Source organism: Monodelphis domestica, chromosome 1 (genome assembly GCF_027887165.1).
Source record: "Monodelphis domestica isolate mMonDom1 chromosome 1, mMonDom1.pri, whole genome shotgun sequence".
Lineage (NCBI taxonomy): Eukaryota > Metazoa > Chordata > Mammalia > Didelphimorphia > Didelphidae > Monodelphis > Monodelphis domestica.
Window position 1 is genome coordinate 679,604,998 of NC_077227.1, and position 121,896 is coordinate 679,726,893.

Below are 121,896 nucleotides of genomic sequence, written 5' to 3' on the forward strand. Positions count from 1 at the left end.
TATGTAGGCCTGGCTCTCAGTCCACTGAGATACCCAGCTGCCTCCCCAAAGTTAGCTAAAGAATTTCAGAGAGCTGAATTTTTTTTTCCTGAATCTCAAGTGAGATAAATAAAAGGACCAGTGCACTCAAAAGATATTCTTTGAAATATGCCATGCTTATAATCAACTTTTTTTCTCCTTTAAACTCTCCTTCCTTAACTTATGAGACAACTTAGATCTGACTGCCTTTCCTCAGAAAAAGGGTGGTTTATTTGTTCAGGAATTCCTGGGAGAGATTAGGTCAGAAGAATAAGGAAACCCTATAGTACTATCCAAGCAGTTTGTTACTTCTTTCTTCATCCAAGCCAAATGGCTCAGGCTTCAGTGTTTCTTTCCTCCTTTCTCTCTAATCACTCCACTAGCCTACTCTAAACAGGTCACTAGTGTCCTTCTTGGGAAGCAACATGATGTGACAGGCCTTCAGGGTGACCCCTGTGAGGTTCAGGGGTAAAGCATCCCTCAGCAGCAGTTGTTGTTCTCTTTGCTTCTTTGGTCAATGATCCAATCAGGGGAGAGATAAATCCAATCTTCACACTTCCTACACTTTTAGAAGTTCAACATGATCAGAATGGTGCCATCAAGTCTTTTGGGTCACAAGATAATGGAAAGAAAGGAATCCAAATCATAAAAAACATTTCAAAAAAGGGAAAATATCAATGCACCTGAGATCTCAACATCAGAAGTTCAGGAGTCATTCTCTCTTCTCTTTCCTCCACTTGAAGAAGGCTAGCATCATAAGGATTCATAGCTAGGGAGTTAAAAAGAAATATGAGGGAAGTTGATTTTACCTTGGAATTCCCAGATACACCAAGCTAAATATCCGCAGGTACTACTTGTTTGACTGTCTCAGGTTTAAAGTGATACCAAAGACTATCTAGTCCAACCCCTTCACTTTGCAGATAAAGAAAATAAGACCTAATGGTAAAGTTACTTGCCCAAGATCACAACTCTTAAAAGATCCAAAGGCAGGAATAAGGTCCAAATTTGTGACTATAACCCAGTACTTTTTCCACTACACCATACATTTTTAGTAGGTCAAAAATTATTCCCAAGGCTAAATTTTAGTCACATCTTCATGGAAAGATGATATGAATCCACTATTGATAAAATAACTTGACTATCCCTTCAATTTCCTATACTTTATACTACCAGATGACCACCCCCCCAAAAAAAAGCAAAATAAAAAACCCATTACTCAAAAAAGCAATCTCAATTGGGTATGCTCTTAGTATGTGACAAAATACTACATGCTATACCTTGAAAGAAACAAATGGCTTGATGACATCCATTGGTTTCATATTGGAGATCCAAATTCCAAAGAAACTTTTTCCCTATTTACTCTATGGATTCTCTATTTTAGCTCCCTATTTGACCCTTACTATACATCCTATTATCTTTCTGTAATTCTCATCTCTCTCCTTAAGTCTTCTACCAGGATCACTACCTCTTTGCTATTTGTGGAATGCCATACCTTCACCCAAATCCAAGGATGATCAGAAATTGTTTTACCACCAGCAGTTCCAGGATCTGTTCCTTTGTGTGAATCTCTGGCCTTAGACACTGAGAGCAGAGCTCCCGGAGTTGGATGAGGGCTTCTTGTGGTCCAGCTACTTCTGGGTACTGATACCACCTAAAATGCTGTCGAGCAGCTTCAAGGTCTGATTTATCTCTTCCTAAGATTGGATCTTGCCTGCAAGGTACATTGATTCTCAGGACCCAGTCTTGTTCATGAGGAGTCATGAGTTGGGGGCTCAAGAGAGTGGTCATCACCTTATTTAGGGGGTTGTATAGAAGGCTCTCCCCATGAATTTCAAATCTGCATTTCCAGTAGGGAGCCAGTCCCCTTCAATTTGGGTGAAGCACTTTCAAGTTCTTGTAAGGGACTCTGTAGGCAGAGATTGAGCATAGTGAGTGGAAAGAACACAGAAGCCTTAATGACCCAGCCTGAATCTAGAAAGAGAGGATGGTAGAAAAATTGAGGAGAGACAAGATAGGCAATGAGCAACAATATAGCCCTATTCTTAGACAAGCATAAATAAAACTGTAGTTGCCTCAAATGCATACCCTTAAGAATCTGATTTCTTTGCAACTAGTTTTTGAGAACTCAGCTCAGGGTTTACCACATGGAAGGCATTTAGTGTTTAATAACTTGATTTGATATCCTGGAGCCAGCTCAAGCTTCTGGAATCAACAAATACCAGAAAATAAAGGGCTAATTTATTTTCTTTACTGTACAGATTCAGGAAAGCAATGGAGAAAATATTAACACTGCAGATTAAACTAGAAAAGTTTTTCAGAGAGCATACCCCTTTTGTGATACCAATGCACAAATATATAGAGGTAGAGGGAAACACAGGGACTTTCTCAGGTTACACACCAAAATTATAGATCTCTAGCAGGCTGGGCTTTTTTATAAAATCAACTTCTTGTTTTATTAGTGCAATGGTTTTCTTTCAATTTTATTAATCTCCCCTTTGCTTTTCAGGGTTTCTAGTTTACCATTTAATTGGAGATTTAAAATTTTCTGTTTTCCTGGGGGTTTTTTTAGTTGCATACCCAATCCATTGATCTGCTCTTTCTCTACTTTAGTAGTGTAAGCAATTAGAGATATGGAATTTCCCCCCAAGGGGCCCCTTGTCCCCCAAAAAAGGTTGCTGTCCTGCTCCTGGTTAGTCCACCAAGTTTATGACTAATGGTGGTTGTGCTCTCTGGGAAAAGTCATGGAGCCCAGCTCCCCAAGGCAAATCCACTACAGCCTCTAGAAGAACCCCAGCACATTTAAAGATTCAAGGGTCTTAGGGGGCCATGAAACTACATGTTTGAACTCCAGTGCTCATCAACTTGGGGTTAGGGGTGGGGTAATTGGGTTGGGTCAGACAAGGAAACCTTTGAACCTCAACTCCCAGAATTCCCTTTTCCAAATTTTCAAGCTTCTTGTTCAAAAACTCTGGTTGAATAGTAATTGCTTCCACGCCTCCACCACCACCTCCCAAGGCGGTGCTTCTCAAGTCTACATATTCCAGCTTTGATCTGTAAACTAAGCTGTTTTGCTTTTCTCAGTGGAGTTGATCAGAGCAGGCCAGGAGAGAGGGACTTATTAATACGGTTTGAAGTGTCTGAAATCAGGGGATGTTTTCTAACCTTTCTTCCTTTCCTTCCCCTCACCCACATTAAAAACCTGACCAAACAACTTCCGAGGACTTCTTCCTGGCCTGGGACCGGAAATGGAAGGATGGGAGGCCTTGATAGAAAATTTTCTTTCTGAACCCACCACCATTGTGATCCTGCCAGTAGTTTTCTCCTGACAGGAGGGTGGGGCTAGAGTCTGCCTGGTGGCAGGGTAAACAAAGTTTCACCTGGATTCCACTATAATTTATCTTTGACCTCAGACCCTAGGTGGCTGTGGGACACTGATCAAATGAATTGCCAAAACTGTAAAGGTTTCAGCCATACTGTAAAGATAATTTTTAGTGTCTTGATTTAAAATCTAAAATTTAGTGGTCGCCATGGGAAAATTCCCAAATATGAAAATACCCAAGTCAGCTGGGTTTTATGGAGATTTTAATTAATATAAATGAAGGAATTAAGGGAAGGAGAGAGAGAGAGAGAGAGAGAGAGAGAGAGAGAGAGAGAGAGAGAGAGAGAGAGAGAGAGAGAGAGAGAGAGAAAGAGAGAGAGAAAGAGAGAAAGAGAGAATAGTAGAAAGGGCCTAGGTCAAATGGCCTAGGCCTGAGCCTAAGGGAGAGCAAGTCAGTCTTTATCACTCACCACAAGATCATCTTCAAGCAAACTCCAAACTTCTGAACTCCTACTCCAACTAACTTCCAATCCAAAAACTCTGAACTCCAACTAGACTCAATTTTGAACTCTCCTTCCTTTTAAAGAAATTTTCTCTTGTGTCACCTCCCCTAAATTTTCACATCTACCAATCACAGTAGACACTTTTCCCCTGGACTGCCCATTCTTAGTTCACATCTTCTTTTTGTTCTCACCTTCTCTGGTTAGATACAAATCTACTGAGTACTTCACACCTCTTTTGTTAAGCTTGCCTTTTGTAAGTTGCTTGACCTTTTAGTGATTAATTTAACCTTTATAGGTATTTAGCACCCTTTTGTATTAGATCTAAAAATAGACCTAGCTTAAGGTTCTAGCTTTACTATAAGGTATGAGTTAAGTACATTCATTGTTCAATCAGGAGTTTACAACTTTATCTTCCCCTAAGGCACTGTCTGAGTAGAGTGGAGTAATTTAAAAGTTCTCAATACATTCCTGATCAAGTATTTCCATTGTTAAAAAATGGGGAATAGCTTAATCAAATCTTCTAAAGTAGAGTCTGAGCAGTTTTAAGATTCACATACCTCAGTTTCCTCATCTGGAATATGGGAATAATAATAGCGCCTATCTCCCCAGGTTGAGACCAAATGACAAACTGCTTGACTAGCCTTAGCATGGTCCCCAAGTGCTTGCTATCATTCTTAGGACAATGGTGAGCATTCTGATCTTTCTGGGAAAAAAACAAACAAATACTCCAGTGCTGGCACCAGCCCCTGGATGATGATTGGGGAGTTGAAGCAACAAAGTGAAACAATAGGGTGGATGGAGTGTTCAGAGAGGACTAGCATCCCTCCCTGATTGTGAGGGCTTGCCAAACCCTTTTCAGAGCTGCTCATCCACCTTTGGAATCTGCCTGTCCCAGACTCTCACTTGGGGCTCCAAGAAGCTGTAATATTTAAATGGTTACATTCTAATAAAGCCCTCTTGGTATGTGGGCTAAACCTTGTAACCAGCATCCCTTAAACTGATTGATGACTAAAGCAGATGTCTTCCCCAAGCATGTGAAGACTCTCCCCAAGGCATAGGAGAATCAAAACAATTCTTTCCAGTGACCATGAAAGCTGAAAAAGCAAATGCTATGAGGTCCTTAGAGCTTGTCATATTGAAGATATCTGCTCATCCAGATAGACATTAACTGCATTGCCATTGCCAGTCATCCTGACTTTTGACTTGCCATCAAGCTTTAATGACTGAATGAGAAAGTGAGGTTGATGACTATGTAACACTTTCTCACTTAAATCCATCTCACAAGCAAGGCCAGATATCACATGAATCCTTTTCAAAAAGGAGGGACAAACAAATTAAATTGCCTCATTTTATCCTCATCCCCTCTCCTTGCAGTAGTAAAAAACCCTTCATAACCTCCCTCACTCCCTCCTACATTTGGCCTTTTTTTTTAAACCTCATACTACATCATGTAAACCGATACAGTAACAACCTCTCATTTTTCTTCAAATAAGACACTTCATATTCTGGCTCCAGGAATTGTCACTGGTTCTTCATTATGCCTATGATGCTCTCCCTCTTTATCTCCACCTTCTGAAAAATTTGGTTTCTTTCAAACATTTTGAATATTTAAAACAATGAACATTCTATAAGTAAATAAACATAACCCCAAGCAACCTTACTTTCCTTTTTAGAATCAATGTATATTGTTTCCAAGGAAGAAGGGTGGTAAAGGCTAGGCAATGGAGTTTAGGTGACTTACCCAGGGCCACACAACTAGGAAGTGACTGAGGTCATTTCTGAATCCAGGACTTCTTATCTCTAAGCCTGGCTCTCAATCCACTGAGCCACCCAGCTGCCCTCAAGTCTATATAGATTTGATGATTACAAGCTGGCTCTTCCTAATGCCTGAAGCTGCTCGTTTCCATGTTTCACTCTCATCAGGAATTTAGTTGAACTATTTTTTACAACTATTGCTATTGATTTTGTTTCCCTTGATAGGACAGAAATTTCTTGACAACAGAAACAATTTCATTTTTAACTTTCATACTCATGTGCTTAGCCCAGTCTTGGCATATTGCAAGCACTCAACTGTTTGTTAATGGATTGATTGAATAATCAATTTCCCCCAGTATATAGTTTCAGGTTCCAAGGAGAAAGTATGGAGACTTAGGTTCTGAGCTGGATGGTATAGAGCAACAGATTAGAATTCCCCCATCAGGAGCCAAGGAGTAGTAGCAGAAGAAAAATCAGTCATAGTTTCTCAACATCTAAAATGAACATGGGAGAGGTGTAAATAAAGGACATAAAAAACTTTACAATTTGTCTATATCTCTGCTATATATATTTGTCTCAATCTGTCTTGATCAATGCAGGTTTATAATCCTGTTGAAACTTACACTCTTAGAGTTGCTAAGGGGCATTTGGAGACTTGGTCAGAGTCACAGAGGAAGTTTGTGTCAGCTGTGGACTTGAATCCAGGATGGAGTTGCAATAATAAAAGTTTACCAGAGATGACATACATGTAAGAGATTTCATTTATTTATTTCTCAAGTTATAAATTCATCCTGGCAAAAAATCAATTATTAAAAATCATTTCAATTGTTATAAACAGATTTGTACATACTCAGTAATCGAATTTCATTGTTTAGAAATACCGTAACTAAACCTTACCCACACAGATGGTTTCAAAAAGCTTACATGTTACAGATAAAGGGAATTCTAAAAGATTTTCCCCATTAGCTTTTCCACATAGCAATAACCAATTTTTAAATTCATTATTTTTTTCTTAAAGTTTCTAGGACTTTACAAGACTTATCCCTCAATATGACCTAACTTATAGGATTTCCCCCAAACTATTATAATTCATTTATCATGGAATTCTTAGGAGAGTCTAGGATCACCTCTCCTTTACCCTTAAAAGTTTCTCATTTGGTCAAAGAGAAACAAGAGCATTTCTTAAAACTCAATTAAACACATCACAAAATTGGTAAAGTTTATAAATTAACATTAGTTCAAAACTTATTAGCTTTTAAAAAACATTAAAACTTTTTATCTTCAAACCAACTCTTCACACTGGTAATGCAAATATATTACCACTTTCCTCTTTGCTTTATTCTTCAAACTTTTTTTCTTGCTTAGAATTTAAACATTAAATTCTCCCCTTCCCCTAATATGAACTTTAATTAAAAGCTGTTTAACTTTCAAAGGGATGTTAATTCAAGTCTCTAAAGAACTTGTTTCCTCCATATTCTAATCTAATATATTTCTGACCATTTTTACTTGCTTTCAGCAATTATAACCCAAATAATCTACACTCCACTAAGTATTATAATTACTTTCAAAATATATCCATAAAACAACATAGGAACAGAGATTTCTAAGATCAAGCAATTTGATAGTGAAAACAGTATTATACATTATGATTCCAAATGAACAGTTTCTGAGAATGTTTTAGAAGGAGAGAGAAAGAGGAAGAGCAAGAAAAATGGGAGAAGATCTCTAGAGGTGGGTAACAAGGGAACAATTTCTGCCCAGAAATAGGAGTTGTTCATCAGCCACTTGGAATGTAAATCAAGACATAACTCTGATATCATGGAAGAAAATGGCCTTGATGTTATCTGCTTTGCTGTTATCTGCTGGGACTAGTTACTTTTCAGAACAGTCAAAAATGTCCTTGGGCAAGAAATTGCAGAATCATTTCCAGGGCATGTGTCTTATCAAGCTGATTCTGATGTTTCAAGGCAATTCTAAATATCATAGAGCCATTAGAAACCTGATAACTTGATATATCAAAGTTTTGAGCCCTAACAATCCCCCCATTATGCCTGTCCAGTGCAAGCCTATGGAGAGGCCCACTGTGCCACCCTGAGCAGCAGCACAATACCACAGTGAGACTCTGAGGCCTGACACTGTAGCTGGACTTGCAAACCAACAGCAGGCCCTAAGAAAGACTGAATCAGCAATGGAAGGCAGTTTCCAGAGCTCTCAGCCCACATATATACAGAGCCATAATACCAACTAGGAAGAATTACAATGTGTAGATATCTAAAACTAGATCTGAAGGTAGCAGCAAGAAAATACTGAAGCTCAAGAATGTGCCTCTTCTGTCCTGGGAATAGAGCCCACCTTTTAGATAAAAATAAAAGTCAAGAAAAAGACTAGGAAAATGAGCAAACAAAACAAATAACTTAACCATAAAAAAAAATCATTATGGATAGAAGGTATAGCAAGGCACCATTAGGGATAAATATGATTTGGGGTTTGATAAGTAACTGACAGGATTCTGAATCCTGTCAGGCTGGCAGACTGCTATGAAATGGAACCTTGAGCCAAGATCTGGCTTAGGAATTCCATGAAGAGTTGGAAATTCTGTTAAGCCTTAACTGTCTTCTCTCTCTCTCTCTCTCTCTCTCTCTCTCTTTCTCTCTCTCTCTCTCTCTCTCTCTCTCTCTCTCTCTCTCTCTCTCTCTCTCTCTCTCTCTCTCTCTGCTGGTTTTCCCTGTTCAGAGAAGTGGCTAAAACTTTGCTTGTGGAAATTCCTTGAACCAGAGTGAAAGTTGTGGAAAGAGGAGGAAGTTGGAAACTTTGGGAAGAGCTGTGAAAGGAAGATCTACAGTTAGAAGAAAATCTGGTTTTTGCTCCTCTGTTGTTATAGAGTGTAGCAGCCTGGGCTTGGCCTTTTCAGGCCAGAAACCATTAGGCCAAAATCCAGACTGACTGTGTGACATGGAAATCACTGGAAGGTGGAAATCTAACTGAACAAATACAAGGAGGTAGTAACTGAATATTATATAAGAAGAATTATTAGAAATAGGCTTAGATAGTTGGGAATTGGGTAAGTTAGTAATAAGGAGAGAGAGCAAGTCTGGTTTTTACGGGACAGAAGGAGATCCCAAGAGGGACCTTAACTTGGTGTGGTTGGATTTAGTAACTGTTAAAATTAATTGTGGTTTGGCTCTGAAATATATTAATTAGGGGATTTAATTTCTAAATCCCCAAATGAATTACTAAAGTAAATGGAATTTATGGTAGTTTATTTACAATATTTACAATAGAAGGAAGATATTAAGGAATGAAAGAGAGAGAGAAAACTCTGGCTTATTCTGATACCAGTTAGAATTTCTAAGTCCTAGCCAGGAGAAGAGTCTCAAGAAGTTGGGCCTTTTCGGGAGGCTTCACACCTCCAGAAAGGCCAGGGTCACTAAGTCAGCTTTTTACTCACCAATGGTAACAGTCTAAAAGAAGTCTGGGTGTCTGTATTCTGGTCACTTCTCCGAGTCAGTGCCCAAATGTCTGAACAAATCTCCAAATCTCCATCTTCCCTTCAGCTCCAAGTGACTGATCCTTCACTCCTTCACAGGTGACTGACTGTCTGTCCGAACTCATCTGAATGTCTGAATCCGAAAATGACTCTTCAGTCTTTTATCTTCTATTTAAAGACCTTTTTCTCTTGTGTCACCTCCTCTAAATTTTCACATCTACCAATCATAGCAGACGCTTTTCTCCAGGACTGCCCATTCTTTAGTTCTCACCTTCTTTGGTTAGATTACAGCTTTTTGGGTTACTTAACACCTCTTTTGTTAAGTTCACCTTTTGTAGTTACTTAACACCTTTTTGTAGTTAAAATCTAAAAATAGATTGTAGCTTACAATTCTAGCTTCACAATAAAGAAAGAGCTAAGTATCTTCATTGTTACAATCAGAAGATAGCTAAAGCCAATCTTCTCATAACCCATTAGTATTTAGGGATCTTTCCTGCTTTTACCTTTCTGTTAAACCCTTTTAGTCCTTATAACCTTAATAAATAGAGATTTTGTTTTTACCTACTGTCTCCATAGTTGTATCAGTCCAAGTCCCTCAAGAAGGTTTTATTGTTAAAAGGTCCACTGTTCTTCCCAACCTATATCAACTTTGTTACAAAGTTAAGACAACTGGCCCTTCTTATTAACAAGCAGATATAATTTCAAAATATCCACAAAAGCACAAACTGAAAAAGGGACAATGAGATCAAAGCAGCTATCTGAAAAAATTTAAAATAAAATGGGAATGGGACTCAGGAACTGAAAAAGTTCAAATTGGGCTTCCAAAATTGAATAAAAGAACCAAAGAAAAAATGTAGCAAAACAATGAAAGCAATGTAAGCAATGTAATACCTTAAAAAGCAGAATCCACTAAATAGTAAAGGAGATGCAGAAACCCAATAAAAAAATTTTTTTTAAATTAAAATTGGCCAAATGGGAAAGGAGACTCGAAAGCTCACTGAAGAAAATAATTTTTAAAAAACAAGAATTGGGTATGTGGAAGCTAATGAATTCACAAAACATCAAGAAACAAAACAAATTCAAAAGAATAAAAAATAGAAGAAAATATTAAATATATCATTGGAAAAATAACTAAACTGGAAAAGAGATCCAGAAGATGTAATTTGGGAATTATTAAGCTATCTGAAAGTTATGATTAAAAAAAAGTCTAGACATCATATTATAAGAAATTATCAAAGAAAACTGTCCTGATATTCTATAACCAAAGTTTAAAAGAGAAATTGAAAGAACCTAATCATAACATTTTTTTTCCATTGGTAGAACTGAGAAAAGACTATTAAATTGGAGGGGATAATAAGGGTGATAACAGTCAATGCTTAAACCTTATTCTCATCACAGCCAGTTCAGAGAGGGAATAACATCTTTACTCAGGTGGGTATAGAAATATGGGAGGATAGAAAAATGTGTGTGTTGATTTGGGTAAAATGGAAAAAGAGCTGATGATAAATGCCCAGAAGGTATGAGGATGAGATGGATTCCCCCCTTCAGTCTTCTTCAAATATGTCTCCCCACTAACCCTGCCTTTATTCTCCTCTAATAACTGATTTTAATAGGTGAACCTCTTCCCTTGGGGAAATCAGCTCTCTCCCTCTTCCTCTATGACAAAGAAGTTAATTAAGGATAACTGACTACTTTATTCTAACAAATTGTGGTTAGGGGTAAGATAAAAAAAGATGTCTACAGGTTAGAGTCTATAGGAAAGAGGATAAAGGAATTCTCTGTCCATATAAAAATTCTTTTCCCCTCCCTCCAAAGTTGAGAGACTCAGACTTGCCAGCCTGGTCTCTGAGAGGTTCAAGTTTGTGACCCCTAGTCTTTTTCACAGCCAAACCAATGTCCAGACCCAGGGTGTCACAGGAACTATGTGAGATCTTATTCTGCTGTTCTTATTCTTCTCATGTTTCTGCCATACTTCTTGGTATCTTTTGGGGGGGGTGAATTAAGTTCAGTGAGGGATTTGAGTAGCTCAGGAGATAATCTCTGATCAGACTGTCACCTTTGCGAGAGAGAGAGAGAAAGAGAGAGAGAGACAGAGAGAGAGAGAGAGAGAGAGAGAGAGAGAGAGAGAGAGAGAGAGAGAGAGAGATCAACTGCCTCCCATCTCTTTTCCCTCAAGATTCCAAGCCTCCTCAACCATTCCCCACTTTGGATGGAAATCTCTGCATCTCTTCCAGGATCTTCCACTCAAAGTCTCTGGATTATTCCTCTATCACAGTGGAGTGAATACTAATAGAAGGGAGGAAGATTTGAGAGAGGTTATGCTTAGAGTTAAACACTTATGAGGTGGGACAGAGTGAAAAGAGAGAGAAAGAACAGGAATAAAAGGGGAAAATAGAATGGAGGCAAATACATGGCACAAGATGTAAAATGAATAATTTTGATTATATTAAAATAGAAAAGGTTTTGTACAAGCAAAACAGTGCAACCAAGATAAGAAGGGTAACAACAAACTGGGGTGGGGGGATATTTTACCACATATTCCTTTGATAAAGGCCTCATTTCGCAAATATATAGAGAACTGAGTCAAATTTGTAAGAATGCAAGTCATTCCCCAATTGACAAGTGGTCAAAGGATATGAATAGGCAGCTATCAATAATCAGGGAAAAAATGTTTTGTATCACTATTGATTAGAGAAATGCAAATTTAAAAAGCTCTGAAGTACCATCTTGCATCTATTAGGTTGGACAATATGACAGTAAAGTAAGATATTCAATATTAGAGGAGATGGGGCAGCATTAAGACACTAATGGTGTCTTAATTGGTAGAGTTGTTGTTGGAGTTATGAATTGATTCTGGCATTCTGGGGGACATTTTGGAACTATGCCCAAAAAACTACAAAACTATGCATACCTTTTGATTAAGTAATAGCACTACTAGGTTGCTACACCAAAGAGATCCAAAAGAAATCAGAAAGGACCCATTTGTACAAAAGGTTTATAGTAGCTCTTTTTGTGGTATCAAAGAATTGGAAATTGGGGGAAAGTCCATCAATTGGTGAATAGCAGAGCAGATTGTGATATATCATTTTGATGGAATACTATTGCATGATAAGAAATGATGGTCAGAATGATCTCAGAAAAACCTGGAAAGATTTCCATAAATGGATACAGAGTGAACAGAACCAGGGGAACATTTTACATGGTAATAACAATATTATATGATCAATCATGAAAGACAACTATTCTCAGCAATACAGTGATCCAAGGCAATTTGGAAGGATTTACAAAGTTATTACCTTCCAGAGAAATAACTGATGGAATTTGAATTCAGATAAAAACAGATTATTTACTTTATTTGTTTGTGTTTGTGTTTTTGGATTTTGATTTTATTTGAACATTCCCTCAGAGCATGACCAATATGGAAATTTTCTTAAGTGTCCAGAACATAATAGATGATTAATAATTAAATATTTGTTGACTGTGGTTTTTTTCCATGCTGACTTAATTGAAAGTGACTAGTCAAAGACCTTTAAAAAAAGGCAACAGTTTTGGTGACTCAGAGAGGATGGCACTAACCTGATCCTTTTCCAGATCTTCATATCTACCTTTTGTGATAGGTTAGTTAATGTGTGTGTGTATATATATATATATATATATATATATATATATATATATATATATATATATATACATACACATATATATAATATAATACAATTTTATTGGTGTACATATGAAGAAAAGTGAAATAAATTTCCACGTTTAATACCTTTGCAAAAGCCTAGAATGCCATTCCTTCTTTATGTGTGCCTTATAGGGTTTCTATTTACCTTCAAGACTCAGTTAAAGTATCAACACCTTGAGAAGCCTGTCCTGATTCCTACCACTCACTAGTACTTCACTCTAAATAAATTTTTCTGTATTTACTTCATAAACACAATCTACCTATCTGTGTTGTTCTTTTTATTTCCCTCCCAACATGAAATGTAACTTCCATGAGAACAGGGGCTGTTTCATTTATGTACAATTTTGTTGCCATTTATATAGGCTGCCTGGCATGTTGTAAATATTTAATATATGCTTGTTGAAAGAGTGAATGAATGGTGATGTGTGAGTCTGACTGTCCTTTTTTTATTGAGAAATTTCATTCAAATGAGAATGCATAATTACCTGAGAAACACATAATAATGGCCGAATGTATCTATAATTAGGAAAAGTTTCTACATGAAAACCTTAAAAGTCAATTTCTTTTATGGAGTGTGAGCTTAGGAAGGTCTCTAAATGAAGGTCTTTATGGTTGATTCTGTGTTGGGTACAAGAAGATTTTGGTTTTGCTATATATAACCCAAGAAAAGCAACTTTCCCATAGACTACTGGTCAGAGTAAGGAGGTAGAGGGCTGGATTTTTACATGATTATGCTATTGAGTGGCATAATATGATTAGGTTTAGTTGATCTTGTGACAGATTGTGTTTTTGGATTTTTATTTTATTTGACCTTTCCCTCAGAGCATGACCAATATGGAAATTTTCTTAAGTGTCCAGAACATAATAGATGATTAGTAATTATAATAATAATAATAATTAAATATTTGTTGAGCTATATTTCTGAGCTTTAGAAAAAAAGCCAGAACACCCAGATTTGGAAAATGCAATAATATTCCTTCCAAATCATACACAATTTACTCAGTTATTCTCCTAAAAGTGTCCAAATCTGGATCTTCTGGCTTTTCACTAAGATGTGGATACAATAGTTTTTTAGCCTCTTAATACCTTGAAGTATTGAAGGACCACAATCACAATTGTAACATTTTAATAAAAATTAATATTTTCATTCATAATAATAGTATAAAAGAAACAAGGAAGATCTGGGTTCAACTCATACTTTTGACATATCCTGGTGGTGTGACTTTGGGCAAGACATTAAAGCCCTTTTTTCTCTAATATTCTATGCTCCAGAGAAGTTAACAACCTTCACTAGTAGAAAGAAACCCACCTTCAGGGAGTTTCTGATAGAAAGTAAATTATAGGACCATACCCTATCTCTATTATTTTTTAAGTGGAGTACAATGAATATGAAGCTGTGGCTCTATTGTTTTCTTCCTAAAGGATTCCTTTTTAAAGATTTAAGTCTACTGACCAATACTAACACTATTCTTAGAGAAAAAAGTATTGGTCATGTGAAACCATTTCCTTCTCTTTGACCAGTTGAGAAGCCAAAGTGTGTCACTCACTTAGATTGTCTATATCTATTCATGAGCTATTTCTCTTGATATCACGAATATCAGGAAAGTGAACAGGAAGAGAACCATTGTTAAATCTGGTTCATTGTCTTGTGAGAATTTAAAACTTCTAGGTTCTTTTCATCCAGGCATTCTTAGTTCCTAAATTTTATTCCCCCCAGCTTCCATTGTATACTCTATTTCTTTTCCTTAGAACAAAAACTTTTTTCTCTTTCTGCTAGAAAAATGTGGGTATCCATTGATATTTAGAAATCTTGAAGTATTCTGGGAAGGTCCCTAAACTGGGAGTCAATAAATCTTTCTTGGTCTAGTTGTGAAGTTGGGCAAGTCTTGTAACTTCCTTGGACTTCAATTTCCTTATAAGTAAAATGGGACAGTCACACATTAAATGATCTCTAAATTCCTTTTCAACTCTGAAATTTTGTGAGTTTGACCTTGGGTGCCAAAAAAATATTTCCCAGCTCCATTTAGTGTTGTATAGATCCATCATTGGCTGGTCCCATAAAATCCAGACGGCTGTGTCTTCTTCATATCTTCTATTGAAGATTTTGATATAATCTTGATACTAATGCTGTGGGATTCCTAATATTCATCAACATGAAATTATATTTTCATTAATTCATTGCTCTATGATTAATTTACCAGATATTTTAGTATTATCCAAAAGAGAAAAGAAGTAACAAGTTCCTCTTGCCTAAAGATCATTGAATCTAAGTAGTTTGAGTACTTGTCATGTTTTGGACATGACAGACAGAAGAAACCAATAAGAAGGTTCAACAGCTGAGAGGGTGACGCAGCAAAGCACTGTGGAGTGCTTAGGGCGTGTTGGAGCACAAAGGACAACACGGCCATCCAATGCAGCTGAGGAAGTCTCCAGGTGTCATGATTTTTCATGCCAATGGACCCAGGCTTCAACGCTGAGAGAGTGGGACTGTCTCTGTGCATCGACTTTTCCACTTAAATCTCATTCACGTACAAGTGTCTTTGTGCACACTCATCTATACACCATAGATGAAAACGCACAAAGACAATCGTCATCCTTGGTTACCGAGAGACTACTACTACTACTACATGTTTGGGAGCTTAATGGTTGATCAAACTATGTTTTAGATTTGGACAATTTAATACTAATAGTATCTTCAACTTCTGAGGTTCCAGAATTCTAAACAACTACTGTATCATTCTAGACTACATATTGTTTTAGACATTCAATGCCTGAGAAACTATTCCAATTACATTAGTGGAAATAGGAATAGAGAGGATAGGATTAACAAAAACGATGTCTCTAATTTTCCTGTTTCAAACCCTTAATGAAACCTCTTTCTTCAAGGATGATATAAAGTATTATGATGCCAAATGTATGTGCATTTATGCTGTTGCCTTACTATTGAGAAGTGAAATAGGATCAATAATTGTGATGGCATCATGTCCTAGGAAGGATCTTCAAAATCTAAATGTCAAACACCTCTCAAGTTACAATTCATGGTGAAGATGCTTAATGTGTCATAGGTAGCAGGAAGTCTAATTAGAAAGCTGTGTATCAGATAGAAATGACCAGAATCCTTCTTTACCTAAAAAGGTTATAAAGTTCATTCTCATACAGGGTCACTTCATGGTGAGGTAGAAGCAAATATGAAGATGAAGTGACCTTGTTGGAAAGCTAGAAAGAGGAGAACTGAAGTCAAGATGGAGATAAAATTCAAGATTAGGAAGAGCCATCATCCCAAACTGAAGGATTATTGTTGGAGGCCAGCAGAAGCTGAATTCTGTTGCCATGTAATTAATCATAGATATTGACTCTCCCTTACTCTGACCCTGAGCCTGACATAAAATTGCTTTCATTGCATAAAAATGCCTTGTTTGAGTATTTTCATCATATGCATGTGTAGATTCATTGTTGACTGACCAGGGAGGAAATGAATGGATGAGAGAAAAAAGGGAAGGCTAGCTCTACTAGGGATCCTGTATTGTCCATTTGTTCACATTCTAATTCCCCACAAACATTTTTACCAGGGATGCTTTGATTTCTCTGTTCTGCAGACTATAAATGTAGGGGTTTAGTGTTGGAGCCACTACAGAGAACAAGACTGTGGCCACCAGATCTCGATATCTCTCTTGGCCCTCAGCTTGGCTTGGGGGCTGCATGTAGACACACAGTATAGTTCCATAGAAAAGCAAAACTACAGTTAGATGGGATCCACAAGTGGAAAATGCCTTCTGGAAACCTCCAGGGGCTCGAATCTTACACACAGCAGCTACAATGAAGGCATAAGAGACAATAATGCAAACAGCTGGCATGATTATGTCAAGGCCACCCTCAACTATAATCATCATGTAGTTGAGAGATGTGTCAGAGCAGGCAAGATGTAGCAAAGGATGGAGGTCACAGTAGAAGTATGGGAGAGCACGATTGCTACAGAAGGTGAGATGAGCAGTGAGGGCTGTATGGAGCAGAGAATGCAGGGCTGTACCCACCCACACAGCCCCCAGGAGCACCAGACATCGAGGCAGGGTCACCACAGTAGCATAGTGCAATGGTCTGCATATGGCTACATAGCGGTCCCATGCCATGGCAGCTAATACATAGCTGTCCACATTGCCTGCCATTTGGAAAAAGAAGACTTGGGACAGGCAGGCTGAATGGGTAATGGTCTGGTCCCCTGTGAGCAAGGCATGGAGGAGCCTGGGCACTGTAGTGGAGGTGAAGCACAGATCTGCCAGGGACAGGTTGACTAGGAGTACAAACATGGGTGTATGCAGGTGTGGGTCTGAGCCAACAGCAATGAGGATCATCAGGTTCCCCAGCAGGGCTGCCAGGTAGAGGGCCAGAAACAGTGGGAACCAAAGTTCTTGGTGAGTGGAGAAGGCCAGGAGGAGGAAATCAGAGGAGCTGGTCTGATTTCTTGCTGTTATGTTGCTGCTGAATCTGTACCTAGATCGGGGAGATGCAGAGATGAACTGAGAGAGTCCCACAGATAATCCAACTAAAAGGCAGAATATATAATCTCATAAAGGCCTTTCAAAAAGATGTTCAACAACTATGAAATATTCTCCCCAAAGAAATACTTTCTAAATCTTCAGATTCTCCTCTTGTTGACTGATGTGTTTGTCTTCTGTTTTCATACTTATTCATAGTACTATGTGTAGTGTTGTTTGTAATTATAGTGGAAAATGTGCAATGTCCAATGATGCACTATCTTATAATTTATGTCCATATTGGTCTTTTTTCTTCTTTCTGTATTGTATTCTTTTACAAAGTCTATTACTCTTATCAGAGATTCTACTACTTTGTCTTCTATCTTTAATCCTCTTCTTCTTATTCTCTTTCCTCTTCTCTGGTCTTTTTGCCTGCAGACATGTTGACTGGTGATAATCTTTCAGCTATCTCTAAGTCTTCTTCTGAAATTCTTTCTTCTTCTTCTTCCTCCTCTGGAACTTTTTCTACTTCATCCCTAGAAACTAATTTAATGTGCAAATAATGGAACCAAGTATCCTTTTCAAAGATTTTTATTGCTGAAGGTGAAACTAGAATTACTATGTAAGGACCCAGCTGTCCTTACAAAAGCTGTCTCCAAAACACATTATAATTGCTCTCAAACAGCTTTTGGAGACTTTTTTTAATTAAATCTAACCATCTACTTAGGGTCATAGATAGGTAGCATAGTCACCTTTGAGGGAACACCTACATAGAAGTAGGGAGGTGGTAATTTAGCCGGAAGACCTGAAGGCTCCCTCTTGTGAGGGACGTAGAGGGTTTTAGGGTGAATAGCTAGATCCCTTAGAGTTGGGGGCCCCTTTATTCTGATCCTCAGTTTGTAACCCCTCTTATAATAAAAGAGATACTGATTTTATACATCAATTGTCTTCAAGGCATTTGTACAACTGGCCTAGTAAGAGAAAGTGATTCTGCTTCCCTCTCATTAACTGGTGGTTAGAATACTCAGAGATCACGACTGGGTATTCAGGAGATCCCTAAGTGGAAACTATTCTATCCACTCTGGGTCTCTCTCCCCTATTATATCTTTTTTTTAGAGAGTCCCACAGATAATCCAACTAAAAGGCAGAATACATAACCTCATGAAAGCCTTTCAAAAGAGTGTTCAACAACCATGAAGTATTCTACCCAAAGAGATTTCAAAGATACCTCTGCTATGGCAGAATCAATTGAATAAGTGTACAGCCTCCAGAAGGCATTGGTATATAATCAAGTCACACATAAAATCTGTTTCAAAGTTATAGGAAAAAATATTCCTCACTGCTTTATTCCCCCCAGATAGCCTAGCATAGTACCCTGTACCTGGAATGTGTATTCTGAAATAGATACCCATGTATCAACTCATTTCTAGAAGTTTGCTCAAACTCTAAGATCCCAGTTGTCTCTGAAAAGTGTTCAGTAGTTTTAACCACTCATTCTCCATTGTAAAAATCACTTCTATAATAGTCATCCTGTAAAGAAGTACTACAGGTAGGAAGTGGGAAACACAGCCAGCTACATCTCAGACTCCATTCTTGCGATTTCTTTTTAATCCTAATCATCTGTGGTTGTATCCTTCATCTGAATGAATACCTTCCAGGTGCTTGGGGTCCCATGATTGCCTGAGGACAAAAGTCCATCTTTCTTAATGACCCTGAGATCTGTTTGAATCAAAATAAAATTTGACTGAATAAGGGCACCAACTGTAGTTTATTGAGGAAAATCCCACTATTTTTACAATCAGAATGCTTTCTAATCAGACTAACACCTGTGACCCTTTGAGAGCTGAGCCAGCGGTCTCTCAGAGGGGAGGGTCCTTCTAAGTGTGACAATTTGGTCGAATAATGGATGAGAGGCACTGCATGCTCAATCCCATGTTGGGCATCTCCCATGGCACGAAGTTTGTTTATTTTATAGGTTCAGTGAGTACATGCTTTTCTGGCTCACAATCATTTCTCAACATACATGTTTCCATAGAACCTAACAACAGATGTGAAGTCTAAGGGGATAGTCAACAAAACATTGTTGCTATGACAGAAATAGATGAATGACATAAACAGGGTGATCTGGAAGTTAGTCCCTCTTGACCTAAGGGATGACCAGTTAGGAGAATCATTGTTACTTTTGGTCAGCTTTCACAATCAATTACAATTACTTAGGAGATGGATAACAAAACATTTCTTAGCTAGGTACAGGGTTAGAGGGTAATTTAATGAAAGACCAGATTTGGGATTTTCCTCAATTTACAAGTTCTATTTTTTTGTGTTATTTTAAAGCACCTGGCAATGTTGCCTGGTTTCTGTCCACAAACAGATTCAGTGGCATATGTCTTGTAAGACCTAGGCTTGAAGGTGATTGATGTTCTTGGCTTGCCTGGCTTGTAAATAGAGTGAATGTAACTCTATGGAGAGGGAAAGGAGATGAGTAATGTATAATAATCTTTAGGTTTTAATTCTGTGAATGTAATCTTTTAGGGTAATGATCTGGGGGGATTAAGGTGGGATGTATGTGTGTTAACCCTATAAGTATTTGCTCTCATATTATTTCTCCTTTATTGGGGAGAGAACAGTAACCATAACAAGTCCATTAGTAAGGGAAGTTAGAGAAAGAAGTCAGACAGAAGGGGTTATTTTTTCCAGAAAGTTACTGTGCAACTCTGGAACTCATGTGTGACCATGTCAGAGAGCGTGAGCTTGATGGCTTCCCACAGTGACCCACTAAGCATCTTCATCTTGAATTAAAAGTTCAGAGGTGTTTGATATTTATAATCTTAGATCAAATGCTATCTATGTGAGTGACTCTTGATAAATACTTTAAATGCAAAAGTGTATTAAAACTTGTATTATTCTCTTTGTGGGGCTGGTTGGAGTCTCAAAATGAGATATGGATAAAGTGCATTTATATATATGTATAAATATATGTATTCATGTCCTTGTATGTATATATATGTATATATATGTATATATGTGTATATGTGTATAGATATGTAAAATATGTACCCATGAGGTCATAAATAGAAAAAAGTCAGATAGATAGATAGCTAGATCTAGATACAGATATAGATTGTTACAGTTAAAAGAGTGAATGCCTAAGTATGGGTGGAGTAATTTTAAAGTTCTCACATACAATCCAGACTAAGTACCTCCATTGTTTAAAATGGGGAATAGTCTTAACCAAATGTTCTAAGGTAGAGTCTGAGAAATTTTAAGATTCACAATATATAGATTATTTAACAATTTCTGAGACTTCCAAGACTTTCCATGGTCACCAGTCTTTTATGTGTTCTGTCTCCCTATGTTAGAATATCAGTTTCTTAAGGGTAGATACTGTATCCCTCTTATAGTTTTACTTCAGAGTTTAGAATAGCCTAACTCTTAATAAATGACTTTCATGTATCCATTAATTTATAATTATAAAAATATCAATATAAGATCATAATCATTAATGAGGTCAAACACTATCAAGTAAAATTAGGCATAATATTATAGACTTAATTTTCCTTCTAATTCCTCTCCCTCTCCCATTTTCCCTATTACTATACAGGGCAATATCATTCTCTCAGTCCTTCAGGCTTGCAATCTAGGAGTCATCTGGACTCCTCACTATCTCTTGTCTCCCAAATTCAATCTGTTGCCAAAGCCAGATCATTTCTTGAATACATACCCTTCTCTAACACTGTTACCACTCTAGTGAAGAATCACCTTATGCCCAAATGTTTGTAATAGCTTTCTAGTGGATCTGATTGTTTTCCATCCTCTATTCAACCACTAAAATTATTTTTTCTAAAGTATAGGTCCTACCATGTAATCTCCACTATTCAATAAACTCCAATAGCTCCTTATTGCCTCCAGGACCAAATATGAAATCCCTATTTAGCATTCAAAGTCTTTCATAACCTAGATCCCTCCTACCTTTCCAAACTTATTACACCATACTCTCCAACAAATACTCTTCAGTTCAGTGCCATTGGCCTCCTGGCTGTTTTGTGAACAAAAAATTCCATCTCTTAGCTATGGGCCTTTTCCCCTAATTGTCCTGCATACGTAAAATATTCTTCCTCCTTTGTTTTAATGACTGGCTTCCTTTAAGTCACAACTAAGATCTTATTTTATACTGGAAGCCTTCCTCAACCCCTCTTACTTTTAGTGCCTTCCTTCTTTTGTTATTGTTTGCCCTTCATTTTCAAAGAGGACCAATAACATCAACCAATTGTTGTCAAGTGGTCTTGACATGGGAATGAATTAGATTTAAGTGAGGCAGAGGTGCATAAAGTTGTCAGCCTCACTATTTCTTCCAGAGTCATTCAAGTCTAATGATATGACAAAAGTTGGGATCACTGGTGCTGGTCCAGGATGTCATGGATGACCTTGGAATCTTTGATGTCTGACCAATCTCTAAGTGTTCCCCAGCACCTACTTTAACCACCTTCATGGCCATTGGAAAAAATGATTCTCATCCACCCATTCCTCCAGGGGAAGTCTATATATGCTTGGGGCAGACACCCTTCTAACCCATCACTGTTTTTAGGTTTGGTTTAACCCTTCTGCTGAAAAAGAGTTACTAGAGTGGGTTTGTTGCCCATGGTACATCTTCTAAGAGTTACAAGTTGAGAGTTGAGTAACAGAAAGACAGAAAAGATGGATAAGCAGTCCTAAAAAGGGCTTGAAGTTCTCATAACAAAGGCATTAGTCTTCCCTGACCACCCCATACATCCATCTTTTAATTATTTCCTATTTGTCCTGTCTTTATTTTTACTTGTATATGCTTATTTGCATGTTGTCATCTGTATTGGACTGTAAGTCCTGTGAAGGCAAGGAGTCTGTCTTTTACTTCTTTTTATATACCCAGCACTTAGCACAGTGCCTGGTATATAGTAGGCACTCAATAAATGTTTGTTGGTTGATTGATCAACAAGTTCATTGTTATTCATAGTGTTAATTCTTCTACTATAAACAGAAATAGTAAGAACTAATCATTTTCTTACGTGGGTGAGAATATAGACAACACTTTCCTCTATAATATTACTTATATAAGTTATGAGTTTAGTCTATAATTAAGGTTTTTAAATAAATGCTGGGATATCCCCCCATTCATACATTTCATTTAATGGATAATGCATTCTTATTTGCCTGCCTCAAAAGCTTCTTTCTCTTTTTTCTTAATGCTTAATATGGATATTCCTTGGGTAGAATCAATCAGCTAGTTAATGTAAACTCCTGAAGAATTCCAACTAATCTTTAATATTACTAACATATATTTTCCTCTGAATTAAGATTGTCATGTTCTTCTCAGGCTTTGAATCCTTTTATGGCTACCTACATATATATTTAAGAACCATTTATCTAGCAGTTAAGCCCTTCTATATTCTGATTCCATCTTGCTTTTCCAGTCTTAAACTATTTTCTTCCCATATTTAGAGGATTTAGAAAAGGATTTATTACATATACCCTGGTATTTTCTACGTCTCTGCCTCTGATCACATAATTCCTGACCCCTAAAATTTTATTCCATTACTATTAAATTTCTATTCATCTAAATTCCAGATCAAAAGTCAATTTCAGAAGAAAGACTTCCTTGATACCCTGACTCAGAATGAAGATTTGTCTAATTTGGACCTCTAAATCATCAAGGATTTCAGCTACTTGCAAAAATATCATTTGCTTTAAAAATCTTATTGTGATGACATATTGCTGTGTAAAGATTGTGCTGGCAGAATTGAAACTCTTAACAGGTAATTCCAGACTGAAAGGGTTTCAAATATAGGACCTAGGTGTATGTTTCTTTTCTGAATGCAAAAACCCTTTTGGTCAGTCTTGGATTGACCTCTGGGAAAGTGATCGAGTCTCTAAATACCATAGGACTTTTAACCTTTCTCAGTGATGGATGGAAGGAAACTAACCCAAGATCAGAACTGGTTGGGTGGGTGAGATTTCTAATCAGTCCTAGACAAAGAGATGAAGGAGGTGGTAATGTTTTCTCCTGAATCATAGAGCAACAGTGGAATGGTAGCATTTGGCAGTCCCCTTCCTCAGATTCAGTCCTTAAAGTGAGATCATGAGAGGTGACAATGAAATGATCAAGTAGCTAGGTAGAAGACTTTATTTACTAGCCTACCTGCTTACTCTAATAGGAAGACAGCTGAGGAAAAAAGATATAAAGGAACTGATGAAACAGTAGTTCTTACTCACCTACCTCTGCCTTACACAGAGGAATTAAAAAGGCACCCATTCTTAATCATACCTTTTTATTCTGATATAAAGATGCATCTGACTTATCTAACCTTATCCCACATAAACACTTACAGTGGACCCCATTCTATTATTTCTTTGTGTCACTTCATTAGAAGAATGAGAGTGAGAAACAGACCTGATAGCCACTTGGAAAGTGGCCTTTCCTAGTGCAGACCTAGGATTCCAAACCACCAGGCTACTATTAGAAATTTTTTTTCTCTATAACTTAGAGTTTTGAGACTAGGAGCATATGTTTCCCAACTATAATTCCAAGAGTAGAATTAAAATAAGCCTCATGTAGTAGTGACCCCAAGTTGGGAAAGGTGCAGAATGAGGTCAACCACAGGATGGTAAATTTTTCATTTGATCAGCTCTCAAAATTTGCCTACTAAATTGTAGAGTTGTGACTGTTTTTGGAATCAGCATCCATTTTTGGTATAGTATCCATATTAACAAAATCAAAGCTTATTTATCCAGTTTAGATGCTAAAAATTTCCCTTTAGTAGACAAAATGCAATAGTATAATGTGTCTTCTCTACATTTTATATCTTTTCTGGTAACATAATACTTTTCTATTGATGGTCAAGGTTTAATCATTATTTTGAATTTAATTGAATTGATAGGAGAAAGAAGATTAAGCCATTAAGTGCATATTAAGTACATATGCTGTCTAAAAGAACAATGTGAAATTAAGATATGGAATGTCCAGAAAAGTACCTTCATGCTTCATCCAAAAGACACATTATATCTTGAGTAATCTGAGAGATTTCAGCCTTTGAAATGAGGGACAGGAAGACTAAAGCTACAGAAAGAAAAAATGTCATTTACTTAGACCATGAGGTCTTTTGTGCTTTGTTATGGCAGGGTCTCTCAGAATCACCTCCCATCACATACACAGAAACATACATTTCAAGCATAGCAAGGTCATTCAAACTTCTCTCATCTCTAGATATGACTTACAATCCTCATCCTATTACCAGCACCCTACTTCTTGTAGGATACATTCACACCTAATTCACTTTTGAAAAGAATTTCCTTATACTCAGGCTTCTTCTCCCACTCCTTCACTCTTGGACACCCACATGTCACTCACCTTAGTAAAACATTTGATGTCTTTCCATAAGGCTTCAGAGGGAGACTCCTACCTATATGCTTCCAATCCATATAGGGAAGTTTGTTTCAAAAGATTGTCCTCAAACCTGAAGCTTTTAAAAGATTAGAGGTTGGGAAAGAAGTAGAAACAAAAAGAATAGAGAGGATTTGAGAAAGCACAGGATACTTCCTCTACCTACATGCCACAGTGCCCTGCCTTTAAGCAGGATGGAAATATGTAAGTGGTCAGTAGAGCACTAGGAGTTGTCTCTGGAAGCAAATGGGGATTGAGGGGCTCTGTTGTTCCTTCTCCTGTTAAGAGCCTCTCTGTTAATGTTTTCTACCTTCACTCTTTAGACTTCCCCACTATCATGCTCTTATATCCCCAGAGGCCTCATTACAAGGAACATAGAAGCACCAAACACCCCTAGACATTCTCTGTTGGGGCCCAGGGCAACATATTTTGTCCCTCACCTCAAGACAACTCTCCCACTATGGTTTGTTTCCTTATTGCTTCTTTCCTTCTCTTTCAAAGGTCCAGTGCTTGGTTTACTTAACTTTTTTTCTTTTCATTTCTTGAAGAGTTTGATTTGTGTAAATTAACTACCACAATGAAGAGTTAAGAATAGCCAAGCCAGTTCCGGTCAAGATTGCAACTTAGAGAGAGCTAAAGTTCATATCTCCGGAAACCCCTTCCTTACCAATCTCAAACCGTATGCTCCTAGGACACCGAAATTCAAAACAAACAACAGGATAGATCCCAGGAACCCTCCTCCTGTACCTGGATCAAAAGGTACAGCCCCCCAAAAGCCAGAACCCGAGATCACTTGGATCTAAGGGATAGGCAGAAGGAAGGCCCCAGGACCCATCCCCCCCAACCCAGAGCTCTGAGTCCGAGGCAGCAGCAGGAACCTAAGAGCCAGCAAAAGGACCCCAGGGCCAGCTATTCTGAAGAGGGAGTTCTACCAAACTCCTTTTACGACACAAGCATGGTACTGATTCCAAAACCAGGCAGGTCAAAAACAGAGAAAGAAAACTATAGGCCAATCTCCCTAATGAATATAGATGCAAAAATCTTAAATAGGATACTAGCAAAAAGACTCCAGCAAGTGATCAGAAGGATCATTCACCATGATCAAGTAGGATTTATACCAGGGATGCAGGGCTGGTTCAATATTAGGAAAACCATCCACATAATTGACCACATCAACAAGCAAACCAACAAGAATCACATGATTATTTCAATAGATGCAGAAAAAGCCTTTGATAAAATACAACATCCATTCCTATTAAAAACACTAGAAAGCATAGGAATAGAAGGATTGTTCCTAAAAATAATAAGCAGTATATATCTAAAACCATCAGCTAATATCATCTGCAATGGGGATAAACTAGATGCATTCCCAATAAGATCAGGAGTGAAACAAGGATGCCCATTATCACCTCTATTTGACATTGTACTAGAAACACTAGCAGTAGCAATTAGAGAAGAAAAAGAAATTGAAGGCATCAAAATAGGCAAGGAGGAGACCAAGTTATCACTCTTTGCAGATGACATGATGGTCTACTTAAAGAATCCTAGAGATTCAACCAAAAAGCTAATTGAAATAATCAACAACTTTAGCAAACTTGCAGGATACAAAATAAACCCGCATAAGTCATCAGCATTTCTATATATCTCCAACACAGCTCAGCAGCAAAAACTAGAAAGAGAAATCCCATTCAAAATCACCTTAGACAAAATAAAATACCTAGGAATCTATCTCCCGAGACAAACACAGGAACTATAAGGACACAACTACAAAACACTCTCCACACAACTAAAACTAGACTTGAGCAATTGGAAAAACATTAACTGTTCATGGGTAGGATGAGCCAATATAATAAAAATGAACATTCTACCCAAATGTATTTATCTATTTAATGCTATACCCATTGAACTCCCCCAAAATTTCTTTACTGATTTAGAAAAAACCATAACAAAGTTCATTTGGAATAACAAAGGATCAAGGATATCCAGGGAAATCATGAAAAAAAACCCACAAATGATGGGGGCCTTGCAGTCCCAGACCTCAAACTATATTACAAAGCAGCAGTCATCAAAACAATTTGGTACTGGCTAAGAGACAGAAAGGGGGATCAGTGGAATAGACTGGGGGCAAGCGATCTCAGCAGGACAGTATATGACAAACCCAAAGATCACAGCTTTTGGGACAAAAATCCACTATTTGATAAAAACTGCTGGGAAAATTGGAAGACAGTGTGGGAGAGATTAGGAATTGATCAACATCTCACACCCTACACCAAGATAAATTCAAAATGGGTGAATAACTTAAACATAAAGAAGGAAACCATAAGTAAATTGGGTAAACACAGAATAGTATACATGTCAGACCTTTGGGAAGGGAATGACTTTAAAACCAAGCAAGACATAGAAAGAATCACAAAATGTAAAATGAATAATTTTGACTACATCAAATTAAAAAGCTTTTGTACAAACAAAACAATGTAACTAAAATCAGAAGGAAAACAACAAATTGGGAAAAAATCTTCATAGAAACCTCTGACAAAGGTTTAATTACTCAAATTTTTAAAGAGCTAAATCAATTGTACAAAAAATCAAGCCATTCCCCAATTGATAAATGGGCAAGGGACATGGATAGGCAGTTCTCAGATAAAGAAATCAAAACTACTAATAAGCACATGAAGAAAATAAATCTCATAATCAGAGAGATGCAAATCAAAACAACTCTGAGGTATTGCCTCACACCTAGCAGATTGGCTAACATGACAGCAGAGGAAAGCAGTGAATGCTGGAGGGGATGCGGCAAAGTAGAGACATTAATTCATTGCTGGTGGAGTTGTGAACTGATCCAACCATTCTGGAGGGCAATTTGGAACTATGCCCAAAGGGCAATAAAAGACTGTCTGCCCTTTGATCCAGCCATAGCACTGCTGGGTTTGTACCCCAAAGAGATAATGGGGAAAAAGATTTGTACAAGAATATTCATAGCTGCTCTCTTTGTGGTGGCAAAAAATTGGATAACGAGGGGATGCCCATCAATTGGGGAATGGCTAAACACATTGTGGTATATGTTGGTGATGGAATACTATTGTACTAAAAGGAATAATAAAGTGGAGGAATTGCATGGAGATTGGAACGACCTCCAGGAAGTGATGCAGAGCGAGAGGAGCAGAACCAGGAGAACATTGTACACAGAGACTAATACACTGTGGTATAATCGAACGTAATGGACTTTTCCATTAGTAGCGGTGTAATGTCCCTGAACAATCTACAGGGATCTAGGAGAAAAACACTATCCATAAGCAAAGGACAAACTGTGGGAGTAGAAACACCGAGGAAAAGCAACTTCCTGACTACAGTGGTTGAGGGGACATGACAGAGGAGAGACTCTAAACGAACACTCTAATGCAAATACTAGCAACATGGCAATGGGTTCGAATCAAGAACACATGTGATACCCAGTGGAATCATGCGTCGGCTATGGGGGTTGGGGGGAGGAAAAGAAAATTATCTTTGTCTTTAATGAATAATGCTTGGAAATGATCAAATAAAATATTATTAAAAAAAAAAGAATAGCCAAGCCTTATTCAACAAATATTCCATTTCCTTTCCAAATGGAAAAAGTGACAATCAAGGTAACACATATTTGAAATTTAACGCTTCTTATAAAATCTCATGGAGAAAAATGGTTAATTATGAGCAGCAGCATATTATGAAACAGCAAAAAGTAGAGGAAAATACAGCTGGAATTGTCTATTTTGGTATTTGTACTATTCTGGAATGCAATTCTGGTTCTAAATACTTCCCTTATTTATAATTATAAAAGATAAAACCTTCCATTCACTTTTATTTTCCTTATGATATGTTTTATATTGAGATGACTTTTGATTCCTAATTTATCATGGCATATGTTGTAAGATGATGTAATAAAAACACTTTTCAGTCTTTCTAAAATGAATAAAGATTCTTTCTTCCACTATTTCACATTTTTTGATTTATTGAACATAAAGCTACTGTAACCATTTGCTCCTAAGTTTTTCTTGTCTTGATAATTCTTTCTTGATTATAATCATGCCTATAAATACTCCCATCCTTAAAAACTCACAGTTCTTTCTCTGGATGTGGATAGGGGTCTTTTTTTATAAGTCCCTCAGAATTGTCCTGGATCATTGCATTGCTACTTCCTGGAGGTATTTCCAGTTAACATTTTAGGATCTCATACTGCTCAACCCCCATCCTTCACATTTTTTTTCATTATTTCCCTTGATATTCTTGATCTTTTGTTCTTCCAGATAAACTTTGTTATAACTTTTTTCCAATTCAATAAAAAAGTTTTTTTGTAGTTTGATAGGCATGGAATTAAATAAGTAAATTAATTTGGACAGGATTGCCATTTTTATTATATTAGCTTATTCTACTCATGAACAATTGTTTTTCCAGTTGTTTAAATATAGTTTTAATTGTGTGGGAAGGGTTTTGTAACTGTGTCCATATAACTCCTGAGTTTGTCATTTGGGGAAAAGAGAGAAATTATAAGGCATGCAAAAGGACAGAAGCAATGGCTGAGTGGTAATCTGGCAATCAAATGAAGGTTCTGATTTGAATGTTACTGGGAAAGACAGTTTGGAGCCAAACCAACTGCTGGCTGAATTCGGGGCTTGGCTAATGGTGGTTGCCTTTGAATCAGGGATCTGACTGATTTCCTGGTTGCATTTGAATCAGGGAAGGAAGAAGCTGGGTTTATCTATGGGACTTGGGATAATCAAGCTGGAGGTGGTCTGGTAACTTCGAAGTCAAAAAGAGAAGAAGGAGAATAGTCCATATACTCTCTGACTTGTTCTGTTGGTGATAGTGACTGACATAGTAGACCTATCAACCATTTCTCTCAAAATCCTCCAATCTAAGGCTAATTATAGAATTAGGGAAACCCTGTCTTCCCCAAATAAACCCTTACTGGAGATAAAAGAAGATAGAGAGTATTTTCATTTGAAACATCATTAACTCACCCTGACTGATTTAGAAACCAGAAGAACAGGGGAAGGGGAAGGAAAGAAGAGGGGAGGAAGGGAGGCTGGAAGAGGGAGGAAGGGAGGTATAGAGGGAGGAGGGTAGACAAAAGAAGATAACTACCTGATTTATTAGTTATCATTTACCCTTCAAATATACCCCCTCAATATTATCTACTACACTTGGCAGATAGATTCCTAAATATTTTATATTGTCTAGAGTGATTTTAAATGGAGTTCCTCTTTCTGACTCTTGCTGCTGAGTTGTGTTGGAAATATATAGAAATGTTGATGGTTTATGTGGGTTTATTTTGTATCCTGCAACTTTGCTAAAGCTATTAATTTTTTCCAGTAGCTTTTTAGTTGATTTTCTAGGATTCTCTAGCTATACCATTATATCATCTGAAAAGAGTGATAGTTTAGTTTTCTCATTGCCTGCTTTAATCCCTTCAATTTCTTTTTTTGTTCTCTAATTGCTACTTCTAGCATTTCTAGTAGAATATTAAATAATAGGGGTGATAATGGACCTCCTTGCTTGACTCCTGATATTATTGGGAAGGCTCCTAACTTATCCCCATTGCAAATGATATTTGCTGATGGTTGTAAATATATACTGTTTATTATTTTGAGGAAAGGCCCTTCTATTCCTATACTTTCTACTGTTTTCAATAGTAATCCGTATTGTATTTTGTCAAAGGCTTTTTCTGCATCTACCAATAACCATGTTATTTCTATTAGTTTGACTATTGATATGCTCAATTATGTGGATAGTTTTCCTAATATTGAAACATTCTTGCATTCTTGGTATAAATCCAACCTGGTCATAGTGGATAATCCTTGTGATAACTTCCTGTAGTGTTTTTATTAGTATCTTATTTAATATTTTTGCATCTATGTTAATTAAGGAGATTAGTCTGTAGTTTTCCTTCTCTGTTTTTGGTCTGTCTTACTTTGGAATCAGTAGCATATTTGTGTCATAAAAAGAAATTATTAAGACTCCTTCTTTGCTTATTTTGTCAAATAGTTTATATATTATTGGGATTAGTTGTTCTTTAAATGTTTGACAGAATTAACTTGTGAATCCATCTGGTCATGGGTATTATTTTTAGGAAGTTCCTTAATGGCTTTTTCAAGTTGTTTACATGAGATGGGATTATTTAAGTATTCTATTTCCCCTTTTGTTAATCTAGGCAATTTATATTTTTGTAAGTATACACCAATTTCACCTAGATTGTCATATTTATTGCCATCTAATTGGGCAAAATAATTCTTAATAATTGCCTTAATTTCCTATTCATTAGAGGTGAGATCACTCTTTTCATCTTTGATACTGTTAGTATGATTCTCTTCTTTCTTTTTTAAAATTAGATTAACTCGTACTTTATCCATTTCATTTGTTTTTTCAAAATAAAAGCTCCTAGTCTTATTTATATATTTTTTACTTTCAATTTTATAATTTCTCCTTTATTTTTTAGGATTTCCAATTTAGTTTTTATCTGGAGATTTTTAATTTGTTCTTTATTCTAATTTTTTAAGTTGTAAGTCCAATTCATTGATTTTCCCCACTCTATTTTGTTGATATAGACAGTCAAATATAAATTTTCCCCAGAGTTTGCTTTGGCTATATCCCATATATTTTGATATGATGTCTCCTTATTGTCATTCTCTTTAATGAAGTCCATAATTGATTCTATGGTTTTTTTGATCCACAAATTTTGAAGAATTAGATTATTTAATTTCTAATTAATTTTAAATTTACCTTTGCATGGACCCTTAGTAATTATAATTTTATTGCATTATCTTCTAAAAAGTTGCATTTATTATTTCTGCTTTTTTGCATATATTTGCAATATTTCTATGCCCTAGTACATGGTCAATTTTTGTATACATATCATGTACTTCTGAGAAGGTATACTCCTTTTTATCCCTCCTCAATTTTCTCCAGATATCTATTAAATCTAATTTTTCTAACTTTTCATTCACTTCCCTTGCTTCTTTCTTTCTTTCTTTTTTTTGGGGTGGGGGTTCAATTTGTCTAGTTCTAAAATGGAAAGGTTGAGATTCCCTATTAGTATGGTCTTACTATCTTTTTCTTCCTTGAGCTCCCTTAATTTTTCTTTTAGAAATCTAGATGCTATGCTATTTGGTACATAAATGTTTTATAATGATATTACTTCATTGTTTTTAGTATCCTTTAGCAAAATGTAATTTCCTTCCTTATCTCTTTTAATCAGATCAATTCCTACTTTAGCTTTGTCTGATATCATGATTGATATTCCTGCTTTTTTTACTTTAGATGATACATAATAAATCCTATTCCTACCTTTTACCTTGAATCTGTGTGTTTCAGCCTGCCTCAAATGTGTCTCTTGTAAACAACCCATAGTAGGATTCTGGTTTTTAATCTACTCTGCTATCCACTTCCATTTAAAGGGTGAATTCATCCCATTCACATTCAGTGTTATGATTACTAACTGTATATTGCCCTCCATCATGTTATCTCCTTTAGTTTCTGCTCTATTCCTTTTCACTCTGTTCCTCCTTACCAGTACTTTGCTTTTTGTTTCCCCACACATCCTTTCCCTTCCTTTCAACTATATTCTCTTTTCCTTGTCTCAGTCTGCTTCTATTTCTCTGTAAGATAAGATAATTTTACACTCCAATAAATATATTTGTTTTTCCATCTCTGAGTCAGTTACAATGAGGGTAAAGTTTAAGCATTGCCTGTCACCACCCTTATCCTCCCCTCTATGATTTTTCATGCCTCTTTATGTTATATAATTTGCCCCATTCTATCTATCCCTTCCCTTTTCTCTCAATGCAACCCTCTCTTTCAACCCCTGATTTTTACATACCATTGATATGCATATATATCATACATGCATATTGTTTCATATCATCACATTTACATACATATCATATACATAATATCATTAAAATCAGCTTCCTTCCCCACCCTCTACTACTAAGAGTAATTTTTGAGAATTTCAGATATATTCTTCCCATGTAGACATATAAATATTTTAACATTAATGTGTCTCTTAAATTTTCTCTTTCTTATTTACTTTTTCAGGCTGTTCTTGTATCTCATGTTTGGACTTCACATTTTTTATTTAGGTCTGACTTATTCCTCAGTAATGCTTGGAAATATTCTATGTAATTGAATGTTCATTTCCCCCCCTGAAATAATAAATGTTTTGCTGGATAGGTGAATCTGGGTTGTAATCCCAAATTTTTCACCTTCCTGAATATCATATTCCATGCCTTTTGATCCTTTAATTTAGAAGCACCTAGGTCCTGTGTGATCCTGATTGTAGCTCATGGCATATGAATGGTTTCTTTCTAGCTGTTTGAAGGATTTTCTCCTTAGTTTGATGGCTCTTGAATTTAGCTATTACATTCCTGGAAGTTGTCATTTGAGGATTTCTTTCTGGAGGTGATCTATAAATTCTTTCTATTTTAATTTTATTTTCTTGTTTGAGGACCTCTGGGCAGTTTTCTTTGATAATTTCTTGTAATATGATGTCCAAAGTTTTTTCTTGATCATGACTTTCAGTTAGTCCAATAATTCTCAAATTATCTCTCCTAGATCTATTTTCTAGGTCAGTTGTTTTTTCAATAAAATATTTCATATATTTCTTTGTTTTTTCATTCTTTTCATTCTGCTTTATTGTTCTTGGTTTCTCATGAAATCATCATTTTCTACATGGTCAATTCTGATTTTTAAAGCCTGATTTTCTTCTGTCAGTTTTTGGTTCTTATCTCCTCTCACCCCAGTGCCCCAGATGTTTTTTTTTCCTACCTTTTGAGTTTCTCTTTTCTTGAAAGTTGTTTCACTTTTTCTACTTGTTGGTTCTTTTACTCCTATATTCACTTTGTGGTGATATTTTAATCTCAGTTGAAGAGGATTCTTGTGGTGATACAGAGCTGTTCTGGTTCATGTAACAGTCTAAAAGGCAAACTTGTTTTAAAATATAGGAACGAAAGGGTCTAGCAATACCATTTCTTGAACTATATTAGAAACTAGTAATTTTCAAGACAATTTGGTATAGGTTTTTTTAAAACAGAATTAATTAATAGAAAAAATTACATAAGTAATATGTAGAAGCAAATTAATATATTGTCCTAGTGATTAATTTTTAAAAAACACTCCCAATGCTGGAATAAGAACTCACTATCTCACAAAAACTGATGAAAATTAGATAGCAGTGTGAAATAAATTTGATTTAGATCAATACTTCATATTCATATTCATATATTCATATTCATATAGAGTTCAAATTGATGTGTGATCTCATGAAAGATCATATATATAAATTAGTAAAACAAGGAAAAAATTATCTAGCATATCTTTGGATAAAAATAATTTCATGACCTCCCCTCAAAAAAAAAAGGGATAGAGGGGATCACATAAAGAAAATGTATAACTTTGATTACATAAAACTTTTGTTTTTTCTGCAACATTCAAATGTAGTAAAAATTAGAATGGAAAGCAATTTTTTATTATGTCCCCAAAGTTACTGTTCTGCATGCTAATTATGTATGATCAAATATACACATACAAGTTGGAGACAGAAATTTATTTTATTCACAAGAGAAAAAGGTGGGAAATAGGGAGAAAAGGGAGAATTAGAGGAAAGGTAGACAAAGGGAGTTATTGGTCCTAAAGAAAAGAAAACTTATTGGATGTATCAAATATTTTTAGTTATTTTTGAGGTGGCAAAGAAAATGAATCTGAGAAGTTGCCTATAAATTATAGAATAGGTGAATGTTATGATATATAAATGTGATACAATTTTTATTGTGTTGTAAGTAATTATGAAAGGAATAGTTCCAGAATGACCTTAGAAAACTTATATGAGCTGAAGCAGAATGAAGTAAACAGAACCAGGAGAATAATTAATATGATAACAATATGATAATGACAAAATTTGAAAGAATTAAGAATTCTAATCAGTATATGTCCAATCATGATTCCAGAGGATTCATATTCAAACATGCCACCAGCATCCTTATATAAAAATGAATGGCTCATAGCACAGAATGAGAAGTATATATTCTTGGACATATTTTGCTTAATTAAATGTGTTTGTAACAAAAATTTTTTTGTCAATGAAGTAGGGAACTACTCAATGGGAGGTAGATTTTTGCTAACTGAAAAACAAGGAATGCAAGTAAAAAAAAGAAAAGTGAGTAGAAGAAGAGACTTTAGATGTCAAGTAGGCATTTGTATTTTATCCTAGAGAAAATGGAATCTCTGAAGACTTTTGAGGAGAGGGCCATATTCAGACTTGCATTTTAAATAATACAGATTGTAATACACAAATTGTTAAATGAAGTTTAAGATGCTTTCTCTTACAATGAAAAAGTAAAAAAAAATTAATAGTTCAAAGGGATCATAGAACTTATTTTGTCAATCTTTTATACAAATAGCTGAAGAATCACCTCAATAATAACCCTCTATAAATCATCATCCAGACTTTAAAATTTTCAGTGATGTGAACCGATGCAAACTGAAGTGAGCAGAACAAGAACATTTTCCAAGACAGCAATATTTATTGATTAATGACTATGCATAACCTAGTTATTCATAGCAATGCAGTGATCCAAGATAATCCCCCCAAATGCCATCTTCTCTTAAAGAAAGAACTGATGCAGTATGAATGCACATTGAAACCTACTATATTTCATTTTTTCTTCTCCTTTTTTATTTGATATCTTTTCCACTAAATGACATTTGTGAGAAAACTTTTCATATGATGGCATATGTAAAATCTATATCAGATTGCTCACTGTCACAGGGAGGAAAAGAAAGGAAGGTGGAGGGTCAGAATAAAGATAAAGTTTCCCCATATGAAATTGTTATGGTTACTATTCTTACTCAGCCCCAAGAAAATCCTGCCCTTACATGTTATGATACAGAAATTCCCCTAAAGTCATTTCTTAAATAATTGGTAGTGATTCAATGTCAAAGATTTTCTCTGATTATGCAAATGGAATATATGAGAGCCTAATGCCTGCAGGGTTGAAATAGATGTCCCACTTTATCTCCCTAGAATATCACCAAGAGATTCTACTTACAAAATCAAACCTAAGGACTCTCATGTACCTATTTGGATAAGGGGTCATAGATGGGATCCTCTTAGGTATAAACCTGCAACAAAACTGTACTTGGATTTTCCATTGAGAATTGTCTTTCATGGAAACACTGGTGCATTCCACTCCACTGAATTGTTTTGTTAACTCTGTAAGCCAGGCAACATATCAAGGATACCTTAGTAAAGCATTTGAGAAGGAAAGATTGATATTGGAATAACACTTGGACTGGGATATGTTGATTGTATCTTTTGAAGTTGGCTTGATTATGTAACTGGTTAGCGTAACAAATAATTATTCTTAGCTTACCCACATCTCTGGTACATCAGGGGTCAATGAGGAAGCGACCTCCAGTTGAGCAACCCTGTGATGAGAACACATATATCTTCTGCAATGCTTTGCATTTGTTGTTAGAATCTATGGAATCAAAGAATATAGGATAATTATAGAATGTCAATCAAATGATTTTGTAAAAGTTAATGTATGACCTACTCTATTATCTGTAGGAAGCATGTATGTTGAAAATGAAACTGTGTGTCAAATGTATGTGTAACCATTTAGTGTACAAAAATAAAATCAGTCAGAGGCAGGGAAGAGCAGTTACTGGAATGCTTGGCTCCAGGTGAAACTTTAAATGTCTCTCATCTCTCATGCTGCCATTGCCATTCTCCTACCAGGGACCCCTGAACCTAGCGAGGGCTGGACCCCTGCATCTATCATCACAGACAGTCTCTAGAATTATTCAGGATCCTGAAGCAGAAACGTTTTTAGTCAGACAACTTGCCTTTGAATATGCTAATTCATTTTGTAAGGCAGACATCCAACCATACCAAGATAAAACCTCTTTAGATGAGCATACCACTGGTTAAATCAGTGTAAATCAAAGACTAAACAAATGGGATAGGCCCTTCCCTGTAAAGGCTGACCAGAGCCCCATCAAATGATAGAGGCAGCTCCCCCTCAGATGACTTTCCCCCAACAGAAAGAAAAGGAGAACTATAAGAGATTTCTCCTAAGCTGCCTCAAGTAGCATCAGTCTTGATACGGTCCCTACTTCCTTTCCCATTATTCTGTATTAAAAATTAGTATCAAAACTAATGACCCAAGGAACCAGTATCCCTCTAATAGAAAAATCTATTCTAGCAATTTAAGACTGTGCAAGATTTAGTTTGGAAACCATCCCACAATGTATGACTGATGCAGTTGTGACTAGAGACTGACAGAAACCAGAAATGACTTCAGCCTCCTGCAATGGGAATTGTGCTATATGTTTGTCCTGTAAATCAGTGATGTCTGTGTCACAAGTCTATGTTAGATTTAGTCTGCATGTATGCACTGGGAGGGTGAATTTTGGGGAAAATAAAAGAGGTCCTTTGCACCACACTAACTCTCATTCTATCCTTCATTACTCCTGGAAGAATGAAAGAGATAAGCCAGGAATGGCTTGAAATTTGGAAACAGCATTGTAGAACCTTTTGAGTCTCCTAAACTTGGACAAAATTAATTAGGTAAAAAGAAATCTTACTCAATGAACCTATTAAACCAAGAGTCAAATAAGCTAATGTGCCAAAAGCTTCACCCTTTCATTCCTCACTGGCCACGAGGAAGGAAACAGAAATGATAAGGGCAGGAAAAGGGATAATTTGATCCCAATAATCAAAATTGAATACTATTAAAAAGTTAAATGCTGAGATATGTTTTTGAACATCACTAATGATTTTAGAATGTGATAAAAGAGGGGGAAGCTGGATAACTCAGTGGTAAGAGCCAAGCCTAGAGATGGGAGGTCCTGGGTTCAAATCTGGCCTCAGACACTTCCCAACTGTGTGATCCTGGGCAAGTCCATTGACACCCATTGCCTAACCCTTACCACTCTTCCACATAGTATTGGTTCCAAGGCAGAAGGTGAAGGTTTTTTTTTTAATTAAAAAAGAAGAATGTGATCAAATAAAGCTGGCAATGATTCAGAATTGTGCACCACTCAGTGTGTATACATGTGACCACTCAGGTGTATAGATGCTTAAGAAACTTGTGCCAACTCAAGCTCTGTAAAGTGTATAAATAAATTCACCACAATTTGAATGCAAATTATGTAAAGAGGGTAAAAACCACAAATATTACTAATAAATGGTTGTAAATAATATTAAAATATTGAAAATTTTTAAATAAAAATATTTTAAATTAAACATTTTACATTTACTTATGAAAATGAAAAAGAAATATGGAAAAAGATACAATTAATATCCATAAGAATTGTTTAGAAATTTCATAAAAGTTTTCTAAATTTTCCACAGTTTCCAAAATTACCATTTGGTTAAATTTCAAAGTTAGAATATGATGACACATCCAATATAAAAATCTGGCTCAATTTAAATGGTTATTTTTATTTCAAAAATATTACAAAAGGCAAAAATTAACATCTAATGTGGTAGCTAAAAACTAAACTTTAAGACATTAAATCTTAATCAAATAATGCATACTATGTTGATTGTAAAAGGTTACTTGAGTACACTAGAATTCGGATCAAAATGTAAAAATTAAAGATTTTAGGGAAAATGAAGTTCAAAAATTTAGTAATCTCAGTATGAAATACCACAGGTATTGAGATTTTGAAATATTACAAAAAATAAAATTTCAAACAGTGTTGCACATGATTAAGACACACTAATCACCTTCAAAGAAAAATTTAGGGCAAAGATGAATATGCATTTGAATACAATTTGTTAAAACCAATTTATGTGTAAAAAACAATGTCTCTATATTATGTATATAAATGTGATATGTAAACTATGTACTTCTCTATTTGTTATAAGTGTATAAGAAATAATTAGTGAAGTCTCAACTATAAAATATGATTAGATCTGAATACTATTGATAAAATTTAATTAATTATGCAGAAAAGTCTCCTAAATGGTGAAAGTAGCATCTTAATTGTGTAAAACTTCGAAAATCCCTGATTAGGATATCAAAGTTCTATAAATACTGTGTGTCTTGTTACCATTTATCCAGCTCTTGTCTGAAAATCATTACACTTTGAAGTCTGCAGCTTTAACTTTCCTAGTTAAATCCATAAAACTAGCTCTATGATTATCCAAGAATGAAAATGTTTTTTTAAACAATTGTGAGTTCAACCTAGCATTAATCAAACTGGTATTAGTTAAAATTTAATTCAAAATTATTAAAACATTACAATTGTTTTACATTTCCAAATTAGATCCTTCTAGATAGACTGAAACATGAGAAAATCATCTGCTACGAGCAAATCATCCACATGCCCCAGTTCAGGAAGAAGCAGTTTGAAGAGCCAAAGAGACCACCCACTTTTCCCAAAACTCATTGACTTTTCTTTAATAATCTCTACTAGACAATCCATCATAGCTTAACCACTAGAACACACATTTTTTTAAAAAAATTGACCAGTATTATAGTTGAAAGGAACAAAACCTATCCAACCAAAATTTTCTATCTATAAAATGTATTAATCTTTTACAAAAATTATAACATAGGTGTCGACATTTCTGCTTTTATGTACAACAGAAAATGAACAGGCTTGGACTTATTCTGAATGAGAGCAATAGACAGATGCAGTTGAATATGAAAAACACAAATGACCACTCTAAAGACACAAGTTACTGAAGTCCATGATTTAAATAATAAACCAAAAGAACAGTTCATGTTAATACTAACCCCAGCCCAATTATTACTATTGTTGTTGCTCAGCTACCTTGAAAAATGTAACTTATAATGATGTACAGCCTTGTATTCTGTACCAAGTGTAAGTTTTCAAAGTGCATTTCCCCTTCTATTTTTTCTGTAACTGATCGCAATTATTCCATATGTCATACTACCAAACTTTGGTACTTAGACAAAAGTTAACTTCACATTTATTCTACTAGAAGATGGTGCAATACAATTAACCCACACTTAATTCACAATTTAAAAGACTTAGCACAAGAATCTCACACCAAACACAAATTGCAAATTTCATTAGAAAGAAAAGATACACTGAAGACCTTATCCTATAAGAGAGTATTGCAAATTTGATTTGTAGTAAAGAAAAGATAAAAATTTGCTTGATATATGAAGCAAGAATTAGACATTTTCAAATATTAGTGATCTTGTAAAACATAACCGGGCTACTGAGAGTAATTCAATATAATCTGTGATAAGTGATGTTTGTCATTCAGGCAAGGAGGCTTCTCTCAATGGAAGTTATTGCAAGTCTAACTCAAGGCTGTGAGATTTAAAATGGTTGAGGTCTTAAACTGTAGTGATTAAAATAGTGGAAGATATAAATTGTGATAGATATAAGAGAGGGTGAGTAAATTTGACCGCAGCAAATATGTTTCACTACAGTGTCTTGGTTTTTAAATCAAATATAAGGTGGTAGCCAGGGAAATATTCCCAATTATTCAAATACCCAAGTCAATTGGGTTTTATAGAGATTTTAATTAACAATACAATGAGTAATCAAAGAAAGAGAGAGAGAATAAGAAAGGAATAAGTATGAAGGGCCTCAAGCCAATATGGCCTAGACCTGAGTCTTAAGAGAGAAATCAGTCAGTTTTTTAACACTCACCACAAGATCTGACTAAACAAGGATTCTAGTGACACCAGGCCAGCTCCATCTCAGCTGACTTTACCAGAGAGCCTTCCAGTCAGAGACTGTTCCAAAGAGCCTTTCTCCAGAGTCTCTCTCAAGAGATTCTTCCCAAGCAATCTTCATCAGAGATCCTCCAAAAGGATTATCTCCAAAAGGATATCCTCAAGAGATTCTGCTTTTTCTTATATAGGGGTTTTTCTCCCATGTCACCTCCCCTAAGTCCCTACATTTACCAATCACTGTAGATGCTTTCCAAAGGACTGCCCATCTGAATTCCAGCTAAGTCAACAAATCTCCTCAGTAAGTCTGAACCAGTGAAAACACAGCTGAGTCAACTAATCTCATTAAGACAAAACTTGCCCGACACTTTTAGGTGCCTAGCATCTCATTGTATCAATTCTAAAAACAGGCCTGGCTCAAAGAACTCCTTTCCCCACCATAAGCATGGATCCAAGTACTTTCTTTGTTTAGCAAGGAGTTTTTTTTTTTCCCTAAAGCAGTCTTAAATGGTTGGAGTAGAGGTCCTCCCATTTCTGATCCTGGCGAGTTCTCACATCAAAATGGGGAATGTTTCTCAGTAGGAAATTTGTTCCAATTAAGAATTCCCTGATGGGGAAATTCTTAACATTCACAAGTCTGAGAGATTTCAAGATTTACAAGGCTCAAAAGAAGAGGCCTTATTGGGGCAGTGATCTTGATACCCCCAGGATTGGACTTCCTGATTTAAGGCTATGAACCCTGAGCAAAAGAGCTATGAACAATCTCAGCTCTCAAGCTGAAGCCACTAACACATGTAGACTAACTTTCTTCATCTGCCTATGATAAATCATTATGGTCAGCATGCAGAGTATACTCTGAGACATGCTCTGAGAAATGCCTTGAGGAAAATTGAAAATTTTTAAAGTTTCGTTTCCAAGCAAATAGAAATTAACCCACTAAACTTACACAAACTATACACATTACAAACCCACTCATCTTGTTTTATTTTTAAAATTAAAAAAGGGGAAATAATAGGCTTCTGAGTTGTTGGACCCCTAGAAATGAGCCTAAGTACATTGAATAAGTCTGAGTGACCTAGGAATGAACCTAGGTGAGGTTTGTGTATTATAGCCCTGAAGACCCTAATGGATATCATAACAGAAGAGACATCATCTTGAGTTTGTGTTCATGTATCTTATGGATACCTGTTTTGCCTGTAACCATGCATATTTGGGGTAGCAACTCAAAATGATAGGTTGCTAAATATATTAATAACCCAGTTTCTTATAACTATCATCTCCTCCCTCAATAAAGCCTCCATTGGCCACTTGATTTCCACCGGCTCTCCTGAGTCTGTCTGAATTCTTACCCCTGGGTACCCCCAACCAGGTGGTATGACACTCTGCCTATATTGTTTTCTTCTTAAAGGATTCATTTTTAAGGATTTAAGTCTACTGGAAAATACTAACTCGACTCTTGGAGAAAAAAAGTTTTGATCAAGTGAAACCATTTCCATCTCTTTGACCAGTTGAGAAGGCAAAGTGTCACTCACTTAGATTGTCTGTATCTATTTATTAGCTATTTCTTTTCATCTCACTCATATTAGAAAAGTGAACGGGGAGAGAACCATTCTTAAAACTGGTCCATTGTCTTATGAGAACTTAAAACTTCTAGGCTCTTTTCATCTAGGCATTCTCATTTCCTAAATTTTAGTCCTCCAAATTTCCATTGTATGCTCTATTTCCTTTCCTTAGGAAAAAAATGTCTGATTTATTATACTTTGTTCTCTTTCTGCTATAAAATGTGGGTATCTATGTGTCAAGGAAGCTCATCCCCTCCCCCTCCTCAGTAACTTTACATGTTTATCAAACATTCCTGACATACCACAGTTGCACCAGGGTTGCATAGGTGTACGCTCTGTACGTCAATAAAAGTTAAGGTTTGGGGCAGAATCGGGAGAACCTAAAAGACCGAGGGTGAACCTCAGAGAATCAGGAGAACAATGAGGAGAAGAGACAGTGCAGGCAGGTGAGGGGGAATGAGGAAGAGACTGGCAGGCTAGGCAACACGTGGTTAGGTTACTTATAGGAGCATTGCCTATCTATCTTTCCAATAAACTTTATAAAATATATATATGGGTAGAAATAATAATATTATTTTAATTATTACAGATGGCAACCACGAAGGGATTTTTAGAACCATAATTTTCTTCTGAGAGAAGTTTTGAGTCTTAGATAAACCTTAGGTAAGATAGAAGCCACTTCAGTTAGCTGGCCTGCCTTCATATGTGAAAGGAACCTTGGTGGAGAGAAGGAAGAGCCTGCTATATTTCCCAGATCAGATCAAATTGGATTTGTGAGAAAAACTCCCTCCCCTAGGTTTTCCCACCCTGCTCTCATACTTTAGAAGCCCATCCCCAATCCCTGACTTCCTGGGACACAGGAAACCACTGGCTGGTACTGCTGCTTTGCTTAGCCAGGTGCTGCACTAAGCATGGAGAAAGTTTAGGGGATCCCTGGGGCAGTAGAGAAGGGAAAGAAGGCTTTTTGCCAAAAGCAGAACTGGAGACTCAGGCAGGGGAGAAGCTGCTTTATATTAAAGGACAGGATCCTGTGGGTGCCAAAAACGCAGACTCCTGTTTCTTCCCATCTTCTGCACTCTCCCCATGTAGCCACCACCCCCACCCAACCCGAGTGGACCCATTTTAAACCAAGGGGCACTAGGACCCAAGGAATCTTTAACAGCCCAGTGTCTGCCTGAATTTCCCCAAATGCTTTTGCTGCAGGGATGTTAAATTAGTCTTGGGGGTTCTTCCAGGCTGTATACTAAGTTTAGGAGTTCCCTACCCCACAACATTGAAAACATGTGGCTGTTCCAGGGAAAGGGATTTAACTCCATTTTTCTTTACCTTCTCCCTTCCCCCCACCAACAGTCCTTAGACCTGGACTAAGAGGAAGTGTTCTTTTGAAATTTGTTTCTTGAAACTGCATTTTATCTCTCCCTCCCCACCCTCAAACTTTGCTTGAAGGCTGCCTGCTGCTTTTGCATATCTAAAGTCATATTTTACTTGGGAGTGCTTGCCTTCATTATCATTTTAAAAGCCACTAAGAGCTCTTGTAGACTGTCTGTAAAGACATTTTTTGCTTTCTCTTTATCTGACTGCTTGCTTAAATAGGTCTACCCACAGTTGCCTTCCACTCTACATGTATTTATAGCACTACACACTGTTGAGAATTGAAACTGCAGGAAAATAAAAAGAATTCCTTTGCTACTGCTACTAGTGATCTAAAATAATGCTATTAAATTGAATACCTTTAAATAAAAGAATTGTTAATAGGAAATATTAATAATATTGAATTTAAATTAAAACCAAATTTCTAAAATTGAACAAAGCCAACATTAAATCAAATTAATTATGTGAAATATTAAGGAATAATTTTAGAACACAATATTATTAATAATACTATCAATGACAATAATTATTAATTTCTGATAACTATTATTAGTCATTATTATCAATTACTAATGGTTACTATTCATTATTGATACTTCTTTATGGTTTATGGTTGTCAATTATTAATAACAATAATGATAATAACAATAAATGCATATAATTATTGATAACATCCTCAATAATTATAATTGAATTTTATTGACATCGTGAATAATTATAATAAATTCATATTGTTATTAGTTATTAATAAAAACCATTATTAAACTAAATAAACCTTCATTATTGATACTATTGCTATGTAACAAAACTGTTTCCTTACTTTAGCTTTTTGTTTTAAACCTCTTATTGCCTTCCACAGTAACACTGAAGAACATTGTGTTTCCATTTTTTTATGTTTTAGGAATTTTTCATTGTTTAAGCTGATCATTTAGCAATACTCAAACTAGCTTAAATAGGATATACAAACTAGACAATATGAGAAATACTGCAACACATCAAAGGAAATCAGAAAATATTCCTCCTGATTCAGCCCTGTATAAATTTTTAAATTCCTGGAGTGATCAAATTTGCCTAAGGAGAATTGGATGTCAAAGAAAGAAGCTAGAAAGCTTTGTAAGGCATGGATGGACATATCTTTTACCTGGTCAAAATATGGCTCTTTTGTCTAAAATATCTTAAAAGATTTGAAGTTAGCCATTAAAAACAAAAAATCCAGATTATAAATACTGGTACTTATGGGCATATGACATGGATAAATCAACCATCCCCTCCAGTAAGGAAACTTTCATTTCTTTGGAACCAAACTATTCTAGTTTAACTCCTTCAGTGAAATCTAGCAAGAAACATGCTCTGTCATTCCACCTGACCTGTGAGGAGGTTTCTCCTCATACTGATCCAAACCAGGACTTGAACCCCTCAGCTCCTCTCCCTGTCAGATCTCACTCATCCCCCATTCCTCCCATCCCCATTCCTCCCAATCTACCTCTATACCCTCCTTTGCCCACTCATCTTCCCTATTCCCACCCATACCATCCCTATTTCCATCCTTTTCCCTATCCTCCTTCCTACCCACTATAACCTGTCTAAACCTCACCCATTCTACTCCTCTCCACCCCATGCCCAGTCCCACCCCACTTCTTCTTCACCCCACCCCCAACACCTCCCCTGTTCCTCTCCACCCCACCCACAGCTCTGCCCCTGACCCTTTTGATCTACCTCCCCACCTGCTGACCAGCTCCATTTCACCACCCCACCTCCTTCCCCTACTAGCCTCACTACAATCCACTGCATTGAACTCCAAAACATAGGCCAAGCAGCAATTGCCACAGATGATTCAAATAAAGATCTTTTCCCTCTAAGAGTTGTCCCTACATATAACAGATGTGGAAATTTAGTAAACATTAGACATCATACACCTTTTTCTCCACAGGACATTGAAAGATTCAAAGAAAAAACACTTTTATATGAAGCTGATCCTATGGTAGTGATAAATAAGTTTGAAAGCATTTTTCTCACATATAATCCCACATGGCTTGATGTAGAAAATTTTGCTCTAGGGCTTGCTAACTGAAAGGGAAAGGATTAATATTCTTTCTCTTGTTAATCAAGCCCAAGGAAAGGGAACAGCTCATTGGCCAACTGAAGATCCCAAATGGGACCCATATTTAGAGCAAGATTACTTACAACTATGCCAGGCTAGAAATGCATTGCTAAAAGCTATGAGAGCCTTTTCTGATAGGCCTGGTACATGGACTAAATTTGAAAATCTTAAGCTAATTTTTATATTTAATTTTATTTATTTATTTATATATTTATTTTTATATATATTTTATTTATTTATTTATTTAATTTTAAATTTGAAAATCTTAAGTTATTTTTGTGAAAAGTTGGGACATGTATTTATGGACTGTAGGAAAAGAAATCAGATGAATAGAAATAGAAATAGAAGCTTCAGGAATAAGGTCAATAATAAGAGAAATAACAATTTGAATAAAGCAACTCATAATTCCTGTACTCAGTGTAGGGGAACCCAGAGAAATAGCCACGAATCTTTCTGATGGTGTGAGGAGAGGAGGAATGCTCTAGAGTCAGAGATTGAAACTTTTGACTTCCCAGACCCTGATGTGTTAATGCCTGTTATTCCAGCCCATTCTCCTCCCCAAAGTAAAGAACCTCATGTGACCCTAAAAGTTGGGAACATGTATTATGATTGCCTGTTAGACACTGGAGCTTCTAGGTAAGTTTTAATGAGTAAATCCAATTCTGCATGTGATCCTATTGGCTCTTTGAATGTAATAGGTGTGTTGGGAGCATCTCTAAAGATTGAAAAGCTTTCCTCTCGTATGGTGTCTGTAGGACCCCTTTCAGTGGAACATTCTTTCCTTTTAATGCCAAATTCCCCTACAAATTTGCTAGGGAGAGATCTTTCTATGCAAACTTAGAGCCACAATAACATGCTCTCCAGATGGCTCTATGAAGCTAGAATTGCCTGAGGAATGTTTAAAATTGTTTCCTGTATTTCTTTCACACAGTCAGGATGTGGGAGAACCCCCCGCCTTTGGAATCCCAGCTGATATACCTGAGTCTCTATGGGTTACATCTTCTTCCAATGTTGGCCTACTGAAATCAGCTAGTGTTCAGATAAAGACAAAAACTTCCCCACCTCCTTCCATTCCTCAGTATCCCCTCTCAAAAGAGGCAACTGAAGGTATCTCCTCAGTGATAGAATCATTGATACAGCAAGAAATAATAATCCCGGGGGAGGCTAGGTGGCTCAGTGGATTGAGAGTCAGGCCTAGAGACGGGAGGTCCTAGGTTCAAATCTGGCCTCAGACACTTCCAAGCTGTGTGACCCTGGGCAAGTCACTTGACCCCCATTGCCTAGCCCTTACCACTCTTCTGCCTTGGAGCCAATACATAGTATTAAAGGTAAGGGTTTAAAAATCATCATCATCATCATCATCCCATGCAAATCCGAATATAATACACCTATTCTCCCTGTAAAAAGCCAAAACTAGGCCCTGGTAGGAAATATGTATGTAGATTTGTACAAGATTTGAGGGCTGTGAATAATCATGTCATAAAACGACATCCTGTGGTTGCAAATCCAAACACAATAATTTCTTCTATTCCTGGAACAGCCACATACTCTACTGTAGTGCATTTGTACTCAGCGTTTTTCTCGATACCAATCCATGAGGACTTCAGGCATATCTTTGTTTTTACCTGGAAAGGCTCATTTGTATATGGTTTTGTCTGCCCCAAGGGTACATGGAAAGTCCTACCCTCTTTTGGCACAGGATACCGATAATATTCAATTTAAACACAGTCACTTGATTAAATATGTAGATGATTTACTCTTGGCTTCACCAAATGCAGCAGAATGCCAAAAGGATAGCAAATATTTTCTGTTAGAACTATTCAAGAGAGGCCACAAAGTCTCAAAAGCAAAGGTTCAATGTTGTCTCCCCAAAGTGGAATATTTGGTGTTTGCAATTGTCCTTAAATGGGCTCTTATAATTTGGGGGATTTTGGTATTTTTTAGAATCTATATTAATTGTTGTACTACTATTTTAAAAGGTTTTTACCTAGTGAAAAACTTATGTATACTCACACTGTGGATCCTGGCCAAGTTAAGAGTGATATACATTTCATTTTTGAGTGAGCACCTTTTGTTTTGTGCCTCTGCTTGGCTAACACATTATCACATGGAATGTGAACTGTGAAATTATGATTTTTTTCATTATTTTTTTTCTTTATGTTTGTAATAGGATATTTGATTTTTTCTTTCTTTTTCTCTAATGTTGGTGATACTTGAAGTACATGAAATCAGTATTAATGGTTTTTTTTTTACTTGAAGGATACAGTTTACAGTATAAGTTTATAGTATCTATTAGCCCTAGTACTATGCATACCAAAAATGCTTTCAAATATGGAAACCTGCCATGTATTGATAAATGTTATGAGACTTTATTTAATGATTATGTCTGATTCCAGGAGAAGGGAACAAAAGAACCAATACACAGTGAAAAGTATCATGAGGTCAAAACAGACCAAATCCAATCCAGAGAGTATTTTTGAATTTCTATGCCAATATGAAAGGACTTGACCCTAGTATGTGAATCAAGGTTAAGGCCCTTGACATATGTTAAGATGCAGGACTCCTTGTACCACCATCCATGTGCAATATTCTGACTCAAGTTCCTCAGGTGTGCTATTATCCTGGCTCCCCCTATCTCTGACAGTGATGGTACAATCAGACCAGGGAATGATTTTTCCCATTTGCTGCTGAAACTTAGTCCTTTCTGTCTTATAGTCTGGCAATTTTCTGTAGTCCTGGCTGCAAATGGGTAAAGTGCTATATTACTGCTATTGTCCTACAGGCTTGTGGGACATAAATCACTTTAATTGGGCCTTACTGTGATTCAAGGACTTGTTACAGATTATTTTTATTTTTTACTCAGAATTTTATACACCTAAGATTTTTATTTTATTTTTTATCATTTCTGAATTTTTTATTTCTATACAGAATTTAATTTTTACTCTTTTATTTTGGGATTTTTTTGGGGTGGTTTGTCTTTGTTTTTATTTTTTTTTCTTTTGACAATTGTTTCATATACCTCATAACTCAGTCATGTATACCAGTGTGATTCTGGTGTTGGTCAACACCCACCTCAGGGGGAATTGTGTCATTATCCTAAAATGCAAGATTTAAAATTTTTGGAGAAACTTCAGGAAAAGAAGCTTGCCAACCTCCTGAATCAAGAAAGTGGATCCTTTTGGGAAAAGTGCTGTAAAGATGCCTGAAGAAGCACACACTGCATAAAAAGATCCAGAATGAACTTTGAGATATAATTAACTGAATTGAAGGGGATTGAACATACTTCATCTGAATGTAAACTATTATGCCAAAGGGGACTGTCCCCTTATTGGCATTTTGTCAATGCATCTATCAATCAGTTTTTGTATTTTACTCCCATCTCTAACTACTGTAACACCCTTTTAGAAAAATGCAATATTGTATGTACTTTTAGCTAGAAAGTATTTAGTTATAAGATAGTTATATTTAAATGATCCATTGGGGAGAAGGTTCTCCCAAAGGATTACAGGGGGATATGGGTCAAGGAAGCTCATCTTCTCCCCCTCCTCAGCAACTTTACATGTTTATCAAACATTCCTGACATACCACAGTTGCACCAGGGTTGCATAGCTGTACGTTCTGTACATCAATAAAAGTTAAGGTTTGAGGCAGGATCGGGAAAACTTAGAAGACTGAGGGTGAACCTCAGAGAATCAGGAAAACCACGAGGAGAAGAGCCAGTGCAGAGGGGGAATGAAGAAAAGACTGGCAGGCTAGGCACCACATGGTCAGGTTACTTAGGTAACATTGTCTATCTATCTTTCCAATAAACTTTATAAAATATATATCTTGGAAGAAATAATAACATTATTTTAATTATTACACCACTGATATTTAGCAATTGTAAAGTGTTCTGGAAAGGTCCCTAAATTGGGAGTCAGTAAATCTTTCTTGGCCCATTAACTAACTGTGATGTTGGGCAAGTCTCATAACTTCCTTGGGCTTCCATTTCCTTATAAGTAAAATGAGACAGTCACACATTAAATGATCTCTAAATTCCTTTCCAACTCTGAAATCTTGAGACTTTGACCTTGGGTGACAAAAAATACTTCCCATTCCTGTTTAGTGTTGTACAGATCCATCATTGGATGTTTCCATAAAATCTTCTGAGTTTTCTTCACATCTTTTATTGAAGATCTTGATCATCTTGATACTAATGCTGTGGGATTCCAGATAGTCCTCAACATGAAATTACATTTTTATTCATTCCTCTCTAATTAATTTACCAGAAAGTTTTAGAATTATCCAAAAGATAAAAAGCAGTAACAAGTCCCTCTCGCCTAAAGAATCTAAGTAGTACGAGTACTTGTGAATGTTTTGGAGCTTAATGGTTGATCAAACTATGGTTTAGGTTTGGACAATTTAATACCTATAGTATCTTCAACTCCTGAGGTTCCAGATTTCTAAACAACTACTGTATCATTCTAGACTACATATTGTTTTAGACATTCAGTGCCTGAGAAACAATTCCAATTACATTAGTGGAAGTAGGAATAGAAAGGATAGGATTAGCAGAAAAGATGTCTCTAATTTTCCTGTTTCTAATCCTACATGAAACCTCTTTCTTCAAGGATGATATAAAGTATTATGTTGCTGAATGTATGCACATTTATGTTTTTGCCTTACTATTGATAGATGTGAAATAGGATCAATAATCCCGATGGCATCATGTCTAGGAAGGATTTTCAAAATCTAAATGTCAAACACCTCTCAAGTTGCAATTCAGGGTGAAGATGCTGAATGTGTCATAGGTAGCAGGAAGTCTAATTAGAAAGCTGTGTATCAGGTAGAAATGACCAAGATCCTTCCTTACCTAAAAAGGTCATAAAGTTCATTCCTATACAAGGTCACTTCATGGTGAGATAGAAGCAAATATGAAGATGAAATGACCTTGTTGGAAAGCTAGAGAGAGGAGAACTGAAGTCAAGATGGAGATAAAATTCAAGATTAGGAAGAGCCATCATCCCAAACTGAAGGATTATTGTTGAAGGAAGCGAGAAGAAGCTGAATTCTGTTGCCATGTAATTAATCATAGATATTGATTCTCCCTTACTCTGACTCTGAGCCTGACATAAAATTGCCTGACTTGAGTATGTTCAGATGCATGTGTAGATTCATTGTTGACTGACCAAGGAGGAAATGAATAGATGAGAGAAAAAAGGGAAGGCTAGCTCTATTAGGGATCCTGCATTGTCCATTTGTTCACATTCTAATTCCCCACAAACATTTTTACCAGGGATGCTTTGATTTCTCTGTTCTGCAGACTATAAATGTAGGGGTTTAATGTTGGAGCCACCACAGAGAACATGACTGTGGCTACCAGATCTCGATATCTCTCTTGGCCCTCAGCTTGACTTGGGGGCTGCAGGTAGACACACAGTACAGTTCCATAGAAAAGCAAAACTACAGTTAGATGGGATCCACAAGTGGAAAATGCCTTCTGGAAACCCCCAGGGGCTCGAATCTTACACACAGCAACTACAATAAAGACATAAGAGGCCATAATGCAAACAGCTGGCATGATGATGACAAGACCACCCTCAACTATAATCATCATGTAGTTGAGAGATGTGTCAGAGCAGGCAAGATGTAGCAAAGGATGGAGGTCACAGAAGAAATATGGGAGAGCACGATTGCTACAGAAGGTGAGATGAGCAATGAGGACTGTGTGTAGCAGAGAATGCAGGGATGTGCCAACCCACACAGCCCCCAGGAGCACCAGACATCGAGGCAGGGTCACCACAGTAGCATAGTGCAATGGTCTGCATATGGCTACATAGCGGTCCCATGCCATGGCAGCTAATACATAGCTGTCCACATTGCCTGCCATCAGGAAAAAGAAGACTTGGGACAGGCAGGCTGAATGGGTAATGGTCTGGTCCCCTGTGAGCAAGGCATGGAGGAGCCTGGGCACTGTAGTGGAGGTGAAGCACAGGTCTGCCAGGGACAGGTTGACCAGGAATACAAACATGGGTGTATGCAGGTGTGGGTCTGAGCCAACAGCAATGAGGATCATCAGGTTCCCCAGCAGGGCTGCCAGGTAGAGGGCCAGGAACAGTGGGAACCAAAGTTCTTGGTGAGTGGAGAAGGCCAGGAGGAGGAAATCAGAGGAGCTGGTCTGATTTCTTGCTGTTATGTTGCTGCTGAATCTATACCTAGATTGGGGAGATGCAGAGATGAACTGATAGTCCCACAGATAATCCAACTAAAAGGCAGAATATTTAATCTCAAAAAGGCCTTTCGAAAAGGTGTTCAATGACCATGATATTCTACACAAAGAGATTTCAAAGACTTCTCTGCTATGGCAGAATCAATTGAATATGTTTATAGCCTCCAGATGGCACTGATATATAATCAAGTCACTCATAAAATATATGTTGCAAAGTTGTAAGAAAAAATATTCTTCCCTTCTTCATTTCCCCCAGACAGCCTAAGCACAATACCCTAGACCTGGAATGTATACCCTGGAATGGAGGCCCATGCCCCAACTCATTGCTAGAAGTTAATACCAATGCATACTGAAAAGTTTTAGACTATGGAAACCTGCCATTGATGGTAAAGTATTATGGGACTTTAACTAATAATTGTATCTGATTTCAGGAGAAGGGATTACTAAGAAGCCACTGCATAGTGCAAAGAAGCACAAAGTCAAGGAGACCAACAATCCCTTTGGGATTGATGAGGATCTATGCAAAGCCAGAGGATTTGTTTTCCAGTTTGAGGAAGTTGCTGTCTGAAAAATTCAGATGTTGAACTTCCCCATGCCAGGTTTCTACAAATACCTTCATTTGACTTCCATTTTGGCTCCCCTCTCCCTGAGATTAAAGGTTAAATCAGACGAGGGAATCATACTTCCTTTTACCTCAGACCTTTGTCCCCTTTCTCATTTTTATCATATAGTCCTGGCTGACGATGGGTAAGTGCAATATTGCTGCAATTGTCTTACATGCTTGTAGGACATAATTTTATAAACATGGGCTTTTGTTATATATGCACATTTTTATTCAGAATTTAATTTTTTTCTTCACTCTTCTATTTGGTTTTTGGGGTTTGTGTTTTCTTTTGAGAATTGATTCATATACCTCATAACTCAGCCATGTATCCTGGGGTGATTCTAGTGTTGGTCAATACCTCCTAAGGGGGATTGTATAATTATTCTAAAATCCAGTGTTTAAGATCTTTTAAAGCAATTTTAGAAGAAAATCACCAATACCCCAAATCAGGAAAGTGTATCTTGTGGAGAAGGTGCCATAAGGATGCCTACAGAAACAACATACTACATCAAAAGATCCAGAATGTATTTTGGGATATAATGAACTGAACTGAAGGGGGTTGAAACTATCATTTATTCTTAATGTAAACGTATGCCAAAGGAGAGTGCCTCCTAACTGGCTTTTGTCAATGCATCTATCAATCTTTTTTGTTTTATTTCTCCTTTTTCTTTTCTTTCCCTCTTATTCCCCAAATTGATGTAATTCCCTCTATGTAAGGTGCAATATTTTATATATCTTTAGTAAAATAATCTTTAGGTATATGAGCTTCATATGTGGCATGATTCACTGGGGAGACCTAACATGTTAATCTCCTAGAAACCCCAAAGAATCAAAGGAGGGATTGTGTGAAGGAAATCCTCTCACAGGGTTCTATTATAGTCATCCTGTAAAGTACTACAGGCAGGAAGTGGGCAACGCAGCCAGTTACATCTCAGACTCCTTTCTTGCAGTTTCTTTTTAATCCTAATCATCTGTGGTTGTATCCTTCATCTGAATAAATACCTTCCAGGTGCTTGGGGTCCCATGATTGCCTGAGGACAAAAGTCCATCTTTCTTAATGACCCTGAGATATGTTTGAATTGTTTGAATCAAAATAAAACTTGACTGAATAAGTGTACCAACTGTAGTTTATTGAGGAAAATTCCACTATTTTTACAATCAGAATGCTTTCTAATCAGACTAACACCTGTGACCCACTAAGCATCTTCATCTTGAATTGTAACTTCAGAGTTGTTTCACATTTATAATCTTAGGTCAGCCAAATACTAACTATGTGACCCTTGACAAATACTTTAAATGCAAAAGTGTATTTAATTATTCTCCTTATGGGACTGGTTGGAGTCTCAAGTGAGATATACATAAAATGCATTGTTACATATGTTATGTTTTATACATATGTGTATATAGATGTACATATATAACATGTACATGTTAAATATGTATGTATACATATATGTATTAACTGCTTATATATTATATAGAAAATATATACTCAAAAGATCAGAGTAAGAAAAAGGTCAAAATATATACATACACACATATATGCATACACACATATATACATATATATCCGTTAATTTTGGAGTGTAAAAGAACTGGTCACAGGGAAAGATATATTGCATGAGAAATGACTAAACAAATTCTGCAATGTGAATGCAAGAGAATATTACTGTATTATAAGATATCATAAATATGATGAATACAAAGAAAGACACAACTTGAGACAAAGTAAGTAGAGCCATGAAAATAATAAACACAATAACTTAATGATTCCTTTGACTTCCCAGACCAAAACACCTTTCCATGGTCACCAGTCTTTTATGTGTTCTGTCTCCCTGTATTAGAATGTCAGTTTTTATGGGCAGGTACTATATCCCTCTTCTAGTTTTACTCCAGAGATTAGACTAGCCTAATTCTTAATAAATTACTTTCATATATCTATAAATTTATAATTATAAAAATATCAATATAAGGTCATAATCATTAATGAGGTTGAATACTATCAAGTAAAATTAGGTACAATATTATGTATTTATTTTTCCTTCTAATCCCTCTACCTCTCCTACCTTCCCTATTACTGTACAGCACAATATTATCCTCTCAGTCCTTCAGGCTTTGAATCTAGGAGTCATCTGGACTCCTCACTTTTGCCTCCCAAATCTAATCTGTTGCCAAGACATGATCATTTTGTGAATACATTCCTTTCTCTTCTCTAACACTGTTACCCCTGTAGTGAAAGTCCTTATTACCTCATGCCCAAATATTTGTAATAACTTGGATCTGCTTGTTTTCCATACTCCATTCAACCACTAAAATTATTTTTCTAAAATGTAGGTCCTCCCATGTAATTCCCCCTATTCAATAAACTTCAATGGTTCCTTATTGCCTCCAGGATGAAATATGAAATCCCTATTTAACATTCAAAGTCTTTCATAGTCTAGCTCCAGGCTTCTTATATCTTCTTCCCAACCAAATACTCTTAATCTAGTGACATTGGCCTCCTGGCTGTTCCATGATCAAAACATTTGATCTCATACCTTTGGGCATTTCTCTTGACTGTCCTACATACCTAGAATATTCTTCCTCCTCTGTTTTACTGACTGACTTCCTTTAAGTCACAACTAAGATCTCATTTTTTACTGGAAGCCTTCCTCAACCCCTCTTACTTTTAGTGCCTTCCTTCTTTTGTTATTGTTTGCCCTTCATTTTCAAAGAGGACCAATAACATCAACAAGTGATGTCTTGGCATGGGAATGAATTAGATTTAAATGAGGCAGAGGTGCATAAAATTGTCAGCCTCACTATTTCTTCCAGAGTCATTCAAGTCTAGATAAGATAAAAGTTGGGATGACTGGTATTAGCCCAGGATGTCACGGATGACTCTGGAATCTTTGATGTCTGACCAAACTCTAAGTGTTCCCCAGTACATACTTTAACCACCTTCATGGCCATTGGAAAAAATGATTCTCATTCATCCATTTCTCCAGGGGAAGTCTATATATGCTTGGGGCAGACACCCATCTACCCCACCATTGGTTTTAGGTCTGATTTAACCCTTCTGCTGAGAGTTACTAGAGTGGGTTTGCTGCCCATGGTACATCATCTAAGAGTTACAATTTGAGAGTTGAGTGACAGGTAGATAAAGATGAATAAGCAGCCCTAAAAAGGGCTTGATGTCCTCATATCAAAGGTGTTAGTCTTCCCCGAACACCCCATTCATCCATCTTTTAATTATTTCTTATTTATTTTGTCTTTATTTTGCTTGTAGATACTTGTTTTCATGTTGTCGTCTGCATTGGATTGTAGTCCTGTGAAGGCAAGGAGTCTGTCTTTTACCTCTTTTTTGTATACCTAGCACTTAGCATAGTGCCTGGCACTTAGTAGGCGCTCAATAAAAATAAATGTTTGTTGGTTGATTGATCAACAAGTTCATTGTTATTCATAGTGTTAAATCTTCTACTATAAACAGAAATAGTAAGAATTACTCAATTTTTATGTAGGTCAGAATTATAGACAACACTTTCCTCTATAATATTACTTTTATAAGATATGAGTTTAGTCTGTAATTAGGGTTTTAAATGAATGTTGTGATATTTTCCCTATCTTAAATATATTTCATTTATTATTGTAAGGGATAATGCGTTCTTTTGAGCCTACCTCACAAGCTACTTTCTTCTTTTTTCTTAATGCTTAATGTGGGTATTCCCTAGGTAGATACAATCCCCTAGTTAATATAAGCTCCTGTAAAGCTCCAACAAAGACCTCTAAATCATCAAGGATTACAATTGTTTGCAAAGATAACATTTTCTTTAAAAGCCCTTTTGGGATGCCACACTGCTGTGCAAAGATTGTATTGGCAAAATTGAAATTCTTAACAGGAAATGCCAAGCTTAAAAGATTTCAAATATAGGACCTAGGTGTATGTCTCTTTTCTGAGTGCAAGAACCCTCTATTCAATCTTGCACTCATCTGTGGTTAAAGGACTGAGTCTCTAAAGACCTTTGGACTTGGTATCTCTTCTCAGTGATAGAAGAGAGGAAACTAACCCAAGATCAGGACTGGGTGGGTGGGTGGGATTTTCAGGGGTCCCAGGCAGAGAGAGGAAGAAAATATATTTATTATCCTAGCTACTTATTCCAACAGCAAGGAAGCTGAGAAAAAAAAAAGAAAGAAAAAATCAATAGTAGGTCTTACCCTGCTACCTCTGCCTTATGCAGAGGAGTTAAAATGACACCCATCCCTAATCAGACCTTTTTATTCTGATATAAAGATGCATCTGGCTAATCTAACCTTAATCCACATAAATACTTATTTGACCCTATTCTATTATTTCTTTGTGCCATGTCATTAAAGGAATGAGAGTGAGAAACAGCCCTGATACCCATGAAGAACAAAGTGGCCTTTCCTAGTGCAGACCTAGGATTTCAAGTCACTAGGCTACTATTAGAAAGTATTTTTCTTTCTAATTTGGAGTTTTGTCACTAGGAGCATGTGTTTCAGAAATATAATTCTAAGGGCAGAATTAAAATGAGTCATAAGCTTCATGCAATAGTGACCCCTAAGATGATATGAGGAGCAGCCTAGCTAAGTAGGGAAATGTTCAGAATAAGGTCAACCACAGGAAAGTTACCCACTAAATGGTAGGATTGTGACTGCTTTTGGAATTGGTAATCATATTTGGTATAGTATCCATATTAACCATATTTGTATAGTATCCAAATGAACAAAATCAAAGATAATTTAATCCATTTTAGATGCCAAATATGCTATTTCCCTTCTCTAGGCAAAATGTAAAAGAATAATGTATATTTTTTACACTTTGTATCTTCCCCAGTCTCATTGTAATTCTTTATAAATGGTTGAGGACTAATAATTTTTTTTAATTTAATTGAATTGATAGGAGAAAGAAGACTAAGCCATGATGTCCATATGCTGTGTATAAAAACAATGTGAAATCAAAATATGGATCGATCAGAAAAGTATCTTCATATTTCATCAAAAAGAAACATTATATATTGATGCAAAGACTACAGTACATATAATCTGAGAGACTTCAGCCTTTGAAATGAGGAACAGGAAGACTAAAACAACAGAAGAAAAAGAATGCATTTATTTAGACCATGAGGTATTTTGTACCTCCTGTGTGGTGTCCCTGATACTAATTTAATACTAACTAAATCTACTTAAGTCCTATGTTAGGACCTCTCTCAGATTCATTTCCCATCACACATTTCAAGCAAAACAAAGTCATTCAAACTGCTCTCATCTCTAGACATGACTTAAAATCCCCATCATATTACCAACATCCTAATCTTTGTAAGATACACCCAAACCTAATTCACTTTTGAAAAGAATTTCCTTATACTCAAACCTCTCCTTGACTCCTTCACTCTCAGGCACCCACATGTCACTCACCTTAGTAAAACACTTGATGTCTTTTCATAAGGCTTCAGAGGGAGACTCCTACCTATATGCTTCCAATCCATATAGGGAAGTTTGTTTCAAAAGATTGTCCTCAAACTTGAAGCTTTTAAAAGATTAGAGGTTGGGAAAGAAGTAGAAACAAGAAGAATAGAGATGATTCAAGAAAGCACAGGATACTTCCTCTACCTACATGCCACACAGTGCCCTGCCTTTTAGCAGGATGGAAATATGTAAGTGGTCAGTAGAGCACTGGGAGTTGTCTCTAGAAACAAATGAGGATTGAGGGGCTCTGTTGTTCTTTCTCTTGTTTAGAGACTCTCTGTTAATGTTTTCTCCCTTCACTCTCCAGACTTCCCCACTATCATGCTCTTATCTCCCCAGAGGCCTCATTATAAAGAACATGAAAACATCAAACACCCCCAGACATTCTCTGTTGGGGCCCAGGGCAACATATATTGTCCCCTCACCTCAAGAAAGCTATCCCATAATGATTTGTTTCTTTAGTGTTTCTTTTCCTCTCTTTCAAAGGTCCAGTGATATTAAGTGTAAATTAACCACCACAATGAAGAGTTAAGAATAGTCAAACCTAGAATAGTCAAACCTTATTCAACAAATATTCTATTTCCTTTTCAAGTGGGAAAAGTGACAATCAAGGTAACACATATTTAAAATTTAACTTGGCTTATCTCATGGAGTTTCTGATAAACTGAAAGATCTAAGAGTTTGGGACTAGAATCCACTAGTTGACCAAAACTGCTGGTGAAAATGGAAAACAGTATGGTAAAAATTAGTTTCAGATCAATATATCACATGTTATACCAAAATAAATTCAAAATGGGTAAATGGCCTAAATATAAAGTGGGAAATTGCAAGTAGATTATGTGCAAATAGAACTGTATACGTTACAGATTCATGGGAAAGGAAAGAAATTAAGACCAAGCAAGAGATAGAGGATATTACAAGATGCAAAATTAATAATTTTGATTATATTAAATTAAAAAGGTTTTATATAAACAAAACCAATGCAACCAAAATTAGAAGGGAAGCAACAAACTGGGAAAATTTTATAACAAAAATCTCTGACAAAGGTCTAATTTCTCAAATGTATAAGGAACTAAGTCAAATGCACAAGAAATCAAGCCATTGCCCAATTGACAAATGTTTAAGGGCTATGAATAGTTAGTTTTCAGATGAAGAAATCAAAATGATCAATAATTACATGAAAAAGTGTTCTAAATCCCTCCTGATTAGAGAAATGCAAATCAAAACAACTCTGAGGTACCACCTCACACTGAGCAAATTGGCCAATATGACAGAAAAGGAGAATTATAAATGTTGGAGGGGTTGTGGCAAAATTGGGACAGTAATGAATTGCTGGTAGAGTTATTGACCCATCCGTTCTGGAAGACATTTTTTAATTATGGCCAAAGGGCTTTTAAAAAGTACATTCCCTTTGATCCAGCAATACCACTATTAGGTTTGTACCCCAAAGAGATAATAAAAAAGCATTGTAGAAAAATATTCATAGGCACGCTTTTTGTGGTGTCAAATTGGAAAATGAGGGGGTGTCCCTCAATTAGCAAATGGCTGAACAAATATATGGTACGTGATTGTGATGAAATATTATTGTGATGATGAACTGCTTGATTTCTATATGAACTGGAAAAATCTCCATGAACTGATGTGAAGTGATATGAGAAGAACCAAGAGACCATTGTACACAGTAACTGAAACACTGTGAGATGATCAAATATAATAGACTTTGCTACTAAAAGCAATGCAATGATCTTGGACAATATTGAGGGATTTAAGAGAAAGAATGCTATCTACATCAAGAGAAAGAATTGTGGGAGTAAAAATGCAAAAGAAAAATATGTGATTCATCACTTGTTTATATATACATATATATGTATAGGAACTGGGGTTTTGGTTTTAAAAGATTACTCTATAATAAAAATGAATAATATGGAATTAGGTAGCAAGTGATAATATATGTATAACCCAGTGAAATTGTTTGTCAGCTCCGGATGGGAAGAAGGAAAAGGGGAGTGAGAGAACATGAATCATGTAATCATGGAAAAATATTTTAAAATAAATAAGTAAAATTAAAAAATTAAAAATAAAATCTCATGGAGTAGAATGGTAGACTATGAAGAACATCATATTATGAAACAGCAAAAAGTAGAAGAAAATACGAATTGTCTATTTTCGTATTTGTACTCTTCTGGAACTCAATTCTGGTTCTAAATACTTTCCCTATTCACAATTATAAAGGATAAAAACTTCCATTCTCTTCTAATTTCCTTATGATATAATATTTTAGCCACTTTTGATTCTTAATTGATTATGGCATATGTTATAAGATGACCTAAGAAAACCATTTTTTCTCAAACTGCTTTCCAATCTTTCCAAGTTGAATAATGATTCTTTCTTCCACTATTTTATGGTTTTGGATTTATTGACCATAAAGCTACTGTAAACATTTGTTTTTAAATTTTTCTTATCTTGCTAATTCTTTCTTGACTATAATCATGCCTACAAATACCCCCATCTTTTTAAAAAAAACCTTCATTGACATGTTTGTCCTCTCAGCCTCATACTAGATCTCTTCTCCCTCTGACAGATAAACTCCTAGGAGGAGCTTCTATACTTCCTGACTCTACTTGCTTTCTTTTTATCCCTATTGCTATACTTTGCTGTCTGTTTTCCAACTTCATAATTTAATCAAAAATATTTTCTCCCCACAACACCACTGTATTAATTTTTTGCTATTTTAAAAGTTTATTTATTTAATTAATTTAGAATATTTTTCCATAGTTACATGAGTCATGTTCTTTCTCTCCCCTTCCCTCCCCCACTCCCATAGCCAATGAGCAATTCTACTGGGTTTTACATGTATCATTGATCAAGACCTATTTCTATATTGTTAGTATTTGCACAAGAGTGATCCTTTAGAGTATACATCCCCAATCATATCCCCATCAAATCATGTGATCAAGCAGTTGTTTTTCTTCTGTATTTCTTCTTCCACCGTTCTTCCTCTGCATGTGGAAAGGGTTCTTTCTCATAAGTCCCTCAGAATTGTCCTGGATCATTACATTGCTGCTAGTAGAGAAGTCCACTACATTCAATCATACCACAGTGTATCAGTCTCTGTGTATACAGTTCTCCTGGTTCTGCTCTTTCCACTCTGCATCAATTACTGGAAGTTGTTCCAGTTCACATGGAATTCCTGCAGTTCACTATTCCTTTTAGCACAATTGTATTCCATCACCAACATATACCACAATTTGTTCAGCCATTTCCCAATTGAAGGGCATCCCCTCAATTTCCAATTTTTGCCACTACAAAGAGTGAAACTATGAATATTCTTGTACAAGTCTTTTTCCTTATGATCTCTTTATGGTATAAACCCATCAGTGGTACAGCTGGATCAAAGAACAGGCTATCTTTCAATGCCCTTTGGGCATAGTTCCAAATTGACTTCCGGAATGGTTGAATCAATTCACAACTTCATCAGCTGTGCATTAATGTTCCAATTTTGCCACATCCCCTCCAACATTTATTGCTTTCCTTTGCTGTCATAGTAGCCAATCTGCCAGGTGTGAGGTGGTACCTCAGGATTTGTATTTCTCTGATTATGAGACTTAGAACACTTTTTCGTGTGCTTTTTTGATTTCTTTATCTGAAAACTGCCTATCCATGTCCCTTGCCCATTTATCAATTGGAGAATGGCTTGGATTTTTGTACAATTGATTTAGCTCCTTATAAATCTGAGTAATTAGACTGTTGTCAAGGGGGTTTGTTATAAAGATTTTTTTCCCCAATGTGTTGCTCCTTTTCTAATTTTGGTTGCATTGGTTTTGTTTGTATAAAACCTTTTTAATTTAATGTAATCAAAACTATTTATTTTATCTTTTGTAATATTCTCTATCTCTTATTTGGTCTTAAAATCTTTCCTTTCCCAAATATCTGACAGGTAAACTATCCTATGTTCACCTAATTTACTTATGGTTTCCTTCTTTATATTTAAGTCATTCACCCATTCTGAATTTATCTTTTTGTTGGGTGTGAGATGTTGATCTAAACCTAATCTCTCCCATACTATTTTCCAGTTTTCCCAGCAGCTTTGTCAAATCATTGTATTAATTTTTCCCTATTCCTTATTCTATTGCAGATTCCATGTGTCTCTGTAGATTGTCTACCAGTACCATGCCAGAAAATTGAACTGCTTCCATTTGAATTATCTTACAAAGATTTTGAAAATAACCTGGAAAGATAAGATACCAGGTACTAAAGCCATCTCCCAAGCAGAACTTCCAAGCTTTCAATCTCTAATGCCAAGAGCACAACTCTGATGGGCTGACCAAACTGAATGCCAAATGTGCATTTACCTAAAAGACTATTTTATGGAGAATGCACACAAGGCAAGTACTCATATGTAGGTTAAAAGAAACAGCACACAGACACTCTCAAGGTCTCTCTAAAGAACTTTAGTCCCTTCTTCCTCCTTTCATAGAAAAAGTCTATGACCATGGCAGGAAAACTACAAAATTTTTATAATAATATAATTTAAAATACTAAGCATCTCCAAGTTACTATAGTGAAATGTAAATACACTCTATCACTTTTATATTTATTGTTTTGAATTTGTGATTATTACTTGTTTCAGCTTCCTAACTTGGACAAGTAGGACAAATCAGTTCTTACTCTTGCTATCTCCTTGTTCGTTGAATATTATATCCTTGCAGTATTATATTTTTGAATAGCATCAGGATAAATTATATCATCAAATGGAGAATGTAATAAATGTGCCAAAGATGTAAAAACTATAATTTTAATATTGTATTATATTTTATTTTGGAAAACAATAAAGTTAGAATGATTCCCTTTGAGAACCAGGTCATATGAAACTGATTTTCAAATATTTTCTATGGACAATAATGACAAAAGACCAAGTAAAGATGATGGTCCTAGATGACATATTTTAAACTTAATCTTGGAAATAATAGAGAGTTGGTTAAAAAAAGTAAAAGTATTGAACCTCTTCTTAGTCCATTTGAATGTATACAGTTTCCTGTCCATAAAAATGCCTAAATATACTGGCTTTTGATATGTTTTATTAATTGTCCACACATTTTCAAACTGAATGAAAGATTTATGTGAAGTATTTCTTTATGATTGTAAAGAGATTTTCTTCAATATTTTGCCAGTTTGAAATAGCTCTAATAATATGAAAAAAGGACCCATTTTATGTCATATCTTCAAAGATCTATTTAAAGTTCTTCATATTGTCATGTCATTGCAAATCAACCTGATATACAAGATAGAAGTATCCATTCCAATGTTGCTAACAACTGACACAATAGTTAAAGACACCAAGATCTTGATTGAATATGCATGTTCCTAAATTTAAGTAGTCCCATTTGGCTAGTTTGTGGAGATAAGCATCAAGGATAGTTTCCTTTAAAACAGAATTTTCAAGAAAAAACATTACCCAGAAGCAAATTTTATAAGGAGACAAATCTATAACAATCATTTTTTCTAAATGAACATTAATATTCTTTCTTTCTTCATTTTTTCTCATACTTAAAAAAATTATGTTTAGTGTGCATTGTCTCTTAGAGTGTCCTAACTCTTTTGGAAAGGTACTTAGGTATCAGATTTCAGACAAAACAAAGTTTAAAATAAAAGCTTCCATGTTGCAATTTATTTTGGTAAAATAACTTTTAATAATGTATCAATTTATGAATGGAAGTATCTTGTGTCTCAGAGATATTCTAATTCTGAAATTCAGATCCTCTTTATCTGAGTTGTACATAATTTTGCCAAAGAGTTACTACTGTTCAAAACAATAGCTCTAGAAGCTGTATTAGATAAGACTAAATTTGGGAAATTATGATAGCTTTCCCATCTTATTAATAGGTTTTATTCAAGCAATTTAAATTTTATTTATTTATTCTTTCTTAGATTTAATATAGTTCAATAAAATTTCAACATGGTTTCATCCTACCTTTCTCATTTTTTTTACAAATTGTATCCCTCCACATACTCTACAGTAGTATTGGTGAACCTTTTAGAGATTGCATGCCCAAACTATACCTTCAAACAGCCTGTGAGCCCCACTATAAAAATTAAAATTAAATGTCAATAACACAAATATTATATTTTAAGGGATTTATTAATTATCATTAGAAATCAAGGAATAAGGAGGATACAAAATAAAGACCATGGGCCCATGGCTGATCAGCCAGTTCAAATGCCTGCCTTACCACCACCAAACTTGAAACAGGAAGTAAAAAGGCAAGATCCTTCATGTTCCTGCCTAATATCCCCTGTCTACAGGAAGTATGTAATGACAGGAAATTGGTGGGCTCCCAGGAAATGTAGTTCTTTTTTAAGGTAACATGGAAGACTAGTCTCTCCAACAGATCTTGTAAACATAATCAACTTTGAAATTACAATAATTTGGTGATAAAAGGAAAAGAGAACAAAACCAATGATTGCTAGGCACATTGACAGAAAGCCAGTTAGGGGGCAGTCCCCTTCGGCATAATATACATACAAAACAAATGCATTCAACCCAACACAGTTCACATCACTACATCCCAAAGTTCACTCTGGATCTTCTGGTGCAGCATGTGGTCTGTGTAGGCATCTTAATGGTGCCTTCTCCAAACAGTTCAATTTCTGGATTCGGAGAGGTAGTGTGTTTCTTATCCTAAAATTACTTTCAAAAAGAATTTAAACTTTGCAGTTTAGAATAATAATAATAATAATACAGCCCCCCCCCCTCCAAAGAGGGTATTGAAAATCACAGGGATCACTCAGGAATCATGGCTGAGTTATGAGTTATATGTATCAATTGGCAAGAGAAATCAAAAACATCAAAAAAATCCAAATAAAAGAGAAAAGAATTTGTGGATGAAATACAGACTATCACAATCTTATGTGTAAAAATTCTAAGTAAAGGAAAAATATATGTATAACAGGTCCTTGAATCAGGGCCCAATTAAAGTAATTTCTATCCCATAAGTCTGTAGGACAAAATGCAGTGATATTTCACTTACCCATTTGCAGCCAAGACTACAAGGAAGCTGCCATATTATGAAAGAGAAAAGGGACTATATTACAGGAGCAGATGGGAGCCACGACGGAGCCAGAATAATCGATAATGTATATTTTATATAGAGTATGTGGTACAAGGAAGACCTGCATTTAACACATGTTAAACAGCCACAACCTCAAGTCTCACATATGATTAAATCCTTGATCTCTTTGCATAGAATGTCATCAATCCATGTAGGACTGGTTTGATCTCTTTGACCTTATGCTCTATTGGCACTATGCAAGTAATTTTGTTATTCTTTGGCACTGTGCAATGACTCTTTTAGTATTCCCTTCTCCTGGAATCAGACAGAATCATTAAGCAAAATCCCATAATATTTTTTAACAATCAATGGCATCATTTTTTATAGTCTAAAGCTTTTTGGGTATGCATTGACATCAGGGCAAATGTATTTTAAACTTATATTACTGCAAAATCAAAAAAGCTAAAGAAAATCTTCTCAATAGTGGTGACATGTGCTTCAAATACGAAAAGGAGAGAAAGAAATAAAACTGAAATTGTATATTGCACATGCAAGCAAAAAAAATTTTTTTAAGTTTTAAAAATAAAAAAATATATAGGCTACAATCATTGACACATTGTGTCAGGTAAGAAAAGGTAGAATACAAAGGTTTATCACCCCAAAAATGAGATCCATTTCCTTTTCAAACTTGGCCATGATCCACTGTTTACGAAGTAACTGTTTTTTATAAAGAATAGTACAACATGTAATACACATTAAAGAAGTATCAGAATCTCCAAAGTTATGAGTCCATTTAATGGCAATAGCAAAGAAACCCACTATCATTAGGATTCACATGAGTCTGCTGTATGGCATTTTAAAAACCTATGAATTGGTGGATATTTGTCATAATTTTTACAGACTTTCTCTAGTAAATCTTTCAAACTTGGCAAATATATTTTTAAACAAAATAAAACTTATTTGGGTCTAGAATATCATCAAGAAATCTAGGTTGTTCTGGTGGAAATAAATTAAACTGAAGAGTTTTTCAGGAGCTCTTTTTGGCTTCCTGCTTTATATAAACACCTTGGTAAGAACATTTCTTTATTTCTCTACCTTTAACATAACATTCTTTATAATATAAATATTTAAAAAATCATCCATTCAGAAACTACTAGTTAATTAAAATTATTTCTGAAGACCCCTTAGAATTACCATTTAAATTCTTAGCTCATTAAATTTTTCAAAGATTGTTAGCCAGGTTGAGTCCATCCATCATCTATGTGACAATTAACAAATGGAAAATGGAAAAAAAAACTGTTTATGGGCTTTTACTATATATATAGTATATATAGTAAAATCTCTGCAAAGAGAGATCTAATGTTAAAAGTGAACTATCTAGAGACTAAATTAGATAGAATGCAAACTCAATATGAGGAATTACTCAAGGCTAAAGGGACAATGGCAGAAACTAAAGAATAAGAAGCAACTAAATTAGAGGGTACAACTAACTCAGATAAACCAACTAAATTACAAATGGAATATGAAGCATTAGAAAGCAAACCAGCTCATATGTATCCTCTAAGGGAGGTACCCATAGTGTCCCCTGAGCGTGGTATAGTAAATCTCATGTGCTACAAAAAGTTTGCACATTCTGATGTAGATAGTTTTAAGAAAAATACACCATCATATGAAGAAGAACCCATGGGTATTATAAAGCAGTTCAAGGGTTTAATTAAACTTTACAATCCTTCTTATTTGTACTTTGGATGTATTATTAACAAAAAGGGATAAACAGCAGATTATACACTACACTAATAATAACCCCCTAATTGCCAATTAGCCAACTCGGGATCCTGGCTGGGAATATAAGTCTTTTTGCAGGGTACAGAGAATTAACTATAGCCAGGGAAGCAATAATTGAAACTTTGAGGCAAAATTCCAGACACCCAGAAACCTGGTCTAAATTTGAGCTCCTAAAGCAGGAAGTGGGAGAGACACCCTCTACTTTCCTCAATAGAATTATTGACTGTGCAGAAAAATGGATTGGGTTGGATACTTTAACAGGTGCAAACATAAATCATATTCACAGGCAGTTTGTAAAAAATGCATGCCCTGTGGTTCAAAATTATTTTCAGAGTAACTGTCCAAATTGGTTTGACATGGGTCTTGATGAAATTAGGAGAATTGCTAACCATGATGAGAAAGATAGACAATCAGAAGTGAAAAATTATATAATTTATAACTTAACCAAAGAAAGCAGAGAGCTTAAACAAAAACTGAAATCCAGTGAAGTGCAGAAAAAAAAACAGTAGCTGCACTAAGAAGTTATAGACAACCCAGAAATAATTACAACCCCAGACAATACAGACAAACCCCAAGATGTTTTCTTTATAACAGACCTGATCATCTCATGAGTAAATGCAGATTTAGGGGTCAATTCTTTGGACAAAGCTTCAGGGGAAACTGAGGCAATAGATTTAAACACTTTAATGAATTCAGGCAAAATGGATATAGAAATTATGGGTTTAATAATGTATTTAATAATGCATTCCAGCATGGGAGACCAAAGTACCCAAATTATTTTGATACTGGATGCAACCATAATTCACAACAAGCCGCAGACCTGAATACCATGCAAGAATATATTAAAGCAGGTGCTTATCCAAAATATTCCCAAGTAGCTGGTGAGAATCCCCAAAAACTTGATATGCAAAAAGGTGCAACTTCATTATGAAGGTGTGCCAAGGCCTGTGCAGTAAAAAATCTAATATATGGAGAAAATGCACTAGGATGTATGGGCAACGGAATGAAAACTAATGAAAATGACAAAGAAAATTTTAAAACATGGGAAATTAGTACAGGAGAAATCAGTGAAGAAGTAGAGAATGAGGAACAGGAACAAGTGTTGAGTTTTCCTGGTGCTAGTATGTTAGCTCCTGTAATACCTGTCCATTCTCCAGAAAATAGCACAGAACCCCATGTAACCCTAAAAATAGGAATATACATTTATTATTGTCTCTTAGACACAGGTGCTGCCAAATCTGTGTTGTAAAATCCCCTGAAGAGTGCAAAGCAGTGGGTTAAATGGAAGTCATGGGTGTGATGGTTGTCTATTAGATTATGTACTCCATATGATAAAATCTGGTGATTCTGTTTACATAAACAACTTTAAGTATTAAGTGTATTAGAGTAAGAAACGTGGCTGCATTGCTTTAATGTGGGGGGGGGGAAGCAACAACAGAAGAGATTACTTCAGACAAAACAGCTACAGTCAAAAAGATAGAAGAAGAAGAATGAAATGGAAACAGAGATCAAGATCAAGACAAAGGAGAAGAAAACATAGATGACAACAAAAAGGACAATTGAACTATAACAAAGACATTGAAAAACAAATCAACACTGAGAAGAGGAATGCAGACTGATTATGGACATGAACTGTAAGATTTTTGCACCATTCTAACACTACATACTTTCATTATAGTTGCAAACAAACACTACATAGTAACAACTCAAAGACAGAAGACAGTAGCAGAGGAGGTAACTTTAAAGATTTGGTAAATATTCACTACAAAATAACACACACATATAGGACACATTTCTTACAAACTCTGCAACATGATAACCAGGTGATGAGTATCCATAGAAATAAATAAATACAGATAAATCACCTTGGGAAAATAACAATAATTGTACACATTAAAATAATAAGATCTTATCTCACAGGAAGACTTTATGTGTTCCTAAGAGATAAAATCAAGAAAACATATATCTTTCTAAAGAAAATTTTAATGTTTTTCTTAGACTATCTTGGGGGGGGGGGAGTTTAGTTTCCTCCTGCAACATGTAAAGAGTTTGTACATAATATATACAGAGGTGTAGAAATTGTACAGATCTATACATTTATATAGATGTGTATATAGTTAAATTATTAAAAAGTCTTGATGTTATTAGTATAGTAAGTTAATTTGAATTTTCATGTAGTTAGTTTTGGTTTTCTGTATTAATTATGGAATAAGGTCTTAGCATAGTAAAAAGTTTCATTTGAATTGTTCATATAGGATTTGTAAAATGAAGTTTGCTTGAGTTTTGTTATTACTTTATATAGACTTTAGTTTTTGTAAAACATAAGTTAGTTTATAACTGTATTTGATTGTTTCTAAAGTTTTCAAAAGTTTGCATTTTGCATATTGAGTTTCTGTAATTGTATGTTTTGCACTTGTATTTGTACAAATATGTTTTCATTGATTATTTGTTTTCACTGAAATTTTCTTTTCTTTCATTTATATACTGGTACAGATTAGCATAGATAAAGTGTAGCAATAAGAACAGGATAAGATAAGCATGAGATTAAGACTGTTTTTAGGAAATATAATAATAACAAATTTAGGTATAGCTTTAGAATTATATAGAATAGAGAGCATATGGTAGAGATTTTTCATCTCTTCTTATGCTCAAAGGCAGGGAATTGTAAGGATGATATTAGAAAATAAGTATTGTTTTATTAGTTTAGGGATAAGAAGTAAAGTGGTTGGCTTGAGAAAAGAAGTGGAGTTTGAAGCAGAGCTAAGAGAGCATGTTAATTTAAGATGTGACAGTTATAACCAGTTTTCTATGTTAATTACTCTCTCTGGCAGTTGGGAGTTGGTCTCTGGCAGGGCTGGAGGAGGTAATATCTTTGCCTCTCTCTGTCTGAGGGAAAGATCTGACAGAGCCCGACGTAGGAAACATTATTGAATATCTATTGTGGTTTTATAAATTGTTAAACTCTGAGAAGACCAAGGAAAAATCTGGTCTTTGATTTTGACTCTGAGTCTGTTAAGTTAAGTCTCTTAACAGACTCAGAGTCCTAACTTGATTCTTGTTGAGAATCAACCAGATAGCCTTTGCTATTTTATAATTTGAAGGTGAACTTAAGATTTATAAGGATAATAGTAGTAGTTTTTATTTAGATAGTATACATTTGGGTTAGTCAGATAAGGGAGAATTAGTGTAGCCTGTGAAAAACAGGATAAATGGTTCATTGTGGAACCTGGGAGTTTATTTGGGTGGATTTAGAATCCCTTAGAATTAGAAATCCTTTATTTATCCTTATTTCAATAATATTTCAATAAACATTTTATTTTTTATAATAAGAGTCTCTTTAGCATCCTTGTGCCTGGCCCTGAAGGGAAGTCCACATTTGAGCTTCACTTCATCACTGAGGATACTTTTGATTACATTTATCAAAAGTATCTGAACAGTTTTGAACCTATATTGGAACAGTTTTTCCATCTAAATATTTCATTTTTATAATTCACCATTTTATTTTTACAAGGAAGTACATAATGACAGGAAGTTGGTGGGCTCCTGGGAAATATAGTTATTTTTTAGGGCAACAAATTTTCAATTATACACCACATATTACCCCAGAGAGTGGAGGAAGGAAGTGGTTGCACTGGGCACCTGGACAGAGGTGTAGGGCATGTAAAAATGTCCTCTGGTGCAGTGGAGAGGGAGAGGGGAGCTGCCTCCTCTGGCATGCCAGGGCATGCATACCACACCTTCGCCAATATGGCTCTATAGTCAAGATACAGTCACTCTCTTGATGTTTTTCATACATACCTTTCCATCTCCAACTTCCATATCTTTTTTCCTGTCTGTCTCCATACTTAGAATGTTTCCCCTATCCACCTCCATTGCACTCATCTGTCCACTTAGTCTGTTCAAGCAAGTCAGATCTGAAAATCCTGAATGAGTCTAATCTCTAGAATGCTTCTTCTTCCTTCACTGAATCTTATGAATCTCTCCTTCCTCTGAAAAGTTAGATCAGGGTCTATGTTCTACTTGCTCTGAGAAAGAGAAATGCACACTCTCCTTTGAAGTTTGCTTCTATTCCATTATTCATGCAGGTTTTCTTTTTTCCTTTAAATGTCAGCACAGTACTTTACTTTCATCCTCATTACACTCCAGTTTATTAGATTTGGTTCATCACTTTAATTTATTGATATGATTTTGGATATTAACTCTATCATTCAAAGGAACTAGTCTTTCTTTTAGCTTGGTAATAGCTACGGACTTGAGCATGGCATCTATATTTTTGTCTAAGTCGTTAATAAAAATTGAAGTTAGAAATAAAAAAGTCAAGAATATCAAAGGAAAACTTAAAAAAAAACAAAAATAAGGGTCTAGTAGTATCACTTATCAAACTATATTAGAAACTAGTAATTCTCAAGACACTTTGGTATAGGCTTTTAAAAATAGACATTAATCAATGGAACAGATGACACACTTAATATGCTGAAGCAAATGAATATATTGTCCCAGTGATTGTTAAACACAAACACTCCACATACTGGAAAAAGAACTTACTATCTGATAAAAACTGATGAGAAATTGGATGGCAGTATGAAAAAAATCAGATTTAGATCAATATCTCATACCTTATATTCAGATCTTATATTCAGATTCACACTCCAAATGGATGTGTGACCTTGTGAAAGGTCATGAATATCATAAATAAATTAGTCAAATATAGAAAATATTTATCCATCATAGTGTTGGATAAAGAAAAATTCATTACCCTTCCCCGAAAAGGTTAGGAAGGATCACATAAATAAAATGTATAATTTTAATTACATAAAATTTTAAAGCTTTTTTTCTGAAACATTCAAATATAGTAAAAATTAGAAGGGAAACAAATACCTGGGGTGGGTCCAGGTTGAAATCTATGTAGCAAGTTTCTCTAATAAACATTTCATTTCCAAGATATATAAGAAACTGATTTCAATTTAAAAGAATAATAGTCGTTCTCCAATAGACAACTAATCAAAAGATATGAACAAGGAGTTTTCAAAGGAAGAAATTCAAACTATGTGTAGCAATATGAAAAAAATGCTCCAAATCACTAACATGGGAATGCAAATTAAGGTAAGTAGGAGGTTCCACCTTACATTTATCAAATTGGCAAAGTTGACAGATAAAGAAAATGCAAATATTTGAAGAGCTGCATGAAAATAGATATTCATGCACTATTAGTTGAGCTAAGAATGGATACAGCCATCAGGGAAAGCAATTTGGAATTATGCCCCCAAAGTTACTAAGTTGCATATGCTAATTGTGAACAATCAAATAAATACTCACAAATACAAGTTGGGGGCTGAAATTTATTTTAGTCATAAGAGAAAAAGGTGGGAAAAGGAAGAGAAGGGAGAATTAAAATAAAGGTAGATTAAGGGAGTCATAAACAAAGGAAACTCATAGAATATACCAAATATTCATTATATTTGACGTAGCAAAGAAAAGGAATATGAGAAGGTGCCTGAAAATTGTGGAATAGGTGAATAAATTATGGTATATAAATGTGACAAAATATTATTATGTTAAAAGAAATTATGAAAGGGATACTTTCAGAATAACCTCAGAAGACTTATATGAGCTGATGCAGAGTGAAATAAATAGAACCATGAGAATAATTTATACAATAGCAATATGGTAATGATAAAATTTGAAAAAATTAAAATTCTAATCAATACATGTCCAATCATCATGATTCCAGAGGATTAATACTCAAACATGCCACCTACCTCCTTATCTAAAAGTGAAAGCCTCAGAGCACAGAATGAAATGTATATACTTTTGTACATGGTCAATAAGGAAATATATTTTGCTCAACTATATGTATTTATAACAAAATGTTTTATTTTTCTCCCATTATTAGTGAAATATATGGAACTTCCAAATGGGAGGGAGAGAAAGCAGATTTTTGCTAATTAAAAAAATGAAACATAATTTTTTAAAAAGAAAAGTGTGTAGAATAAAGGTTTTTTTTTATTTTAATTGGCATTTAAATATTAATTGGCATTTGTATTTTGTCCTAGAGACAACATAGTCTCTGAAGACTTTTTAGTAGAATGCCATATTCAGATCTGTATTTTTAAAAATTACTACAGATTATAATATAGGTTAAAGATGCTTTCTCACAACTGAAAATCAACAAATTTAATGGTTTAAAGGGATCATAGAACTTATTTTGTCCAACCTCTTACACAAATAGCTGATGATTCTTCTCAACAATACCCTCTACAAGTCATCATCTAGACACTAAAATCTTCAGTGATGTGAACTGATGCAAAGTGAAGTGACCAGAAGAACATTTTACATAACAGCAATATTTATTGATGAACAACTGTGAATGAGCTAGTTATTCTCAGCAACACAGTGATTCAAGACAATCCCAAAGATTTATGATGACAAATGCCATCTTCCCTCAAAAGAAAGAACTGATGTAGTCTGATTTCAGACTGAAACCTACTCTATTTCATTTTCTTCTCCTTTTTTTATTTGAGATATTTTCCACAAAATGACTTTAATAGAAAAAATTTTTGCATGACTGCACATATAAAATCTGTATCAGATTCTTTACTGTCTCAGGGAGGTGGGAGGGCAGGAAGGGAAGGAAGGAGGGAGGGTCAGAAGAAAGGAGAGATTTTGAAATTCAAAATGAAAATTAATGTTAAAATTGTTTTCATTATGTAAAAGGGGGGAAATGATAAGAGAATTCAGTATCTCATAAAGTCCACATTTAATCTCAAAGGAAGGTCAAAGTGTCCACATGAAATCATAATTAATGTTGATAATTATCTATGCCCATAATGCTTTATGTCAATTGAGGCATGAAGAATTTCTATCCATGTTGGTAGAAGTTCTCTTAGGGATTAAATGAGAGGTTGCTTTGGGTATTAATAATAAAGTATCATTAGCTTCTCCATCTGTTTGTGTACATAATAACTATAATACAAACATTGTTGTCAGGAGAGATACCCATCCCCTCTTCTCAAACCCAGGTAAGCCCTGAGATTATTGTGCTTGGGTGCTAAAATAGGACAACTAACTGTTTATCATCCTCTAATAAGGTTTCATGGAGATTAAGGCCCAGGGGCCCACAAAACTGATAAATATTCTTGCCATAACCAACAAGCAGATTCTCTTGTTCCTGGTAGTGGTGAACCACTTACTGCCAGTTTTGCCAAAAACTCTCTCCATCTCCTTTTCCTCAAAGAGGAAAGGTTCCAAATTTCTCAGATCAGATTTTCATGATGAAAACCCCCTTAGCCAAAGGAGACAAGTGGTGGCAGAAGAGATGGAGTCTTTTGTGAAGGTATCTGAGATCAGCAAAAAGCAGTCAGGTAAGGGATAGGGAAGTGCAAATGGAAGAGTCCACAGACAAAGCAGCCAACAAACTTCTTATAATCATAACTTCTAAACAATGGAATGCTATGCTTTGGAAAAATAAGCACAGTAAGGTACAGGTCTGATCATAGCATCCCCCAGTTCCAAACCTTCTTTTTCTTTTCACCTCTATGATTAAATACAAAATCCTTAGCATGGCATTTAAGGCTTGTTCCCATCTTGTTTCACCTATGTAGAGATCATGCTTATCAAATCTACTGACATGAAATTGAACAATAGGAGCAGAATCTAAAAGGAATCTGACAGGCATGAATATTAGGCTGGATCTGATTAATTAGAATTGGCAAAACGTAGCATTTTACATTTGGGTTGAGAAAATCAGTTTCACAAAGATAAGATGGGGAGGCAGAACTAGATGAGGTAGGGATGATAAAAAACAATTTTGGGGCTTTACTGGACTACCAGCTCAATATGAGTCATTAGTATGATATGGTAGCCAAAAAAGGAAATTAAATCTTGGATTACATTAACAGAAGTTTAGCTGCTGAACATAAGGTAACAGAACTACCATACTCTGCTCTGAGTAGTGCTCTCAGTTCTGAGTGCAACAATTTAATAATCACATTAATCATCTGAAGAATAATCAGAGATGGGAATTTGGGTCTTAGGAAAACTGGGAAGGGAGTAAACATTATTGAAGTGTCTACTATGTGCCAGGTACCTTGTTAAACACTTCTAGAAATATTGTTTAATCCTCACAATAAGCCTATGAGGTTGGTGCTACTAACTACTAGTTTGATTTTACAGTTAAGGAAAATAAAGGAGATAAAGAGTTTAAATGAATTTCCCAGGGTGGCTTTGAACTCAGGTCTTCCTTCCCCAAGTTTTAACTGGACTACCTATCTGCCTCAGGAAACTAGAACTGCCTGAAGAAACTAGTAATTTTAACCTGAAGAAGAAAATACTTTGGAGATGGAGTGGGGATGGTGGTGGGTATGATAGTTATTTTTAAAGACTGTCACACAGAAGAAGCATTAGACTTTTCCTATTTGGTCCCAGCACCAAAATCAGGGACAATGATGGAAGCTGCTAAGATGCAAACTACTCTTATCAGAAAAACTTCCTGTCCTTAGAGCTATCCATAAGTGGAACAGACTTCTGCATGTGATAGCAGACTTTCCTTTATTGAGAGTATTCAAATAGAGATTAGATTGTCAGCTGTGTTTTTTGAGGATTAATTTTGGAATATGGGTTGGACTAGAGAATCACTGAGGTCCTTTTCTATTCTAAAATTTTATGATACTGACACATTTATAGCTTTTTTTTCCATATTACTCACCTTCACGTATTCTACACTTCAGCCAAATTGGACTATCGTAGGCTTCTCTCAAAAATCACACGTCAACTCCTACCTCCATGAGTTCCCACAGGCCATCTTCATTCCTGGAATGTATTCTTTCTGCTAACTGTGCCCGATTAGGATTCTTACCTTCCTTCAAAACTTAGGCCAGGAAATATCTACTCTTAGAAGTCTTCCTTGATCATCTCTAGTTTTTAGTGCTCTGCATTCTTATAAGACTTTATCTGATTTCTCGATTGTCCTCATTTCCTACTTTGTATCCTATTTATCAACTTACATGCCATATCCTTAGAATTGAAGCTCCTTCAGGAGAAGGCCTTTAATATATAGGTAAAGATATATTTTGGCTCTGGGGTCTGGCATAGTTCCTTCCATATGCTTGGTGTTTATTGCATTTATTAAATTGCCCAGGACTAAGGAAGGCATAAACTTTGTCCTCATTTCTTAAAAAATGGAAAGGTGAATTGCTCAAACTCTAGACTGATGAACTTGATGTTTGATGTCAGAATCTGGACTCCAAAAGATTTTGAAAGGCTGAACCAAAGAGCCAAATCTAACAAGATGAAATGGGAATAAATATAAAGTAATACAATCTGAGTTTTAAAAAATAATCTTTACACAAGTTATAAGATGAGAGAAGTGACCCAACAGTAGGGAGGGTCATAGAAAGGGACCCAACAATTTTATTATGTATCATCTGTAACATCACAACCAGACTTTAGAGCAAGGAAGATGTGTCCTGAGCAGGACATATGTGGCATATTGTATTCATTTGGGATGTTACATCTTCAGAAGGATTTTGATAAGCTTTAAAATACCCTAATTGATCCTCTCTCTCATTTAGCTATTTCAAATAGAAGCTATTCCAAACTTTCTCTTCTCTCCTCAAACTTTAAAATTTCCCCTCCTCTATTCTTCTTAGCTGATGATTTTTCCTCTTTATTTAGAAAATGGAGTCCATTTGAATTGAATTCAGCACTTATTACAGATAGTATTTAGAGCAAGGAAGATGTGAATTCTAATATGCTCTGTCCTAAAAAGGACACCTGTGGTATATTGTATTCAGTTTGGGATGTTACATCATCCCTTACTTTATCTTAATTTCCCTAAGTATCTGACAATGAGGTGGTCTTTTTCCTTGCTGAAGCCAATTCCTTTACATGTGCCATTTTCTCACATTACATGGTCACCATATTAGTTCAGGTCCTCATGACTTTTTGCCTGGATTATTGCAGTATCTTCCTAATTGTTCTCCCTAACTCATTTCTCTTCACTCTAATCCATCCTCAACTAGCTGCTAAAGTGATTTTTCCTAGAATGCAAGCCTAGCCAGGCCACATCCTTACTCAACTCCTGATTACCAGGATCAAATAAAAATTTCTCAGGGGCTCCTGGGTAGCTCAGTGGATTGAGAGCCAGGCCTAGAGACAGGAGGTCCTAGGTTCAAATCTGACCTCAAATACTTCCCAGCTGTGGGACCCTGGGCAAGTCACTTAACACCCATTTGCCTAGCCTTCTGCCTTGGAACCAATACAGAGTATTGATTCCAAGATGGAAGGTAAGGATTTAAAAAACTTTCTCTAGCATTCAAAGCACCCCACAACCAGGCCTCAATTTACCTTTCCTGCTTTGTAAAATATTACGCTTCTACACCATGCAGTCCAAACTTGCCTTCTTGCTGTTTCTTCTATAATAATGTGTCTCTTGTTTCTATTCCTTTCTCTGACCGTCCCTCAAGCTTTGAATTCCCACTTGATCTCCATTTCTTGGAAACCCTAATTTTCTTCAAAATGCACCTCCAGGACACTTTCTTCATGATATCTTTTTCCTGCCCCATCTCCAACTAAAGTACTAGTGTTTATCTTCCTCCCAAGGTTATTTTTTTGAATCTGTTTTGTGTATGTTTTATATATACCCTACTTCCTCCTCCTGCACTTCCTCTCTCTCTCTCTCTCTCTCTCTCTCTGTCTCTCTCTCTCTCTCTCTCTCTCTCTCTCTCTCTCTCTCTCTCTTCTCTCTCTCTCTTTCTCTCTCTCCTTCTCTCTTTCTCTAGACACACACACACATAATTTTAGATATATAGACATATACACATGTATACAAATGGGCAGCTAGGTGGATAGAGCACTAGGGCTGGAATCAAGAAGACTGATCCTCCTAATATCAAATCTAGCTTCAGACACTTGCTAGCTATGTAAGCCTGTTGCCTCAGTTTTCTCATCTGAGCTAGAAAAAGAAGTGGCAAACCACTCCAATATCTTAGCCAAAAAAAACCCACAAGAGGTCACAAAGAGTTGAACATAGCTGAACAACAACAAAATATACATATATGTATATAAACAGATATATCACCTATACATATATATATTTAAATGTATGTTTTTGTCTTCTTCATTACTGTGAAAGAACTATTTTACGTTTGCCTCTGTACTTCACTCTCAAAACGTTGCTGTTCAGTTATTCCTCTGTGCCCAATTCTATGTAACTATAAAGTTCTTGAGGTTTTCTTTGCAAAGATATTGGAGTGGTTTGCCATTTCCTTCTCCAGTGTTTCCCATTTTATAGATGAGGAACTGATTCAAATAGTGTTTGGGTAATTTGCTTACAGTTACATAACTAGTGTCTTTGGCTAGATTCAAACTCAGACCTTTCTAATTCCAGGCCTGGTACCCTACCCACTGCCCCACTGATAGTTGTTCCAATTTTTTTTTATATTTATTTCATTGTTTATGGTTGTTATAGTAATTCAGTCATTCAGCCATGTCTGACTCTTCACAACCCCACTTGGAGTTTTCTTGGCAAAGATACTAGAGTGATTTTCCATTTCCTTCCCCAGTGGATGAAGGTAAACAGAGGTTAAGTGACTTGCCCAGAGTCACACAGCTAGTGTCTGAAATCACATTTGAGCTCAGGTCTTCCTGACTCTAGGCCTAGTGCTCCATTCACTGAGCTCTAACCGCTGGCTGCCTCCTACCCCTACATGATAGATTCTTAATTAATGCTAGATGGTTGATTGATTGATTGATTGATTGATTATATGGACCTGAAGTGGGTCGGTATTCACAGTGCTAAAGAGTTATTTCACAAAGGCTGTAAATTATTTTGTCAACTAAACTTAAAAAAAGAAATAAAGTATTTGAAAAATAGGTTTTACTATTTTTTTCTAATATTCTTAAAAAGGAATGTTGATTGACATGCAACCCAATGCATTTAAGGATATATATATATATATAAACATATTTTATATATAATGTTCATTTATTTATATATATTTTGTGTTTATTTATATATATTATATAATGTTATATTATATATGTTCATTTATTTATACATTCTATATTTATATACATGTTTATTTATATATTCTATATTTATATGTAGTGTTCATTTATTTATATATTATATATATTCATATATATATAATGTTCATTTATTTTCCTTAGACCTTTTATTACATTCTGATGTGTCAATGACATGGGACCTGGAAATCAGTCTACTGTTTCTGAATTCCTCCTCCGGGGGATCTCCCATCGGCCAGAGCACCAGCAGGTTCTTTTTGGGCTCTTTCTATTCATGTACCTGGTGACTATAGTTGGGAACCTGCTCATCTCCCTGGCGATCATCTCTGAACCTCATCTCCACACCCCCATGTACTTTTTCTTGGCCTGCCTCTCTTTAGCTGATATTGGCTTATCTTCTACTACTGTTCTGAAGATGCTGGTGAATATGTACACCCAATGCCACACTATTTCCTACATAGGATGCCTGTCGCAGCTCTACTTTTTCCTCACTTTTGGGGATCTAGACAGCTTCCTGCTGGCCGTGATGGCATATGACCGTTATGTGGCCATCTGTCGCCCTCTCCACTACACCACGGCCATGCGCCCCAGGATCTGTGTCTTCCTTGTGAGCCTGTGTTGGGTTCTCACTAATCTTGTTGCCCTGATTCACACCCTCCTTATGGCCCAGCTTTCCTTCTGTGTGCCAGGGGAAGTGTCTCAGTTCTTTTGTGATATTGGCCCCCTTCTGAAGCTGTCCTGCTCTGACACCCATATCAATGAGTTGATGGTTTTTGCTGTTGGTGGCCCAGTTATGACGATCCCTTTCCTTTGTATTGTGGCTTCTTACATTCTCATTGTTTCGGCCATCCTCAGAATCCCAGCTGGGAGTGGAGGAAGGCTCAAGGCCTTCTCTACCTGTGGCTCCCACCTCTCTGTAGTCTGTGTGTTCTATGGAACAGTTCTGAGTGCTTATTTCTGTCCCTCCTCTGTATACTCTACTGAGGAAACCGCCTCTTCCGTGGTCTACACAGTGGTTACTCCAATGCTGAACCCTTTCCTATATAGTCTGAGGAATCAGGATATGAAGGCAGGCCTCGTAAGCCTTCTAAGAGGTAGGCTATTTATCTCCCAGGCTCAGTGATCCCTGCCTCTCTATGCTGGAGGGAAAAAAAAAATATATATATATATATATGTATATATATATATATATATGTGTGTGTGTATGTGTATACATATGTGATATATATATATACATACTCACATATTTACATATTTAATGTTAAACATCAATACAACTGGACAAATGTGATTTAAAGCTAATTATATTTTCATACATTAATTTTCATTTTTTAAATGTCAATTCCTTTTTCATCATCCCCTCTAAATCTCCAGCAAGGTTCTTTTTTTTTTAAACCCTTACCTTCTGTCTTGGAATCAATACTGTATATTGGTACCAAGATAGAAGAGTGATAAGGGCTAGGCAATGGGGGTTAAGTGACCTGCCTAGGGTCACACAGCTGGGAAGTGTCTGAGGCCAGATTTGAACCTAGGACCTCCTGTCTCTAGGCCTGGCTCTCAATCCACTGAGCCACCCAGTTGCCCCCCTCCATCAAGGTTCTTGATCCATTCTTGATCCTTAATTTTTTTCCTCTTCTATGATCAGAGTGTGTAGTCTGTTTTTTTCTTTCACTTTTCAATTTTGTATAAAAAGTTTTTTCTCCAAATTTCTTTATCTCCTTCATACATGTCAGTTTTAATTACCTATTATATTTCAATACACTAGATGCACTACAATTTAATTCTTCTCTTGTTGTTGGATAACAACAATAACATTCCTTCCTGAAGTTGAAAGTTGTTGTTTTCTGGGGGTGGATAATTACAAGTAATGCTACTATTAAAATATTTGAATTGATGAATTTTTATGTGTATGTTTTCTGATAACTCTTTCAAGATGTGTCCCTCAAATGAAATTATTGGCTCAAAGGTTGTGGTTATTTCTATAACTTTTCCTGTGAACTGCTCAATTGCTCAAAATTTTTATACAAGTTGGCAATTCTATCAGCATTGGGTGCTTCTATGTATTTCTTCACAACCCCTACTATAGTAGGTTTCACTGATTTTAAATATCTTCATCAATTTGATAGATGTGATTTTTCAGAGGTATTATGATTGATGTCTGATTATTAGTGAGACTATTCTTTTATCAAATTTATATAAGAATTATTATTCTGCTTTTGAAAAGAGTTTGTTCATAACCCTTGACCACTTATTCATTGTAGACTAGGAGTTACTTATTTAACATTTTAACAATCCCATATGTATATTAGATGTGAAGTTTTTAATGTCAAAAATATTTCCAAATTTCTGTTTAATTTTATTCTCCTTTTTCTATTGTACAAATAATTTTAATGTATTCAAGCCAATTTAGCCTGTCCTAATCAATACACAATAGGAAAAATATCCATTTACAATTAAGGAAAGTATATTATTCTGTCTTATTCCATAGTTCTATCACATTCTATCATCTAGCTGGATTTTCCTGAGATATATGGTGAGTAATGGCTATAAATTCATTTTCATCCACATTGCCACTCAGTTTTGCCAAGTATACTTGTTGGATTAAACATGAATTCCAATTCAATAATGCTTTAACTAAATGATTAATTCTTTATTCAGTCTTTATGTTATTTGGGATTACAAGCCCTAATTTTTAATATAGACTTTATTTGGGATCTGGTGTATCTATTCTATTCTGGTTGGTTATTAGAAAGAAATTCGAAAGGAATGATAGTCCAGAATAGTCATTTAAATAGATATGAACCCATAAAAGGCTTCTACACATACCTATACCTTATCTAAATAGGCTCCAATCTTTTGGGAACAAGGTTGAGGCCTTTTTCATCATTATGTGCTATATCTTGATTTACACAAACCCTAGAAAAGAGTAGGTGCTCAGTTAACCCTTTTGGAAGGGAAAGGAAAAGAAAAGGGAAAAGAAAAAAGTGCAAAAGGGCAAAAAGGGAGAAAAAAAAGAGATAAGGGGAGGGAAAGGAAGGAGAAACTTAATATAAAGGGTGTTTAGGACAGTTAGGTTCACTCATCTGAGCTCTAAATTGTGTGCTAGGCTCTGACTGGCTCTGGGTCTCTGGTTCCTGTAGAGTTGTGGCTTGGGCTCCAGACTCTACCTTGAGCTGGGTTATAGATAAACCACACTTACTAGAGACAGTGTAGTATACTGGATAGATCATAAGAATTGAAGCAAGAAAACCCTGGGTTCAATTCTATCTCAGGTTCTTACTAACTATGCAAAGTGGCTTAACCTCCAGTACCCTCAGGTTCTCATCTGTGAAATAAGGGGTTGGACTAGAAGATCACTAAGGGTCCTGTCTAGCTCAAAATCTATGCTCCTATGATTTGTCATACTATGAACTGAACAGGACTGCTCCTGCAAGATCCTCGACTTTGCAGCGTTAATTATTTTGAAAGATTTGGGGGGCTTAGGAAACATTCTGGGATTTTAAAAGCCACAAATAATAGATTTCGTCAGAAATGGAGAAAATACCAAGATTTTATTTTATCCTAGGCCTACCTTTAGAGAATGCTGGGAGTGTTTCAGAATAGAATGCAGTATATCTTGAGAGAGAAATCTGTGCAGCAGTTCAATCCCCATAATTGTCTCTTTTGCTAATGAGACCTCAAGGAAATTCCACTCCTTGGGACCCACAATTTTCTTACCTCTAATGCTAATTAACCACTTGTGGCAGTTCTTTCCAACCCAATTAGACAAAGTTAGGGAGAGAGTTTCAGCACTTCCAGAAAGGGGAGCTTGCCCTAGAAGCTTGTTTTGGCAAAAAAAGAAATCCATCCCTTGACTTAGCCTAGGGTGTCCCAAAGCAAATGAGATTCCTCAGCAATATATTTATTGGCTTTACCATTTTACCAAATATGAAAACACAAAAAAAATATCCCTATGGTCAGATCATAGACTCTATTCATCCAGAAAACAGAGTGCAGGAGACCAACTCTGATGATGTCAACTTCATTAATTTCAGGAACATTTCTCCATATATAGTCTCTTAAAATTTCTTAAGGATATTATAAATATTAGCTTAAGTAAATCAGAAACTTGGAATCCTATAAGCACATAAATTTTAAGAGTCATTTTTGACATAATCTTTTCTAACCTTCTACCCAAAACAGAAAAATTGTCTACAATAACTTTGATAGGTAGCACTTTAGACTCTTGTTGGAATACTTTCATTAATAAAGCACTCACTAGGTTAAAAAAAAAAACTACCTAAAAAAAAACAACCAAACAAGTAATTGCTTTGTTGCACATCTCTGAAATCTACTCCCCTGATAGTTTTTCCATTCATCCTAGTCCTACCCAGTGATTACTCTCTGCCTGGCATCCTCCAAATCTTTAAAGTCCGATTATTTCAGTCTTTTGTTTTAAACCCTTATCTTCCATCTTAGAGTGAATACTGTGTTTTGGCTCCAAGGAGCAGAAGAGTGGTAAGGGCTAGGCAATGGGGGTCAAGTGACTTGCCCAGGGTCACACAGCTGGAAAGTGTCTGAGACCAGATTTGAACCTAGGACCTCCCATCTCTAGGCCTGGCCCTCAATTCCCTGAGCTACCCAACTGCCCCCTATTTGAGTCTTTTCTTAATTATTAATCCCCCCTCACACTGCCAAGTTTTTCAATTCTCCTTCATATGGCATAGTTTTGAGGTCCTTCATCAAATTGGTTGTCCTGCTCATAATCAAAGAATACAAGTTTTTTTTCAATTTAGAAGGGATCTAAGAAGCCATCTAACAACAACGATATCCATAATACAATTGCTAACGTTATTTAATGTTTTAAAGTTTGCAAAGCAGTTTACACAAGTAATTACATTTGATATACAACTCAAACATGCCTTCTAATCCTCACCTATTTGTATGATCTTGGATATATAATATATATTCATCATTAGGAAAATGGAGATAAAACCTATTGGACTTATCTGGAGCAGTATTCTATAGCTAAAAAGAAATAAAGTAGGAATAGTCCTTTGCAAAACTTTAAATCACTATTTAAATGTAATTCATTAACATTACACTATGAAATGTGCACTAGATTTTGCAAAAGTAGATTTCAGAGTTCAGAAAAAGGATAGATGGAATCCCATGGGCTAAAATATTTAAGCAAAATCATCCCAGGTGGGATGATAAGTTCTTTAACAGAGTCTTACCACACAAAGAGAAACACATGATTGCTTCTTTGATCAACCTTTTTCTATTGAGAAATAATTATGATATCAATTAAAGGAAAGAAGTCCCTTTAATCACTCCAGGAAAACACTTGAGGTAAATAGTTCAGGAAAGAATGGGCTGATAACAATTGTTAGGTGACTATTGTCAAATGCTATTCCCAAATTTTATTTTACTATATTGTGACATTTTTTACAATATTGCTATAAATATTACCTCAAATCATCCTGGGAGAAGGGTACAAGTCTAATGGTATAGGGGTGGGAGGAGAGGTGATTGTGCTGGTTTAGACATCTATAAACTAGAAATGCCTTGCATATGGAATAATGATAAATTATTCTAAAGAACAAACACACTGTTTCTTCCAGATTTATACTTAAAATGCAAGGCATTCATATTTTAATACCATTTCTGTACTTTTGCTCATATTCTTTACTACTGTTAAAATGTTTGCTCAACTCATCTTCACCTTTTAAAGTCTTACCTACTCTTCAAAGTGCCTCATTCCCCATAAAGCCTTCACAGATATCACTGAGAAATGATCTGTTTTTCTTCAGATTTTGCATTCTATGAGAATACTTGTGCTATTCTTGAAATGTATTCCATGTTATAATCATTTTTACTTGTAATGTATTTATGCATTGTTAAATCTCTCTGATAAACTCCAAAAGAGGACCATTGCAATAATTATATTTGTGCAGCATTTCCTCTAGCACATAGAGGAGTGATTCTGTAGAATACCTGCTTCATAAGAAGAAAATGAATGAATAAATGAATTAATCTAAATTTGTGGAACTTTTGAGACTTTTTGAAACTTAATAACTTTCTCCATATCTATTCTCCTCCTATACAAGGATGTGAGGGGCAGGTATAAATTTCAAAACAATATTCTGTTTCACAAGGCTTCTGGGAGGAGGGAAAATGCTTATGAAAAGACAAGTCATAAGGGTTATTTTTTTTCATTTTTATGATCTTTATTGTAGATTCAAATGGAATGCCATACAATTTTTTTGACAATTTACTGACTCCAAACCAAACCAGGAGGAAGAAAAATGTTAATTTTAAGAAGTAGGCCAATATTTGGAGTACTTGAGGGAGAAATGAAAGGGGATTATAAGAGGCAGCCCAAGACTGAATATGGTCTTTGAAATGGGGAGTGAGATATTCTGTCATAAAACCCTTGCCCCTTAACTGAATATGCCCTAGGGGTGTCTGATATTTTCCTGGTCAAACAGTGAGGACACTGGGGAGTTGAGATTATAGTAATGGGTAAATCCTTGAGAGTAAGAGAAAATAGGAGTGAGTCCTCAGAGACATCTAGATGAAAGTACCAGAAGAGAATTTCTATCCCAGGACGCTTCCAGAGGTAATTAGCCATACTCCACTGACCTGTTAAATATGTGCACTTCAACAAGCAAGAAACTATGACATATGTTGGGGAAGGTTTTCTTTACTTTTGTTAATTCCCTTCTTTGTGTTTGTCTGAAAGCCTCAAATCTTTGTAGTTGTAGCTCCTGAAACAGTGGCTAGAAATAGGTTTCTCCAAATGGATCATTGTTGGGACCGTAGTATTATTTTGAAAGCATATAGTAGATCAGAATCACTCTTCCAAAGGTGAGTGGGACTTAGCTTTTGTTTTATAGAAGTGTGTGATCCAGAATATCCACCAGAAATAATTAAGATTCATATGGCCTTGAGGGTATGTGGGTGGGTTGAGAGACAGGCTCAGAAATGAGAGATCCTGGGTTCAAATATGGCCTCAGATACTTCATAGCTATATGACCCTGGGCAAGTAATTTAACCCCCGTTGCTAGCTTTTACCACTCTTCTGTCTTGGAACCACAAAGGAAAATAGGTCAGGGAAACATGTCTAGCCATGCCATGAACTATGGGATCACTGTCAGGAAGAGGGAGTCAAGAGTATAAAGAAAAGTCATCTCTCTGAAAGTTGGTCACCTTCCCAATCCTTGCCCTAGAAGGCAAGCTGCTTAAGGTTTAGTTCTGTCCTTAAGAAAAAGTGAGTACATGTTTTCCTTATCTATCTATATCTAGCTTTTTCATGTTCCCATTGAACAGATGTGTATTTGTGGATGTTGTGGCTGTATTCTTTCTCCTCACAAAAGATGATAATACAAGGAATTATATTTGACATGAATGGCATCACCAAAATTTAGCGGGATGGGAAATACCACAGGTATTTCTGAAAAAGTATATATCTTGTTGAAAAAGAGAAAAACAGAGAGTGGGGCAGAGTGATATTATATTTTAAGAAGATATATAAATAATCTGAGGAAGCAGAGGAGGGAGACATAGTAATGAGCATTGAGTAAAAATCAGAGAAGGAGAAACAGAATCAAAGTTGCATCAAGGTAGTATGACAGAGTGGAAATGGATCTACTAAAACTCTTCTATCCAGAATAGAGCAATTAATGTTTAATAAACTTAATTATGTCATCCTTCAAAAGATAAAACAAAGGGAATGCCTACTCTGGAGTTGATATCATCCATTAGGAGGAATGGATTCCCAGGGTGGTAATGATAGAGACCTTGAAGAGGAACCACCATTTCACATTAAAATTAATGATAAAGGAATCAAATTCAGTTTGACACACATCCAAGATTTTGGAATATTTTTGCTTGGAACAGTGTCTGGCACATAGTTGATACTTGGTAAATGTTTATTGGTTGATTGACTGGAAGAAAAGATACCTGCCAATAAACTACACATTAGTCTAAAATTCTATGGAAGTCAAGCCAAGAGGGAGGGGAAATGGTCTTGAATTCAATTCTGGACAGAAAGAGAGACAATGTCATTGAAGAACAATATGAGAAATGTGTAGATGTATGAGAAATTTTTTAAAAACTTGGATTTTTAGAATTTTACATATAGAATAAGAAGCAGAAACAGATAAACAAGAAAGAATACCAAAGGGGAACACAATCTTACTTTTTTTATAATTTTTAAAAATTTATTTATTTGTTACACAAAAATATCCAAGTTTCTCCCTTCCTCTCTTCCCTCTCTGCACTGTTAAAGGCATCATTTGACAAAAAGATATATGTAAAAATAAAATTATGCTTTCCTTTTTTCAATCTAATAATTTTTTCACTGGAGATAGACATACAGAAGTTATTATTAAAACAATATTTCTGTTGCTGTATATAATATTCTCTTGGTTCTGCTCATTACACTTTTCATAATTTCATTTAGGTCTTTCCATGTTTTTAAAAAATTTAGCCTACTCATCTTTTCTCAAAGTGCAATAGTATTCTATCACAATCATATGCTACAATCATGTACTACAAATCATATGTTTAGTCATTCCCTAATTGATAGATTGGTAGGCATCCCCTTGACTCTTAGTTCTTTGACACCACAAAAAGAGTTTATTTATATATATATATATATATATATATATATATATATATACACACATTGAATATATAGGTTCTTTTCTTTTTTTCCAATCACCTTAGGAAACAAACCCGATAGTGGTATTGCTGGAGCAAAAGGTATACATAGTCTTATAACTCTTTGGGCATAATTCCACATTGCCTCCAAAATGGTTGGATCAGTTCTCAGTTCCACCAACAGTGTATTAATGTCCCTATTTTTCCACATTCCCTCTAATGTTTTATCATTTTCCCCTTTATCATTTAGTTTTGAGATGATATTTCAGAGTTGGTTTGATTTGCATTTTGTCAGAAGGCTCTAAAGCTGATGGAGAAAGCTATTAACAAAAATAGTAGGGTGGATTTTACTATACTAGGCAAAAAAGAGGTGAGGTGGGAGAGCAAGTTTTGTTGTGGGAGAGTGAATGTTGGTTCCTGCCCAAATAATTGCAGCTCAGACTCCCTCATCTTAAGTCATGAAAATCTTTATTCAAGGATGTTACGGATAGTATAGTCAGGGCAATGGAAAAGTCATAGCAGGAGAAATTTCAGATTTCTAGATTTTATTGTGGATCTGGGGTAGTTACCTTTTCTCATTCTGGGAATTCTCTACTTTCTCTCAGATTATTCCTCCCATGGGTGTTTCAGGGGGCATCCCAGGGGAAGGGGCAGGAAAGAAGTACAAAGATCCCCAGTGCATCTGAGTGGTGTACCCTCCCATGTCCTGTTTGTCAAACATCAAGGTTGTCTTGATGCTTGAGTGACTTTTCTCAGCATTCAAATTCTTTATCAAAGGGAATAAAGTCATAATATCCTTCAAGTTGGCTCTGATGGAGCCCTTTCCCTTCAGGCTTGACCTTAAATTCTTATCAACTGGGAGTAGCTAAGAAAACACAGAATTTGTCTAATATCTGCTAACTAGTAAAAAAAAATTGATCTAAAAGCATCATTTAAGAGAAAGTATTTCAAAGCACTTATAAGATAAAACACCATTTCCCACTGCCAGTCCTTATCAGAGGTAGATGAAAGAAAGATTAGGTCAACCACATGTCCATAATAGATAACTGATTCCTTTCTTCCAACTCACTTAGCCTCCCATGTTGAGTCAGAGGAAAAAAGTGAACCCAAAAGCACCCTTTCATCCTTCCATCTCTGGGGTTATTAACATACAACCTAGGAAGAATGTGATAATCTTCTGTCCTAGGAATTGTTAGAACATCTCTCTTCCTGCTCCTTCTCTTGCAACTCCACCTCCTTCTCTCAAGTCCTCTATTGGAAAGTTGCACTGTCTAGGTAAAAACTTTTTCCTGATTCCCCTCTTTGACCTATCATCCCTGTATTCTTTCTCACATTCCATCCAGCTTCTTGGAGTAGATGGAATTTTAGTAGACTCCAACCCATTACAAATCACTGTATCCATAGCTAGCATCTCCATTATTGGATACACTTTCTTTTATGTCTCCATAAAAATGTCAGAAGGAAGAGGATTCTTATTCCTAGATTTTGTTACCATCTCTAGAACTTCACCTTATGAATATCACTGAGCAATATCTTTGGGAAGCATGGGGAGAATAAGCATTTATGTACAACCTACTGTGTATCAGATATACAGTATACATATACACATATCTACTGTAAATAATATACATATATGTTCTGCATATATAAAGACCTACACTAAAAATAACATTGATTATCATCTATATTCACTGTCTATGAAAACCAGATTTAAGGGAAAATCATGAATGCTATTTCTCTCATGCTTTATATGTATTTTATTTTTTTATTACTTGAAATTACCTCCGACTCCAGTAGATAGGTGATACAAGCATTAATATTCCTATAACTATTCCTATGAAAATTCCTAATTTTAAAGGTTCAGATGGCTTGACCATCTTACTGGAAATCACACAGCTTATCAGGATACAAATCCAATCTTTTCATTCCAAATCAAGTTTTCATTCCAGTAAAACTGCCTTAATTACCAAGTGATTGGTATTTGCCCTCTGTTTCTAACCAAGTGTGTCTCAAGGATATTAGGGTGAGAGTTTTGTCTTTACCTAAATTAGAAAGGTTGGGGGAACCTAGGAACTGAAAGACCAAGAAGAGCCTGGTAGCAGCTAAAATGGAAAAAAAAAAGAGCAATTCAGAGTATTTGAAGTCCAGGGCTTTTAAAAAATAAGGAAAAACTCAAGGAGAAGGGAAGAAACATTTAATTAGCACCTACCAGATGCTAGGCACTGGGCTATGTACTTCACAAATATTTTCTCATTTGATCCCCACAACAATTCTGAGAGATAGGTATTATTATTATCCTCATTTTACAGTTGAGGAAACTGAGGAAGAAGATGTTAAGTGACTTGCCGAGGGTCACATAACTAAGTTTCTGAGGCAGGATTTGAATTCAGATCTTCCTGACTCCAGGTACTCTAAAGTTATATGTAGTGTGCCAAATAGCTGTCCATTCCACCAAGAGATTAGGCTTATCTGTGAATACTGTCTTACTACCTGCAGAATTTCTTTAAAAGATAACTGTTCTAGAGGAAGCTAAGAAAGAGAAGGAAAAAAGTCCCTTCAAATATAAACTGGGGTTTTAGGTTGGAATAACATTCTAGAAGATAAAGTGGGGGATAGAATTCCCAGCAAAGGGTAAATTGGTGAGATTGGCACTGTGTTAGACATTGTGGAAGAGACAAAAAAAAATTCAGTCCCTGCCAATGTGACCTTCCAATATTTTTACTACACTACTCACAGATGTAACAACCCCTCACAGGAGCTTCACAGGAGAAGCTCCAAAGGGATAATGTCTATAAGGTGTGATGTAAGCCTTAAGGTACTCAGTGATCATCAGGTATTACTATTATATGTTGCTTAGAAAGGTTGGATAGTTATTTCAGTGATGCTATTTTTTAAGCAAAAAACACTTTCAGATCTCCTCTTTGGAGATGACCTCCAGAGGATAAGGAGCAACGTTTTGAATATCGTCAATGGTTTTTGAAGATTAATTTAATTTTTGGAGTTACAGAAGCATCACTCACCTTTTCTCTCCCTTCCCTAACATAGATTCAACAATAACATAACTGTGGGGAATCAGACTGGTGTATCTGAGTTCTTCCTTTTGGCCTTCTCTAGCCATCAAGACTTTCTGTTCCTACTTTTCCTGGTGGTGTACCTGGCATCCCTCCTTGGAAACCTGTTGATTCTTATGGCTGTCAGTTCAGACCCACAGCTCCAAACTCCCATGTACATATTCCTGGCCAACCTGTCCTTGGGAGACCTGTGCTTCACCTCCACCACAGTCCCCAGATTGCTCTATTCTCTGTTTACTAGAGATCAGACCATCAGCCACACAGCCTGCCTGACCCAAGTCTTCTTCTTCCACATGGCAGGCAATTTGAGCAGCTACGTGTTGGCAGCCATGGCATGGGACCGATACGTGGCTATTTGCCGACCATTGCACTATGCTACTGTGGTGACTCTACCACGCTGCCTAATGCTCCTGGGTGGGCTCTGGGTTGGTACAAGCCTTCATTCCCTGCTGAACACAGTCCTCACTGCCAGGCTCACCTTCTGTAGTCACCATGATATCCTACACTTCCACTGTGATATTTATCCTTTGCTGCAACTTGCCTGTTCTGATACCTCCCTGAACTATGAAGTAATCCTAATTGAGGGGAGTATAGACATCATCTTGCCTGCTGCTTGTATTATCACCTCTTATGGCTTCATTGGTGTTGCTGTGATTGGAGTTCGAGCCACTGGAGGTCTGCACAAGGCACTTGCCACATGTGGATCCCATCTAGCTGTGGTCATGCTTTTTTATGGGACACTGATTATTGTTTATTTACTACCCCTAAGTCAGGCTGAGGCTCAAGTGAGAGGTGGAAATCTAGTAGCCTCAGTTATGTTCTCAGTGGTGGCCCCTACCCTGAACCCCTACATCTATAGCCTTCAGAACCATAAAATTAAACTATCTCTAGCACGGCTACTCAGAGTCACACAGTAATGAAAAGTTCATAATCAATAATAATAATAATAATAATAGCTAATATTTGTATTATAAAAAACTTACTATGTATCAGGTATTTTGTGCTAAGTATTTTACAACTATTATCTCATTTGATCCTCCTAACAACTCTGGGAAGTAGATACTATTATTATTTTTATTTTTACAGATAAAGAAACTGAAGCAAACAAGTTAAGTAACTTGCCCAGGGTCACACAGTTATTAAATGTCTGAGGTAGTATTTCAGCCCAGATCTGATTTACTTTCTGAGTCCATGCTGGGATCTCAATCCACTGAGCCACCTAGGTGCCCCTGGAATTTACATTCTAATGAGAAAAGACAACACATAAAGAGAAACTAGGAAAAGTATCATGGAAACCTGGTTCTGGACAAAAATGATATAAAAACTCACATATCGATACCCATCTTTGTCCCAGGGGTGGATCCCAAAGCTCCTCATTGGGGAAATTGGGATAATGGTCAGAGTGGAAGCAGTATGATATAGAGGTGGTCAGGAAGTGGCATGGAGACCTGGTTCCAGGTAAGATATGGTAAAAATTAATCTATTAGAGCCAGAATCCCAGTAGCAGATTCTAAAATTCTGGAGAAATTGGAGACATGGTTTCTTTCTTTCTTCCATTCTGTTCCTATTGCACTATCATAATTTGGGGTACATCCTTGACATTGGGTAGTTGACAATATTGTCTAGAACAATGCTTTACACACAAGAGCAAGTTAGAATCATACAGTCCCAAAGGTCATCTTGTCTGACTACTACCTGAAACAGTAATTCTTGTCTACAAAATTTACAGTAAATGTTTATCTAGTCTCTGTTTGAAGATCTCTTGTTTAAGGAACTCACTGCTCATGAGGCAGCCCTTTGCTACTTTTGATGGATCTAGAAGTTTTTCATGAATTAATGATGAATCAATAAAGATGGGATTGCCTGCCTTAAAATGTTAAAAACCTCAACAATGCCACTACTTGGACAAGAACAAGATAACCAAAATGTTTCAAAATAAGAAAAGATGGAGATAAAACTTTTAAAAGGTGGGAGTTTATGGATATGACAAAAAATAGAATTGTTAAAAACAAGATTTTTTATAAAACAAAAGTGAAAGTCAAAGAGTTTCACAAGTAGAAGATGCTTTAAAAATTAACTATACTAACTACATCTCTCATTATACAGATGAGGAAAGTGACTTTCAAACAGGTTGAATGAATGAATGAATGAAACATCATTTATTAAGCACTATGCTAAGAGTTGGAGATATAAATTTGTTTGTATTTATAAGCAAGATAGTCCTTGCCTTCAAGGGACTTGAATTATAATGGAGAAGATATATTAAGGAAAAGTAGAAAAGGGATGTGTAAAAATGGATTGGAATCCAGAACTTCAATCCCCACAAGCCTTTGCTCCACTTCCCCAGAATGCCTTGTAATATCACCTGGGCCGAGATCGCGAAGGGATTTAACCTGATTGCAAAGGCTCTCTCTCTCTTTTTGGACTTCCGTTTTGGAGCAGATGCGGCTCTTTCCATAATGTAGGTGAGGTCTTGTCTAGGCCTCTGTGGCCTAGGCACCACGTGTTTCTTATCCTGTATTTTCTTTAATCCTTAACTTTTAATAAACCTCTAAAAAATCTAATACTCCTTGCAGAGAGAAACTAATTTCTACCTGCCTCAGATACCTCAGTCTCCTCTAAATTTTAATCTTTACAGAGGAGAGATTCATTAGTTGAAGCACTGTTTAGAAATGGCCAGGAAGTGATGCAGAGGCCTGGCTCTGGGCAAAAAAAACGTAAAAGTTCATCTATCAGAAGAATATACTGGTGGCAGTCCATGGTTCTGATTGTGGGGAGGAGTGGGGACAAGGGGAAGATAAAGAGGATGACAAAGGTAAAACCACAGAGCAAGGAAATTATATAATGCTCCAAATTCACATGGTTAGTTAATGACAGAGCTGGAGCTAAAAACCAGGGCTCCTGAATGCCCTCTGCGGTTATATCATTATGCCAAACGATTATAAGTATCTAAGTATAATTCATGGCCCAGAGCTCTCTCAAGGACTCATTTAAGCAGAAAAATACAATCCAAGGGTCAGGACCCCAAAAGGCCAGTTTTTCTCTATGGTTTATTGCCCTAAACCAATGACAATGAGCCTTTTAGAGAACCTTTAAGAAACTGCAACTCTCATGCCAGATGTGAACCCCTCACAAAAGTGCTCCCATTGGACTGCTGTGCAGAGAGGCAGGTGATATGCGAAATGTCCTCAGGCAGGATGAAGAAGGGGAGGAGAGCAGCATCCTCTGGCATGCATGGCATACCAACAAAGTCTTAAACCCTAGAATAAAACTGCAAGGAGATCTTAGGCAAGGTTCATATCCTTGGAAATTGGTAATAGGGTACTCAGTTTCTGTATTTACATTACATATTCAATGTGGGAATCAAATGTGGGACAGCCTTTATATCCCCAACCACAGAAAATACAAGATACAAAGAACACACCAGCATTCAACAAATACTTAAAGCATTCAACCCATTACACTCATTGAATTCCCTTGTAAGACAGGCACTTTCTGAGATTGATAAACAAATATTCTCCATTCATTTCCCATTTCTGCTGTTAAGGTTATGTAATAATATCATACAGGTTTCATAGGATTATACAATTAGAGGTAGCAGAAATCTTAGTGGTCATTTAGTCTAACCTCATTTTATAATTGAGAAAATTATGGCCCAGGAAGATTAAATGTCTTGCTTCAAATCACAGATAGTATAGCAAATTTCTGTCAGGATTCAAATATAGGTCCTTTGGTTCCAAATCTAACATTCTTTCCACTGAAATATGTTGCCTTTCATGTCAATGACCAGATCTCATTGTATCTCATGGCATGACTTTAGATGTTCAATTCAATAAACATTGATTAAGGTGCCTACCATGTTTCAAGAATGGTGTTAACTATTAGGGATGCAAATTAAAAAAGAAAGACAGTTCCTGCCCTCAAGTTGCTTAAAATATTAGAGAAGATGAAGCTGGAAAGGGAAGTGGGGACAGCAGAGGGTACCCTCTCCCCAAAGTAATTTTGTTCAATGAAGTTCAAATCAAGCAGAGCTTAAGATGAAAAATGGAGAGTGAGCTGGAAAGTTTCCTCCTAGCTAAAGAAAAGCTGTGTTTAAAGAGTTTAGCTCTCACCTCCCATCCCAGCCTTCCAATCTGAGTGAGCTAGAAAAGTAACAAAATATCTAAAGTGCAGGAAAATTCCCTGTAGAGGATTCTCTTTTTATGCAAGATGCACATTAATTTTCTTCTTCTGGGATGCCAGTAACTCCAAAATGCTAAAATTTGGTATTCCCCATGAGGTAAGCTAGAAGTCCAGAAACATTTATGGTCAGAGAAGGAAATAGGAAGTCAGAAAAAGGCAGCCAAGAACCCCAGAAACTACCTGAGCACACATTACTTACCATATGCTTCTCCTGAAAAATGCCATTTTCTGTAGTAACCCTAGTCCAAATCCCATTTGTATGGGATTTTCTCCTTATTGGTGGAAATGAGTGTCCTGAATCTGTGTGAAGGGTAAGGTTGAGATGGTTTCAAGTGGGAGAGAAGAAAGCTCTTCAAGTTGCTTTGGGTCCTTCAATTTCTTCAGATACTTATAGCTTCCAGTTGTGAGAGAGAATATAGATGAGGCTGACACTGTTTCAATTTGCTGAAGAAAAGGTCTCTGAAAAGACATGAAAGAAACTGGTATTCTCCAACATTCCCCTATCCCTGGCTTATCCTTATCCTCTTATGAAAAGAGTCCATCCTATTGGGCCTCAGTAAAACATTTTATCAGAAGGGCAGTTTCTATTTCACATGCTTGGGAAAGACATATGCTTTAGTTTAGGGATGCTGGTTACAAGCTTTAGCCCACATACCAAGGGGGCTTTATTAGAATGTAACCACTTAAATATTACAGCTTCTTGGAGCCCCAGGTGAGAGTCTGGGACAGGCAGATTCCAAAGGTGGATGAGCAGCTCTGAAAAGGGTTTGGCAAGCCCTCACAATTAGGAAGGGATGCTAGTCCTCCCTGAACACTCCATCCACCCTATTGTTTGGCTTTGTTGCTTCAACTCCCCAATCATCCAGGGGCTGCTGCCAGCACTGGAGTGTTTTTTTTTTTTTCAGAAAGGTCAGAATGCTCACCATTGTCCTAATCATGATAGCAAGCACTTGGGGACCAAGCTAAGGCTAGTCAAGCACTTTCCAAATATTATCTTATTCGATGGTCACAATTCGGGGAGGTAGGCGCTATTATTATTCCCATATTCCAGATGAGGAAACTGAGGCAGAAAGAATTGAAATGACTTGATCAGTGACCCATTACCACCTAGGGTCTGAGGTCAAACGTAAATTATGGCGGTATCCAGGCGAAGCTCAGTTCACCGCGCCACCTGGTGGACTATAACTCCACCCTCCCGTTAGGAGAAAACTACTGGCCGGAAGGTCACAATGGTAGTGGGTTCAGAAAGGAAACTTTCTGATCAAGGACTCCGACCTTTCCGTTTCCGGTACCAGGCCAAGTGAGGCAGAAGTCCTAGGAAGTTGGCTGATCGTTTTTAATGAGAGTGGGAGAACGGAGAGGAAGAAGGGTCAAAAAATATCCACTGAATGTAGGAGACTTTGGACCATGTCAATAAGTAACCCTCTCCTGGCCTTCCTCGCTCCACTCCACTGAGAAATACGAAATAGCCTAGTTTAGAGCCTAAAGCTAGCACACACGGAGTCCAGAAACCCGCCCCCTTCTTGGGTAACGATGGCGGGCGGAAGGAAGCCATTGTTCTGCAGTCTGAGACATTAACAAAAGAAAACCTAGGAAAATTGGGAGGGGGAATTCTGGGAGTTGTAGTTCGAAGGCTCCCATGTCTATCTCCACCCCTATCCCCACCTCCTCCAACAGCTAAGGAGCTGACACGAGGAGGATGCGCACACAGTTTCATGGGTCTCAAGGACACTTCCTTCCAGAGCCGAGCTTTAGGCAGACTGCAAACAGGCTTAGGGTACGTCCCCCGCCACTACGTAAGTACAGGTTGGGGCGTCCGACCCCTTCTCTTCTTGGGCTCTATCACTCCAACCAGCTGGGGTCCTTCCTGAGGCTGGAATGGACCTGCCTCAAGGAGCTGGCCTTGGAGGCTTTATCCAGAGAGCTCACCCACCATTAGCCATGAACTTGGGGGTCGGGCAAGAACGGGGTGCGGCAGCCTGCGGTGAGGGGCGAAGGATTCCACATCCCCTTAGAGTGTCCCAGCAGGCTCAGCCTCCACACCTTCCCCACTAACGTTTTCCCATGGATCTGGACTATAGGCACTCCTCCCGCTTACGAGGGTGAGAATGTTGGGAGTGGGGGACAGGCTGGTGGCATTGTAGCCTTGGGGAGCTTCTTTATTGGGAGCCTTCCAGTAGGATGGAAATTGAACTGGGCTCGGAAATCTGGACCTAGACCACGGACTGTTTGTCTTTTTTTTTTTAATGGAAAGGGATTATCCTTTTCTTAGCCATACATGGCATCTACACAAAAAAATTGGTCATGGAATAGGTCATAAAAGCCTCACTACCAAATGCTGAAAAGCAGAAATATTACATGCACCCTTTTCAGACCATCATGCTATAAAGAGTACACTCCCAAGGGCTACCCCCCAAAAAGACTAAAAATTAATTGGATTTAAATAAATCTTATCTTAAAGAACTAGTGGGTCAAGAACAAAACATAGAAGCAATCAACAATTTTGTTAAAGAGAATGAAAATGAGGAAGACAGCATACCAATATTTTTGTGATGCAGCCAAAGCAGTATTTGGGGGACATTTTATATCGCTGATTGCTTACGTTAATAAAATAGAGCAATAATAATAATAATAAATATAAAAATAATTTAAAAAGAGCAAATCAATGAATTGTCTAGGCAACTAAGAAAAACGGCAAATTTAAAATCCCCAATTAAATACTAAATTAGAAACCCAGAAAAGCAAAGGAAAGATTAATAAATTGAGAAAAAAATCACTGCAGTAATAAAACAAGCTAATTTTATGAAAAAGGCTTTCTTTGTATGCCCAGAGCTTGGCCTGCTGAAGGTCTATTATAAGTGTGATTGTTGTGTGACCCGAGAAAGTTCTTGTGTTTCTTTCTACCTCTATGTATTTGTGCATTGGTATCATGAAAGGGGTATGCTCTCTGAAAAACTTTTCCAGTTTAATATTTTCTCCATTTCTTTCCTGAGTCTGGACAGTAAAGAAAACGATAAATTAGTCCCTGATTTTTGGTATTTGTTGATTCCAGAGGCATAAATGCTTACACTGAAATTTTTAACAGTTGGCTTGAGCTGGCTCCAGGATACCAAATGAAGTTAATAAATACTAAATGTCTTCTATGTGGTAAGCCCTGAGCTGAGTTCTCAAAAGCAACCTAGTTGCAAAGAAATCAGATTCTTAAGGGTATGCATTTGAGGCAACTACAGTTTTATTTATGCTTGTCTAAGAATAGGGCCATATTGTTGCTCATTGCCTATCTTGTCTCTCCTCAATTTTTCTACCATCCTCTCTTTCTAGATTCAGGCTGAGTCATTAAGGCTTCTGTCTTCTTATTGCTCACTATGATCAATCTCTGCCTACAGAGTCCCTTACAAGAACTTGAAAGTGCTTCACCCAAATTGAAGGGGATTGGCTCCCTACTGGAAATGCAGATTTGAAATTCATGGGGAGAGTCTTCTATACAAACCCCTAAATAAGGTGATGGCCACTCTCTTGAGCCCCCAACTCTTGACTCCGCATGAACAAGACTGGGTCCTGAGAATCAATGTACCTTGCAGGCAAGATCCAATCTTAGAAAGAGATAAATCAGACCTTGAAGCTGCTCGACAGAATTTTAGGTGGTATCAGTACCCAGAAGTAGCTGGACCACAAGAAGCCCTCATCCAACTCCGGGAGCTCTGCTCTCAGTGGCTAAGGCCAGAGATTCACACAAAGGAGCAGATCCTGGAGTTGCTGGTGCTAGAACAATTTCTGACCATCCTTCCTGAAGATATCAGGATTTGGGTGAAGGCACAGCATCCTACAAATAGCAAAGAAGTGGTGAACCTGGTGGAAGACTTGACCCAAACACTTGAGGAGAGAGGTGAGAATTACAGAAAGATAACAGGCTGGAAAGTAAGAGGGTGAAATAGGGAGCTAAAATAGGGAATCCATAGAATAAAGAGGGGAAAAGTTTCCTGGGATTTGTGGAGCTCCAGTATGGAACCAATGGATCAATCTCATTGTCTCCTTCAGGGTCCACTATGAGTAGGAGCATGTAGTATTTTGCCACATAGGTAAGACCATTTTCAATTGACACTGCTTTTTTTTTGATTAGTGGGTTTTTTTATTTTTGCTTTCTTTTTGAAGGGCATATTGTGGTTTAATAAAATAGGAGAAATGGAAGAGATAGCCAAGTTATCAAATTATCTTAGTGGATTCATGTCATCCCTCCATAAAGAAGTTACTGAAATTTAGTTTTGGAAATAATGCCTTGCATATATTTAAGGTAAGAGATTGGTGTGATGGGAAAAGTACTGGGTTATGATCAGAAATTTTGGCCTCAGTTCTGGCTTCAACTCATTAAAAAGAATTGTAACTTTACTTTTGGGTCTCAGTTTCCTATCCACAGTCAGAGGATTGGACTAGATACTAGCCTCTGGCGTCACTTTTAACTCTTAATCTCTGATCTTTTCTATAGTTTATTTTCAGTCAAATTAGGATTTGAAATCTGCTCTTCTGACTCCTACCATCTTTTTACTAACCTATGTTGCCTCTATAATGGTGAAATTAAGATCATTTACCTGTGAATATTGCTATCTCTGAGAAAATTATGAAATGTTTTCCTGACATATCAATCATGTAAGGGAAGACTTCTGTACTTCCAGAGTTCAAAAGGACCTCAGAGGTCATTAACATGTTAGCTGAACAGGAATCTGGGCTCAGACACTTAGTTGCTGTATGACTGTGTGGGCAAGTCACTTAACTGTCTGCCTCAGTTTCCTCAATTATTAAATGAGACTAATAATAGCACCTATTTCCAGGGTTGCTGAGGATCAAAGGATATACTTGTAAAGCACTTAACACAATGCCTGGCTCATTGTAGGCATTTAAATGTTTATTTTTTCCCAATACTATGAAAAATCTTTTACTTGAAAACCTCCAATGAGTGTGACCATTCTACTTTGGACAGGCCTCTAATTGTTAGGAAGTTTTTCTTTAAATCAGACTTAAATCTCCTGTGATAAAACTTCTACCTCTTGTAAAAAATAGACTCGAATACAGGACTACAATCCCCACAAGCCTTTGCTCTACTTCCCCAGAATGCCTTGTAATCTCACCTGGGCCGAGATCGAGAAGGTATTTAAGCTGATTCAAAGGCTTTTGAGTCGGGCTCTCTCTCTCTTGGTTCTTTTTGGACTTCCGTTTTGGAGCAGGGGTCTCTTGCGTGATGTGAGGTTATTTTGTCTAGCATATGTTTCTTACTTGTATATTCTTTAATCTTTAACCTTTAATAAACCTCTAAAAAATATAATACTCCTTGCAGAGAGAAACTAATTTCTACCTGCCTCAGTCTCCCCATTTCCCCTAAATTTTAATCTTTACACTCTTCTCTTTGTGATCAATAAACTATAGGGTAACCTTCATTTTATTTGTTCAGGTGTTTAGCCAGGGAAAGAAATCATGCTTAATGAAGTAAAAATGATGGGAACTTTAGGAGGAATTGAGTATTTCCATTTAAGAACTTCTAATAGGGCAAGAAGAAGGCTAAGCATCTGATAGTACCATAGAATTTAGAACATTTTCTTTCAAGGATTTCAGAGAGGGTAAATAGGATTTTAGAGGGCCTAAAGTTCTTCAGGGAAGTTGGTCCAAGAAGCATGGATTGCTTTTAAGAATGAAGTATTTATATCACTAAGGTAAATTATTTTCATGAAGAAGAAAAGGGGGAACTTTTTACAAACACTTTGATTTACAGAGATGCCATTAACCAATGTAGAGTGTTAAAAGACGTGTAAAGAAGATGGAACAAAGTGCAAGTTATGGAGTATGAGAACAAAAGGTCACTTCTGTCGTCAGGGTATTTGAGAACAGTATATTCTGATACTTTCTGTGAATGTGCAGATACCTGCAAGAAGTTAGGAAAATATTTGGGCAAGAAGCAATATCAAAGAGATGACAGAACCAGTGTTCAAAGTAGATGGGGTAACAATAATGGATGATGGGACAAGATGAAACTATTTAATCCTTATTTTGCTTATTTTCTCTATCAAGGAGAGTGACCTTCAGACTGAAAGGAATAGAACAAAAATGGTCAACAAGTTAAATCTGAAGATAAATAGAAGAGATGATAGAACACCTAGATACTCTCAGTGAGTTCAGTTCATCTGAGCTAAATGTCTCTATCTTTGCACACTCAAAAGAACTGGCCAGTGTGATTGCTGTAGCTCCTTTCAGTGGTCAGAAATCATGGAGAACTGGAGAGGTTCCAGAAGACTGAAAAAAGACAGATATGATGAGTCACTAAGAAGAGAAGGTGGTGGGCTAGAAACTATAGAGGCTGGCAAGTTTAACTTCAATTCTTTACACACTAAAATAGGCTAATTAAAGGATGATTTGTGAACATTTATAAAAGGAAGTGGTGGGCTTTTTTTTTTTTATAAAGACTAGGTCTTTTTTAGACTAACTTGATTATCTTTTTTAACAGGGTTACTAAACTGGTAGAAGAAGATAATGCTATAGACAGAGTGTAACAAAGCCCTTGGGAGTCTTTCATCCAGTCCTTTAGAAAATATGATAATATATGGGCTTATTGATGGTATAGGTAGGTGACTTTGGGATTACTTAAATGAGAAGATGTAAAAAAAGTCACCATTGATGGGTTAGTGGCAGTTTGCTGAGATTTCATCAATAGAATCCATTGTCCTTGATGCCATGCTGTTTAACATGTTTATCTGTGACTTCTAAAGCCAAGATAGAATATTTATCAAATTTGCAAGTGACATGAGCTGGGAAAAGAAGTAATTTGTTCAATCACAAATGCAGAATTTGAGAAGTCTGCATATTGGCATTATGTGCTTAATCTAAAAAGATTAAATTTAATAGAGATAAATATAAAGTTGCATCCTTAGAAAAGGAACCCAGAGCTAGACAGTATTTGATTTCATTGAAAACTTATTAGGTTCATGGAACAAAAGCTCAGTTATGAGTTAGCTATGTGTCAAGATGACCAGAAAGCTTACGCTATCTTAAGAGATACCCAATGCAAAGAACTAGAGAGATAAGAGTCCTAAAATCTGCTCTTCTCTGGCCATATCTACAAAATTGCCACATTTTAGCAAGGTCTTTGGACAAATGGTATTATGCCCAAAGCAAAGTTATTAGGTTGATGAAAGGCTATCCCTAGTTATTTGAAGAGCAATTGCTGGAAGGATTTGGAAAAGAGTCAAAGGAGTTAAAATATATTTGCCCAATAAATATATTCATAACTAGTATAATCATTATTGTAATTTTGGAAATTGGAAATTTGAAAGAAATTCTATTACTTCAATGTACAATACCTGAGATCATCTGTAGAGATCCCTGTTCCTCAAAATCTTTTGCGAATTTTTATAGCAAGTCATGTTTGTGCAGCAGTATCCATGACCTTCTTTGTGATTCTGAAATAGGATTAGGTTACTTTATTTTCCTTGGCTTTCTCCTTTGTAGGGATTGTGTGCATGTGTGTGTTTGCATGCATGGGTTGTGCGTGCATGTGCATGTGCTGGGGCAGTCAAAGAAGTAGTATGTTTGGCTGCTTAGCTTGGTATATCTGGGAATTCCAAGATAAAATTGGCTTCCCTCATATTTCCTTTTAACTCCCTAGCTATGAATACTCATGATGCTAGCCTTTTTCAAGTGGAGGAAAGAGAAAAAGAGAGAATGGCTCCTGAGCTTCTGACTTTGAGATCTCAGGTATGTTGGTATTTTCTTTTTCTGAAATATCATCTTTGTTTTTATGGTTTGGACTAATTTCTAATCATCATCTTGCAACTCAGAAAATTAATTGGAATCATTCAGATCATGTTGAACTTCAAAAGAAACAATCCCCATTTCTTTTTTTTTCCAACCCATTATTAACATATTTATTCACTAAATCATTCTGTCATCTTATGTGCTAGATAGTATTATAAAGAATGCCAGTGGGTCATAAGAGAACTATCTTTTGATTAAAGATGTTAATCGTGGCACTGGGAAAATAAGACTAATACATATTTAACAAGTAATTATATACTCATGTTTAACAAAGTTAATTGATAACAAAAAACAAAAACAAAGAAAGGAAAGACTAAATTAAGCACTGAGGATAAGGACAGAAGTTCTGAAACTTTAGGAAATGGTCGAATTCTTTACTTTAAATTCAGCAGAAACTTGGTAGTAAAATATTTTTAAATTATTTTAAAAATCTTACTTCTAATGGAATTTGATTGAAAGAGCCAAGATCCCAGTAAACAGACTTCCTCCAATATCCTCCCCATAATATTTACATAGGACAGCACTAGGGAGCCTTTTGGAGATCATGCGAGCCCAAATTACACTTTCAAGCTGCATGTGAGTACCTGGCATTGCTCCAGAGAGCTGAAGGAAGAAGTGTCCACATTGGGGCTGTTGGACAGAGGGGTAGGGCATGCAAAAAATGTCCTCAGTGCAGTGTAGAGGGGGAACAGAGCATCCCCCTCCCTCATGCCAGGGCACATATGCCACACCTTTGCCAACACAGACATAAGGTGTCATAATAGAATGCTATTAAAAGTCAGAACCCTGAAAGCACCCAGAAATGCTTAGATATTCTGCTTTAATCTCCCAGCTGACCTCCTCCTCCAAACCACTGTGGGAGGAGGGTTTTGTGTGAACCAGAAGGGATTTGACATTTTAGGAATCTGTGACATTCAAGGATGTGGCTGTGGATTTCACTGAGGAGGAGTGGGAGCGATTGGATTCAGACCAGAGGGACCTATACCTGACTGTCATGCTAGAGAACTACAGGAACCTAGTCTTTCTGGGTAAGAGTAGATTTTTATCTTTTGATTCAGGATCTTCTTTTATTGTCTTTATTTTCCTTTTACTTACAGGATATGAAGTGATTATCTAAAAGGTAGCAGGGTGTATATCACCAGAGATGTCTAAACATTCCTTTTACAACCAAGAGAAAGATAATTTCTCCTCCTTGTTCCCAGACCAAAAAAAAGCTTTGTTTTATATCATTGCAAATTGGCAGACTGAATATGCCGTCTTTTAGGCTTCATTTTCCATATCATGTCCGTGGGTGGAATCTCCTTAAGATAAATATTCTCCCTGGATAAATCCTGAAATAAATTCCTGCAGTAACCAGGTTCCAAAGGACAGATGAACTCTATGACTCATTCCTCCATACTTTCTTGGAGTATTATAATGAACTTTCTAACTTCAAGATCCCTTTGTTAGATTTTCCTTTTGTGACTTCTCTTTAGAGTTTGTAATTAGAAATTGAATGCTGAGGTGGCTTTTTGTCCTCATACCAAGCAGTAGTTTTTTATTTTTGTTTTTTTTTTTTTCACATGAGCAGGACTTCCAGTTTCTAAACCAGAATTAATTTTCCAAATGGATCAAGAGGAAGAGTCAAGAATCCTGGAAAGAGAGGTCTCAAAAGGTACTTGTTCAGGTTAACAAGTGAATGAAACCAAGCAGAGGGAAAATCATAAAAAGCAAAAAATCATATGATCCATTTAAATTTTGATCCAGATGATTTCCTCAAGGTCCCTCAGGTATGGGGGATGAGGGTGAAATATAACATTAATACACCAGTCCTCATACATTCTCCAAGCCAAGATAATTCTTTTACTTTTACTCTGAATCTAGTTCCTTGCCCTTTATTTTGCTTTAGACATTTTATTGATTTTCATTAGTGCTTATTACTGTTTATTACTATGCTTTAAATGATTCTTTTTTTCCTAATTCCTTCTTTATCCCAATTATTAATTATTTGGGTACTTTTATTTTTAATTTTCTGTGTTCACTTAAAGCTTTATGGGGTCATAAATTTAATGAGGCAGGGTGTTGGAAGTCATCTAGTCATACTTTTTATCTATATTATCATCTATTTTTCGTTTTATTGCCTTCTGGTCTGGGGTTATAGTATAGATAATATTTTTTTTAACTTAGGACTTCTTAATGACTCTATTAGGTCAACACACTGCAGCATTTGGAATGAGGCCTTTCTCTAGTCAAAGAATTTAAAAAGTGAGAAAACTTCTCAGTTTCTTCAATGCAATACCTTTGAATGAAAGCCACTCCAAATGAGTGGATTATGTGGTAATCTAGTCCCCACTAGAGAAGAGGAAAAGAAAGAACCATGAATTTGAAAATATGTATTACAGGATGTATTTTATAGCCAGCAGAGATGTGAGTGGGATGTCCTGGGCCTTTGAATTTACATCCAGATTGATGTAGTGATGTGGACATTGTCAAGATTAGAGAAGCTCCCTAATTCAAACCAGAAAACTTCAGGAAAGACAGACAAGTGTGTTATTATATGATGCTGAGAGGAACTTTAAATAATCAATATTTACATTAGGATCATCTAACAATTTCAGTAGTTAACTTCATAAAAGAAAGTTCGATAACATTATAACCATAAATAGCAGGTTAAGTGGCATCCTCCAGAGATGGCTTCCCACCTCTCCCTTTCCTATAAGGAAGGTCCCATCTTTGACATAACAGATATTCCCTCCTTTTCAGGGGTTTCTGGATGGTGATTAGTGTGGAACCTAAGTATTAGCTGCTTCCTCCTCTCTCAGCTCTGTGTTTGGGAACCTTTAGCTCAGTAATTGGTTGAGGATATTAAGACTATACAATTAGAATGTTTCCTTCCCCAAGATTACACATCAAAGGGAATAAGCATAGCACCTAACCCTAGCAGGCACTTAATCAGTACTTGTTGATCAATATGATGTCAGGTGATGTGAAGCCATTTGAGTCCAGATAGTTATCTGTGCACTTATTGGGAAAAGATGATGAGATTGTAACTTATTTTACAAGTAAAAGACAGCAAGAAACAATACAAGGTACTAGCTAGTTGATATAGAAACCATAAGCCATACACTACAGACCATATCATAGCAATCACAGTTTTGTAGCCCCTATAACAGAAGCCAAATAAATGATTTTTATGAGAGTTCCTTGCACATTGCCTAATTGTTTCCATTAGTTTTCTCTAATAAGCTATTATTTCTAATATTTTTAATAAGCAATTCAGAGATCTGATTTCTTGTTAATTTTATTTTTGGTGATATTATGATAATGGCAAATTGAAGTTTCCTCCCATTAAATATTTGGCTACTTATGCTTATAGTGTCATTAAACTTCCTTTTATGAAATTGCCTACTGAAATTATTTGTTACTCATAACTTAAAAATTGCTATATATTGGTTATTTAAAGTTTCCTTTTAGCATTATGTAACAATGTCATGATTTGTCCATCTTGAGGTTTGAATTCTTTTTCATTTATTAGCATCACTGCTATTCTTACTTTTTTAGAAAACTTAAATTTTTGTGAAATATTTTGAACTTACCACTTAATGTTAAAATTGCATGTGTTCGAATGCATTAAGTGGATTTTATTAAGGTAGAATAGTGATTTTTAAATCCATTCATTAAATATTCTTTTTATCAGGAGCATTCAAACCATTTAAATTTTGTGTAGCTAAGATTTAAATTTGTTATGTTCTCTGGTTTTCTTTTCCCTCTTTCATATTGTGTTCTTTTCTCTCAGGTCAAAGTGTTCTTCAAATTCTCCTAAATTTCTTCTTTCTAGATTTAATATCTGTTCTTCATGAATCCAGATTTCTACTGCATATTTTCCTTATTCATCTCAAGTCCTTCTTTCTTTTATTCCTAGTCCCACAACTTTCTACCATAAAAGTTAAAATTAATAAGTAGAAAAATGAGAAGACATGGCAATTTAGTAGAAAGAATGTTTTCAGGGATCTAAAACCCAGTCTATTTGTGATTCTGACATGTCTTAACTACATGTCCATGAACAGGTCCTTAATTGCATGTTGGATCTTATTTTGCTCATTAGTAAAAGCTCTATTTCACAGATTTGTTGTGAGATTAAAATGAAATACTGAATATGAAAGTCCTGTATAAACTTAAGAATTCTGCTAATGCAAGGAATAGTAATTCTTATTTGTTTTTGTTTTTTCTTTCCCTTTTGTATTTTGAAGACAATTTTCCTTTTTTTTAAGTTAAAATATAAAATTTGCCATATTACAATACTTTTTCTTGGCTTTTATAAAGAGACACAAGATTTTTACAATTTTTATTTCTTTCAGCTTGGGACATTGGGACTGAAAGCAAAAAGTCAGTTTGTAATCCATCCATTTCTATTGAAGAATCATTTTTGGAAAGACTTAAAATGGTTGGTTCAAAAAATTCTCAAGGACAAGATTGGAAATGCAATGTCAAGGCAGAGAAGCAACAATATATTTGGGAGAGACACTCTGAGGAAGTAATGGTAGCCAACAAAAAAAATTATGGTGATGACCAGGGATGTAATAAATTTAAGAAAAGTTATAACTTGGAGCCAATCCTTTTTCCACCAAGAACAGATTTTATGGAAAAGAGACTCCATAAATATTATACACATGATATAGTATGCAATGAGTATCCAGATATGCTTAGATGTAATATAATCCCTTCAGGGAAGAAACTTTGCAAGAATAATCAATATGAGGAAGATTTTGGTCATTTCTCAAATTTTATGCAATATGACTTACATAATGAGGAAAGAGTGTACAAATATAATGAATGTGTGAAGCCCTGTAATGAAAGTATAAGCATTACTCAACATCAGGGAATTCATACTGAAGAAAAACGTTATAAATGTAATGAATGTGGCAAAGCCTTTAGCCGTAGCACATTCCTTACTCAACATCAAAGTATTCATACTGGGGAGAGACACTATAAGTGTAATGAATGCAGTAAAGCCTTCAGTCAGAGAACCCACCTTGTTCAGCATCAGAGAATCCACACTGGAGAGAGACCCTATGAATGTAATGATTGTGGAAAAGCCTTTAGCCAGAGATCCCACCTTGTCCAGCATCAGAGAAACCACACTGGAGAAAAACCTTATGATTGTAATGAATGTGGCAAAGCCTTCAGGGACAGCTCATCTCTTATTCGACATCAGATCATCCATACTGGAGAAAAAACATATGAATGCCTTGAATGTGGAAAGGCATTCAGTCACAGCTCAACCCTTACTCAGCATCAGAGAACACATACTGGAGAGAAACCCTACGAGTGTAAAACATGTGGGAAAGCATTTAGTCACAGCTCATCCCTTAGTCAACATCAGAGGATCCACACTGGAGAGAAACCCTTTGAATGCAATGAATGTGGAAAAGCCTTCAGTAACAGCTCATCCTTTACTAAACATCAGAGAATTCATACTGGAGAGAAACGTTATAAATGTAGTGAATGTGGAAAAGCCTTCAGCCAGAGCACCCATGTTATTCAGCATCAAAGAATCCATACTGGAGAAAAACCCTATGAATGTAATCAGTGTGGAAAAGCCTTCAGCGAAAACTCATCACTTACTCGACATCAAATAATCCATTCTGGAGAAAAACCACATGAATGCAATGAATGTGGGAAAACGTTTCGGCACAGCTCTTCTCTTAATCAGCATCAGAGAATTCATACTGGAGAGAAACCCTATGAGTGTAGTACATGTAGGAAAACATTCAGTTGCAGATCATCACTTTGTAAACATAAAAGACTCCATATTGAGAAGTTATGTAAATGAAATATGTGGTAAAACTTTCAACAAGAGCTTATCCTTTATAAATACCTGAGAATTGCTACTGAAATGACGTACAAATGTTTACTATGTTTTCTTATAAAGTATATCTTTTTAAAAGTTACTTCATTAATCATCTGTATTTTCATCTTGTGTGGGTCCTAATTACTAATAAAGATTGTGACTCCTTTATACTAAGTCAGTAGGCCTTATTATGTTTTATGGTCTTACAGAGCAAGTCTCCCCTTCACCAATCAGCCTTTTTTCCATAAAAGAATCTCGTATTTTTGCCAGTTTATTTTTTTTTAACATAAATTGTCCTTTTGTGTAATAAAAGAACCATGAGATAACAAATCTAGTAGTAAATCTAAATTATTTAACTACTAAATATTGGGCCTTTTACTGTATTTATTTATCAAATCCTTGTACAGAGGTATTCCTTCTTTATTCTGTTATAATATTTTATAATTTTAAAAAATTTCTTAGTGGGCTACTACCCAAATATTTGGGGAGTTTTGCCATTAATGTAAATTTCTTTTCCTTTTAAAAGCTAGTTAATTATTTTTATTACAAGTATAATATAGTTGTTTTTGTCAGGTTTAAATTGCATCTCAATTCCTTACTGAGCTAATCTCAATTTTTGTTGAGAATTTGAATTTTTCTATATACAGAAGGGTGTTTTCAACCTTTTTATTAACAAGATTTATCCTTTTAACATCTTTTTCTTACTGTCATTTCAAGCACTTCTAAAACTATGTAAGAAAAAGAGAAAAATTTTATTTTACCTTTTTTCCCCCAGTGGGAAAGCTTGTTTCTCTGTTACACTTACTTTTTTTGGTTTTTATTATTGTGCTAATAAAAAAAAAGTCCTTTTGTTCCTCTGTGTGTCACAAATAGGTGCTGTATTTTGACAATTTTTTTTGTGTTTTTCTGATATTAGGTTGTAGACTTGGGGCCTTATGTATAAAGTAGTATTTTAAGTGAATCCTTGAGAATAAGAACTGAGATGCTGTAGGCACAAATGAAAGAAAAGCACTGCTCAAGCAATAAAAGAAGTGACTTTCACTGGTATCAAAGAGAGTAGGCGATTTCCTCCTTACTGAGGACAGTGAAAAGTAATAATATCCCTCCTATAGACCAGTGCAATAGAATTGACAGTCCTTCCTGCCCTGACCCTAAGGGACTACAGTATTAACAGGATAAGGTTTTAGTTAGAAACAATTGAAATGTTTGTAAAGTGCTTTGCAAATTACAAAATATTGTACAAATAAACTTATTTTAAATGGTTAAATTTTGAATAAAATTTTGTGAAAATATTTAAGTCAATTTATGTCAATTGGTATTGGTGGGTATTTTTTAATCATTTAAGGCTTCCACTTAAGTAATTTCTCGTGATGGTTAGACATTCAATAAACATTTATGGAGCATTTATCATACATCAGGCACTGTGCTAAGAGCTAGTTGGTTCTACACAAAAAATTGTGAAATTACTGATAAGGGCCGATGGAGATCTCGCCAATGGTGATTCTCCATATAGACCTGGACCTGAAGTCATTCTTCACACAAACTGAAGGGAGCTTTCCAGTTTGAGTAAGATACCCTTTTAACTGGCTTCCTGACTCCACCTCGCCATTTTATTGTCCCTCTCATAACACAAACAAATCTTAAAAATATTAATGGGATTTTAGTACCCCATTTCCCATTTGAACTATTATTCATTATTGTACAAGAAATGTTATCTATACCAATAAGAAAAGGAAAAAATTGAATTTTAAATTAAATATTAATATATCTATATCACATACCAGTACTGTCACAAAGATCAGGCACTATGACCAGGTGGGATTTCTACTAAGAATACAGGACTTTTTCAATATTGGGAAAATCATCAGCATAATTAATCAAATCAATTAAAAAACAATTCTATCAAAAGATTCAGAAAAACCCTTTGACAGAATGCAACACCTATTTGATGTCCATTATCATCACTATTCAATATTATACTAGAGATGTTAGCTATAACAATAAGGCAAGAAAAAGAAGTTGATATGATGTTCTACAAGAACCATAAAGAATCTAGTGAAAAATACTTAACAGGCAACTAGTTAATAAATTGAGAGCTAGGTATAGATAATCCTAGCTATATAATCCTGGTTAAATTACTGGACCCCTATTGCCTATCTCTTACCATTCTTCTGCCTTAGAACTATTATAAGGAAAACAGGAGCAATGCTGCAAGGCAGAAGCAAGAAAGTTCCAGAATTCTAGGATAGTGACAGAGTGGCTTTTCCTTGGGGGACAGTTGAAGCTGGAGTTGTTTTTCTAAGCTCCTTGGGTGGACCTTGTGACAAAAGATCAAGAATATTAAGGAAATCAAAGGAAGGCAGCCTTAACAGTTCCAGACTTCATAGATTACAAAGTGATAATCATCAATCTGGTACTGGTTAAAAGGGAGTGCTGGATCAGTGGAATAGATGAAGTACTTAAAAGAGTGGTAAATGACCCTGGTGATCTAGTCTTTGATAAACCCAAGGAATTTTGAACTAAGAATTCAATATTTAACAAAAAATAAGCAGTTTGGTAGAAACTAGGCACAGACCAGTACCTCACATTGTATAACAAGATAATGGATATGTGATTTTGAGAAGATTTGTTCCTAATGTATTATTTTTAATATCTAAATAATGCTCTTTCCTCATTTCTTCCTGGCAAACTGAAGAATGTTTTCACATTCCTTACCCCAGAGCAGCTTCCAAAATTGGGATGACTGAGATTAGGGGCCCCAACTTGTCTGGTAAACAAGACTTAGTTTGAGCTAAGTGTATCTGGCAGTAGCATCACAGCATTACTCTTAACCAGACATAACTTGATTTCTTCATCTAGACATTGGAATCCTAGGAAGAGGCATATAATTTTCCATCATCAAAGAATTAAGGAGGAAATGTAAATTATTAATTCCACCTGTCTTGGACTGTCTAGGGGAAGGATTCTGAAATTATACTTAATGATTCAAGACTCTGAATATGTCTTTGATCACCAAGAGAGATCATTAACTAATTATTGGTTCTTGCTAGCCTGAGCAATAAATTGATTTTCTTACCTAGAACCCAGTCAGAATTTTTAAATCATTGCAATTTTTATAAAGGATTATATCATAAGTAAATTAGAGAAGCATGGGAAAATGTACCTTCCAGAGTTTAAGACCAAGTAAGAAACAGAAAGGATCACAAAAAGAAAAAGAGATTATTTTGATTATGTGAAATTAAAATGCTTTCACACAAATGAAACTAATGCAGCAAAAATTAGAATGAAAATGGAAAATTAAGAAACATTTTTGTATCAGTTTTCTCTGATAAAGGTTTAATTTCTTAAATATGTAGGTAACAGCCAAATTTAAGTGTCATCCCCCGGTTCAAAAAGGGTCAAAGGATATAAACAAGCAGTTTTCAAAAGAAACCAAAGCCAGCATGTCACATGAAAAATGCTCTAAATCCCTACTAACTAGAGAAATACAAATTAAAACAATACCACTTCACACTTATCAGACTAGCTAAAATGACAGGAAAGGAAAATATCAAATAATAGATGGGATGTGGAAAAGTTGAGCCATTAAGGCATTGTTGGTGGAGCTGTTAAATAGCTCAACTATTCCAGAGAACAATTTGGATTTATGCTCAAAAGGCAATACACTGAAGAGATAAACAAAACTGATATATTCTACTTAAACTACTTCCTAGTTTATTATAATGTAATAGCTAGGACCCTGCAATAGCAGTCCTGTGTGACTCTAACCCAAAGAGATAAAAGAAATGGGAAAAGAACCTATTTGTACAAAATGATTTATAGTGGCTCTTTTGTGGTGTTGGCAAAGAATTAGAAATTGAGAGGATGCCCATCAATTGGGGAATGGTTGAACAAGTTCTGGTATATGATACTGATAATACTATCCGGCTATAAGAAATGATAAGGAAGATGGTTTTAAAAAAAACAGGAAGATATATGTGAATTCATGCAAAGTAAAGTGAGCAGAACCAAAAGAACATTGTACACAGTAAAAGCAATATTGTAAAGATTTATCAACAATGAAAGACAGCTGCTCTGATAAAGACTGATCCAACACAATTCTAAAAGACTCATGATGAAAAATGCTTTCCACCTCCAGAAAGAGATAACTAATAAACTCACTATAGATTTAAATATAACTTTTTAGCTTTATTTTTATTGTTTTCTTTTGAAACATGGCTAATATGAAAATATATTTTGCATGACCTCATATATAATCAAAATGAAATCATCTTCTCAAGGATGGAATAGGAGCAATGTTTATTAAAATTTTACATGTGATTGGGAAATAGCATTACAAAAGAAAACAAAGTCATGGAACCTAGGTTTAAAATCCATGAAAATGATCACTGATTATAGCCTTTTTTCCATCCTTCTTGATCTGACCATGGAGGAGGGAAAAATAGGACATGAAAAGGATAAGAGAAAATGGTCATTCTAGTTCCTGAAATTTGTTCGTTTGGGGGGGATTTTTGGAAGATAAAAGAGGAGGGGGCACCTGGGTGGCTCAGTGGATTGAGAGCCAGGCCCAGAGATGGGAGATCCTGGGTTCAAACCTGGCCTCAGACACTTCCTAGCTGTGTGACCCTGGGCAAGTCAATTGACCCCTGTTGCCTAACCCTTACCACTCTTCTGCCTTAGAACCAATATACAGTATTGATTCTAAGATGGAAGGTAAGAGTTTAAAAAAGATAAAAGAGGAACTCAATTTTAAACTGTAAACATTCTAATTATTTTCTTATGCTGAAATACTCAATTTATAGGACCTTATGGACCTGTTTGATCTTTGCCTTAATCCTAGTTGGCTTTTTTTTTTTTTATGAGAAGGGACCTCATATGCAAAGTGAATTCTATAATCATTTGTACTTCTAATATTCCTAATATAATGAGTGCATTACTCCAGATACTCAATTTTAGCTCTTCCTTATTGCAACAAGAGCAACTAAGTCAGATATCTCAGTGGGATTGTTGTTCAAAAGGACCTATGTGTTCAGGTTCTTTGATAAAAGGTGAGCCTGGTTTCTTTCAGATTAAAAACTAAGATATTCTCTTCTTTTATCCAGGGCCCTCTTACACGAGAGGCAGTAAATGGCATTAGACCTGGTATCAATCACCTTGGAGCTTAAAGCATCCCCGTACCAATTAAGTCAACATGTAGTATTTTTGTTCTACCAGTTTTGAACTGGGAGAAATGGAGTCTGACGTTCAGAATTTGTCATCGAAACAATGTTATTTGCAGGCTTCCCTTTGTGTTCAATTCTGTGTCTGTGATTTCTGATATTCCCACAAACATAAAATATTGTGTATGCCCAGATTTCATTAAGACTTTTTCTTCTCCGCCTTTATTCACCTACATTCTCAGTATCTGTTAGTTTTCTGGCTTGATTCCAAAGCTCATGGGTTTCATGAAATCCCTTCTCTATATAGCTAGGAGATGCAAGATTCATAAGGAAGAAGTCTTATTATGCAGTTAGTAGATGATGTACTCATTGCCAATGCCCATTAGGTCAGTTTTGATGGTGTCTTTGTTTCTTTAATATAGAGGTTCCTGAGCTTTGTTGTATCTTAGACTCCTTTTGTAGTCTGATGAAGATTATGTATCCTTTCTCAGAAGAATGTTTTTAAATAAAGTAAAACAAGTAAGATTATAAAATAAACCAATTATATTGAAATCCAGTTATCAGTATTTTTTCCAAGTTCATGAATTCTAGGTTAAGTAGGGAGAGGGGGAAAGAATAAGCATTTATCTGGTGCCTACAATGTGCCAGTTACTCTGAAAGCTTTACAAATGTTATCTCATTTGATTCACCCGATAGCCAAATGAAGTAGGTGCTAATATAAATGCCTATTTTATAGTTGAGGGAACTGAGGCAAAAAGATATTAAGTAAGTAGTGTTAAGAATATAAGAAATGTTAACTACTTCTTCACTGATTTAGAAAAAACCATAACAAAGTTCATTTGGAAGAACAAAAGATCAAGGATATCCAGGGAAATAATGAAAAAAAACACATATGATGGGGGCCTTGCAGTCCCAGACCTCAAACTATATTACAAAGCAGCAGTCATCAAAACAATTTGGTACTGGCTAAGAAACAGAAAGGAAGATCAGTGGAATAGACTGGGGGAAAACGACCTCAGCAAGACAGTATACGATAAACCCAAAGATCCCAGCTTTTGGGACAAAAATCCACTATTCGATAAAAACTGCTGGGAAAATTGGAAGACAGTGTGGGAGAGACTAGGAATAGATCAACACCTCACACCCTACACCAAGATAAATTCAAAATGGGTGAGTGACTTAAACATAAAGAAGGAAACCATAAGTAAATTGGGTAAACACAGAATAGTATACATGTCAGACCTTTGGGAGGGGAAAGGCTTTAAAACCAAGCAAGATATAGAAAGAATCACAAAATGTAAAATAAATAATTTTGACTACATCAAACTAAAAAGCTTTTGTACAAACAAAACCAATATAACTAAAATCAGAAGGGAAACAACAAATTGGGAAAAAATCTTCATAGAAACCTCTGACAAAGGTTTAATTACTCATATTTATAATGAGCTAAATCAATTGTACAAAAAATCAAGCCATTCTCCAATTGATAAATGGGCAAGGGAAATGGATAGGCAGTTCTCAGATAAAGAAATCAAAACTATTAACAAGCACATGAAGAAGTGTTCTACATCTCTTATAATCAGAGAGATGCAAATCAAAACAACTCTGAGGTATCACCTCACACCTAGCAGATTGGCTAACATAACAGCAAAGGAAAGTAATGAATGCTGGAGGGGATGTGGCAAAGTAGGGACATTAATTCATTGCTGGTGGAGTTGTGAACTGATCCAACCATTCTGGAGGGCAATTTGGAACTATGCCCAAAGGGCGACAAAAGAATATCTACCCTTTGACCCAGCCATAGCACTGCTGGGTCTGTACCCCAAAGAGATAATGGACACAAAGACTTGTACAAAAATATTCATAGCTGCGCTCTTTGTGGTGGCCCAAAACTGGAAAACGAGGGGATGCCCATCAATTGGGGAATGGCTGAACAAACTGTGGTATATGTTGGTGATGGAATACTATTGTGCTAAAAGGAATAATAAAGTGGAGAAGTTCCATGGAGACTGGAACAACCTCCAGGAAGTGATGCAGAGCGAGAGGAGCAGAACCAGGAGAACATTGTACACAGAGACTAATACACTGTGGTATAATCGAACGTAATGGACTTCTCCATTAGGGGCGGTGTAATGTCCCTGAACAACTTTCAGGGATCCAGGAGAAAAAAAACACCATTCATAAGCAAAGGATAAACTATGGGAGTGGAAACACCGAGAAAAAGCAACTGCCTGAATACAGAGGTTGAGGGGACATGACAGAGGATAGACTTTAAATGAACACTCTAATGCAAATACTATCAACAAAGCAATGGGTTCAAATCAAGAAAACATCTAATGCCCAGTGGACTTACGCGTCGGCTATGGGGGGTGGGGGGGAGGAAAAGAAAATGATCTATGTCTTTAACGAATAATGCTTGGAAATGATCAAATAAAATATATTTTAAAAAAAAAGAATATAAGAAATGTTATTAATGAATAATTAAGCATTCATTAAAGCTTACTAAGTGCAAAGCATTGCACTAAGTTCTGGGAATACAAAAAGGAAAGTAAGAGTCTCTGCTCTTCATGTCATTTGTCCTTATAAAATGATGGCAGTTTCTGTTGTTGAACCATCTGACCATGTAAAGGGTTTTGGTGGTAAGAACTTTATTTTCAGGATCTTCAATAGTATCTTGACTATTTGTAACATACTACATCTAACTCTTAATTACAGCCATTTAGTTTCCTTGTTATGTTATTTCTGAGAGGCAAAAGATAATGAGTAATGAGACTATTCATTGTTATTCTTAGTAAAGATCCATTTATTTGAGGAAATTCACTGGAGTCCATTTTAATGCTTTAGTTTTTTGCTTCTACCCAGATGGTTGATATGACAGCTGATCTAGTCATCTCTAACATGAAAATGTATCCAGTATCTATCTCACTCTTCCTTTCCATTCCTTTTCCTTTTCCTCTTGTCCTATCAGGAAACAAGCATTTATTAAGTTCTTGCTCTATTCCAGCCATTTTGCTAAGCCCTATACTGTACCTGAGAAATCCTGAATAAGGTAAGAAGCTTTGTTTCAGAACAGGAGAAACTATTCTCTGACTTCCTTTGGAAGCTCCTGATGGCCACCCCATTACGGTCACTAGCAGTCAATACAGTTTCTCACATCACCAAAAAGGAGGAAGGTTAGTGTAGCAAGTGTACTTTCTCAACACATTCTCCTAGAGTCTACTGTCTAAGCATACTGAGAAGGGTTTGGGCTTATCATTTTTCCAGGGCTTTTGGCTTAAACCATCTCTGGTTTTGTTTCCCTTTTAGCTACTGTTGGCTAGAATCACAATTCTATTTAGCTACCTAACAGTGATTAGATTAAACTTTTCAAAAAGATATTTACCTTTCAGATATAGCAAGAAAATAGCAATGTTTCCCCCCAGTATCTCAGTAACACACTCTCCTACCCCACCTCAGGCTTTGAAAAGAATGTGCTCAGACTTGGCTTACTATCTACATAGCATTTTTTTTTTTCACGAAGTTTATGCCCAAATGCGGCATCTCTGCCAAATGAGCTCTTTTAGCTACTCTTAGACTGGATCCTAAAGGTCACTCCTTGGAACTGAGGCATCAATGCTTGGCTTGCTGCAAAGCCCTAATACCAAGACATCTATCTGGACTCACAGTGGCTCTTCTGACCTTCTGAAACTCACATGGTTTGAGTCTTTAATTCATTCATCTAAAATCTAAGATCTATTTCTTGGGGCCACATGTCAGACTCAGAATCAAGAAGATCCTAGGCAGATCTCTTTATACCATGTCTCTTGCAGGAAGCCATCAGTAAAGGATCCATAGAGGACATCAGAAGAGAATAGCAGAAGCCAACTAAGCCCTTTGGCAAGGTTCCTGAGTTTTGTTTTTTGCAGTTGCAGACAGTAGAGCAGAACCATTTCCAGAATGTCTGTGCATGTTCAGGTCTCTCCATGCATTTCTATTACACATCATTATTACCTTCCTAGAAGTAGGTTCCCTAAACTTCACCATGTGACAAATAACATCAAAGGTCCTCTTCTCATATGTCAGATTCTGTTAAACTAGTATGACAGCAATATAATCCTGGGAAAACTATAATGAGAAGTTTGGTCTATAGCCAGTTACCTAGCCATTCTCGTATATCCTAGACTTCACTGATTTGCTTCCAATGGGATTATCCACCTCACTTGGGAGTGCTGCTTTATTAAAACCAAATCTATGAGTTGTATCTCCAAACAATTGAAAGAAACCTCACTTATACTCCAAGGACCTGTATATGGCCTCCAAATGATCTGGATTTCTGCTCTATTCTGCAAAGTAATTATTATACCTCCAGATTAATGCATCCTACACAGATGGTTCATGCCTAGTTTCCCATTCTCACTTTCAGGAGTTATGGATCTTTTGATTAATTGGCAGACAATTGAGAGAACTTAACATTAATTGGTCCCCCTCTTTCCTTTTTAAAAGGAAAGTTTTGAAAATCCATTTTGGTCTCACTCCCCCACCCTTTAATTGTATTAAAAATAAGGGCTGAGATTTATTTTGATAAGGGGGCACATTGTAATTTGGGAGGATGCCAGAAGCCTCATGGCTCTCTGGTCTCCTGGAAGACACTTGCTTCTTATCCTATGGGACTCCTGGAGTGTAGGACACTGGCCTCTCTGAGATTTAAAATGGTTGAGGTCTTAAACTGTAGTGAGTTAAAATGGTGGAAGATATAAATTGTGATAGATATAAGAGAGGGTGAGTAAATTTGACCGCAGAAAATATGGTTCACTACAGTGTCTTGGTTTTTAAATCAAATATAAGGTGGTCGCCAGGGAAATATTCCCAATTATTCAAATACCCAAGTCAACTGGGTTTTATAGAGATTTTAATTAACAATACAATGAGTAATCAAAGAAAGAGAGAGAGAATAAGAAAGGAATAAGTATGAAGGGCCTCAAGCCAATATGGCCTAGACCTGAGTCTTAAGAGAGAAATTACTCAGTTTTTTAACACTTACCACAAGGTCTGACTAAACAAGGATTCTAGTGACACCAGGCCAGCTCCATCTCAGCTGACTTCACCAGAGAGCCTTCTGGCCAGAGACTGTTCCAAAGGGCCTTTCTCCAGAGCCTCTCTCAAGAGATTCTTCCCAAGCGATCCTCATCAGAGATCCTCCAAAAGGATTTCTCCAAAAGGATATATCTCAAGAGATTCTACTTTTTCTTATATAGGGGTTTTTCTCCCATGTCACCTCCCCTAAGTCCCTACATCTACCAATCACTGTAGATGCTTTCCAAAGGACTGCCCATCTAAATTCCTGCTAAGTCAACAAATCTCCTCAGTAAGTCTGAACCAGTGAAAACACAGCTGAGTCAACTAATCTCATTAAGACAAAACTTGCCCGACCCTTTTAGGTACCTAGCATCTCATTGTATCAATTCTAAAAACAGGCCTGGCTCAAAGAACTCCTTGCCCCACCATAAGCATGGATCCAAGACCTTTCTTTGTTTAGCAAGGAGTTTTTTTTTCCCCTAAAGCAGTCTTAAGTATGGTTGGAGTAGAGGTCCTCCCATTTCTGATCCTGGCGAGTTCTCACATCAAAATAGGGAATGTTTCTCAGTAGGGAATTTGTTCCAATTAAGAATTCCCTGATGGGGAAATTTTTAACATTCACAAGTCTGAGAGATTTCACAATTTACACCTCTGACCCAGGCTGAGACAAAGTTTGTCCAACTGGAGTGATCCAGAAAAAGTGACAATGCAGTGGGTATAAGTGATGGACCTAGGAAACTCAAAGGATCTTTCTTCCTTTTTTTGGCCAAGGAGCATGTTCTTCTAGCCAAGCATTGGGATAGGTGGCCAGCCATGTAATTATTTGACTTTTGTCTCTCCAACTCACTTTCCCTGTAATTATAAATTAATATACAGCCTCTAGAGAATTTTAATCTCAACACAATTCACTGTAAAACAATCCCCTTAATTCCTTTAAGAAAAGCAATCCTCAATATTGAGTATACAGCAAAGGCTGTTTCCTACATGTATCATGAGGATGTTATTAAGTGGCTCTAAGGAAAGCAGAAGAGACATTTCTATCCTCTTCTCTCCCATCCTTCTATGAAGGAGTCTTTATTTCTTGCCAGGAAGGGCAACAGAAAGATGGGGCCAAATATGTGGCTCTCCTCAGAGAAAGGAGACATGGAATAGGATTATATCTATCTGATGCCTTAAATGTTATTAGCTGGAGGGATGCAATTTTCAGGTTTAAGGTGACTTCTGATCAAAGTTTCATTACTGGAGAAAACCGGAGGTCTCTGAGCTCTAATGAACCACAGGTAGCACTTAGTAAAGAAACCCCATTTATCCAAATTGAAAAAGAAAAAAAAACTAAAAGCAGAAAAGGTATACATAGGAGAATATATACCAGACAAAACAGAGTGAAGGAGCTCTCCCACTGAGGAAAATGATACACCTCAACCAAGAAAAAGAGTCCTAATCCTCTGCTAAAGGGACTACCCACCAAATATTCTAATTTATCAAGCTGGGAACAGGGACATGATAGAGACTATCAGCTCCTCTCATGTCAACTTCTTCCCAGAATCTTTTCCTTCAGCAACTTGAAGAATCATCATCCATTTTCTCTCTTGTAGCTGGAAGCCAGAAGCACCTAAAGTGACTGCATAAAATGAAAGCATATGCTTTTTCAAATGGATATTTGGGTTTATGTTTTGGAAATTTGGGTTTATAAGATTACTCACAAAAAATGAACAATATGGAAATATGTTTACATGATAATATATGTATAACACAGATCAAATTGCCTTCCTACCCCAAGATTGGAAAGGAAGGGAGAAAGATAAGTGAGATCATATAACATAGGAAATTTTATGTGGAAATTTGTTATTATATGTAATTGGTAAAAAACTGGAACTAAAAATAAAGTGACTGCATAACTAAAATAATCTAAAGAGATTCAAAGAAGATATTGAAGACTGAAGAGTTATCCTCTCTTTTCTTGCCCATACCACCCCATCCTTCATGCAAATGCAGGGTATTAATCTCCACCAAGAAGGAAAGTATCTCATACCAATAGCTGTTGAGTCTGGGGTGGCAAATAGATCACAAAACTTGATCAGCTCTGTGAAGGAGGAAATCCCAAAAATGAGTCCTTTGGGAATTCTAACTTGAAACTCAAGTAATCAGGAAATTGACTGACATACCTCCCCTTTATTAAAGGGGAGGACAATCTATGATAATTTCCATGCTATTTTGGCAGTCAGTTAAGAGAATGACTTGAAAAGTTTGCTGTTAAAGTATAGCAGTGATCCACCTCCAGATAGAAAGTTGATGGACTCAGAAGGCTGTTTGAAGTATATTTTCTTTTCATTCTTTCCTTTTCTTTTTCTTCTTAATATGGCTAATACAAAAACTTGTTTTGCTTGACTATACACACATATTTGTTTTTTATTATATGTTTTATCCCCAATTGCATATAGAAACAGTTTTTAACATTTGTTTTCTGATATTTTGTGATACAAATTCTCTCTCATCCTCCCTTCTTCCTCCCTCCCAAAGACAGCAAATAATCCAATTATATATATTTGTAATGGGCTTTGTTTTTCTTGCCTTATCAATGGCTGGGCAAGGGAGAGAATTTGGAAATAAATTGAGTTTAAAAAATAAAGTATAGCAATGATTTATAGAATTGTGAAGTTTTTAGAAATTAAGTGAATTATAAATTGATATGGCAGAATTTATTACTGCCCTGACTAGTTGTTAGAGAATGCTTTAAAAAGAAAAAAAGAAAAAATCAATGGGCCAGGGAGACTACTTTCACAACATTATGTATGTATTATAAGTTTGTTCATTGCTGTTATATATAAAGATATTCATTCTGAGGTTTGGGATCTCCACTTTAATGTCATCAAAGATGTGTGGAAAGGAAACTAGACTAACAGTTTGTGTGGGGGAAGGGCCAACTGGGAGTGGCAGTTGGGTCTTGTGACTAGCACTTCCTTTCTGCCTGGGGAAGACTGGGGTCCTGGTGTTGGAGGAGAGAGGAGCTTGTTCAGCCCAGTCTGGAGTGGCATGCTCTTCTTGGTTCAGCCCGAAGACACAGGCTTCTAAAGGTTAGAATTGTTCTTGTTTGCTTTCTGTGTACTGCTAAGATTCTGAATTAGAACAACGAGAGTAGACAAGAGTGGGACAAACTCTCCGCCAGCCTCTGGGGCCTGGCCTCAGGTCTGAAGCTGAGAAAACTCCAATCCCAACTAGTTATTAAACTTTATGTTATTTGAATTCACAGTCAGATAAGTGGACTATATTTTCTGGTCATAGAGGGAGCTGAACTTCAGTTCAGTCATCAAGGCAATAAAAGACCTTATTGGACCCCTGCTGTTTCCTCTCAGCAGGGGGCATCTCCCTCCCCTGCTTCACCAAACAGTGTTCCCTCTCTCCCCTTAACTCCTCCTTACCCCTATACAAACCTCCCATTATCCCCCATTTTTCCCCATTTTTCCCAATCCTATTTCCTTTCCCAATAAATATTACAGATGAGATATCTCTGAAGCCTGAGAAGGAAAGGACCTTATTAGCTACCACAGACCCTAAGTATATTGAACAACTTTGAATTCACAGACTCCAGGTAAAAAACTCTTTTGCCCAAAAGGTTGATATAAACCATATAAGCTAAT

The 121,896-nt window shown here is 36.1% G+C and overlaps 4 protein-coding genes and 1 long non-coding RNA gene across 5 annotated transcripts in view; 2 read left to right on the forward strand and 3 right to left on the reverse strand.

Annotated features, from left to right (window-relative positions):
• Positions 1-4,718, reverse strand: part of LOC103092359 (uncharacterized) — a 10,807-nt gene extending 6,089 nt beyond the window's left edge. Inside the window, exons 1-3 of the long non-coding RNA XR_459378.3 lie at positions 3,808-4,718; positions 1,511-1,924; positions 1-787 (exon numbers count right to left, since the gene is read on the reverse strand). The exon at positions 1-787 is cut by the window's left edge and continues 6,089 nt beyond it. This is a non-coding gene — a long non-coding RNA (uncharacterized LOC103092359). The remainder of the gene's footprint in view (positions 788-1,510; positions 1,925-3,807) is intronic.
• Positions 4,719-16,309: 11,591 nt separating this feature from the next.
• Positions 16,310-19,189, reverse strand: LOC103095720 (olfactory receptor 1361-like). The gene is made up of 2 exons (XM_007477422.1): positions 19,066-19,189; positions 16,310-17,307 (listed from the first exon to the last, which is right to left on the reverse strand). The coding sequence occupies exons 1-2, from the start codon at positions 19,187-19,189 to the stop codon at positions 16,310-16,312; spliced, it is 1,122 nt and encodes a 373-aa protein (XP_007477484.1).
• Positions 19,190-50,630: 31,441 nt separating this feature from the next.
• Positions 50,631-70,367, reverse strand: LOC103095889 (olfactory receptor 1361-like). Its single transcript, XM_007477423.1, has 2 exons — positions 70,293-70,367; positions 50,631-51,626 (listed from the first exon to the last, which is right to left on the reverse strand). The coding sequence occupies exons 1-2, from the start codon at positions 70,365-70,367 to the stop codon at positions 50,631-50,633; spliced, it is 1,071 nt and encodes a 356-aa protein (XP_007477485.1).
• An 8,270-nt stretch (positions 70,368-78,637) lies between these two features.
• LOC103096066 (olfactory receptor 1N1-like) lies at positions 78,638-79,641 on the forward strand. Its single transcript, XM_007477424.2, has one exon. The coding sequence runs from the start codon at positions 78,694-78,696 to the stop codon at positions 79,639-79,641; it is 948 nt and encodes a 315-aa protein (XP_007477486.2). The 5' UTR covers positions 78,638-78,693.
• A 10,710-nt stretch (positions 79,642-90,351) lies between these two features.
• Positions 90,352-109,343, forward strand: LOC103105708 (zinc finger protein 570-like). Its single transcript, XM_056818408.1, has 7 exons — positions 90,352-91,020; positions 95,620-95,717; positions 97,846-98,303; positions 102,066-102,154; positions 103,116-103,242; positions 103,785-103,868; positions 106,552-109,343. The coding sequence occupies exons 1-7, from the start codon at positions 90,352-90,354 to the stop codon at positions 108,024-108,026; spliced, it is 3,000 nt and encodes a 999-aa protein (XP_056674386.1). The 3' UTR covers positions 108,027-109,343.
• Positions 109,344-121,896: the final 12,553 nt, after the last annotated feature.

What these genes read in the sequence shown, in the direction of transcription:
- LOC103105708 (XM_056818408.1), top strand. Translation starts at nt 90,352, where the DNA reads ATGGCTGTCAGTTCAGACCCACAGCTCCAAACTCCCATGTACATATTC. An exon ending in TAAGTCAGGCTGAGGCTCAA is followed by an intron (nt 91,021 to 95,619) that starts GTGAGAGGTGGA and finishes CCCTCCCGTTAG; the next exon opens with GAGAAAACTACTGGCCGGAA. An exon ending in TTCTGACTTTGAGATCTCAG is followed by an intron (nt 102,155 to 103,115) that starts GTATGTTGGTAT and finishes TTGACATTTTAG; the next exon opens with GAATCTGTGACATTCAAGGA.
- LOC103096066 (XM_007477424.2), top strand. Translation starts at nt 78,694, where the DNA reads ATGGGACCTGGAAATCAGTCTACTGTTTCTGAATTCCTCCTCCGGGGG.
- LOC103095720 (XM_007477422.1), bottom strand. Translation starts at nt 19,189, where the DNA reads ATGGGAGATGCCCAACATGGGATTGAGCATGCAGTGCCTCTCATCCAT. An exon ending in CAGCTCTCAAAGGGTCACAG is followed by an intron (nt 17,308 to 19,065) that starts GTGTTAGTCTGA and finishes TCTGCCTTTTAG; the next exon opens with TTGGATTATCTGTGGGACTC.
- LOC103095889 (XM_007477423.1), bottom strand. Translation starts at nt 70,367, where the DNA reads ATGGAGGTGGATAGGGGAAACATTCTAAGTATGGAGACAGACAGGAAA. An exon ending in TGGAAGTTGGAGATGGAAAG is followed by an intron (nt 51,627 to 70,292) that starts GTATGTATGAAA and finishes TCTGCCTTTTAG; the next exon opens with TTGGATTATCTGTGGGACTA.